Raw genomic sequence first — 144179 nt, 5'->3', positions numbered from 1 at the left:
AAAATATCATTGCAGAAATGAAATACTAATGTCACAAACTTAGATTTGCTGCGTACACATATCATGTTTTCAAAAAGTGTGGTGACCACGAAATCAAAGCCTGTTTTTTTTTGTGTGTGTGTGTGTTTTCTTGTGTATTTGTTTTTTTACAAAAAGATATATAAAGATATTGATTATCAGATGATGAAATTAAAGACAGTCATAGGTGGTATATATATATATATATATATATATATATATATATATATATATATATATATATATATATATATCTTTTCACCATATGACTTACGAGCAGTTCCTTTCAACTGGAACCTCCTCACCCACCGATACCCACTTTGCAGATGACCCCACCTTGTCTCTTGATCTTCCCCTTACACACACACACACTCTCTCTCTCTCTCTCTCTCTCTCTCTCTCTCTCTCTCTCTCTCTCTCCATGTTTGTGCATACATCCACAGACCATGAAAGCAGAGCATGAAGGGCCTCAGAATTGGAGACTGTGTGTCCATTAGATTGTGATGATGGGTGAAGAAGAGAATTGTGAGAATGCCATGATTCAGACTTAAGTAAGAGTTAAACAATCTTCTGTGGTGGTCTGGAATTCCAGAAAGCTTTCAGAGAGGTGTCTTTGAGATGGATGACATTCAAATGTGTGTTTTTTCTCTGAGTTTGGATCCGGCTGTGGCTGGAAAATAATGAAATGAAAAACTTTTGTAGGGTTCAGTCAAACATGTGATCTCTGTGTCGTCATTCTGTGAGACTAACCACAATGCCACAGTGAATGGTTTTGCTTCATGTTTATCTGCATCCATTATTTGTGATTTCAAAACTTTGGTTTTTTTTGTAACCCACACACACATGGCATTTAAACCACATGCAAAGCTTTTTTTGGGGGTGGGAGGGGCGGGATGCATTTGATTTCTTGTTTTCCTGTACAGGTACTTGAAAATGATTGCCTGATATAGTGTTTCACTACTGCCAGTTCATTGCCATTTCATTCATCTCTGCAGATAAGAAATTTTCCTCACATACATAAAACAAATCCAGACATATATGAGTTACAAATAGAGGGTAAAGAGAAAGGTGAGACAGAGAGAGAGAAAAAAAAATTGAACACAGCAATAATCAAGTAAGGAGAAAGGAGAGACTGGGAGAGAGAAGACCAAGCGAGAGAGACAGTGACACAGTAAACTGAACACAACATTAATAATGTGACACAGTAAACTGAACACAACATTAATAATGTAACCAAGCCCAACCACCCAGTCTCTGAAAGCAAAGAGATCAGGTGGCAAGAATGCATGCATTCCTGTGCGGGGGTGAACGTGACAAAAAAACAATACGTGCACCATCTGGACCCACAGGCAGATGTATAAATGACAGATCAATAACTGTTTTCACTGACCGCGTGGGCATCAGGGTTGAATAGTAGAAAGACAGTGGCAGCCAAATAAGCTGTACATCACCGGTTAAGCTGTACATTTTGGATTGATTGGACCAGACAGATGGAGAAAGAGGTTAGGCAGAAGAAAAAGTGTTTGGAGTGAGGGGAAGGGTAAGGGGTGATGGGAGTGGGGATTGGTCAAATGCAGAGCAAGAGAGATATATAGATGTGTGTGTGTGTGTGTGTGTGTGTGTGTGCGCGCGCCCTGATGCTGGGGATTACTAGATGAATCAGTGAACAAATCAATAATTTATGCTTTTTTGTGTGTGAATGGGTGTAGGTGGATGTGTACATGTGGGTGTAGATGGCTGGTATAGGGTGGCTTATTTTTATTTTGTCTGTGCTATAAATTTTGGTTGTTGATCTTCTCTCACGTATTGATTCACTCTTGTATGTGTCAGAGAGTTTGTATCTGCTGCCCTCTCGAGACTCTGTGTGTGTGTGTGTGTGTGTGTGTGTGTGTGTGAGAGAGAGAGTGTGAGTCTCTCCCTTTCTGTCTCTCTCTCATGCAAGTGTGCATGTGTGTGTGTGTCAAATTGTCTCTCTCTCTCTCTCTCTTTCTCTCTCTCTCCTGTTTTTAACTGAACGAGGCCTGCTTCAAGTCAATACAGATGACATTTTGGGTTAATCCCACAGACCCATTTTCAGTTGATGCAAAAAGTATCGTAAGAAATTCTGCATTATATGTGTGAGATTTATCAGACTAAGAATACATTCCAAGATATTATTATAATTCTTTTTTTTCACGTAATACAATGATAAAGTATTTACCTATGTATACACGTGTGTGTGCATGTGATCAAGTGTGTATGTTTAGATGCGACATCTATAATTAACTTGAAAAAACAGAGATTTCATCGTTTTTCTATTTCAAGGAAATGCTATGAACGTGATATGTGTCTGAAGTACTGAATTACACAACAGATATATGGGGAAATGATTTCCCTCGCCCACGTCTTCCTATATATAGCATGTTTTTGTTGTTCAGTGTCATTCAGTTCATGAAAAAGATATGATTTTTCTTTCTGCAGCTCCTGATGTTTTTTTCCGCACCTTATGAGGGATGAAAGGAATTAGGACAATCCTTGTCCATTGTTCAGTGTGTGTGTTTGAAGGGGAGTGTGTGTTTAAAAAAACAACAACGTCTCTCACATCTAAAACTGATACAAGAAATGCTAGCATTTTTAAAGTCACTTCAAAATGTGAAAGAAAAGAGCACAATTGTCAACAAAATGTCACGATGTGAAGAAAAGAGCACAATGTCAAAGGTCTGAACACAATATCAAGAAGTGCAGCATTTCTTCTAAGCTTTCTCTTTTTTTTGGGGGGGTGGGGGGGGGGGAGGTGTGGGTTTGTTTTTAAGTTTTGCTGCTCAACCAACTAGTTTGCTTGGATGATTCTTTTCTTTGGGAGGATAGGCCAATTGCCTTGCCAACAAAAATTTTAGTTTGTTGTGTGGTTTCTTCTGATGTCTTTTGATTACTTACCTGTTTGTTTTCACATGCATTCCATTGTAAGGATTTCTTTGTCAAAATATCACCAAAGTCTAAAAGATATGTACAGTCAGTCATTGAGAAAATCGCTGGAAGACAGTACTAAATGTCTGTTCTATAGGAGCACCAAACCCAACTTTTGTCAAGAAAAATATATCTCACAACTTTCAGATTCTTACATATCCCTTGATAAAATTTCGTTGCAGTAACATTAAACTGTAGATCAAAATAGGAAGAACAGAAGGCAAAAACAGAGAAAACAGAATTTGCAAGGAATGTAATATGGGCATTGTTGCGGATGAATTTCATTTTGTTTTAGAATGTCCCAAAATACTGTAATTCAAGATGAATTAATACCACATAAATATAAATCACACACACACACACACACACACACACACACACACACACACACACACACACACACACATATATATATATATATATCATATCATATCATATCATATCAGTGTTTGGTTTATGCAATTTATTCAGTGCTGGGAAGAAAACACAACTTAATCTGCGTAAATTCATAAAACTTGGAAAGGGTGTGTAACTTTTGTTACATCTAAAACATACTTGTCAGTATGTTTAAATTTGATTTGGTTTGACGCAAATCATTATCATTAGTGCACACTTGTGTGTGTGCATGCGTGGGTGTGTGGTTTTGCATGTTTCGAAGACATTGTTGGACTGAAGTTGTGATTCAATGAGTATGTATTGTTATTGTATCCTCCACACCACAAAAGGGGCAAAAGATTTAAATTTCTTTGAATCTTGGAATTTTTGGTTTTATTTATTTTTCTTATTATCTTTTAGGCTATTACTTTATGCATACCTATGATAGGCTTTCAAGGCCCTGACCAGCATGTTGGGTTTATGCACAGGTCAGGCATCTGCTGTTATCTTTAAAAAAAAATAAATAAATAAAAAAAAGTTTTGAAGCAAATTTGGTGTGGTTAATATGGATCAGTCCATGCACTTTGATGTAACATCTGTCGCAGTAACTATTGGCACACACATATACACCAGGTCATTAAGAAAATACAGGCTTTTGTGTATTTAGGGCATATGCTCCTTTTTTCTTTTCTCTTTTTTTTCTATTTTTTAAATATTTATTTGAATTTATTTGAAAGCAGATGTGGTGTAGCGTAGATAGATTAGTCCACATCTTCGACTCCTTGAAACTGAAACTGATGGTTTTGCAGACAGGTTGGTTGCCTTGCAAAAAAAGTTTTAGTTTTGAGTTTGCTGTATGGTGTCTTCAGAGTTCGTGAGTTTGCTCACTGTGTAATGTCTTCCGAGTTGTGTGTTTTGTGGTGTTTTCTGAGTTGTGTGTTTGCAGTGTTGTGTCTTCTGAGTTGTGAGTGAGCTGTATGGTGTATTCTGAGTTGTTAGTTGGCTGTGTTGTGTCTTCTGAGTTGTGAGTGAGCTGTATGGTGTATTCTGAGTTGTTAGTTGGCTGTGTTGTGTCTTCTGAGTTGTGAGTGAGCTGTGTGGGGTATTCTGAGTTGTTAGTTTGCTGTGTGGTGTCTTCAGAGTTCGTGAGTTTGCTCACTGTGTAATGTCTTCTGAGTTGTGTGTTTTGTAGTGTTTTCTGAGTTGTGTGTTTGCAGTGTAGTATCTTCTGAGTCATGAGTTTGGTGTTTTCTGAGTTGTCTGTTTGCAGTGTTGTGTCTTCTGGGTCATGAGTTTGCTGTGCTGTGTTGTGTCTTCTGAGTTGTGAGTGAGCTGTATGGTGTATTCTGAGTTGTTAGTTTGCTGTGTGGTGTCTTCGGAGTTGTGAGTGTGCTATGTGGTGTCTTCTGAGTTGTGAGTGTGCTGTGTGGTGTTTTCTGAGTTGTGAGTGTGCTGTGTGGTGTCTTCTGAGTTGTGAGTTTTCTGTGTCATGTCTTCTGAGTTGAGTTTACAGTGTGGTGTCTTCTGAGCTGTGAGTTTGCTGACTTTGGTGTCTTTGGGTTTGTGAGTTTGGTTTGTGGTGTGTCATTTATGAGTTATGAGTTTGCTGATTGTGTGTTGTCTCACGAGTTGGTTTGCTTTGTGGTTTCTTCTGCATTGTGAGTTTGTTGACTGTGTGTTATCTTCTGAGTTTGTGAGTTTGTTCACAGTGTAGTCTTTTGAGTTGTGAGTTTTTACTGCAGTATCTTCTGAATAGTGACTATGTGAATTTTCTTTGCAATGTCTTCTGGTTTGTAATTTTTCTTTGTGATTTCTGAGTTTTGAGTTTTCTTTTGTGATGTCTTCTGAGTTTTCTTTTGTGATGTCTTCTGAGTTGTGAATTTGCTTTGTGATGTCTTCTGAGTGGTGAGCATGGTGACTGTTTCGATTGTTGTCAGGAAAACACGGAACCTCAGCGAGAAGAAGCGGCGCGACCAGTTCAACCTGCTCATCAACGAGTTGTGCAGCATGGTGGCCTCCAACAACAAAAAGATGGACAAGTCCACCGTCCTCAAGTCCGCCATCCAATTCCTCAAAACACATCAAGGTAGGCTGGGTTTGAGTTTTAATTTTGAGGGTGAACGTTTTCGTTGATAAAAAAAAAAAAAAAAAAGAAGAAGAAGAAGAAGAAAAAAGAATGTCTTGGTTGAATTTGCCTGTTTTTGCTGTGAGAGTATTTAAGTTTGTTTGGAGTTGAAGTGGATGTGTGCGCGTGCGTGTGTGTGTGTGTGTGATATCCCTGTTTCATGTGAGTGATTGGGGGAAAAAATTACACAAAAACAATAAAATTAAAATATTAGGATTAAAGTCTACAGATAAAATTTTGTTTGGAGAATCTACCTTTTAAAAAAAAAAAAAAAAAAAACAGCAACAGAAACTAAGTTTTATTTTATCTTGTTTCTTTTTGAGAATCAGAAGATTAAAACGGTGAGAGAAAAAAAACAGGGGAAAAAATCCCATAGATATTATAACGTTTGCCACAGGGGAAACCCTTGGGAGATGTGAAACAACTTTGAGCAGAAGTTTTTGTTCGAGGACTTGGAATGAAAGAAAAGGATATGCACCTGCTAGGAAAGGAACAGTACAACAGTTACAGTTTGCCTGATCTATTTTTGTCAAGGGAGTAGAAAGAATTGCTGATCAATTCTTAAGAAGAAAGGAGGAGGGGGAGAAAAAGAAGTGGTATGTTTATTTGCTTTATTTTATTTTATTTTATTTTATTTGGGGTTTTTTTAATAGCCAAACAGTAATCTGTTACCCAGCACTGAATCATCAAACACATAGAAAATTACCCCTCTCTCTCTCACACACACACACTCTCTCTCTCTCTCTCTCTCTCTCTCTCTCTCTCTCTCTCTCTCTCTCTCTCACACACACACACACACACACACACACACAAACAGCCAAATACACCCACATACATATACCCCCATCTCTCCCACCACATACCCCTTTTACATAAACACGAATGTACTACGAATGTACTTCCAAACACACACATGAAATACACGCGCACACATACACTCACATAAACAAGCATACAACAATATCATAAGCGCCTGTGCACATGAACACACACACACACAACAACAACAGATAATGTCGCCGCCGACAATACATGCAGGGGTGACAGTACATGCTGCAACTATTCATACCTTAAGAGACAATCTGTTGCTTTGGAAAAAGTTCAAAGGAGGCCTACCAAAATAGTTAAAGAATGTAGACAATTAAGATACTTGCAATTGCCATCATGGAAAGGAAGAAGATTATGAGATTTAATCCAGACATATACAATATTGAATGACTTAGATGATTTCAACGGAGACAAAACACTCATTAAGAGTTCATCTGATAAAACAAGGAATTGTCTGGCAAATCTTTACTTAAGACTCTGTAACACTAACATCTGTAAGTTCTGTTTCACTCATTGTGTTATTAAGCACTGGAACAGTCTGAACACTAACATTAAAACTGCACAAAGTCTTGATTAGTTAAAAAAAAAATCTGCTCAATAGTGATCCCAAAATGCAACAGAATTTTTAAACCGAAGGAGTGAGAGAGAGAATCAGAATCATACTTTATCGGGAGAGAATCAGAATAAGACTTTACCGGGAGAGAATCAGAATTGGACTTTATCGGGTCAAGGAGACTGTGGGAAAAAGCACACTTCACCACAGTACACGTGCATTTGTTACACAACATGCTTTTAGCGTTACCAACTGATGCCACGACACACAGATAAATCTAAGTGCATCACCAGGCATGATCTGTTACTGTGTTAATATGAAACCTTATCTCCTGTACAATATTGTGCAGTACAGTTATTTTTCCTGAGATAAGCGCTTATATATTATGTGGTTTTCTGACACTACCAAATGAACGAAACAGCTGACAGCTCTCAGTTCATCACCAGTATGCGATGTGTTTGGACCATGGACAATTAGCAGACTATTCAGTTAGCCAGGTCGTTTCATCCCGTTCCTATTTCGGGAAACTCAGCTTCCAGCGAGTTTTGGTTTTCACAACAGTTAGGAATAACTGGAACAACGCATGGGCTCATATGGTGATGATCGTGGTGATGTTGATAATAATGATGAACTGTTTTATTTTGTGTTATTTAGCATAGGGTGGCTGTAAGACATTTTTAGGGCTTGAATCTCAGCAGTACATTGTGGTCACGAGTCCACTGGGCTCAGTGATGGATGATATGACTGAACGTTAAGTAAACGGATGAATCTGCGTTTTTGTTTTGTTTTTTTTTTGTTGTTGTTGTTTTAAACTCGTTTGCGGTGTTCAGCCACCAAGTTAAAAATAGCAGAGTGCGGTCAGCAGTGGCAGAGAGTGGTTGATTCAAAAACAGTGTCAAAGGAGGGAGGAAAACAAACCAACCAGCCAACCAAATATGCACACACACACACACACACACACACACACACACACAACGTGCCAGTACCGTCAGCATTTTCACAAACATAACCATCATATCATGATGGTTGTTGTCATTCCCCCCTTACTCTTCTTTCTCTCTCTCATTCTCTCTTTCTGAATTTTACGAAGCTTTTACTCTCGAAATGAAGAAAGGATACAATGTTGGGTTGGCCTGGGTTCCCAGCCATGTTGGCATTCGTGGTAACGAAAGGGCAGACCAGCTGGCCAAGAACACTGTAAAGGAAGAATTATCAAGATCCTTCATACCATACACAGACATGAAGCAGAAGGTGAACACTTATGTTAAGGATCTTTGGCAAGAGGAGTGGAATACCCAGACGGACAACAAGCTGTTCCAAATCCATCCAGACCTAAAAGAGACCCTCCCATCAGGTGAAGAACTGAAAGGAGGAATCAGTGCTGTGCAGACTGCGTGTGGGGCACACTTTTTTTTTACTCATTCTTACTTGTTGAAGGGGGAAGAGGCCCCTTGATGTATTCCCTGTGATGAGCCTCTCACCGTGAAACACGTGCTCCTTGACTCTTGGGATCTGCATGACGTTAGACACAGATATTACACGGCGGTTTCTCTGAAGACTGTTTCGTGATGTTCCTCCGTGGACGCTGATGTACTTCTTTAAAGAAGTGAACACTTTTAATCAGATTTGAAGGTTTTAAACTGTGGAAGGTTTTTTAAACTTTGAGTGGAAAGCTTAAAGCGGTGACTTGTTTTGATTGTTTTTTTGTTCGTTTGTTTTTGTTTTTGTTTTTTACCCATGTAGTAGGTATTAACATGGCGATAGCCTTGAGATGGCCTTAGTGGTTGGCGAGGCTCTAAGCACCATAATTTGATTTGATTTCTTTCTTTCTAATTTTTCTCCTACATTTGTGTTAGGAAAAGACAAGAAACCAACCCCGATGACAAACAGTATGTGTGTGTGTGTAATGGTTGGTATGTGTGTTGGATGATTGGTATATGTGTTGGACATTGGTTTGTGTGTGTTGGATGGTTTATATGTGTGTGTAAGAAAGGGGTAAGGTCTGTATGTGTCATTTAGAAGTATTCATGTGCCAGAAGGCGAGTAATGTGTGTGTTGGATTGTTGGAATGTGTGTGTTGGATGGTTTGTATGTGAATGCTGTAGTGTGGGTTTGTGTGTTTTGAAGGAGAGGTATTTGTGTGTGTTGGGACAGTGGGGATGTTTGGGTCAGAAGGAGAGCATGTGTGTGTTTGAGGGTTGATATGCATGTGTGTGTTTGTAGGTGGGTATGTGTGCGTTGGAGGGTTGGTATGTGTGTGTTGAATGATTGTTATGTGTTTGTGAGAGGGTTGGTATATGTGTTTTGAAGAATGGGTATGTGTTTGTTGGAGGGTGGGTATGTGTGTGTTAGAGGATGGGTACAAATTTATGTGTTGGAGGTTGGGTGTGTGTTTGTTAGAGGGTCGATATGTGTGTGTTTGAGGGTGGGTATTTGTGTATTGGAATTTGGATTATTACTGTTAGAATGTGTGCATTGGCATTGTTAGTATTTGTGCGTTGGACGGTGGGTATGTGTGTGTTGGAGGGTTGATATGCATGTTGAAGGGTGTGTGTGTGTTTTAGAGGGTTGGTATTTGTGTGTTTGGGTTTGGATATGTGTGCATTGAATAGTTGGCATGTGTGTGTGTGTGTGTGTTAGAGAGTTGATATTTATATGTTTTGGAAGGTTGGTATGTGTGTGTGTTGGATAGTGGGTATGTGTGCGAGTCGGGCGGTGAATATTTGTGTGTTGAATGGTTGGTATGTGTGCATTGGAGGCTGGGTATTTGTGTATTGGGGCTGGGTATTTGTGTGTTGAATGGTTGGTATGTGTGAAAGGGTTGGTTTGTGTTTTAGGCAGTGGGAATGTGTGTGTGTGTCAGAAGGCGAGTAGGTGTGTTTTTTTAGGGTTGGTATGTGTGGGTTGGATGATTGGTGTGTGTGTGTGTGTGTTGGAGGGTGAGTATGTGTGTGGAGCGTTGGTATTTGTGTGTGTTAGAGGACCGGGTTGGTATGTGTTGTGTATCTTTGATATAGGGGGACAAGGTGGTAAAGGGTTGCTGTGTCATTCACCCATGTAGACGCGTACCACACTCATGTCCAATTCTCCATTCAAATTTTTATTAAATTTCATACCAAAACTTAATAAAAAAAGCAAAAACAAAAAAAATCTGAAAGAAAAAAAACAAAACAATCAAAATTAATAGCAATGAAACAAAAGGGTATGCTATGTCCACATGATCATAGCAAATTAAAGGCAATTAAACAATAGAATTTATTACCATGTCCGCATGATCATGTCAACACATTATAAAAACAAGAACAGCATCTACCATGTCCACATGATCATGGCAAATTAATGGTGATTAAACAAATATTACCATGTCCGCATGGTCATGGTAAAACAATAGAAAAACAAGAAACTGCATCAGCCATGTCCACATGATCATGGTGAAATAATGTCAGTGAAACAAAACATCTACCATGTCCACATGACCATGGCAAGTCAGTAATGATTACACAAAATTACAGATCTATCATCAAAACATACTGAATTACAGAATGCATAAAAAAGGAATTACTTGCAGTTTGAAGGAACTCACAGCAAATGAGTGAGCAATCAGTGGAATTTTTCCACAGATAAAATCATGGAATTCTGTGAAGTTCTTCCACAGACAGTCATATCAACACATAAAATTTAAACCATAATCACGATGTTTCTTGATCAGCAAGGGGTTATAACTATATGTTTTCCTAAACAACAAAAATAATATTCAGTATATGGGGCCTTGTGAACACAACCCCATAATGAGTCCTTAAAACAACAGCAATAAACAAACACACATAAAAATAATAACACACACCTCAGGACTGAGATGTTCCCACAGGCGCTTGTGCCCGCTGCCTGTTAGCCTCACACACACATTCTGCCGGTGAACCTAAGTCACTGAAAACAAGTTGACAATCATCAGCACCTAAAATCACTAGTCCAGATCTCAACATAACTAGACATTAGGGAACAACCAAGCCATCGGAAACCTGCTATACAAAGGAACATTATTTTGACCTCAACTTAGCACAACGCTCTCTCTCTCTCTCTCACACACGCACACACTCAGAATCTTCATCAGATACTCCGTCTTTATGCTGACATTCACTTAGCAAAAAGTCTCATTCCTGGCTAAACTACAGCAAATAATACAGTTTAAAGAGTACATAAAAAAAAATTGAACGTTCACTGTCTCTCAGCATTTTTACAACAAAAGAATATGTACTTATATTTTTCTGGTTCCAAATGTCCGCTTATGTTTCAGACAATTACACTTTGTTCCAAATCTGAACAAACCTTATGCACAAGGTAACAAAGTCCATGAAGGAAGACAACACACTAAATCTATGAACAGAGCATGGCCTGGGGATGTGTGTGTTTGGTTCATTTACATAATTAATCCTTTATTTAATTCAACACTGTGGAGGATAAAATTGGTTTCCATATTCAATCTTTTATTTCGTTTAAAAACAGCGGAGGATAAAATCTGAACAAACCTTATGTACAAGGTAACAAAGTCATGAAGGAAGACAACACACTAAGTCTATGAACAGAGCAAGTGAAGAAAGAATATAAACAAAGACTATGTACAAAGCCTCAATATGAACACATGATCACTCATCCTCTGCTTAGCTGTCTGACCCAAAGATGTCAGTCATAATGAGATGGAGCTGGGTCTCTGCCTAGTGTTCCCGCCTGTGTTTCCTTCTTAACTGTTTGTGAGGATTACGGTTTGAACACTTCGTTCCAGAGTAACGACAATACTTACGGATGCCTGCCTGCAAGCATTCACAAGATGACTCAACACACTTCCCTTCACAGTTGCAGCCACCGTGCTGCATGGCCTGGTGAGCACTTTCATGCTGCTGGCCCAAACTGATGTGTTGCTGCCTAGTGGCTGAGTCCATCTCCTCCAGAAAAGGGAGTAGGATGGAACGGCGGCTGCTGGAATCAATCACAGGCAACCTGTACCTAGTGCCTTTCTCGTCTGTAATGATAGGCACACGTTCCTCCGCAAAATGCTCCTTCTGCATGCCAAGAACATAATCAGTTCCATCCCATGGGAAGCAGTCATAGGTTATCTGCCTTTCAAAAAAGAATGTAGTGAGGTTCTTGGTAAAAGTCACCTTTTTAGTCTGAGTCCCTGTGGACAAGGAGGAACTGTCTCTCAGCTCCAGTGCAGGACACACATAGGCAGCTGATCTCCTCTGTCTCCTCCAAGCTCAAACACAGGTCTTGGAAACAGCTAGATGCATGTCTCTCTCCATTCCAGTAAAGCTCGTTGAAGAACCGAGACTGGAGGAGTGATGGGGACCAGACAGTCAGTGTCACAACACAGAAACGTTGGGCCAGGAAATTTCTGACAGCCTAACAAAAAAAGAGGCAGAAACCTCACTACAGCTTGAAAAGAAAAGCTGAAAGCTCACTGCACCAAGGAAAGGCTGAAACCTCACCACACCCCTGAGAAAAGAGTCGGAATTCGCCGGGCAGTAAAGCAGCTCAAAGTCAGTCAATCAGCGAAACAACTGAAGAACAGTGAATCAGTATTGAAAGAACTCAAGAAAGTACATTACAAACAACTACGGAACACAGTGAGTCTGAAACCAGCGACTCAAGAAAGTGCGATAGAAACAGGCGAAACCAGTTCCGCAGGATAGTCAGTCAGGAAGAAGAAACTGGGCCAGAAACTGAAGCTAAATGATTTAACACTCAGTCTTCGACCAGCAAGAACATGCCGGGAAGTTGAGTCGACCCAGAGAGAACTGAAAACTGACTGTGACAGCGACCAAAGCAAACTGACTGCAACAGCAACCAAAGTGAAATTGTCAGTCTGAGACAGCTCCCAAAGCAAACTGACTGCCATCTCCAAAAGCAAACAGACTGCGACAGCAACCAAAGCAAACAGACTGCAACAGCTATCAAAGCGGAGCGAAAGTGACAAGCGTCTGACTTCAACAACAATCTGAGCGAAAGTGGCACCAAACGGAAATGACGTCGCAACAGAGGAAATAATGTCACACTTAGCGCACTGCATTTCAGGTATGCAGTTCTTAAGTTCTGAGTTTTTGCCTTCTGCCGTCGGGCAGATGATTCTGATTGGTTAACCGGTGACACACACACACACACACACACACACACTTAAAGGTAGTAGCAATAGTTGTAGTTGTACTTATTATGTGCATTATGTCTTAGCTGACTCTCTGCTGGTTTCCCTAAGCTGTCGCTAATGACTCCCGAAGCTCTTACAACAGGGAAGCTAAGTCTCTCATAACAGGGAAGCTAATCAACACATACATTACATCTCCTTTTCTTTTCTTATTAATTGATTAAAAGAGAATCACAAATTCAGCATTATAGTATTATGCGTTGATGGACTTTGACCCCAGGTATCTTAAATTTCCTCAGTCAGTCTCTGAGGTTTCCGTTTTTCTCTTGTCGAAAGGCAATGACTTGACTCAGAGATGAGTATCATCAACCAAACTGTCTCCTGCTGGTGTTGGTTGACAGATCTTTCTGGTTATCTGACGATTTTGGCGAACTGTTGCACCATCCAGTGTCTCAGTAAGGAGGCTTCTCAGTGCATCACGGCGTTGGATGACTGTGCCTTCTCACTGTAAGTCAGGTATCCAGACATTGTCACCCACTGAGATGTCTTCTGGATTGGACTTCATCTTCTCCCTGTAGTCTCTCTCCTGCTTCTTCAGAACATTGACATCAGGTGTCTGTGGTAGAAGTTTTGGAGAATAAGGCACCCATGTCTTCAGTCGATGTCCAACACTCATCTGGGCTGGGGAGTAACCATTGAACAGAGGTGTGTTCCTGTACATCAGCAAACCAAGATAGTCATCTTTGCATTTCTTCATGAAAGACTTTATGGTTTGCACAGCTCTTTCCACTTCTACAATTCTCTGGGGATAGTGAAGTGATGTGTTCGAAACCCCATGTCTTGGCAAACTTCACAAACTCTCAAGCAGAAAACTGTGGTGCATTGTTCATGACCATGACAACCAGAATGCCGTGTCTGCTGAAAATCTTGCATTTGGTAATGGTTTCGATCGTTGTTACTCGCTTGGACATTATGACAATCTCCCCATCACACAAGTAGTAGTCAGCAGCAATTAGATACTGATTGTTCTTGAACTCAAAGAAATCTGCGGCAATGCGTGACCATGGACGGTCTGGAAATGGGGTTCCTATCATTGGCTCAGCTCTTGCATTGCGATATTTGCTGCATTCTGTACAAGTCTTCACAATGGTCTCTATCTCTTTACCAAGGCCTGGCCACCAAACGCTGCAATCTTCTCTGAAAACTACTCTTTTTACATCCTGACTGGCATCTCTATTTCATTCCTCTCCAGTTTGTGTGTCCCTTCTGCGTGTGCGTCTGTTGTGTGCATAAGAGAATGGCAAAATCATGGTGGAAGTGGTGACTGTCCCTTGATGCCTGTGCTGTTTCGTTCCAGTATACTTGTCCTATGTGTATTTTTGTTTTTGTAAGCGCTTAGGGATTTGGTAAGATTAAGCGCCATAAATGCCCATTATTATTATTATTATTATTATTATTGTAAAACAGCCACCTGTTGTACTTTCCATAGATGGACAAAATCAAGCTAAAGCTCAATGAAGACAAAACTGAACTCTTAGCCGTTGGAGACTTAACTCGTCTTAAGGCAGCAGAAAAGGACCAAGTTATGTTTGGCCCTGCTTCAGTAGCATTTCAAACATCGGCCAAATACCTGGGTGTATATATTGATCAAACCTCGACTGTGAACGACCAAATTTCATTTTTGTGTCGCTCATGTAATTTTCATCTCCGAAGGCTAGTCTCAGTCAGACCCTACATAACAGAGAAAAATATGGCTCAGTTGGTTTCCTCTTTTGTCTTGTCCAGACTGGATTACTACAATTCCACTCTCGCATGTTTACCATCTTCCTCCATCAACAGATTGCAGAAAATTCAGAACAATGCTGCACGACTGGTTCTCGCCAAAAAGAAAATCTGATCATGTTACACCTCTGCTGAATCGGTTACACTGGCTTCCAATTGAAACCCGCATTCACTATAAGTTAGCAACACTCGCCTTCAAACATTTTGACAAGTCTCTTCCATTGTATCTCTGCTCTCTATTGGAAACATATGAACCGCACAGAACATTAAGATCCAGTTCTGAAAAGCTGCTTAAAGTTCCAAGAACTAATCTGAAATGCACTGAAAATAGGTCACGTTCCCCAAGTGTGGAACTCTCTACCTTCATCTCTTAGGAATACCTCTGATCTACATTCCTTTAAGTCAGATCTGAAAACTTACCTTTTCCGTAAGCATTTTTGTTCTGGGCGAAACGGTTAAACCAAGGTATGCCTGTTAACAAGTATCTTTGTACTAGTATTTTTGTAGTCCTGTTTTAATGCATTGTGTATTTTATGTAGTTTTGGTCTTACATGTGATGGCATTTTTTCTGTCTGGTTATTTTTTAATGGGCATGTGTGTGTGTGTGTGTGTGTGTGTGTGCATGTGTGCGTGCGTGCGTGCATGCATGTGTTTGTGAGGGTACAGTGCTCTGGTACGCGCGTGTGTGTAGGCATGTTAGTATGTCCGAACAGAATTCTATGTTAGAAAATAAGAAATATCTTAATGCTTATGCAATTTTGTTTTTAGTGCAGTTGATATTTAATGTCAGCATGTGTGTGTGTCTGTGTGTGAGTGTGTGTGTGTGTGCGTGTGTGTGTCTTTAAGGAAGGGACATCTATATATATATGTGTGTGTGTGTGTGTGTTCTATGAAATGCATTTTGTTTTAATCTAAGCCTGGATGTTTTCCATTGTCACATAGCGGTTGATGTGTTTTTTAAGGCATGTTTATAGTCAACTGGATGATGTAAGGCGCTTTGAGCAGCATTGGTGCTGGATATCACGCCACAGAAAAACTATGTGTTAGTAATATTATTATTATTATTTCCAGAGATCTCAGTGCAGTCTGCAGCCAATGAAATCAAAGAGGACTGGAAGCCAACGTTTCTGTGTAACGAGGAGTTTGCACAGCTGATGTTAGAGGTATGGTCACCTCCATACTGGGGCTCACATGGTGCAAAGTACTGTAGGCAATAAAATGGTACACTTCGTATTGCATGGACGGTGATATTTCCATATTGTACAGATTTCCATATTGGCATTTTGGTGATTTAAAAATTATACATACAGAACTTTCCCTTTCTTTTACTTTGTTTCGGTATTATGACACTCAGTACGGTAAGCATATCTGGACCCCGGCCACAAAAGTCTTGCAGAAATCAGTCACTCCCTCCCATGCTGTAGACAATGAAAGGAAGTCTCCACATTGTATACAGTCCTAAAGAAGTTAAGGACCATGCTCAACATTTTTTCCTGTATGTTGGAGAAATATATGAAGTGATGGAAATAAATCTAAATGCCTCCATTCATATTCAGAAGTCTTGTCTTTCAGTCATCTGCTATGAATGCTGGAGATAATTCATTCAGTCATTTTACATTTCTTTCTTGTTGTTTTTTAACTTGGTAAAAAAAAATTGGATGTGGCACTTCACTTGTTTTGGACAGTATACTTGAAGTTCAGTTCACTGTTCATCGTTTATGCTATGACAGTATAAGGTAAAAAAAAAAAAAAAAAATATATATATATATATATATATATATATATATATATATATAGATAGATATATATAGGTATATATGTATATATAGACATGTGCAGCTGTGTTGCAACTCTTTTCTTTTACTTCTTTATATCATTTTTTGTATGTTTGTTACTAACGTGCTGAGTTAATTGTCTCGTTTTTGTGCAGGCAGTGGATAGTTTCCTGATTGTGTTCACACAGCGGGGGTCTGTGCTGTATGTGTCAGAGAGTGTGACCTCTCTGCTGGGACATCTGCCTGTGAGTGGGCTTATGTTTTCGCGCAAGAGAGAGGCTGTATGTGGCGTATGTGTGTGTGTGAGTGTGTCTGTGTTCTGTGTGTGTGTGTGTGCGTGTGTACATATTTTTTGTGTGTGTTCTGTGGATGGGGTGTGTGTGTGTGTGTGTGTGTGTATGCCCTATGATTGTGTAAGTTGGCAGATGGATGTTAAAGTGAGGAAGCAAAATGAATTTGCACATTGAGTATGATCTTGGTGACTGAAGAAAAAGAAAAAAAAATTAGAATGTTGGTAATGGTTAAGTCGTTATGTTTTATTTTATTTTGATTGTATTTTGATTAGAAATAATTTTTGATGGTTTTTCTTGCTAAATTTGGCTCAGGTTGGCTAATTTTCATCCTCATTGGCCAAAAATGTTGACATTAATGTCAGGGTTCAATATATTGATTGGTATTATTTTGATGTTGTGTGCTGATTTATGAATGAAAGCAAAAAAGAAACCAGAGATTTAATTCTTGTATGTTTTGTGGTCAGATGTCTTCATAGTTTTAGTTTGTTTTGTACTAAGCATAGCTTCTGATCTTATGTTTGTGTGCTTATGTTTGTATTTTTTTGTGTATGCATTCATGTATGTGCATTCAGTTATTGGAACATGCTTGTCCATACTTGCAGTTTTTTTCCATGTAAAATATTAAGATGAAATGAGTATTAACTTAATTCCACCACCCCATGGGGGGCGCAACTCTGTTGCGACCAGTGGTGTGCATAAGTAGCGGAATATTTGTACTATATAGGATTTAACTTTGTGCCACCACACCAGGCATCTCCTTTTAAGGACAATAAATTATCTTGTGATCTTGTGATCATGGCAGTAAGATATTTTCTCAAGATTAATATGGAGGTGTGTGTGTGTCTTTATTGTTATCAAATAATGATATCGTTATTGATATTATTATGTGGGGAGGGGTGGGGCATTGTGTAAGAGGTTTGTGAGTTGTGTGTAATGTTATACTTGTTTTTTTGTTTTTTGATGGTGTTATTTTTGGCGAATTCATATCTTTAACAATTTTACTATATTCTTGTAGCTTATTCATACCGCATGTATTGTTGCATGTGCTTAGAGCCACAAGGAAAGCACTATGTAAATGCACATTATTATTGTCATTGTTATTATTATTAAAACCTAGGGTAGGCTCACAAGGCCTGGTCAGTGTGCAGGGTTTATCACCTTTTTGTAAAGATCAGGCATCCGCCTTTTTTTCATTTGGTGCAGCATGCAAAAATATGGATCATTTGCATGCTTTGACACTGTCTTGAAACTGAAACTTGTTATTGTTGTTGTGTTGCAGACTGACCTGATCAACCGGTCGCTATATGACTTTGTTCATGAAGACGACCACGTCAAGCTGTACAATGTGCTGTCCACCTACCACATGCAGTCCAGCAGTCTAGGCCTGGACTTTGAAAAACGTGAGTGTTGTTTGTCACGCCTTGTTCTGAGTGCTTTTGTCTTGACATTTTCCCAGCTGTATTTTTTTTTGGGGGGGAGGGGTTTCCTCGCTGATGCTCCATGAACAACTTGGAATTGATTGACATTGTTTTTATGTTTTTGTCCTCTTCTTCTTCTTCTTCTTTTTTTTTTTTTGTTTTTTTTTTGTTTTGTTTTTTTTGTTGTTGATATTATTCAGTCGGTGTACACTTGTCTGCTTGCTCTTGTCATCTTTTATATGTAGTCAGTCACAGTTCATTTGTCTGAGTAGACTTTAGATCTTCTTGTTTATATAACCTAGCACGCAACAAAGGCCCTCTCAAGTCCATACCAGTAAAATTTCTATAATAACTACATTGAAAGTACAGTGTTTGACATTGTAGAAAAAAAATTTTTTTAAACAAATTGTTCTGAATTATGAACAAACAAAGAAAAAAGAAGAAAAACTAATAACAGAGAATCCTTTTCTTGACATTACAAGTTCTGTGTTTAACTTTGCTTCAAAACCTTTATGAAATCAAAATGTTCTGAATTGTTTTAAGCAAAGAAAAAATCAAAAGATTCATGTACTCCTTGACATTACATATTTAAGAATTATTTTTTACTTTGTAACAACAAGTTCTTCAACTCATTTTGAATACTTAATGCCATGACTTTTTCATGATTAGTTCAGCAAAATATCAGATGCAGTTTTCTGTCAGAAGATCATATAAGCAAGCAGCTTTTTTGTTGCTGTTGTTTTGTTTTGTTTCACTTGTGTATGTGTGTGTGTGTGTGTTGGTTGGTTAATTCATATTAACTTCAGCATTTTGTATGATCTTATTCACATGCTGTCCAGCAGAAAACCAGTTGAGCCTGACGTGCCATTTACGACGTGGAACCATTGACCCAAAGGACCAGTCCACGTACGAATTAGTTCACATATCTGGCAGTTCCCGCCTTCTGTCCAGTGATGATGGTAAGAAGCTCCAATGATTTTTTGTCTCCCAAAGTGTTCAGTCAGTAGAAAAATGCTAACACATATTTGGCATATTTACACAACTGTCAGAAACATTACTGTTTTTTTTAAGCAGATGTGCTGGATCTGTCCATACACTCATGCCTCCCATAAACTGAAACTGAAATTGATGTAGCAATACATTTTGATGAAATTTTTATTTGAGTATACAAAGGCTTGAAGCAAGAGTGAACACTCCCATTCTTTCATTCTCCATTTCAATTTTCTGTATGAGGTCCTTGAAAACGGAATGGGAAGCCCAGAGTGGCATAAGGCAATGCGCAACTTTCAGATTAAAAAACTCACATGGTCATACTGCCCGGGACATGCAGGAGTCAAGGGAAATGAGCGAGCTGACAGATTTGCTGGTAACGCAACACCAACGAGCGGCCTACATCTAGGAAAATCGGAAATCCTCAGAAAAGTCAAAGAATATCAAAAAGAACAGGTACAAGGCCATCACACCATCAATCGCCTCAAAGAAATAAAAGTAGAGAGAGGGAGCGGCCGTAAGTCTAACATGAAAGGTAGAGCACGATGCTTTGCAAATCAAACAAATATCGGCATCATTTCCAAACCAACATAGCGCAAATTTCTTCAAAACGGAACAGAGTCTCTGTGGGCTTTTCCAAATATAATAGACTGAGCAACACACTAGACGCCACGTTCTTGGCATCAGAGATCTTTTCCCATCCCTCTTGCGGCCCATCAGTGGCAGCCTCTGTGCGTGTGTGTATGTGTGGGTCTGTGTTTTTGAGTGCGTTTGTGCATGCGTGAGAGTGTAAGTGTACACAAGTGTCAGGAGAGTTCTGTGCATGTGTGTGTGTGTGTATGTGTGTGTGAGGGGGAGGTGGGGGTGCGGGGAGGAGGTGGGGTAGAGGATGAGGTATGTGAGTGTATGCATGCCTACACTGTGGGAGCAACAGGATATTGGAACGTATATATTATATATATATATCTTTGTATATATGTGTGGGGGGGTTGGGGGTGGGAGATATGGGCATGTGTGTGTGTGCTTGTACAAGTAAGCGTTCATCTGTGTGTGTGTGTTTGTGTGTGTGTGAGTGTGTGTGTGTGTGCCGTGGAAGCTGTGATACATAGACTAGAAATGAGTGTGTGGAGGAGGGGGGTAGAGGAGGTGCAGGGTAATGTGTGGTGTGTGTGTGTGTTGGAGCTCATGTACTGACTGTGCTTTCATATCTGTGAAACTGCATGTTTGGTGCATATCTGTTATGCATGTGTGGGTGTATGTGTGAATGTGTGTCTTCATGTTTTACATTTACTTGCTTATTTATCATCATTGTTGTCTTATTTATTTATTTATTTATTATTATTATTATTATTATTTTATTATTATCATTACTACTACTTTTTTTATATCATAATTATTATTTATTTATTTATGTAAGCTTATCTATTATTTATTCACCTTTTTTTTTTCTCAAGGCCTGACTAAGCGCGTTGGGTTACACTGCTGGTCAGGCATCTGTTTGGCAGATGTGGTGTAGCGTATATGGATTTGTCCGAGCGCAGTGACGCCTCCTTGAGCTACTGATACTGAAACTGAAACTCATTCTCCATCCGGCAATGCCCAAATGCTCAGACATCTTAGAGCATTTTTAAACATTTAAATATGTATTGTTATATCTACCAAGTTTATTGTCTTCGTTAGAAATGTCAAATTTTATTCATAAGCTAAATAAAATTTAAAAAATTAAAAAAATCTTGGGAATTTGCTTTTAAATCGTCAACATGTTCCTGAAGATTTTTGGGCAAGTGTGGTTGTTTTGTTTTGTTTTTGCTTTCTTTGTGAGGTCATTGATTAACATGCAGAGTTTGTCATAGTGGATCTGATGTTTTGATTAGGCGGGTTGTTTGGTTGACTTGTGAGTTGTCAAGTCAGCTTCTATCATCTAACAAAAGAAATTACCATGTATTTGTATAACTCACTATACAAATATAAGATGTATACTTGAAGGACATGCACATGTTTCTTGAAGCATTCAAAGAGATTACACCGACATATTTAACACATGCCCAGTGCTCAGCTTATATCAGAGATTGACATAAGCTTACAGTTGGCCCAACAGCAAAGTGAGAGCTGTATGATCAGTGGTTTCTCCATTGCAATAGGAAGTCATTTACAGCACAGTTTTTGTGAAGGACTATGACTCTCAAACTAGGAGACAAGATTGCAGTGGCTCTTAGTGCTGCAGCCTTGGGGCTAGTTGGCCTTTGGGAACCATCCCATCGCCGACTGTCTTAAAACCCTCTTGGCCGAGAGAGTGGGTATGTAACTTGGGCAAGACACTCTCCACTATAATCAAATTCTAGCAGAGATAGATGGGAAAGCAGTTGCCTCCTCTGCTGTTTTGATGGTCATAGTTGGACACGACTGAGTATTGTACATGTTTAATGAAGCATTCAGAGATCACATAAGATTACACAGACATATTTAAGAACCATCAGCTGTGTGTGTGTGTGTGTGTGTGTGACAGACATGCTGCTGGAGGACCAGTCCAACGACCACCTGGGCCTGCAGTCGCTCAGCATGTCCGTGTGTTTCTGCTGCACCGTGCGCCTCCACACCTCACACATCATCCGCGAGATGTCCAACGTGGATGAGGCCACCTGCGAGTTCACCTCACGCCACTCCTTAGAGTGGAAGTTCCTCTTCCTCGATCACAGGTGTGTGTGTGTGTGTGTGTGTGTGTTTGGTATTATTGGCTCTGTCAAGTCCTGACATGTGTGTTTTGGTCTGTGTGTAGGATCAGGCATCTGCTTTCAAGCCATCACCCCCAACCCCCTTTTTTTGTGTGTGTTTGTTTTGATAAAGATGTGTATGCAGTATGGATCAACTTGCATGTTTTGATACTGCATTGAAGATAAACCTGGGGTGGTTGGTGGGGAGGGGAGTAGGGAATGAAGGAGAGGAGTTGGATTTATTTTGATGATTTTACTTCAGTGTGGGTTCTGTTTGTTTTTTGTGGGCCCCCCCCCCCCCCCCCCCCCACTTCTTGGTACAGAAAGAAAATGTATGTCAAGAGTCATAAGTATGTGTGTGTGTGTGTGTAGAAAATTAAATAGTTTTATATCCATATATAATTCTGTTGAATCATTCATGCACACAGTTGATAACTTGTTAAGTGTACTGAAACACAAATTTTGATTTCCTAAATAGGAAGGTGCTGATTTTTGCGTAATTTGGGTAATGCAGCACATGCACATGTGTGTACTCAAACACAGATGCTCATTTGTATGCATCTCTGCATGCAGACTGTCATGCACTTTGTCAGTTTTCATATCAAACGCGTTATGCCACATAATGTAAGGTTATTGTTTTTATCATGACAAGTTCAGAATACAAGATTTGATCATCCAGTGTTTTCATTGTGGATGTGACATTGAAAGGTGTGTTGTTTGTGGCAGGGCGCCCCCTATCATTGGTTACCTGCCCTTTGAGGTGCTGGGGACATCAGGGTATGACTACTACCACCCGGAGGACATTGAGCGGGTGTCCAAGTGTCACGAGCAGCGTGAGTCTGCAGGCCAGCACCTAGCACACAGCCCGGTTGATAACAGACACACAGACGTGCACAACACTCATCTCTGATCAATGCAAACCAAACACACATGTGGCACAAACCTTCATTCTTATATCAACGCAATTCAAACACTTGCATAGTACAAACACTCACTCTTATCAACTCAGTGCAAACACATGCTTAGTACAGGCACTCAGTTTTATCAACACAGTTCTAACATGCAAAGCGCTGACACTCTTATCAACATAAACCAAATACCTGTATAGCACAAACACTTTTATCAACACAAACCAAACACATGCCTAGCACAAACACTCACACTTATCAACACAAACCAAATACATGCCCAGTGCAAACACTCACACTTATCAACGCATACCAAACACATGCCTAGCACAAACAATCTAATCAGCACATACCAAACTCATGCCTAGCACAAGCACTCTCCTATCAACACAAACCAAACACATGCATAGCTCAAACACTCCCTCTCATAACACAAACCAAATGCATTCAAAGTGCATACATTCTCTTGAAGTTAGGCTGGACTTGACCCTTAACTCTGTATGGGGTCTGGAAGGTGGGCTTATGTCAGTGCAGAAGGTTGGCTTATTGTTGAAGGTGGGCTTGACATTCTTTTCAACAACTCTAGACAGTTTTGAACGTAGGCTTGGCTTCCCTTTCACTGAACTGTTCTGGAATCTTTACGCCCTAACTCTATACATAGTTTCAGATCTTTGGCTTTCTTTTCACCAAACTGTTCTGAGGAGTGTTGAATCTAGGCTATGCTGTCTTTTCACCGAACTGTGCTTGCTGACTTTAACCCAAGTCTCAGGAAAGAGTGTTGAAAGACGTGGGCGCAACCTCTGACTCCTATGACCTGTGATCTTGGACTCCCATGACCCGGTCTCCCCACGGTGTGTGTGCAGTGATGCAGATGGGGGAGGGGACGTCATGCTACTACCGCTTCCTGACCAAGGGCCAGCAGTGGATCTGGTTGCGGACGCGGTACTACATCACCTACCACCAGTGGAACTCCAAGCCTGAGTTCATCGTCTGCACCAACACCGTTGTCAGGTGAGTAGGGAGGACGAGGAGGCGGTGGGGGCAGAGGTCACCGTGTGACTTCAGCATTGATGTCCTGCATGGTTTAAACAGGGTTTTTTTGTTGTTGGATTTTTTTTTTTATAAGTTACACGCCTTTCTTTTTTCCATTTATAAGTCTTCTTTTTTCTTTTTTTTTTTAAATCTGTTAAAGAATTTACCCAGGTTTTTAATTGGGGAATATTGCATTGTTTCTGTGAGTGTTGATAAAGCACAGTGGTAATGTGCTCCCCCTTCTCAGTCAATCCAGTTTGAAAAGTTAAAAAAAACACAAAAAATCCACCTCTTCTGTTCTGCCTACCCACTTAGTGACTAATGTAATTCTTGAACTTCTACTGTTAGTGTGTGTGTGTGTGATTTCATGTGCGTGTGCTTGTTTGTGTATGTTTGTGCTTGCTTCCACATTCTGCCGGATTCCTGCTGCACTGCATACCTCCCCCCTCCCATTTTATTAAGAATGTTAGATTTCAAAGGTTGACATCTATTGAATGAAGAACATTTGGGAGGGGGGTGGAGAGATGGGTGGTTGATACATGTGATATCCGTAAAAAATGTCGGTTTGTTTTGCCACATTGTGATTTAAACAAAGAAAACCTGTCCCCCTTGCTAAGGTCCTCTTCAAACATCCTGCAGGTTTGCCGATGTGCGGTCACAGCTGCGCAAAGAGCTGGGCTACTCAGAGGAGGACAGCTTCAGCAGCCTGGTTGCAGAGCCATCCAAAACAGAGAAGTCCCTTCGCAGTCCTTCCCTCTGCTCAGTGTCGTCAGGAGGTCAGAGTCGCACTCGCACTGTGTCGTCGCCCTCCAAGCGTCATCGTTCGTTGTCAAAGTCACCCGACTGTGTATCAAGTAATGCTTTTCGTGCTCCCTTTCATGTTTGCTTTTGCTTTTGCTTGTGTGTGTGTATGTGTGTGTTTGTGTTCTTTATTGCTAAATGTGCTTCAGTTTCTGTATATATTTGTTTATTTATGATCTTGATTGTGTAGTTTTCAAATTAACAAATGGTTTGAGGACAGATATTCTGCCGTGACCCACTGGTGCAAGTCCAGCATGGGACAGTTTTATGTTGAATTTGAAATCAATACAGTTGTCGAAGGTGCTGAAAAAAGTGTTGTTGTTTTTAAAATTTGCCTAAAAAAGAATAAAACGGAAAAAGGTTAAAGAGCTTAGAAATGGGACAGAGAAGTCTACAAAGAGAGAGAGAGAGAGAGAGAGAGAGAAGGAAATAATAAAAAGCACAAGAGTCATTGAGAGAGGGAGAAACAGACAGGCAGGGTCAACAAAGAGTCAAGTATATGTGTGCTGGATTATTTTGCAAGCTGCACCTATTTACAGTGGCATTTTTCATCACACTGCCCTTCGCAATTATTGTTTCATGGTATCAGTTTACTGTCCGTGTTTTCTTGTTTATTTGTGTGGAATTCTTTCTTTATATCTTCATGTTTGCATTTGTGATCCATTCCCCCTTCTTTTTTTAACTCACTTGTGTAAACAAAGTGAATCTGTGTTTTAACCTGGTGTTTGGTTGTCTGTGTGTGTATGTATGTCTGTGTCTGTGGTAAACTTTAGCATTGCCATTTTCTCTGGAAATACTTTGTCTGCCAATACCAGATTTGGCTTAAACATAGTATAAAATAAAATCTTCACAGTCATACCAGTAATAGGTTGTAAGTCTCTCCAATTAAGCCGTATTTCTGTATCATTAACAGTTTTATTTTGTTAAGGTTTGTTTTGAAATCAGAAAATTTTAAAAACCGCTTACTACTGACTTGCTGGAAGGTAGGTTGTGTTTGGTGAGAAGACATGACCTCGTTTTTCATGTTCGCAGTTAAAAGCAAAGCAATACACATTCTGGACAGAACACATACAGTGACACTAATTACATTACTGATGTGTTTACTGCATATGAATATTCTAAAATGGACACTGAATTAACTAGAATGAACAAAAAAGAAAATTTGAATCGGCGGTTTCACTGCCTCGTCTAAACAGCACTGGTCAGTGCAGATCTTGACTAAACATGTTGCAAACCCTGACGCAATGGCAAAGTCTCATTTACCAACGAATTAGAATAATTTTTTAAAATAATCATCGACGCGTTTACTGCAAATGAATGTTTTAAAGTGGATACTAAATTAACTAGAATGAACATAAAAAAGAAATTGAATGGACAGTGTCCAACATAGTTTCTCAGTGAGTGGAAAAGTTAATCTAAACTATCTGTTGCATGTATCGTTTCAGTATAGAAATGTAGAGTTCGTTTCGATGTTGCTTTTGAATTTTTCTTGGCAGGAAATGTCTTCAGTTGTTTTTGTTTTTGTTTTTCTATGTGGCATTGACTTTGTTTTCAGTAAGAGTGAAAAGAACTAGTAAGAATGCAATGAAACTTGCAGCCGGAAAATTGTATTGACTACATAACATGTTCAGCTTTTTTTTTTCTTTTTTTGGTGCTTGATTGCTATTGTTTGCTTATGTTTATTTGTTATTTCTCATTGAATTTGTGTACCAGGGTGTATTTTCTTGGCTAGCTGTTGGTGCTGGTTTGCATGTTTCATGTTTTGCATGTTTCATGTTGAGCTCTGTTGATGACAGGTAGGCATCACACGTATCCCTCCCTCACGTGTGTGCAAGCTCAAACTCGCACACACACACACACACACACACACACACATACACATATGTATGTGCACACAAAACACACACACACACACACACACGCTCAAAGTCAGTTTTGTTTACATCACATGTTGTGCCAAGCAAAAGAAAAACAAAAAGTTCACAGCCAGCACCTGTCTGTATTACATAACACCAGTGAGGCCCGTCTATGGTCAGTCCAAGAAAGAGGACAATGACTTGAACATGTGATGAACGGCTCAGCCCATCTCCCTCCTCCCGCTAACACCCACCACCTCACCCGCCGAATTCCATTCGCAGCGCCAACAATATTACTGCTGCTCTCATGTTCACCCTTTTCTGAACTATGACATTGACCACGATGTACTTCTTTTTTCTCTCTCTCCTGCTGCCCACCCCACCCCACCCCCAGCCCCCCAGGTCCCCTTCTCCACCCAGATCACCCCCCACACACACTCTCTCCCTCTCTCTCTGGTCGGCTAGGCTGTAAGCATTAAAGATGATCAAACAAATTTTTTTTTAAAAACAAGCCAGACACTTTTGAGCTGAGCAGCAGGTGGTGGTTGTGATGGACGTTTTCTCTCTCCTGCTATCCCTCACTCTCCACCCGGATCACACCCCACACACTCGTTGTCTCTCTGGTTGGCTAGGCCATAAACAACAAAGATGAGCAAATTTTTAAGAAACCAGCTAGACATTTTTGAGCTAAGCAGCAGGTGGTGGTTTGCGATGGACGTTTTCTCTCTCTTCTCTCTCCCTCCACCTGAACTACCCCACACACGCTCTCTCCCTCTCTCTCTGGTTGGCTAGACTGAAAGCACTTAAACTTTCCTGTGTCCTGTGTCCAAGGCTGTAAGCAACAAAGATAATCAAACAAATTTTTAAGAAACAAGCCAGACACTGTTGAGCTAACCAGCAGATGTGGTTGTGATGGACGTTTTCTCTCTCCTGCTACCCTCCACCTGGACCACCCCACACACACTCTCTCTCTCTCTCTCTCACTCTCTGTCTCTCCCTCTCTCTCTCTCTCTCTCTCTCTCTCTCTCTCAACAAATTTCAAGTAACAAGCCAGACACCTTTGAGCTAACTAGCAGGCGGTGGCTGTGATGGACGTTTTCAGGTGTCAGTGGACAGGCGTCGGACGTGGACAGCTCACAGCAGCACCCACACTCCACAGAGAAGGAGCCGAACCACACCCGCAAGTACGTCACCAGCCAGCTGCAGAGCCTGCTGCAGCAGCACCTGCAGCGCAACACAGCGCTACGCAGCATGCAGCAGCAACAGCAGCAGCAGCAGCAGCAACGGTTGGCCCCAGCAACTGTGACCCCTGGCAGCAGCAATGTGACGTCATCAACGTCGGTGCCCCAGCTGATGCCCAGCATCGTGCCCATCATGGCCATGCCGCCCAACATGATCCACATGCCCCAGCCACAGGTGAGGGGATGGCGGATGTGGGAGGGTATGTGTGTGTCTGTTGGTGAGGGGGTTTGGAAGCGGGGTTGATTGGTGGTGGTGGTGTGTGAAAGACGTGTGTGTGTGGATCCTACATGCATGGGAGTATTTCTGTATTGGTATGGTTTATACATATTTGCATATTGTGTTTTAGGTTGGGTTGTTTTGTAGTTGCTGTTGTTGTTTTTTTGTTGTTGCTGGGGTTTTTTCTCCTTTTGGGTTATTTGACTTTGTTTTTCTGTATTCAGGCACAGCATTTCGGTTAATTAAGCAGCCATTGGATCCTTGTTGCAAACCCTTCATTGTTTCAGGAATCAGTCGCTCTCACCCATGAGATGGGACGTGATGGTGGGGAAGGGATTGGTGTGTGTGTGTGTGTGTGACAGAAGTGTGTTATCCTGTCTCTCTCTTTCTTTTTATATCTTTTTCTCTCCATCACTGTTACTATTTATCCATAGTTTTTCAATGCAATACTGATGTATAGAGCATCTGTTGAGGCAAGGTCAGGGTGTGAAAAGTTCATGGTCACAGCACGGCAAAATGGGGAGGGAGGGGGGAATATAGACATGTGACAGAGCTTGGAATTTCCGACCATAAACTGTCATAAAAATTTAACACTGTGATCCATTGAGGACCAAGCCCTGCTACATGGCAGTCGGCAGGAACTGGAGAAGACGGAACTTAATTCGTCATCAGATACTGGCTGTGTTTAAGCAAACATACAGAAGATGTAGCTGTACTCTGATTGGCTATGACCAGAACATCAACCTTTTTGAAAATCACAGAAACTAAAAGTCAGTGTCACATTAGTATGATCATTGATGAAAATGTACTGCTGTGAAAGGATCAGTTTGTTGTATACACCCCCACTCTCTTCTCTTTGTGTGTGTGTGGTGTGGAGAGGGGGTGTGTGGGGGGGAGTTGTTTCTTTCTTTCTTTTGGTTTTGTTTGTTTGTTCCATAATTCCTGTATTGGATTCACTTTTCAGTCGTGAAGATCTTGTTTCTTTTGTTATTTGTGTTGGCTTGCATGCTTTATCTCTCTCTCTCTCTCTCTCTCTCTCTCTCTCTCTCTCTCTCTCTCTCTCTCTGTCTCTCCAGATATATATAGATATATGGTGTGTTGTTTCAGTTAATGGACCAGGGCGTGTCTGTACCCAACAATGTGCCCTCATCCCCTGATGTCAACCCTGCTCAGCCCGTGGTGAGTCAAACTGGGACTTGAACTGTCTGAGCTTTTTGTAGGTTTCTTCTTCGATTTAACCTCTGTTCACTCTAAAAGATATTTGTGAGCTGTGCGTGCGCGTATGTGTGTGTGTGTGTGTATTATCTTTGATTGTACGTGTGTATTTATCTGTGTGCATGTTTGTGTATGTGGTAGTGGTTTTTGTGCACACATTCGATTCATTAGAGTACCAAGAGCATATTCTCTACAAGGGAGGACACTTGGAAATGCTGTCTGTGACAAGGTGCTAATAATACCAGATGTCAGTGTCATTCCTCAGTTCAGGTTGAAAACTGCTGCCAAGGTGGGTGAACCCTGAGGTGAAAGGAGGAGTGGGTGGGGTAGGGGTTTTGTCTGTGTAGTGCTGACATTTTGACACTGAAAGCCAGTGCAGAACAAAAAGGAGAATGTAAAACAAAAAGCAGACAAGCTAGGCAGAGTATGTGTGAGCAACTCACAGTGCTTGTCCAAACAGAACTCACAAAGACATGTTTTTTTTTTCTTCTTTACAACCATCCCATAACTGGTATTTCAGGAGAAATGTACAACTGTTTTGACTGCAAGTTTCTGCAGGGGAAAAATCAAGTTTGTAAACATCATCCACTTTTCTTCAGCAGGAGGCAGGTGACATAATGGTCAAGATGCTTATATCTGTCTGTACAGTGTCCATGAAGATTTGGGTTTGAATCCTGGTCTTACCCTTTTTCCCCATTTGACTGGAAATCAAACTGTGTGACTCATTCAGAAGAAACAATAAACACTTGCTGCACTGAAAAAGAAAGAGTTATCCTCGGGCACAAGTCTATAGAAGAAATCCTCTCTGATAAGTACACAAACATTTCTCATGCATGCACTCAAGGCCTGACTAAGCGCTGTGGGTTATGCTGCTGGTCAGGCATTTTCCTAGCAGATGTGGTGTAGCATGTATGGATCTGTCCAAGCACAGTGACGCCTCCTGGAGAGGCTGAAACAGAGACGATTTGTCCCTCACAGATGGTGCAGTCGAGCGTGTTCCTGACGCCAGCGCAGCAACTGCTGCACGACCAGCTGCTGCAGAAGTCGGAACAGCTGCAGGACACTATCCGGCGCCAGCAGGAGGAGCTGCGACAGATCACACAGCAGCTGGCACAGGCTCGTGGCCCCCCCCAACAGCAACAGCAGCAGCAGCCATCACCAGCCGACATCTTGCCCATGCAGAATGCAGGTAGAGGTGGCGATGGTGTGTGTGCGTGTGATGGTGGGTGTGTGAGAGTTGGGTTTTTTTGTTTTTTGTTGATGTTTTTATCAGTATGTATAGTGTGTTCTGGGCCCATAACTTGGGCCCATTCCTACAATCACCAGAAAAAGAGAATGTTATTGATGTGTTCAGCAGTGCAGAGTACCCCACAGGTGACCAAACCAGGTATCTGCATCAGTGACAGATACTGAAGTAAAAGTGGTTGACACTCTGGTATCTTTTTGGGTCAGTTCATAAGTCAGAGCATCATTTTTTTTTCATTGTTTGGTTTGTTTTTTTCTCTGTATACATATTTAAGCAAACAACTGGATGACATATATTTTATGTGTGTGTTCATGTCTGAAGTGTGGTAATACGTTTGCCTAGAATTTTCTCCCCCTCCACCAGACATTGAGCGGTGATCTGGTGCTAGTCATTGAGGTGAGCAAATCAGTATGTAAACTTAGGTAAAAAGTGACTGACACCCAGGTATGTCTGGTTTTGCCCAGTGCCCCCCAACTCCACCACGCCCTTGCTGGTGGCACCCAGCGAGCCTATCACTGCAGCACTAAGCGTGATGCGGTCTGGAGGGGGGAACCACATCATGCTGTCGCAGCTCCACATGGAAGCCGCATCGTTCAGGTCCGCATCAGGCCCGCATCAGCCGGGGCCCTTCCACATTATCTCCCCTGAGTCTGACCTCGGCTTCTGCAACAACGATCTCTCTGACTCTTGTTAACCTGTGGGGGGTTAATTGTTGGGGGTGTGGGGTGTTGGGGGTGATGGTGTGAGTGCAGGGGTGGGGTGTGGGGGTCGGTTTTGTGTTTATGTATGTGAGTGAGTGTGTGTGTGAGAGTGAGAGTGTGTGAACGTGTGTGTTTGGAGGGGTTTTGTTGAGGTTGGCCTGTGTAAAGAGAAAGGGATAACGATGTGAGACTGTTTTCTTTCTTGGCCCACAAATCCACACACACCCGTGTGATCAAATGTGGACAACGGTTCAGCTTTAATGAGCCAGTGTTGTGCATTTGTGAGTGAACACTTGAGCTTTATGTGCATTTTCAGGGTGTGGGTGTGTGTGTATGTGTGTGGACAGCCATGTTATGTTTGATCATGAATGATTGATGTCCACTTTTACATGTGGCTGTTTTCAGAAGCAATCTGTTCTGTACATAAAATCTGTGCAAGTATACACATATGCGTGTGTCATACTGTTGTAAGCGTTTTAAAGAATATTGACACATATCTTTGTTTATGAGGTTATTTGCTTGTAGGTATGTGTACAGTTAAATATATATATATATAAGCATTAACCTGAACCACATGCGTTTGGAAGATGCCTACAAGCAGTTTGTTACAAAGTTGTCTCTCCCTTTTGAAGGGAAAGGGACAAACTGTTGTTTTGTTGTTGTTTTTATCTCCACACGCCTTAACGTAACTCACTGGTGTAAAGTTAACATGACTTGTTTGTCAGTCCTGCAGAGAGTGCAGAACCACATGAACATAACAGATTACCCCAGTGGGCTTGAAAGGGTCGTCACTCTATGAACCTTTGCTCATTGTCCCTCCCAGACTCCTGTCATGTGATGGCGGAATTGATTTTTTTTTTTTTTCTGTGTTCCTGCAGGACTTTTGACACATCTCATTACACACAAATTATGGAAGAAGATACATAGATGCTTATAAAAAAAAATTTTTAAACATTAAATTGACTAATTATTTTATAGTGATTAAGTTTATACAGTACCTTTCCATGCAGAGCATGACCAGTTACGCTATACAATGTATTTGTATTTCTCTTTTTTTGTGTGTGTCACAACAAATTTCTCTATGTGAAATACAGTTAGTGTTTTGCGTGTTTCGTTGGATGTTTGTGCAGGGTTCTGCATGAAAGTTTTTTAGTCAGTGTAAACACTGATGTGTAAAACATGCATTTAAACATAAAAAATAAAAAAAATCTCTTATACAGAACCCTGTACAAACATCCAACGAAACACGCAAACGCTAATTTATGTATATACACACTTTAAAAAAAACACATCAAATATCACACACTACCAATGCTCATCATAGTGAAAAGACGCTAAACTAAAGAAGGAACATTACACATGCATAAAAGGAAGGACAGCTGTCACTTCATGGTAAAGGTCAGCAACAGTGTCAGCCTGTTAGCAAGCTTCCTCTTTTTCTGTCTCTCCTGCAGAAGGGAGAGTGCAGTAGAACAATAGAGGCTGGACATGTGTTCTCAAACAATGTCTGGATGATCATTGTGATGTTTTGATATTGCATTGTAGTGTGAGTGAAGAAGAATATCACAACCTCTCATCTGCATGTGACTGTTTACTTGTAAGAGTTATTGAAGTGTGCATTGTGATGGATAGTGATTCAAGAATTTTAGGTTAAGGTAGTGAGTTCTTTTGTGTTTGAATACCTCAGATAATAGTGACTGTAAGTGACTGTAATAGTGAAATAAGCATAGCTTTTATGTTGAAAAAGAAGAGGAGGAGAGAAATGGCAGACTGACTTGGAAGTTGTGATATGAGCAATACATATTCTGTAAACACATTGAGAAACATAGTTTTTTGTTGGTAAGCAGTCACATTCACTCGCCTTATTTTGGATATTTTATTTTTACAAAAAGTGCATATGATACAGCCAGTACCCATGCTCACTGTTCTGTGTGCTGTCTGGATATTGAAATTTCACATGGAAGGATGTACGGTCTTCAGTGTTACATTTGTCAATACTGTGTTCCTCTCGACTTTCAGATATTCCCCTCAGACACTGAAAAATTCCCCAAAGTCAGTTCAGGGGTTGGCAGGTCTGCCTTTGAGAGAAAGATGTTATGAGTGGCCTTTACTTTTTTCATTTGATGATGTGACAGCCTTCGATGATCTGATGGCCTTACAGTTGCTTTGTAGGTACTTTTTTTTTTACTTTTCTTAAAGGCTTCAGATTTTCCAAGATGAAAGTCACTCGTTGTGCCAACAGCATGTCTGTCAGCTCACTCATTTCCCTGATAACGCCATGTCCAAGGCAGCACATCCATGTAAGCTTTTGCATCTGGATGATTCGCATTGCCTCATGCCACTCTGGGCTAGCTATTCCACTTTCAACTTTGTGTTGGAGGTGCATAGAGTAGAGAACCATGAGTACAGTATGATAGGCATGAGGTCAACGTCACCAGAAAGTAGCAAGTGGTCTGTTCTGAACTGATGAACACTATTCTGGCAGAGTAACAGTAGTAGTATCCAGTTTGAGTAAGTGGGTGGTGTGTGTGTGTGTGTGTGCAATTGTAGCTTCTCAAGAGTTTAGTTAGTGGGGTAACGAGTGTGTGTAGTAATTTTGATCTCACCGGCCTACATCACAGATATTTGATGTGTGAACAACAGCAGACCTCTTGAAACTCCCAGGGCCTGGGAGTGGCGTGTGTGTGATTGCTGTGTCTCCAGGTGATAGTATGTGTGTGTGTGACCGTCTCAGTTAGTTTGAGCTGTATCTCCAAATGAAAGTATGTGTATGTGTGTGACTGTCTCACGGTTAGTCAGTTTGATTACAATGATTATTGTTAAATGAGTGTATGTACTTTGAGATAGTGACCAACTCCATGCCGGAGATTTATAAAATATCACATTTCCACTGTATAACTGGACAGGATTGTCTGGATAAGAACCCCCTCACCAAGTGTTTGTGAAGTTTTGGGACTGTAAAAACATAATGTGTGTGTAAGTAGAACCCCCTCACCAAGTGTTTGTGAAGTTTTGGGACTGTAAAAACATAATGTGTGTGTAAGCAAAACGTAAACTGTTACACTGTGGTAGGACTACCAGAACCACATGGATAAAACGTATCATTTTTTGTTTGTTTTTTTACTGAGACATAGCAGTCAGCTTGACTGAATGGCAGTTGACTGACTTAAGGTCTTTAACTAACTTAACAGTTAATTGGAGAGAAAGAAATGTCACTGAGGAAGCATAGTATTTGTGGTTTTTTGATTCGTCTGCAAGTAGATGATTGGGGTGAAGCTCATGTCAATCATTGATATCAGCTGAGTGATGACTGATGAGGAAGTCGAAGTGCATGCTGTGATATGCACTGCTGTGCTGACTGTCATGCATAATGTCATTTTTTGTTGTTTCTTATCACAGAAACCACGTCCGCTAAAGCACGGCTTTGTTAAGGTCAAGAAGTAGATATTTTACTTGAAGTACAGTACTTTAAGGATTTTTTTAAAATATTATTAGATATACGTCAAAACAGTGTTATTTCCTCATCGATCATCTCACAAAGAAGGGCAGTAACTGTAAAAATACATATATATATTGGCAGGGTCTTGATGCTATAAAAGTATTCACTTTTGTACTGGCTCAGTTCTTCTTGCTGTCAGAGTATGGGCTCAGTCTGCATTGGCTTTCATTTTACACTGCAAAAGTATGAGCTTTGTATTGGCTCAGTCTTGATGCTGTAAAACTGTTGGCTTTTGTATTGCCTCAGTTTTTTTGTTTGTTTTTTTTATGTTTTTTGCTCTCTTTTTTTTTCTTTCTTTTTTTTTATGTTAAGAGTATGGGCATAGTCCGTGCTGGCTCAGTGTTTATGCTGTTAAAGTATGAGGTTAGTATTTGCTCAGTTTTACCTCGTAAAATTGAAAGTTAAGTCTGTATTTGCTCAGGTTTTATTCTGCTTAAGTCTGAGTTTAGCATAGGCTCATTATTTATGATGTCAAAAGTTTGTTGGTATTGGTTCAGATATTATGCTGTTAAGTATTAGCTTGGTATTGTCTCGATTCTTTCACTGTTCAACTGAGAGCTCAGTGTATGTGGCTGTTAAAGTAAGCCCTCCCAAGGCATGCCCTCCAGTCTAGTGTACTGTCTGTCGGTGCTTACTTCTGATCATCGTAAATAGGGGAACACTGCCATGTGGGGTGTTTAGCCTGAAGAAGATTGCATGTCAGCGACCTGTCACCTTTCCTTCTTCAAGTCAGGGTGTTTTTGGTGTGTTTTTTTAACCCCATTACTGCTGCTGGTGATTGATCATCAGTGAAGGGTTCTCACCTGTCACAGTTTGCAGGCTAGGATGTCAGTCACAATGATTTGTTTGGACGTGCTCCTCTTGGTATTGCTTTACGGTTGTTTAGCAAAAAGAGTGCACAGAAATTGGTAATTGCACTGATAATTCATGCCACACTGATCTCTTCTCACCAAGGGCCAGCAGTCAGGAGGTTAAGGTAGGTGGGTGTGGTGGTTGAATGGTTAGAACATTGGATTCTCACCCTTTCTTGGGTTCGACCCCCTGTGCAGACCTGCTAGTGGCTGAACCCCTTCGTGTAAATACGCATGAAGAAGATCAAATACGCTTATTAAGCATACTGTAATCCATTTCACCGTTCTGTTGGTTATGGAAACAAGAACATACCCAGCATGCACATACCTGAAAATGGAGTATGGCTGCCTGCATGGTAGGGTAAAAGCTGACATGCATGTACAAACCCACTTGTACATTCAAGTGAACATGGGAGTTGCAGCCACCACACAAAAAAACACACACACACACAAAAAAAAAAGAGAGAAAAAAACGAAAACGAAGTAAAAGTCAGGATTTTCAAGGGGGTGGAGTTGGATGAGGAAGACTTGTTTTCAGCTTGGGTCAGAGGGAGTTTATTTGCCAGTGGTGTCATGTTAGTGGGTGAGGTCTGTGTGGATCTGGACATATGCCTCGTATGGATTTTGTGTATGGCTGATTGCAAACTATGGTTGTCAGCAAAATATGTTCAAGTTAATTGTGTGGATGTTGTTATTTTGGAGGGGGGGGGGGGGGTTGTTGTTTTTTACAGTTACCCTGTGGTTTGCTGTGCATGTGATTATTGTGTGAATTCAAATGGCAGGATTTTAAAAGTTAACCACAATGTTGTTAACTGATTGTTTTTAAAACTGTGACTTGAGTTCTTCTTCCAGTAGTGTTCAGCTGTCAGACTGACAGTTTTGTCTTTTTTTGCGTCATCGGGTTGTTGTTTTTTTAATGTGACTGGGTTGACAAACTTTACCTGCATTTCCTCGTGGGATGCAGATGCCGAGGATCTTTCAGTGTAGATAACATCCCTGCCTTCAGGAAATTCCATGCTGGAAATTTCCTCTTTTATGTTGCTCTCTTTATTTCTGTCCTTTTTTCTCCCTTCACTGTTGTCTCTTTTTCCTGCCTTCCCAGTCCATTTCCTTTTTGTTTTCTTCTTCTTCTTCTTTTTTTTTTCTTCTTCTTCTGTCTCTCTTTTTTTTTTTTTTTTTTTTTTTTTTTTTTTTTTTTTTAAAGCAAGGCTAGACGCTATTTTTCTCTTTTCCACAGTCTGTGATGTACTATCTGTGCTGTTTTGCTTTGGTGGCTAGGTGGTGAGAATATAAACACTGGGATGGGCACTAGTTGTCAATTCTGCAATGTTATTTGCCTAATGGCCTGTTTTATGGTTGGTTTTTTGTTGTTGTTTTTTTGGATTTGAAGTATTGTTTTTGTCCATTTTTATGATTGTTTTTTAATCTGGGGGAAATTTAAAATATTTCTGTCTGTCAGTGAATTAAGCCGAAGATTTCACATTTTCAGCATGGCCTGATATTTGCCTTGAGGAACTAAATGGTTAAGATAGCGTGTCATGAACTGATATGTAGGTTTATCTTAATGATTTTATACATATATATATGACCGTTTTGTTTTAAATGTTGGTGAACATTTGTGTAGTTGGACAATCCTGATATGGCCCTGTGTGGTCTGCTGGACTATAAGTGACAGTGATAATAATAATAATAAAACTTAACTGCTTCATTACCTTTTTATTTGATGGCTGTTGTGTTGGATTTTTTTCTTCTTTTTTTTTTATAATCCCTATAAAAAAAAAAGGTCATCTCCGCTGTGCATTTCCTTTTCATAGTTAAAAATAATAACAAACAGTAAAAAAAAACATTTTTATCTTTATGAAAATTATTGTGTGTGTGATGAGGAACAAGATTGAAACTCTTGTCTCACAAAGTGACCAGTGTTTTTGTGTTCGGCTGGATGAATCATGGCAAACACATTACTAAAGAGAAGAGTGGTCTTGAAAAAAGGTGTGCCTGAATGAAAGGTATACTGGTTTATACAGGCCTGTGTTTCCAGGAGTTCATCATCGTTCTTATATCTTGAAACCAACTTCATGTTGTAAAGTGTGTTATGCTTGTGTTCTGGTTACTTTTTTTTTTTTTTACCCACAAACGAAAAATTGACAGAATGGTTAACATCAGAGGCATGCTTAAGGTTTATACGGTTTACTGTGACTGTACTTGTGTCTGATTTTCTTGCCCAGGTTTCTTTCTGTTCATGTTCTGTGGGGATGGATAGTAGTAATAATAATAATAATAATAATGGGCATTTATGACGCTTAATCTTACCAAAGCCCTAAGCTCTTACAAAAACAAAAATACATATGGAACAAGTATACTGGGACAAAACTGCACAGGCATCAAGGGACCGTGACCACTCCCACCACGATTTTGCCATTCTTTTATCACGCACGCAAAAGACACACATGCAGAAGGGACACACAAACTGGAGAAGAATAAAATAGAGATGCCAATCAGGATGTGAAAAGAGTAGTTTTAAGAGAAGATTTGAAGGATGACAGAGAAACCGATAGTGGCAGTGTTTTCAGTACTGGTATTGCTCTGTGAGGCTTACTTGGCTTTTTTTTTTTTTTTTTAACGATGATGATAAGAATGTTGAAAGTGTGCCACAGATTGTTGTTGCTGCTGTTGTTGTTTGCGTAATGTCAGAAGTAGTTAAAGCATGTTTCCATTTTGGGAGGGGGTGGGTTGCTTTTGTTGTTTGTTGATTTTTTTTTTTTTTTTTTTTTTTTTTTTTTTTTTTTTTTTTGTCAATGGACAAATGAAGATACAAGCACTGTTTTTTTCTTTCTTCTTCTTCTTGTAGTTGCTGCTATAGTCTGACTATCCTTGTTGGATTTTTAATGAACCTACTTCCTCGGATTTGACAGTTGCTGCAATAGTGATAAAAAGAAGAAAAAAAATCCAGTGAATGACTTCCATGATGTAGCTTGGCCAAAGACTTCATTTGATTGTTTACAGTTTATCAGTCCTGGTGTGGCCTGTGTGGTCAGCTGGGCAGTAAGCAACAAAGAATACAAACAAAAAAACAAAAAAATGCTCCTCTAAACCCAGACCTACAATACCCTCCTGTTTTTCCTCTGTTTTTATCTCTCTCTGGGTCTGTTGACGACACCCCCAAAGTGTAATGAGCTGTCTGGATTTTTTTTAAGGTGACTGATTTTTTATGTTCCAAATTAATTGATCCATATTTTTGTGTGTGTGTTGTTGTTGTTTTTTGTTTTGTTTTTTTTAGTTGATGACATATGTTCTTTTTCATGTACATGTGTATTAGTTGCATGTGAAAATCTGTTGTTTACATATTTTTTTATGATGATGATATAAGTTTACCTTTAATTTCAGCCGTATATTGGTCATTTTGTGTAGGTGCATAATATGTAGAATCACAGTCATTTTTAAACAACTGATTATCTGAAATAAGAGTTAATGTCCAGGTGAACACTTGCAAAGTTTTGACAGAGTTGATGGTTTTCCAGGTAAATGACCAGCTAGGACACATTTTGAGAGGTTTTGGCAACCTTGTGAAAATAGTGCTAGGCATTGTAATTACTGAGTAAAGATAGGCAAGGGCATTATTTAACAGATCTGCACAGTCGCAAGTATGTAAAGTACCAAATCTGATTGTAGGCTTTGTCCGTCCATTGTTGGTACATTTCCCCACAAATCCTGATTTGTTCATTGATGGAAGTTCTGACTTGCTGCACATTTCTCCAGTTCTGTCTTGGTTATGGAGAGGTTTGGAGTTTGATCAATGTACTGCTTGCTCAAAACGTTTTTTTTATATGTTTGGAAAGCTGGCTGGAATACTGAAGCTGCAACCTGACCCAGTTCTCTCACAACACAGCCCTCATATCGGTGATGAACAATTAAGTGGAAAATGGCAGTTTCAGAAGTAGAATCGGATTGAGGGCAATTATTTAGGATTGCTGTCATTTCTGCCACCTCATTTCTGTGATATATGCATGTGCATTTTCTTGGCTTTACTTTCTTAAGGGCTTGAGCGTTTTACTGATTTTATTCTCTTTTTTTTTTCTTTTTTTTTTTTTTTTTTTTTCATGGGTTCATTTTCCATTTTGAAAAATATCTCTCAACACAAGCATCATTCTGTTACTCCTCAGCCAGTGGTTGTTGTGATGGATAAGTGTCAGCATATATTTTATTAAGCTGTTATAGTTGATATCTTAACAGCAAGCATTACTGTGTATTGGTTACTGGGAATGAGATGCAAAAGACTGCTGCTTGAAAAGATTGGTCCAGATCAAATTAAAAGTTCCATATCTGAAAAATATTTCTGTCTGTCATGGAAATGAGCAGTTGTTCTGGAGTTTTTCCAAACACTATGGTCAAAGTCACATGTAACTTTGTTTTCAGGTTTGGTTGTCAGTGACATTGTCATGCTTCATCAGGGCCTTTTTGTTATTTGTTGCTGGTTTTTGCCAAAAGATGATACGCTGTCCAAAAATGGTCTCATTCAGTCTCTATAAAGCAGGTAAACATATTACCATTTACATGAGGTTTTTTTCTGTGAACGAACTGAAGAGTATGATTTTGATTTTTATGTTTGTACATGATGTTAAGAACGGCATTGGTAGTGAAGAAATGAATCGTCTCTTGCACAGTCTGCCTCTTGTCATTCTCTCCAGCTGTCAAAGCCCTTGCGTATTGCTGATCAGTCTTTCCGTCAAGCAGAAACCGAAAATAAAAAGATCTCCTTGGTCAGCTGGGTAGAAAATATAAGATAGTGCAGTGGAAAAAGGGTGTCTGGTTAGCTCAGCTCGCTGACAGATCCTCGAGCTCACGTCCAAAATGTTTTGAGTTCAGATCACAGACGGACATGAAACGGGTGCTTCCACTGCCCCAGGTTTAGGACATGTGGCCATGTGTGGCGTTAGTGTGGTGTTTTTAGTCCCCCCCCCACCCCCCCACCTGTCTAGGATTGACCATGACCCCCCCACCCCCACCCCCCTCCCCCATCCATTCCATCTACACCCACCCTGCATCCCATCTCTACTGGCATGGTTTTCCCCAACAGCCGTATTGCCTGACGTGAATGTTGACAACAAACTTGAATGAATTTGAAGTTCTTGTAATGGACTGACATTGCTGATGGGAATGGAAGGGTGCAACAGGCAAAGGATTAAGGTTTGAACTTTCAGTCTGAGGAGCCCCGATTTCAAAAGGTGGCTTGTCGATTTAGGGAGGAGATTTTTCCACTCTTCCTGGTCAACATGTGTGTAGACCTGTTAGTGCTTTAACCCCCTTGGCATGTATGCACACACAATAGATCAAATATGCATATCATAGATCCCGTTATCAGTGTCAGTGTTTGGTGGTTTATGGAAACGTGACCATACTCAGCATGCACATCCCTGAAAACGGAGTATAGCTGCCATCATGGCTGGATAAAAGCTGTGTTGTGTAAAACTTACTTATTTGTAGATACATTTACAGGTGAAGATGGGAGCTGCAGAACAGAGAAAGAGTGAAAGCTTGTGGGGATTACTGGGTCAGAATGTACAGAGGGCAGGCTTGTTTTTTCTGGTGTTTGGCAAAGACATGGAATGTTCTGTTTGCATCAGTGCTGTCTCACGTTTTGGACCTTTACGAATGTTGTGATCCTTCCAGCAAAGGTTTAAACTGTTGGGTGTGTATGGCTTGGTAAGATTATGAACATGATGTATCTATGTTGTAGTGTAGGCGTGTACAAAAGGCATTTGTTTCAGGTATCAAGGATCTTTTTCTTGGGTCTATGCGTGTTACAGGTGTTCAGAGTTATGGCAGGCCCATTTTTTAGTGTTGTCATGAAGGGTGTCTTTTTCCCCTGTTTTTTTCAGGCAGGAATTGGGTGAAGGGAATTAGATTTGTCTGGGACTTCGCTCAGTGTGTTTCTCAAGAATTTCGTCCAACCCAGAGTTCATTCCATGGCACTCCTTGTCTGTTGTTACGGCACCTACATTGAGTATTTGTGTTCAAGCCATCTCACTATTTGTACATATTTGTCCTATTACCCCTCTCATCCTAGAACCCTCCATACACAATCACTCAGGTTCATCTGCCTCATTCCAGTACTTTGACAAGGTGGTCTTTTGCATCCTGATTTCAGTCACTGTATGAACATTGATGTCTTCTGTGTCCCCCATTTTTTTCCATTCATTTCATTGACATTTTTAGGTTGATACAACTTAATTTTCTTCCTGTAGTTTATTGACACAGTTATCTATCATATCCTGCCTGCTTTATCAGTTTCATTGATTTCCATAAGATGGTACATCATTTCATCCTGTAGTTCATTGACATGGCCATCTGCCATTTCCTGTTTTATCCATCAGTTTTATTGATGTTCATAGGATTGTCCAGCTTGTACTGTTTCTTCCAGTACTTTATTTACATAAGCATTTGTTGTGTCCTATTTTGTCCCAGAGTTTCTTTGACATTCACAGAATGCTCCAACTGTATCTTCCAGTCAACAGCAACCATGTGTGGTTAGAAGTGTGTTCTGCACTCCGTTGTCTTTTTGCCCCTTTGAATGGTATTTCACTTCTAGTCGGTGTTGCCATTTAAGTGGTGCATTCTGGTGGAGTTGCTTCAGGCGTTTGAAGATAATGTGAAGAAGGTGTTTGAAGATAATTACTGTAGTTGCTCATTTCTTGAGCTAGTCAGGAGTGTATCTGTCATGCAGCCATTCGTCCGTTTTGACTGTTGTTTTGGGATAGTCATGTGTTTGTGTGTGAGTAGTAGATTTTTTTTTTCTCTGATCATAAAGAGATAAACAGTATTGTCATCCTTCTAGATCCCTCATTCCACAATTGGGCACATCACTTTGTTGGATATATGGCTTCTTTCTTTTTTGGTGTAAGATTTAGCGTTGGTGCTGTCATTCATGTTGCAGAAAAAAGACTAGTGGTCTTTGTTTCTTGTATTTTTTGTGGTTTGTTGTAGTTGTTTTTTGTTGTTGTTGTTGTTGTTGTTGTTTATATATATATATATATATATATATATATAAAAGCAAATGTGTTGTACTGTTAATAGATCAGTGTGCACACTTTGACACCTTTAAACCGATTAGGAGTTTAAACGGTTTAAAACACTGGGGTGTACATGGAGTAGTGCGAACATGCCTGTGTCTGTGTGTGTGTGTGTGTTTGCAAGTGTGAGTATGCATGCATGAATATTCCTGGGAGATCCTGTGTTTGCCACTGATCATCGAAAGTGATTTCTGCATATATTTGAAGTTGGAAGTAATGTTTTTTTAAGTGTTGTTTCTTCTTTTGGTGTCTGTGTTAACCCATGTGCATAATCATGTTCCTTGGGAAGATAATTTATGAGCTGTGAAAGATGTTTTTATGATAAATATATATATGACTTCACTCGCTGTAAATAATATTAAAATCATACGCATTCATTAACTTAGGTTCATTTCGGTTGCTGCGGAAGCGAGTGAGTGGGGAATGAAGACAAGCTGTACATATCTCAAAAGTCATGTGCCTGTCAAATTGTACAGAGGTGTCTTTATGTGAAACAAAAGTCTTGTGACGGTTCCAGTGTTGCAAGTGGTGTTAAGGGTTTATCTGGTGTGTGATATTCAGAGAATTATTGTCGCTTTTATTATGGACTGTGTACGATGTTGTACATCCAAATGGTAATAAATCATGTTACTCATGAACTTGTCTGTTTGACATTTTTTGGCATGTTTGTGTTTACAGTGTATATAACAACACTGTTTTTCATATTTCTGTGTATGTGTCTGCGTGTGTTTGTGTTGTGTGTTCGTGGTAAACTTTTAACAAATTCATTTTCTCTAGAAATACTTTGTTGACACAAAATTTGGCTTAAAGATAGGAACACATGAGCTCTTTCCACACATTCTTGATTATAAAGTGCTTCTGGAAAGGGCACAGAAAATCTTAAGAAGCAAAAAATACATCCACAGTCAGGTTACTGTTACATTTTAATTTTATTTCCAACTCAGCAGATTTTGCCATCCAGTGGAAATGGATGCCAAACTGCTTTGGTCAGGTTAAGGCTTGGATGTATGTTGCACATGAAAAAGAATGTCAGCAACAACTGTGCTGTTTCTGGCAAAATTTCACAGTAAAATCCATTCTAACACCTGCAGGTGTGTACATGACTGAAGCCTGGATGAATGGCACAGGAAATCATTGATGAGCAGCTCTCTAAGGCAGCTGACAGTCATCCCTATCCTGGTAATCAGACAGTTGTGCAATGACTCCATGTTTTTTAATGCACTTAGGCAAGTGGTACAATTAAGTGTCAATAATAAGTGGAAATTGAACACACACTCGCATGCTCACACACACACACACACACACACACACACACGTTGCATTTTAGTCAACGTCACCATCACCCCAGCCATAACACCTCAGAAGCGGTTTGGTTATGAATGCAGAGAATCATTGATTCATGTTTAGACCGCCAAGGAGATTCATTAAAACAAACCTTCAATGACACATTTCAAAACCAAAAGCAACTTTGAGTTGTTTTTTTTAAATGGAAAAGTGTTTATGGATTATGTTTTAGTTGGTTTGTTGATTGTAGCAGTGTGTGTGTGTGTGTGTTTTGTTTTTTGTTGTTTTTCTCCCTAGCAACACACAATACATTAGATAACTTGAAAATCCATATAGAACAACATATTCGTCATAATTAAAAACGTGAAGTCCAATGTCTCTGCTTCAATTTCTCAAGAAGATGGCATATTATTTTGCCACACCACATCTGCAGGCATCTGAGATGCCTGACAACAGCATAACCCAACGCACTGTCAGGTTGTGATTGCATGCATATTATGTATTTACCATGTGTGTGTTTTTTCTAATGGACTTTCGCCAGTGGACAATACTTAGGTTGCCATGGGTACTTTTTGTGTGCTCCAAGTTAAAAACTGTTGGATTCCATTTAATCTTAAGGTGTGGCATATAAACTATAGCTGACTTATATTTGCTTCTCAACCAAACTGCTGAAGTCTTTTCATAATTCATTTGTAATCCTGATATCTTTCCAAATTTGTTAAACATATCTATTATTTCTGTAAATGTGGATTCACTACCGTTAAACATCATCTGTATATTGTCTGCAAACTGTGCTATCTTATGTTCCTTGTCACCAATTAATGTACCTTGAATATCCTTATATTCTCTAACCATAATTCCTAGAATTTCAATGCAGAGAATAAAAATATATTGCAAAATTGGATCACCCTGCCTACAACCTCTCAACTATTATAGTTGACTTAATATTTCTATAAAATATTTCAGTCCAAGAGCAAATCCTCATCCCCTTAAAGCCACCATACACTCTAGCAGCAACTGCCAATCCACAACTTAAAAAAAGAAAGAAAAAAAAAGAAAATATACACTTACAGATGGGTTCCACCACCTAGCTGAACCACAAAACACCAGGGGGGTCTTTGCAACAGGGTTGGGGTCGGGTGAAGGGCAGCGAAAAAGATTGTAGGTGGAGTAATGAATGGGCCTTTTTCACAGGCAGTTTAATTTCACTTTTATGTGTGACTTCCTGTCACTCTCATATTGATACAGGAGACCTGTCCACGTTGGCAGTATCTTCTGGCTGGGCTATCTCGCTCTTGGCTGGTGTCTCTCGCTGGCTTGAAGTAGCTAACTGCCCGGTCCCCGCAGGAGTGGAGGCAGCAACCTGCCTGGTTCCCATAAGAGTGGTCCTGCCGAGTCAGCAACCTGCCTGGTTCCCACAGGAGTGGAGGCAGCAACCTGTCAGGTCCCCACAGGAGTGGAGGCAGCAACCTGCCAGGTCCCCACAGGAGTGGAGGCAGCAACCTGCCTGGTCCCCACAGGAGTGGAGGCAGCAACCTGTCAGGTCCCCACAGGAGTGGAGGCAGCAACCTGTCAGGTCCCCACAGGAGCGGAGGCAGCAACCTGCCTGGTCCCCATAAGAGTGGTGCAGGAGTGGAAGCAGCAACCTGCCTGGTCCCCACAGGAGCGGAGGCAGCAACCTGCCTGGTCCCCACAGGAGTGGAGGCAGCAACCTGTCAGGTCCCCACAGGAGTGGAGGCAGCAACCTGTCAGGTCCCCACAGGAGTAGAAGCAGCAACCTGTCAGGTCCCCACAGGAGTGGAGGCAGCAACCTGTCAGGTCCCCATACGAGTGGAGACAGCAACCTGCCTGGTCCCCACAGGAGCGGAGGCAGCAACCTGTCAGGTCCCCACAGGAGTGGAGGCAGCAACCTGTCAGGTCCCCACAGGAGTGGAGGCAGCAACCTGCCCGGTTCCCACAGGACTGGAGGCAGCAACCTGCCCGGTTTCCAAAGAAGTGGGGCCAGCGGCCTGCCTTGGTCCTGTAGGAGAGGGAGAGATACACGCCGCCTGCACGCAGCTGTTCACCGGGGTGGAAGCCACTGGATCGGCTGGCATGGCGGAGGGACGGGCCACTGCTGTGGTTGAAGGTCTAAAGGGAGCACTGGGAGAGGGCTTTTCGGGAATGCTGGGACTGGAGGATGAATGTCGGTTTCGAGATCGGGAGGAGACGGGGATCGTGACTGTCTACCGCTAGTCGTCTCACCAGTACCGGTATATGTTTAATGGAGGTCTGTCGTCCTGTGCGGTAGTTCTACTGGTACTGCTGCCTCTGGTCCGTATTCCTCGGGTCGTCACCTGTTTCTACTTCCCCGCACAGAAAATCCTCCAATTCTCCTGCTATTTGCAGCACGCGGCCGGTGGTCTTCAGACTGACATATAATTTGTCATTTTTGGACCAGGCATGTTGGACGTGTCCGTGCTTAGACAGTCTCTCGAGCCTAACTGCATTTGTCCGCCTATTCAAATCTTCCTGAATAGAAATGCCAGAACCCTTCAGCTTTTTGTGGTTATAGAGCACTTCGTTCCTTGATTTTCTGGACAGGAATTTTACAATAACCGGTCTATTTCTTTCTTTGACGGGTTTGCCTGTTCTGTGTTGCCTGGGAAACTTAGTCGGGTAACAAAATATAGGCCTACTAATAAGAAAGTATATAATTTCTTCATCGCTTTACTGTTACTGTTTGAAATTCCTTTTTAAGTGCTCGCTTGTGTGTGTTGGGTTTGTTTTTTGTTTGATTTTTTTTTCTTCATAGAGTGATTAATTGAGAGACAGAAATACAGACAGAACCTTAATAAAAATGTATTTTATTATTTTGTTCCCATGATTTTCTTTTTTTTTTCTTTTTGCTGTGCAGAGTGGAAGCAGACTATGAGAGCCTCCAGAAGAAACACACCAGAATGGAATGAACCCCTACAGCTGTGACCGAGGACACAGGACAAACAACCGGACCTCTGTTGTATGGATTGACAGAGAAGGACCCCCATAGAAAATGGTTCTGATGATTGTGTTGCAAAGATTTCTTCCAGCCAGCACAGTTCCACACTGACACTGGCCTTTTATTCACACAGAACAGCCACCTTGACATCAGTCACCAGGCCGACCCCTGTGGACATAGTACAAAACTGAGTGAGGGAGGGACAGTGTGACCTGGGAAGGTGCCCCCTGTCATGAAGGCCGGCTCCATACTGTAATCCTGCCCGTTCTCAACAGGAAAATCTGTACCTTGTTCATTCTGTTTTGGCAGCATCACCATTCAGCAGAATGGTCAGACTGGGGATCGTCCTCCTTCGAGGGCTGTGACTAACACATTCACTTGTATACAGTTGTGGGCTTTTACGTGTGTGACTGGCCTTTTTTTACCCCTGCCATGTAGGCAGTCGTTCCATTTTCAGGGGATGCATGCTGGGTATGTTCTTGTTTCCATAAGCCATCAAACACTGACATAGATAACGGGATCTTTAACGTGATCTTCTACATGCATATATGTATACACATGAAGGGAGTTCCAGCACTAGTACGTCTATACATCTGTTGACCTGTCCGGGAGATCATAACAACCTCCATTTTTTACCCACCATGCACAGTGACCTGGATTCAAACCCAGGACCCTCAGATTGAAAGTCTAATGCCTAAACTTATCAGCTGTTGTGCCGGTCGCAGAGTGAGGATCCTAAGAGGTGGTGATATGTCAGTGTGAACTGCCAGTGGTCAATTCCCACAGGGTCTCTGGATTTCAGTTGTTTTTTCTCTTTGCATTTTAAGCCATCTATGCCATCTGACCAGTCACAATACTTGACCATTCGCCACTGCACACACACACACACACACACACACACACACACACACACACACACACACTCTCCCCCAACACACACACACAATTAAGCAATTGAAATGTCATTTCAAACAGTAACAGTAGAACAATGAGAAATCTATATTTCCCTATTTGTAGGCCTCTAATTTGTTGTCACAATACAACCAAAATCTATTTCACATATTCATTTTTATCATGCTGGCTTTTATGTCAAGGAGTCATTTATCTGTATAAAGACAAAAGCCTCCATTTTCTTGTCTGTTGTATTTGATACAAGTAAATACTGATGTCAGTTTAGTCATTAGTGTGCTGTTCTTTTTTTATTAATATTTTACGTATATCATTGTCGCCTGTTTTATTTGTTGGTAATACCATAAAAATTTCCAAAGAAGGTGAAATGAAATAGTGTCTTGAATCATAAGAAAAAGTGTTACTATACACGCTGTTGTTTTTATTTCTTGAGTGCTGAACTCACTCCGTAAGTAATGAAGGACCATGATATCAGCAAAATACATGGGTGCTGATAACTAAAAGCTTAACTGATTAACATAAATTATACATCGTGTACTGCTTATGTAATGTGTCAAACAGCTATATATATCTTCCCTTTAATTTTCAATCTAATTGTGAACATAATAGTTCCCACCACACAACCCCCTCCACCTGCCCCAAAATACTGTTTTCTTTTGTATAAAAAAAAAGTAAATGAAACTGGTTTAATATGTACTTTATTATTGAATCACATAGCACGTTAAATTATGTCAGCATTATGCTGACTTTTTTTTAATTATTCCCAACTTACATGGGTGATCATCTCAATTATAGTAATCTAATAGTAAATATTTTATTTCCATGTACATTTTAAGAAACAGCCACCCTCCCTCCCTCTAACAAAGGCATTCGTTCGGAAACGAGAAACAAGAAAGACAACTCCCCGGTCCTATTTTTATTTCACTGGAAGTAGCTTCCCTTGTCAGACATGATTATCACGTGACCGGTCAGAAGCCATATTGGTTTGCTATCGCGCGCGCGTTTCGAGACGTTTGAGAATCGACTTTGCTGTTTATTCGGAAATTCGACAGTTTTGTCCGTGTATTTTGCATATGCCTGTGTAATAACCCGTATTTTGTAGTTTTGTGTGTGCAGATTGACAGAGGCACGAAGACCTTAGTTCCTTTGGGACTTTTTGCTGTCAGCGTTGTGCAGGTTGTTTTCTCTTGTTGAGCTTGCTTGTGTTGCAGGAGTCTGTCGTAGCTACAGTCACTGTCTTAGTTCCAGCGTCATTTTGTTCTTGTGTGTTACTGTTTAGTGTTTTTGTTGTTTTTTTTATACGAGTTGTTTATCTGTCAGAGTGTTTGCTGTCATTTATCATGTCTCTTTCAGATTCCAGTTCTCCCCAGCTCAAGAAGATCCGTAGGGAAGTTGAGCAGAGGGAGGAGGAGCAGGGGACTGTCTGCAGCATTTCTGTGGAAGAACCTGGGTGTTCTTTTTGGTTTCAGGAGGACATGGACGTGGACCACCTTGAGGAGCCCAGTGACCACACCACCCAGGAAGACCAGGAGATGGAAGACCTTGAGGAGGCAGGAAACCACACCACCCAGGTGAGTGAAGAGGAGATGACTGACTGCACTTGGTCTGTTAGAGAGCCAGGGTGTTCTTTCTCATTTCAGGAAGACCAGGAGATGGAAGGCATTGAGGAGGCAGGAAACCACATCACCCCGGTTTCTTCTGTTTGTGCAGGACCTACTCAGCCATACCAGGAGATGGAAGGCGTTGAGGAGGCAGGAGACAACACCACCCAGGTTTCTTCTCTTTGTGCAGGACCCAGTCAGCCATACCAGGAGATGGAAGGCGTTGAGGAGGCAGGAGACACCACCACCCAGGTTTCTTCTCTTTGTGCAGGACCTACTCAGCCATACCAGGAGATGGAAGGCGTTGAGGAGGCAGGAGACACCACCCAGGTTTCTTCTCTTTGTGCAGGACCCAGTCAGCCATACCAGGAGATGGAAGGCGTTGAGGAGGCAGGAGACACCACCACCCAGGTTTCTTCTCTTTGTGCAGGACCCAGTCAGCCAGACCAGGAGATGGAAGGCGTTGAGGAGGCAGGAGACAACACCCAGGTTTCTTCTCTTTGTGCAGGACCCAGTCAGCCATACCAGGAGATGGAAGGCATTGAGGAGGCAGGAGACACCACCACCCAGGTTTCTTCTCTTTGTGCAGGACCTACTCAGCCATACCAGGAGATGGAAGGCGTTGAGGAGGCAGGAGACAACACCACCCAGATTTCTTCTCATTGTGCAGGACCTAGTCAGCCATACCAGGAGATGGAAGGCATTGAGGAGGCAGGAGACACCACCACCCAGGTTTCTTCTCTTTGTGCAGGACCTAGTCAGCCATACCAGGAGATGGAAGGCGTTGAGGAGGCAGGAGACAACACCCAGGTTTCTTCTCTTTGTGCAGGACCCAGTCAGCCATACCAGGAGATGGAAGGCATTGAGGAGGCAGGAGACACCACCACCCAGGTTTCTTCTCTTTGTGCAGGACCCAGTCAGCCATACCAGGAGATGGAAGGCGTTGAGGAGGCTTGAGACAACACCACCCAGGTTTCTTCTCTTTGTGCATGACCCGGTTGGCCAGACACCCCACCAAGCACACCGTGAGGAGCTGCAGTAACCCAGACAACGAGGTGGAGATGTCTTTGCTGGTGACAAGTGAGGGTCCTGTATTTTCCTGTTTTTAGCCAGATTTTATTGATCAGTTGTTGTAGAGAGCACAGATATCCAGTGAACCCAGACCTTCATTCTGGTAACAATGATTTCTGGTGACAATAATTTTAGCAATAGAAATTAGTGCAGTCATCTTTACTCTGGTGACAATTAGTTCAGCCATAGAAATTAGTGTAAGTGTACATGTCTTTACTCTGGTGACAATTAGTTCAGTGATAGACATTAGTGCATTTGTCTTTAGTCTGGGAACAGTTAGTTCAGTGATAGAAATTAGTGCAGTTGACTTTAGCAACAATTAGTTCAGCAATAGAATTTAGTGCAGTTGCCTTTTAGTCTGGTGACATTAGATCAGCGTTAGAAATTAGTATAGTTGCCTTTAGACTGGTTCAGCAATAGTATAATTGTGTGAGTGTGTGTGTGTTTAGTGTACTATTATGTTTTTTTATACACATTATCTGTCATGCCAGACTTTCACTCTGGTTAACAATGTCACAGTGACTTTTATTCTTGTGACTGGTAATGATTTCTTATAAATATTAGACTAAGTCTTAAAAAAAACATTACTTTTGTACTTATTTTTCTGATAAGAATTAGGTCAGATTTCCAGTGAACCAGACCTTTACTCTGGATTGCAGTTTAACAATGACTTCTATTCTTTTGACAGATAACTTTTTTCTCTTTAACTCTAAATGTTTTTAGTAATAGTTTTTACTGTCGGACCCAGACCTTGTCTCTGGGTCATGGTGTGACCATGACCTTCATTCTGGTGACACTGATGATGACAGTCCCCTGTGGAAGTCGGAAGTTCTCTGCCTCATCGTGGCGCAGGGGTGAACACCAGTCTTGAGTAAATCACACTGAAGATGACTGGTGGCCAAAAGAGAACTACGCAGAGTAAATTGCTCTTATCGTGAAATACAAAAACAGAAAAGAAAAAAAAAGAAAGTTGAAGTGTACACTTTAGTAAACAAAAATGCTTTACTCTTTTTTTTTTTTTTTTTTTTTTTTTTACATAAAAATCCAAGAGCAAATAAGTATGAAAATTTGTGTAACACAATAACAGATGGAATTCCTTGTGCACTACTGCAGGTATCGGGTTTTTATCTGAATATTTAACCTTTCCCGTACGTCGCCTAAAATTTTGCGCGCCGTACGTCGTGGGTGTGCAGAAACCCATGGTTTCTAAGAAGGAATGACCCCTCGCTGTACGTCGTGGGTGTGCAGGCACCCATGGTTTCTGTGTACGAACTAACCCTTCGCTGTACGTTGTGGGTGTGCAGGCACCCATGGTTTCTGTGTATGAACTAACCCTTCGCTGTACGTCGTGGGTGTGTAGGCACCCATGGTTTCACTGAAGAAATAAGACCTTGCCGTACGTCGTGGGTGCACAGTAACCCACACCTGTCGTAAAGCAAATTTGACTTTTCTTCAGCAGACTTGCATGTGCAGTTTCCACTTGTGCGTGTAGGCTATTTACTCCAGTGCTTGACCAGGCGCATTGTGAATAAGTTTTGCCCGTGAGAAGAGAGTGTTGTTACTTACAAAAAACGGTTTTTTTTTGTTTTGTTTTTTTGTTGTTTTTTGTGTGTGTGTGTTGTTTTTGTTGTTGGTTTTGTTTTGTTTTTAGCGGCTACACGCCCATCCTCTTTCGGTCAAGGCAGATGCCCTAACATAGCAGCAACAGCCTGGTATCAGTCCCCCCCTTCCCTTGGCCTAGATCTCGGCATTCCTGGCTGGCTGGCTGGCATTTTTTTTCTTTCTTTTTTTTAGCCATAGTCGGGTTTTCTCTACTTTGAACAGATTAGGATAAGAATAAAATTTCTATATCAACTATCTTTCTTATTTTAGCCATAGTCGGGTTTTCTCTACTTTGAACAGATTAGGATAAGAATAAAATTTCTATGTCAACTATCTTTCTTTTTTAGCCATAGTCGGGTTTTCTCTACTTTGAACAGATTAGGATAAGAATAAAATTTCTATATCAACTAGATTTTAGATCAATTGATTTCAGACTTACAAAAATATCCAGTTCTTAGAAAAGCACTTTAATTCCAACTAGATAAAAAGCTATCAATCAGTTGCTCCCGATCATTCTCTACAAGAAAAACAGTTCATTCAATATTGTTGAAGATATCTAGTGCAATAAATATTGTTTTCTGAAATTAGTTACAACTTTAGAGTAAAACTTGCCGCAGACTTGAACCGGGATACGATCAACAAAAGACAAGGTCACTCTCATCTCTCTCTGTAGCGAGCCCAAGTGACGTCATGTCGACAACGCGTGGCGCGCAAGCTTTGCATGGGTGGCTCCACACCCACGACGTACGGCGTGCAAGGTTTATTCTTTGGGAGTATGGGTGTCGTCACACCCACGACGTACTGGGACATTAATTGATTAATAACTTCTTTGTTTATGTATAAAAGAAAATAATTTTCAGTGGATATGTAGTAAACTATATTATGGACAAAGTCATGAAATTATGTGGAAGTGGCTTCAATATTACTTGAGTTACAGAGCAAAAACACTTGTCTGGGTGATTTCACACCCACGACGTACGGGAAAGGTTAAATTTTGCTTTGTATGTGTCTGATCAGCAATGAATGTTCAGTGTGAGGACTGGTCAGATGGTATTGATATCGGAAAATGCAAGGAGGCGAAACAACTGAAACCCAAAGAGACCCTGTGGGAATTGACCCCAAGCAGTTCACGCTGACATATCACCACCTGAGGATCCCAGCTCTATGACAGGCGCAACAGCCAAGCAGATAAGGCGTTGGACTTTCAATCCGAGGGTCCCAGGTTTGAGTTACAGTACCTGGTGGGTAAAGAGAGTAGATTTTTATATCTCCCAGTCAACAGATGTACAGACCTGTCAGTGCCAGAATTCCTATCATGCGTGCAGTTGAAGCCGCTTATAACAAAGTTGGATGTAATGGATGCCAGATATAACAAAGGATAAAGGTTGGTCTTGGCAAAAATCCTTTACATGACTACAAATATAACGAAATGGTTTTGGAGTCCCAGTGGGTGATCATGTCGGCTATAAAGAAGCCGCTGCCTATTGCGAATCATATGTTCCGCCCCATGAACAATTCAAGCCAGATATATAGTGGTTACTTTTGTGTTTAAGAACCAATTTGTGTAAATTGTTGGCTAATTCACTGCAATGCATATTGCTTCATACGATCGCTGGCTATTCTAGGGAGATGGAGGAGTGTCCGCATAGGTACATGAAATGTAGAGATTTCAATGAGTTGCTCAAAAACGAAATCACATGTTTATACAAGTTTGACTTGCTGCATAACCCTGAGCTGGATTCATTTTCTTGGACAGCTTCACATACGCATAGTGTTCACAGTACTGGGTTGTTGTTTTTTTAAAAGTCATACATGTAAAAGCCCACTAGTGTATTTGAGTGGGAGTCATAGTCCATGACTGCAGGTGGTGGACCCCCAGTCTGACCATTCTGAATGGTGATGCTGCCAAAACAGAATGATCTATGTACAGATTTACCTGTTGAGAATGGTAGTCTTGCCTGGGCAGTTTGTGGTATCGAGCTGGCCTCACACTATCCCAGGTCACACTGCCCTCACTCAGTTTGCAATAAGCATGTCCACAGGGGTTGGACCGGTCACTGGTGTCAAGGTGCCTGCTCTGTTTTGCCTGACAGTGCCATTTCTTGGGTTTGCCTGATAGTATGAGACTATCATTGTAATAATGATAGTAGTAGTAGTAATAATGATATTGATAATAATACTAGAAATATTACAGCAGGCAAATTTTATCAAAATAATAATGCTATAAATGAATATTACAGAGGACTTAATTTTTTTGTGAAGACGTGTTGGGGAAAGGAACGATAAAGTCAGGAACCGTTTCTGCCTTCTTGATCCAGAAATGGCGCTCCTATGAGGCATGTACAGTACAGTGTCCATTGTATATTGTGTGAAGAAGGAACGTGACAAGTCTACTATTGTGTAGCATAAGGGGTCACTGTGTCATTGGAAAGTAGTATGAGCAAATGGGTCAAGACAGACTGGGTGCCAGGATTCTTGGCACTTATTTCGGACAGACAAGGTTATTGTTGGTCATCTGTTCCAGTGTGATGCCCAGTGTTAAATATAAACAGTTGAGACTCTATCCCCTCCCCTGTTGATGGACCTGTGTAGTGTGGGCAATGTGAGTGATGTCAGAAGGTTGGACAGTGGAAGAAGCATTTCATAGCAAACGACACTGAAGTATGTACTGTGGATCTTCAGACATGCGTTATGACAATGCCGGCTGCATTTGAAGGGGATTTTCACTTCAGTCTGTTTCCAGACATACTCTAAAGCATGGATTGCTGCTGCTGTTGTTTTTGTTGTTTTCAAATTCAGATTTGACATTGATGCATTTGATAATAACCGGTAAAGTATTGATGTAATCAGATTAGACAATGCCAGGCATCAGGGTATAAAAATTGTCCCCAAAATGTATGGCCTTTTATGCCTTGACCTCATTTTTGATATTGTCCACCCCCCATCCACAACTGGTGAATTCTTGCCAAAGTCTTTCAGTGTTGGCAGATTCACAGGGGACTGTCAGTGGAGGGACATGGAGGTGGTCTAAATCCAGGGGTGACCCATAGTCACACTCTGTTCCCAAACTGAAAGTGTCTCCAGTTAGAGGGGGCTTAGTCTGTGGTGTCCTGCATATGTTGGATCAAAACAGGCACCACTGAACACCACCCAAATTCACTCTGGCAGTAGTGCCTTACAGCGATAGTTTTTATCAACTGCTGGCATTGGGACTGCGCCTGCACCAGATTTCCCGTCCCACCCCATGCTTACCCTGCAAAATGAATATGTCTGTGCCAATATTAATGTTGAATATGGAGAAGCAGGGTATAGGTATATGTGCAAATGGAAAGTTTGCCAGCTTGAAAATGAACATATGTACGTCAGTCAACATTTTATGTTAAGATGTGCACAAGAGAGAGAATAATCCCCCAAACAAATGCATGTTTTCCATTTGTCTTATTTCTGAGCATCTCAGTTTTCACTGGTGGTATGGGTGCTAGTCCTTCACATTCTGTGTTTGGCACGTGTAGAACAGCTTTTGGTGAGGGAGAGTGGGTGGGTCAACTTTGCATTGTCATTGACAGTTCAGTTCTGTGGTCCTCATCCAGTGTTAGTGAGATTAAATAGTGACAGGAGGGTGTTGGCCACTGGGCCGTTCACTTTCAATGGCATGATCAGCTGCTGAACATTCAAAATTTTACTCTTGACCACACTCCTTCAAGATGGACTAGCACCCATACCTAAACCTGAGAAGGCAGGGGCTCTTTGGTGACAGAAGTGGTAGGGTTTAAGAAATGATTTTCTAGGGGGAGGAACAGCAAATTCACAAAGTTGGACTGTTTAAGCTTGTCATTTTAAATAAGTAAAACAGTTCAAAACTTCACCTGTTGTCTGGTGATATTGTATTGTCTTTTTCATATTTATTAACTTTCTTTTTTAAAGGGGAGGAATGGCCAACACATAATAGTATATATACTATTAAGTCCAACTTTGTGAACTGGTCGTCGTTCCTCCCCGAAGCAAATTTTTTTTCTCAATCTTTTTGCAGTCAATACAATCCACATCCATTCAGTTATTTTCTCCACCATTCCCTGTAAAGGCAGTGATTCTGTGTCATCTCACATGTTCAAGATGGCAAAACAAGTTCGAGCTAAAACAAATCGCCTTGGGTGATGGGGGCCTAACAAAAGCTCATCGACAATGTGCACATCGGGGAGATGTTACAAAATATGAATAAACCACAACAAAAGCAACTGAATAGATAATAAATCAAAAACGTCCTCCCTCACTAAAGCACTACTATGTTTGAACATGAAAAATGCACAGAAATATCCCAAGTTTTGGGTCTAGAGACACTACGTCATTCAACCTTAAAAAAGGTCTATGGACCGAAAACATGGACACTTCTTTCATTGTATTCTTGCTGTTAATTCTCGTGTGTGTGTTCCTTGTTCAAACATAGAGCGCTACTTTGCCAAACACTGTCGGTGAGCTTTTGCCCCATGATGATGTGCTGCATCCACAATCCTACAGGTCAAAAGTAACAAGTGGCCAATGGAAACCATTGGTGGAATCCCATATCTGGACATGCCAACCTCTTTGGTCCACTTTTGAATGCATGAGCATTGAAAACTTGGGTGCCAACCCAAAATCCATTTTTGATCCTCTTAACAATCTTTTTAAAAAAAACCAAAAAAAAAAACCCTTCTATGCGTCATTTCATTTACATCAATAGGTAACCAAGATAGTGTATGCACAAAGTCACAAACATGATGACACTTCAAGTGTGAGGATACATTTTCACAGTATGAACAGAGCCTTCATGCCTATAGTGATAGTTTGTTTTTAGACTGACCGTTCTTGCTTTTTCCCTCAAAATACCAATGGCTGATCTTATGTCGATCATCAAGACTTGTTTAGATAGTCACATGTCCTGGGCACCATTTACAATCGGGCCAGAGCAGTAATCTCCAACCACAAAGTAAACTAGCAAATGCTTGACAAAAATAAAATTTGTGATTTTCTGAAGTTATATCATCCACATATTTGCCACTGCCCTACTCTTCTGCCAAGTGAATGTTTTCACAGAGTACTTTGAGGCACAATGATTTGGTGGGTCAGTAAGGCTGGCACCTCTGGGTCATGGTGCACATCAAGCTGCCATTACCATTAAAGATAAGAAGGGGTAACAAATTTTGATACTGGAAACTGAATTGCCATTTTTCTACTGTCATCACCGCAAATCTGCTTTTTTGGTGTTAACCATGCTCAAAGTGGACCAAAGATCTGGAAATCCGCATGGGAAGGGAATACCGGTTTCATCATTGCATGGAAACTGGACATCAACATGGGGAAATACAGACAGTCCATGCTTAAAAAAAACTGGACATCATAATATGGGAATATAGACCTGGTCACAGCATGAAATCTAGACATCAACATGGGGGAATAATGGTCTAGTCATTGCATGAAAACGACATTAACACAGGGGAATACAGATCTGGTCACTGCATGAAAAGTAGATACCAACATAGGGGAATACAGACCTGGTCACAGCATGAAAACCAGACAACAGGAGAATACAGACGCAGCATGAAAACTAGACAACACAGGAATACAGTCATGGTCACAGCATGAAAATTAGACATCAAAATGAAGGAATACAGTCCTTGTCAATGCTTAAAAACTGGACATCAACTTGGGGGAATAGATATCTAGTCATTGCGTAACAACCAGCCGTCAACATGGGGGAATACAGTCCTAGAAAATGCATGAAAACTGACTGAAGGGAAATCCTGTTGAAGAGCCTGCGAAGTCATGTAGAACCAAACCTTAATGTTCCCCAAGCAGTAGCACTAAAAAATTTTTTTTAATTATCACTTGTGTATACATGCCATTTTTTTGTTTTTTGGATACATGAGTGAGTGTGTATTCATGTGTGTGTCGGGGTGGAGCAGTGAGGGTGCATGTGTGTGTAAGGGTGTGGGTGGGTGGGCAGATGGGTTTGTGTGTGTGCATGCATACGTAAATGATTTTTTTCAGAAAGCCCAGTTTCCAATGATGTGACCAACAATGCTTTAAACAACATACATAATATGCTGAGTCTAAACAGCATATAAGACCATAACATTATTTTGGGACCAAGTCTGAACTACATATAAGACCATAACATGATTTTGGGACTGACTTGTACAACACTTACATTGAAAAAAAAAAAAAAAAAAAAAATTGTTTAAATAGCCCAGCTGGCCACAATGGTCTGTATTAGGGCTGAAAACAATCTGTTCAAAAAACAACCTGTAAAAAAAACCATGTTCCAAAAACAAAGCCCTCCAACCTTCCATCAATATCCATCTGAAAACAAGAAAGCATGAAAGAGAATATTGGACACAAATACAACCATGTTCATGCTCACAAACATAGAAATATCTTGACCAATATGTCAGTTTCTCACCAGATGATAACCCCCAAAAATGTACTTGTTCTCGATGCTTATAATCCAACTGACTGTACAGGGCCATATTAGGATTGTCAAGTTGTAAAAATGCTTAACCACGTGAACACAAAAGACAAACCCACAAAACACAGTTCATGACACAGTATCCCAACCATTTAGCTCCAAATGGAAAATAATACTAGGCCATGCTGAGGACCCAGATTAAAAAAAAAAAATTTTAAAGGAAAGAAAAATACTTCATAGCCAAATGAAAAATACATAAAAAGGCCATACAGGCAAATGACACTGCAGAATAGGCAGCTAGTGCCCATCCCAGTGTTTACATTTCACTACCTAATTGCCAGAGCAAAACGGCACAGATAGTATATCATAAACTGTGGAAAAGAGAAAAAAGAATCGAGGCTTGCTTGAAAAAAGAAAGGGGAATGTACTGGGAAGGCAGAAAAACAACAGTGAAGAAAGAAAAAAGGTGGAAACAAAGTGGTAGAAAAGAGGCCATTTCCAGCACAGAATTTCAAGAAGGCGGGGTTGCTATTTGTACTGAAAGACCCCCAGTGTCCCCATGGGGGAAAAAAATCTAAAACATAATATATAAGAATACACATTAAAAACAAGCAAATACAATCAAATAACACCAAATGGAAAATCGCACATCCTAGGTTCTAAAACATGCATGATCATAAAAGTACCAAATTATCCAGTCCAGAAAAAGACAAAAATTACACAAGAATTTCTACAAAAAATAAAGGTGAACGGACCAACAAGGCAGAAAATAAGAAAGGAAGAGCAGAAAGAAATGGAGAAAGCCAGAAACAAACACAGTGACATGTAAGAGCATTTGTTGCATATGATCTCCCGAAGATACCATATACAACTAAGAGCCCCCAGTACACCAGTTAGATGATCAAATAAAAGCTATCATCAAAGTTACAACATCAGTAAACACCTACTCTTCACATAGCAAAAAAAAAGGGGGTGGGGTTAGAGAAGTGGGAGGGTATAGGTAAGACACGTATACAAAAAAACAAAAAAACAAAAAAAACCCTTAAAATCTATTGTACAATAACAAACTGCAATTTTTCTTTTAAATACACAAACATTTCATTACTTGAACAAGCAAATCAATTTCTTTACTCAGCCAAACAAACACAGCAAGTATAAAACAGAAGAAAAGCAAATATCCTTGTGTCGACATACAAGAACCACTTTTGATTTGATTTGATCATTTCATCTTCTCCAATCTTTTATGCTGCCATGTCCCATCAGGATTTGCTTTTCCACGAGAAATGTTGCTTTACAAACATTTTTTAATAGCTGCCAAGTCCAGTTTTTGGTTTTACTTCTCGAGAAGAAAGTTTATTTTTCAACTTATCTCCTATCATAAGTCGCACCCCACCATTCCTGTGCTCTCTCATCTGCTGATGGAAGTTGTTACTGGTACAAATTTTGGTCGCATTTAATCATACATATCTATCTTATTCTTAAGAAGTGTTTTTCTTTTTGTTTGTTCTTCATTATTTATTTATTCAATCATTTATTTATTTCTAGTTTTCTTTCTTTCTTTATACATGCTTCTGGACTCTCTGGGCCTGAAGAAATTATGTTCACATGTGAAAAAAACAAATAGTTGTCAAGAATATTCATTGTATCTAACCTAATATTATGTTTTAAAAAAACAACAACAAAAACCAACAACTACAAAAAAACCTTAGAATTCATGCAAAATAACAAATGTAATTAAAAAAATGTAGCACGCCTAATGTGTCCAAGAAACAATAAAAAAATTAAAAAAACCCAAAAAAAACCTTCGAATTCATGCAAAATAACTGTAATAAAAAAATTTTTTTTTTTTAAATGTAGTATGCCTAATGTGTCCAGGCATTCTTGTAAAATGCCAAATCTTTCATACCCCACATCTGATGTCTCCACAAAACACAGACATTTGTGTCAGCAATCTTAAAAAAAAAAAAGAGAAAAAAAATTATGCAAATATGTGAATCACAAGAACGAACACACACACACATACATAAAGCCAGTGAAGACACTTGAGATTCCCATTTCAGCCTCGATTGCTGTTGCTTCTCCGTCTTGTGCTCTGTCTGTCGAAGCCAATAAAGACATCAATGGCACCGGTGATATAGGCGTCACCCTATGCTGGATGTTCAGAGATGTCCACATCTTGGACAGAAAACTGCACCACCTCCTTTATTGTTACAGCAGCTGTTGTGTCAAGCCAACACTGCTGTGTCAAGCTAACACTGCTGTGTCAATTCAACACTGCTGTGTCAAGCTAGCACTGCTGTGTCGAGCCAAAAGTGCTGTGTCAAGCTAGCACTGCTGTGTCAAGCCAACACTGTTGTGTCAAGCTAACACTGCTGTGTCAATTCAACACTGCTGTGTCAAGCTAGCACTGCTGTGGCGAGCCAAAAGTGCTGTGTCAAGCTAGCACTGCTGTGTCAAGCCAACACTGCTGTGTCAAGCTAACACTGCTGTGTCAATTCAACACTGCTGTGTCAAGCTAGCACTGCTGTGTCGAGCCAAAAGTGCTGTGTCAAGCTAGCACTGCTGTGTCAAGCCAACAGTGCTGTTTCAAGCCAACAGTGCTGTGTCAAGCTAGCACTGCTGTGTCAAGCTAAAACTTCTGTGTCAAGCTAGCACTGCTGTGTCAAGCTAACACTTCTGTGTCAAGCTAACACTGCTGTGTCAAACTAACACTTCTGTGTCAAGCTAACATGCTGTGTCAAGCCAGAACTGTTCGTTCAAGCTAGCACTGCTGTGTCAAACTAACACTGTGTGTCAAGCTAAGACTGTTGCGTCAAGCTAACACTGCCGTGTCAAGCTAACACTGCCGTGTCAAGCTGACACTGCCGTGTCAAGCTAGCACTGCTGTGTCAAGCCAAAACTGTTGTGTCAAGCTAAGACTGTTGTGTCAAGCTAAAGGCAAACTGCCACTTCCTTTCTCATGTGTGACTCACAGAACTATCTGTCCACACAGTATCTCTGAATGTTCATATGCCTCTTCCAATGTATCCAAATGTGTCTCAACATCCGTGAGGCTTCATGCACTTTCCCGTCAGTCACTGAAAAATCACTGGGGTCACACTCTTCTAACACTGGCACAAAACCCCCTCTTGTTTGTTCACTCAGCAGCTGCTGATTCTTCAAACGACCGATCTAACATCAACTCACACACTTCCAAATACTGTTCCCTCTTCTTTCTTCAAACTGGTTCCAGCAGTGTTCTATGATTCTTCAAACGACCAATCTAACATCAACTCACATACTTCCAAATATTGTTCCCTCTTCTTTCTTCAAACTGGTTCCAGCAGTGTTCTATGCATTCCAGTAGAATTCTGGTTCATTCTTGTTGTGTGTTTGAAAATATTTCATGCAGGCCTATAAGTTACTTTTTGAAATATAATGGAACATAAAACAAATCAATGAAATAGCAGATGCCTGATGACTGTAGAATCACTGAAAAAATTATGGAAGATGGAGGTGTACCATAAACACATGAACACATTAGGGTAAAAATGATATTTACAGGAGCACAGTTGCATGAAGCAACCTATGTTTCTGTTTCAGTTTGGGGACTCATTTGTGGAAGGAACATGCAAATTTTTGTCCAACTTTCTGTGAATGTTTCATTGGGCTTGAAATAATCAACAGCCAAAAAAGTTTCCCGAATCGTTAACTTGATGATCTGTAGTCAGTGAATTGTTTGCAGTTTCCATCTCTTCTTCAGCAACCAATCGATTCTTCACAATACTGTCATGTAGCACACCTGGTCCTTTCCACAGACAGCCATAAGAATTATTCACAGTACAAGCACACCAGACACAGTTCCTTTCAGTAGCCACCGAGTAATTTCTCAGCACAAATGATGACATGCACATTTCCCTTTCGTACACCTTTCGTTCACCCAACAGTCCAGTGTGTTCTCTACAGTAAAAAGATACAGCTGACTCCACTCAAAAAGTTCCTGACAGGAACCTGCAAGGAAGGAGGGAAGATGAGAGAAGGCACACATGTTGACATGGTCTGAAGGACGACCTCAAAACAGTGTAGAGACCCGCTTGAAAGGGCTGTAAAGAGGATCGGTCACCAGAGCTGGATGGAAGAAAAGCTGATGGAAACCTCACACTCCACAAGGAATGAGCAGCAGTGATGATGACGACGATGACACCAGGACACACAACCCTTACGCTTCTCTCCCTCTTCTCTCCCTTTCTGCCTCAGCTCCCACACACACACACTTTAGACACATACACTTCCTTCCCTCTAAGTTCTCCCACACGTGCTTGCCTCCCCTGCCCCAGTGCTCAGTGGGCGGTGTCCTGTAACCACTGGATCCTCTGCAGCACAGCAGACAGGCTGTACGTCTCCTCCAGTCTCTGCCAGTCAGGGTGGTCAGGCTGACAGGTCTGCAGCACTCCATCCTCCTCCTCCGTCCAGTAGTAGTGACCTGGGGGGAGTACAGGGTGGGGTATTCTGTCAGTGTTTCGTACAGGAGTGTAGGGAAAGTAGGCATATTGTTTCAAAGGTGTTAAGCTTGGTAGATGGGGAAGTTTTTGTTTGTTTATTTTGTTTTTGCTGTTTTCAGTGCAGGAAAACAAGCGTACTATTCCAATAGTGTTAAGGTTGGCAGAAGGGGAAGGTTTGTTTTGTTCATCTGTTTATTTTGTTTCTGTTGTTTTTAAAGTGTAGGGAAAGTGAGTATACTGTTTCAGTGGTGTAAAGTTGGTAAAGTGAAAGTTTTTGTCAGTTTGTTTGTATTGTTTTTGTTGTTGTTCTTTTCAGTGCAGGGAGAATGAGTATACTATTCAAATGGTGTAAGGTTGGTAGATGGGGAAGTGTGTGTTTGTTCTGTTTTTGTGGGAAAGTTAGTTTTCTGTTCCAATGGTGTAAAGTTGGAAGACGGGGAAGGTTTCTTTCTTTCTTTCTTTTTTTTTGTTGTTGTTGTTTGTTTGTTTGTTTTTGTTTGCTTTGTTTTTGTTGCTGTTAATATAGAGAAGGTGAGTTTTCTCTTCCAGTGGTGTAAGTTTGGTAGAAGGGGAACTTGTTGTTAGTTTGTTTCTGTTCTTGTGGGTGGGAGGTATATACATTTCTTTTAGAGATTGATTTGGTGTTATCTTTATCCATACTGACTGAACTGTATAATGGTGATGAAAATGAGTGCCTGCCACAGGTGCCTCTGTGTGTGTGTGTGTGTGTGTGTGTGTGTGTGTGTTGACAGGGTGTCGACAACGCATGACGGTCGGATCCGCTGTGTCCTCAAGAAGACGCCGGGCCAAACCACAAACGCCAAGGTCGTCCTGATTGACAACCCTGATGACCTGTTCCACCTTGGTGTGGACAGTGTAGACTTTGAAGCTTTGGGTCTTCAGCATGTTGTGGGATAGGGGTGCGACGGAGGGCAATGCAGTTTTCTTTCAGAAAACGGTCAAAATTTGTTACCTGACAGTTTTGTTGATTGTTTTAATTCACGTGATTGTTGTTCTGCTTTACATGATTCTTCTATGAACTATTCAAAAAGCTCAGCTGGTGAAACACATAACATAAGCTTTGTATCACTCAATGTTTGTGGGTTGCGAAGTAGGTTAAAACATAGTGAATTTGTTACGCACATTAGTCAGTTTGATGTTATCTTATTAACAGAAACAAAAACAGACAAGCAAGATCACTCATTCCTTGAAAAATTTTTCTATGAACTTGGGTATTCAATACATGTTTACAGTCGAAAATGTTCATCGTACCAACGTTCAGGTGGTGTTGCTTTTGCATACAAAAAGAAATATTGTAATTATATTACCACTCTACCAAACAAAGACAGCAACTCAACATGGTTCATGATCAAATCATCTTTAACGGGATATGATAAAGATGTGTGTGTTGGAGTGGTTTACATCCCTCCTGAAGGATCAGTGTATAGTAGTGTTGATATGTTTGATGATGTTGAAAACATGCTCTTTGATATACAAAGTAAATATGATTGTTATATTCTGTTAGCAGGTGACTTTAATGCTTATACAAAAAATTTGAAAGATTTTATTGATCAACATCAGAGTGACAGTAAAGGTCCATTCCATGATTTGATCAATGTTTTAGATGAGCAGTTATATCCAATTAAGTGTAGACATAATCAAGATAATCGTCGACCAAACAACTATGGGTATAGATTGATTGACTTGTGTAAATCGTCTTCATTGTATATTCTTAATGGAAGAGCAGGGAGAGATGATGGAATCGGAATGTTTACTAGTAATGGCTGTACTGTGGTTGACTACATGATTGGATCCCCTTTTTTGTTCACAAAAATAACAGATTTTACTATTTCCCCTTTTGATGCTTTATTATCTGATGTACACAGCCCGTTGATCTTGTCTCTGGCTACTGAGTGTCACATATTATACTATAAAAATCATACTGATACGGCTGTCATACCGTGTCATAAAAAATGTGCCACATCAAATTTAACAGGTCAGAATGAAATAATACGAAAATGGGAACACGAAAAGACTGCTTCTTTTCAAGAAAATTTGTCTAACGCCGAGCTTACACACTTAAATGACGCAATCGATGCTGATGATATTGACGTCATAAATGATAAACTCGCAAACATTCTGATTCAGACGGCAAAAGATACTCTCGGGACATATCAAATTCGTACTTCTAAGACAAAACACAGAGATAGTCGCAGCTGGTTTGATTCCACATGCAAACGAAGCCGATCAGAGTATTTTAAAGCTAAACACAGAGTAAAAAAAAGAAATTCTAGTAAAAATAGAGACACGCTGGAAAGAGTCAGCAAAAGTTACAAGTCCGTTTTAAAGAAAGCAGAAAAGACGTGGAGAAAAAAATGGCACAGTGAACTACGAAGTTTACGCAAAATCAATTCAAGGGAACTATGGAATAGAATTAAAAAGAAAAAGAAAACCTCTTGTCCCATAAACTTAGAAGACATGTTTCACCATTTCAGCAACCTTAACGTTAATGATAATGAACATATTGACAGTACAACGGCAATACACATTATCAATTTAGAGGATAATGATGATATTTTAAATGCATGTATTACTGAAGATGAAATTACTTCAGCCATCAAAAGACTGAAGAATGGCAAAAGTGCCGGTGAAGACATGATTCGTAATGAATATATCATCAACAGCGTTCCTTTGCTGACAGAAACATACTGTAAATTATTTAACAAGATACTGGACGAAGGTGTTGTACCAGAAAAATGGGTATCCGGCTTGATATTGCCATTGTATAAAGGCAAAGGTGATACACTTGACTGTGATAATTATAGGGGGATAACTTTGCTCAGCTGTGTTGGAAAACTATTCACTACAGTGTTAAATGCCAGACTGACTGATTATATCAATACAAACAATATACTTTCAGGAGCCCAAGCAGGATTTAGACAGTCCCATTCTACATTAGATCAAATGTTTGTTTTGAAATCACTTATTGATATTTTCTCCATGAAAAAGAAGAAACTTTACTGTGCTTTTGTTGATTTTAAAAAAGCCTTTGATTCAGTTTGGAGAAGTGGGTTATGGCAAAAACTTGTTCATGAAGGCGTGAATGGTAAAATTTTGCGTGTCATAATGAACATGTATGATAGAATTAAGTCATGTGTGTTTTTAAATGGTGAAAAATCTGATTTCTTTAGCATTTGTAAGGGTGTACGACAAGGAGAAAATCTCTCGCCTTTGCTTTTTTCTCTGTATCTCAATGATTTAGAGTTGTATTTGACTGAGCATAAGAGTCCATCTGTTGATCTTTTATTGAATGTTAACATTTCAGAGTTAGATAATTACATGCGATTATTTGTACTGCTGTATGCAGATGACACAATTTTACTTTCAGAGACGAAAGAAGGATTACAGCAGTCCCTCAATGTTTTTCACAAATATTGTTTAGAATGGAAACTAGTGGTCAATGTAAAGAAAACTAAAGTGATGATATTTAATTCTACAAACAAGCTAAAGCCTGTTTTTAAGTTTGGTGATGCATGTTTGGATGTTGTTGATTCTTTTAAATATCTTGGCATCGAATTTAGTAGAAACGGAACTTTTTATAAAGCTAAAAAACTGATTTATGAACAGGGCCAAAAAGCTATGTTTTCGTTACTTCAGTCAGCCAGAAATCAAGAGTTACCTTTACATATCATTCTGGACATGTACCAGTCTATGATTGTTCCTATTTTGTTGTATGGTGCAGAAATATGGGGTTATGAAAATGTAGATATACTTGAAAAATTAGAATTGAAATTTTTGAAACGCTTGTTCAAACTGAACAGAAATACTATGACCCAAATTGTTTATGGAGAAACTGGTATTTATCCAATTAGTGTGTTAGTGAAAATGAGATTAGTTCGATTTTGGACCAGCTTAGTAATATCAAACACAGAAAAATATTCTGGGAAAATATATTTGATATTACTTGACTTATATCGAAATGGTATTTATTCTTCAAAATGGATGAGTTGTATCAGACAAATTTTAATAGAAGCAGGGTATGACTGTGTTTGGGATGCTCAATTCTTCTTGGAGAGGGAATCTTTCTGCAAGAATGTCAACATTGCTTTGAGAGATAGTTTTCAAAATCTATGGAGACATGCTCTAGAGGCGAGTAGTAAATGTTTGTTTTATAGAAATTTCAAAAGTGGATTTGGTAGAGAAAAATATATAAGTCAAATGCCTGATAATTATGTTATCAGCTTCTTCAGATTTCGAAGTAGTAATCATAAGCTGGAAATAGAAACAGGGAGACACAAAGGCATACCACGAGAGTTACGGTTTTGTAAGGTTTGTAACATGTCTGTGATTGGTGATGAGTTTCATTTTATAATGGAATGTCCCAATTATGATCAGTTACGAAATAGATATGTTCCAAAAAAATATTTGTCTCCAAAATCGGTTTTTAATTTTTGTAATATGCTCAAAGGAGGCAAAAAAGTCATTTTAGCTGTAAGTAAGATGATTAGATTTGCAAATGTTGCCTAGTTATACTTTTGGAGTTAAAAGACATTTGTGTTTTCTCAACTTTTATGTGCCATTGTTGTGTATTTGGAAATGTTTGTTATGGGCACGAAAAGAGTATTTTGCAGTAATCCTCCATACTCCAATAGGAGTGAAAGGATAATTAAAACTTGAAACTTGAAACTTGAAACTTGTGTGCATAAGAATGAATACACACATAAAACTATGTGAAAGCATGCATGTATGGTTTACTGCATGTGTGTGGAAATGTACACTTGCAAGTGAGCGAGTGTTTGTGTGTGCATGCATGATTGTGTGAATGTGTACAGAGGACTGAAAGAAAACAGGTGGAGACAAAGGGAAAAAGTTGGATGTGACATACAAGAGACAGGATCACTGGAAGAAGCACAGAACCAAAAAATGTGAGACAGAAAGAGACAAATGAGAGACTGAACAAATCGACACAGAAACTGCGAAAGCAACAGAAAATAAATCTTCTCAGAGTGACCCAGACAGACAGATATGCTCACTCTCAAAGACACAGTGAAAGCAAAACTCTTGTACACACACACACATATGTATTCACACACTCACACACACACGCAAACATACATGAACAAAAACAGAGGTCTGCACACACCACACACACATATTTGAACACACACACAATTACACTACCCCAAACACTACACCGCTCCACACCTCACCTCAAACCATACCGCACAACACAATTGCACACACATTACACAACATATACACATGTACACACCACTCCATACCACTCCTTCCCCACCCCCACCCCCACCAACACTGGCAGAACCAGACCCTATGGTGTGTGCCCTGACCCTGTACCTGGCAAGGTGTAACCAGTCATGATCCAGTACCGCGTGGCGTCCACATGCCCACTGTTGCGCCAGAACAACACCTGTGCCTCCTTCAGGGACAGGTCAAACTCATGACTCAGCGCCTGAAACATTCAGCATGTGATCAGTGACAGACCCTGACACATACAGCGTGTGATCAGCGACAGTCAGTCTGAACAGACCCTGACACATGCAGCCTTTGATCAGCGACAGTCAGTCTGAACAGACCCAGAAACATGTAGCCTTTGATCAGCGACAGTCAGTCTGAACAGACCCAGAAACATGTAGCCTTTGATCAGCGACAGTCAGTCTGAACAGACCCTGACACATGCAGCCTTTGATCAGCGACAGTCAGTCTGAACAGACCCTGACATATGAAGCCTTTGATCAGCGACAGTCAGTCTGAACAGACCCTGACATATGAAGCCTTTGATCAGCGACAGTCAGTCTGAAAAGACCCTGACATATGAAGCCTTTGATCAGCGACAGTCAGTCTGAACAGACCCTGACACATGTAGCCTTTGATCAGCGACAGTCAGTCTGAACAGACCCTGACACATGCAGCCTTTGATCAGCGACAGTCAGTCTGAACAGACCCTGACATATGAAGCCTTTGATCAGCAACAGTCAGTCTGAACAGACCCAGAAACATGTAGCCTTTGATCAGCGACAGTCAGTCTGAACAGACCCTGACACATGCAGCCTTTGATCAGCGACAGTCAGTCTGAACAGACCCAGAAACATGTAGCCTTTGATCAGCGACAGTCAGTCTGAACAGACCCTGACACATGCAGCCTTTGATCAGCGACAGTCAGTCTGAACAGACCCTGACACATGAAGCCTTTGATCAGCAACAGTCAGTCTGAACAGACCCAGAAACATGTAGCCTTTGATCAGCGACAGTCAGTCTGAACAGACCCTGACACATGCAGCCTTTGATCAGCGACAGTCAGTCTGAACAGACCCTGACACATACAGCGTGTGATCAGCGACAGTCAGTCTGAACAGACCCTGACACATGCAGCCTTTGATCAGCGACAGTCAGTCTGAACAGACCCTGACACATGTAGCCTTTGATCAGCGACAGTCAGTCTGAACAGACCCTGACACATGCAGCCTTTGATCAGCGACAGTCAGTCTGAACAGACCCTGACACATGCAGCCTTTGATCAGCAACAGTCAATCTGAACAGACCCTGACACATGTAGCCTGTGAAACACAAGGAACAAAGAGAGGACAATCACAAAGAGAAAGAGACAGAGTGTGTCTTACAGTGTGTGTGTGTGTGTGTGTGAGAGAGAGAGAGAGTGAGACAGTGTGTGTGTGAGAAGGAGAAGGAGTATGTGCGACAAAGTGTGAATGAGAGAGAGAAAGAGTATGTGTAACAGTGTGTGAGGGAGAGAGTGTGTGACAGTGTGTGTAAGAATGAGAGAGAGAGAGAGAGAGAGAGAAAGGGTGGCAATGTGTGATGGAGAGAGTGTGCGTTAGAGAGAGAGAGAGTGACAGAAGGTGTGAGAGAAAGAAAGACAGTGTGTGACAGAGAGCGAGCGTGTGTTTGTGACAGTCTGTGTGAGAGAGACAGTGTGTGTCTGACTGTGTGTGAGAGCAGAAGAGTGTGTGTGATAGTGTGTGTGACAGAGAAAAAGAGCGAGTGTGACAGTATAAAAGAGAGTGTGTCTGACAGTGTGTGTGTGAGAGAGAGAGAGAGTCTGGGTGAAAATATGTGATAGCAAGAAAGAGTGTGTGTGTGAGAGAGTGAGAGAAAGAGTGAAAGAGAGTGAGTGTGCTTTAAAAACAGAAAGGACACACAGCATGTTCATCAAGTGGGTCCCTAGGACATTCTAAATTTTCCAGAACGAACATGTAAAATCAATCAAACAGTTCAGTTTTCTAAATCAGCAAGGAACCGACACACAGCATGTTCATCAAGTGGGTCCCTAGGACATTCTAAATTTTCCAGAACGAACATGTAAAATCAATCAAACAGTTCAGTTTTCTAAATCAGCAAGGAACCTTGGAGTCATTCTTGACTCAAACCTCAACATGCATGCTCAGGTAGTAATTCTGATACGCATAGTCAATTGTGAACTCCGTTGCATCAACTCTATCCGTCAGTACCTTTCTGTTGAAACTACTAAAACTCTTATTTCTGCTTTTGTGTTGTCACAAATTGACTACTATAATTCTCTTCTCATAGACTGTCCACATAATATTCTTCAGCGAACTCAAAAACTTCAAAACAATCCCACTAGTCCCACGTACTGATCACATTTCTCCTCACCTCCGCACTCTACACTGGCTTCCCACTGAAACGAGAATTAAATACAAAGTTGCATGTCTCTGCTATTCTGCTTTCCACTCCGCAGGACCTACTTACCTTTCTGACCTTATCAGTGTTTACACTCCCAGAAGAAATCTCCGCTCTTCCTCTGACTGTTACCTTTTGAAACTTCCTCGTGTCAATACAAGAACCTATGGTGAACGTTCTTTCTTCTTTGCTGCTCCTCTTATCTGGAACAACCTTCCTCATCATCTGATTCTATTTCTGCTTTTCGCTCATCACTGAAGACTCATCTTTTTAAAACCTATCTATAAGTACTCTCAGCTTCCTTTTCTCCAGCACCACCCATGTCAGCTCACTCTGAATGTATGCAGACTGGGAAAGGGAGAGTGTGAGTGGGGGGTGGGGTTTTTGAGAAAGAGTGGTCATGAATGTTTTATGTTACTTTGTAATATTTTTCTTTCATGTAAAGCACCCTCAGCTCTTAGTGAGAAAGGGCGCTATATAAATGTACATTATTATTATTATAACTGCCTATCACAGCTTCAGTCTGGCTCTTTGAGCATTTGCTGCAATGAAAAGCTGTTTCCTTTCGCCATGTTCTGGGCCACAAACCCAGACATGTATGACTGAGGAACGCCTACCTCTGAACGTGTGTAGCAGTGCCAGTTTGACTGGAATTTGCACCAAAAGAGTGGCCTCCTCCGAATAGGAACTGCTAGAATTATGGTAAAATAATCCATAGTACAAGATTAGTCCATAGCACTCAGAAGATTTTTTTTTTTTAATCTTAACAGAAACCTTGACTTGCAACTTAAGAACACAATAACTGACAATACAATGCAGAACATCCAGGCCCCACTTACTCTCACTGCCCCGAGAGCCGTCAGCCTTTTCACTTTCTTTCCGCCCTTGTGTTTTCCTGACTTTTCTGCCAACACAAGATGCACGGTTACATTAGTCCTGCAGAAACCCTTCTGGGGAGCACGCAGTACATAAATCAGAACACATGAAAATCACTCTACTATGTATGCCTGTTACTGAAACAAAGTTGCAGCATCCCATTTTCAAAACAAAACTGAATGGTAAAAATGTCAAACAATTTTTCTTATTAACTAATAAGTTTACTCGAGTTTGACATAAGGCCTTTTTACTCTGAAAGTAATCTGCCTAAAAAATTTTTAAAAAACAGACTGAACAAATGTATACTTTCCTGGAATGAACTGAACTCATAATTCTGAGTACTTGAAACCATGCAGTAAAATAAAAACACTCTAACACGCACACAAACATGCGCACTCATTCATGCTCTAACACACACACACACACTCATGTGCCTGCCAGTGTGTACATTACCTTTTTCTTCACAGGCACATGGTAAAGATCCAGCCTGCACACAGGAATGAGTTGTGAATGAATGTAAATTGTTGAACTTTGTTTCAAAATAAAGGTGTATATGAAAGATGGAGAAATCTGTTTCAAAATAAAAGTACGTGTACAAGCATGTGTGTGAGGTTACATCAAAGTATACATGCAAGACTGAATGCATGCAAATGTGTATGCGACAGCAAGTGTGCCTGTAGGTATATAGACATGTGCATATGTATTTATGTATGCTTATTATTGATTGAATGCGTGTGCAAGTGTATGTGCATAAGGGTGGAGAAAAAGACAGAGGTAGAGAGAGACAGAGAAAAAGAGTGATATCGCAGTGTGTGCCTTTGTGCATCAGTATGTTTCTGTGTGTGCAACTGACACTGGTCCCAAAGCCTGATTTTGTCGTAGGGGCACTGCACTGCAAATTTCGGCAAGTTCAGTCCACTCAGTAATGTTGTCTGCCAACTTCTTTCGTTGTCTGTCTTGTCTCCCTTTCCCTTGCACTGTTCCCTGAAGGGTGTGGTCTAGGAGAGCCCATCATATCTTGTCACATGACCGTGCCATCTCATTTTCCTTTCTTTCACTGTGGTCAGGTCGTCTTCATACTGATGGTTTTTCTTAATTCTTTATTTGTTATGTGGCCCTTGTAAGAGATGCCAATGAGTCTCCTGAAATATCTCATTTCTACTGCTTGGATCCTTCTCTGAAGCTCTGCCATACGAGTCCAGATCTCACATGCATTCAAAAAAATGATGGAACTAGTGCATGAAGAAGCTTCATCTTTGTTCTGAGACTGATGTTCTTGTCTCTCCATATAGGCTTCAGACTTACCGGTGCTGTTGCTGTTTGTGCAACTCTCTCACTGTTTCCAGCAGTTGACCACTGACATTGATCTTGGTCTTAGTTGGGTCTTTGCTGTTTGTCATGAGTTTTATCTTCTTGGCGCTGATCTACATTCCATGCTTGATTGATGTTTCATCCAAGCACTTCACCAATTTAGCAAGTTCTTCCTCACTGCTGCCAGCCCATTGACATCATTAGCGAATCAGAGATTTGTGATGGTAGTGTCCTTTGAGGACATCAATCACACTTTCCAGGAAGATGCTGAAGAGTGTAGGAGATAGAAGACAGCCTTGATGGACCCCAACTGACGTGCGGAACCAGCCACTGGCAGTTCCCGGAATGAGAACTGCACAGATGGCTTTTGCGAACAGCTGTTTTATGGTGTTGATCAGCTTTTGGCCAATGTCATACTTCTTCATAGTTGCCCTCAATGCACCAAGCCAAAATCGATCAAATGCATTCTTGAAGTTGATGATGGCATGCTAGATGTTTTGTTGTGATGCTATTTTTCTCACACAGAACACAAAGGTCGAAAATCTTCTTCTTCTTCCAATCTGGTACCCAGCTTGTTCTTCTACAATGACTGAGTCTATTCAGGATTACTGTGCACATCACTTTCCTTGCAAAGTGTGTGCAATTGTAAGCATATGAATACATGCAAAACATGCAAATAAGTGAAGATCAAGAATGTGTCATGTGCATTTATAAACACACACAAGTACCTTTGCTACAGGAGAGGCAGAGAGTAAGAACTCATGGACAGGTGGTGTTACCTGCACACACACACACACACACACACACACACACACACATACACACATGCACACACACACACACACACACACACACACACAAAGCAAATGGATAATCAGTCCCTCTCACTACTGTGCATATATGATCATCATAATGACTGTCATTATCATTTAATGCAAACTATTTTTTAAAACCTTCCCCCTTCTTTTAATTTGCTGTTCTGTTCTTGTTTCATGAACTTGTTTACTTCCCATTTCATATCATACAATCTGACATGGAAATTACACATTTGCTTGGTACTTCATGTTTACAGAATGGTTATATTACATTTAAAAATACTTACAAAAGAGAACTGTCAAATAAAATGTATTTCAACACTGATGTGCAACTTTTCAGGCAGACAGATTCCTGTATTATATAAGACAACTTTTCTCCAAACTGAAAAAGTTGAGAGCGCTGTCACATGATCCTTGACATTTAACTGCAAGCGAGCAAGATACTGGTATTTGTATTATTGGCATTACACATATTTGCCACAACAGACTTTTCTGTGCGGAAATCAGGCTGCCCTCCCAAGGGAGAGCGCGTCTCCAAAGGAACGGTGCCACCATTTTCTCTTTTTCCTGCTTGCATATATTTTTGTACCTATCAGTGTGAATTTCATCTACAGCACTCATGCTGGCTATGGTTGTTTTCATGTTCACTGTGCGTGTGCTGCACATGGGATCTTGGTTTATTGTCTCATCCGAACCCCAACTCCAACCCCAACCCCCTCGTATTTGCAACCACACGACCACTCACCGGGCAGAGCAACGTACTGTTGGTCGAGGGAGTGTCTCTCACTGACGGAACCCCTGCAGAGGCCTGACCTTGACCTTGACCTCGACGTCGGGGCGTCCTTTCCAGCGTCTGGAACTCTACCTCTGACTGGCTGCTCCCTGCCAGGGATGGTGCTCTCTGGGCGCTCCTCTGTGGACTCCTTACCACAATGATATCAGAAATAATAACAATGATGATGATCATGATAAAAATGATGGCAATGATGGTAATGATGATAGCAACAACAATAATAATAATAATACTAACAAAATGTCAGAAATAATGAGGAGCAGAAGGAAGGTAGTAAGCAGCTCTCTTTCATTCCACAATGTTTTACAGCAGACTGTTAAGATAATTTTAGATACATTCTTGGATATGAAGCACAGTTTCCCTGAGAAACACCAGGTTCGACATGCTACACAAAATATATATAAAGAAATGGGGAAACGTACAATAAAAACATAAAGAAATGAAACAAAATAGTCAAGCCAGCAAATTATTTACCAGGTATTGTATTGTATTGTATTGTATTGTACTGCGCTGTCTTGTGTTGTGTTGCGTTGCGTTGTGTTGCACTGCATTGCAGTGTACTGTCTTACACTTCAGTCACAACTAATTGATTTCTTTACATGAGATCTAGGATACTCTCCCCTGGGAAGATACAGTGTGTGTGTGTGTGTGTTGCACAAGTCAACTCATCAAAGAACAAAACATCTTGACCTTTAACAAATGACACATCAACAAATGATCTCGACTTTTAGCAAGTCACACAGTCAAGTTTAAGATGCCACTGCCAGAAAATGGCGCGCGCACACACACACACACACACACACACACACTCATCCACACCACTCACACAAGTACTGACATACACACACAACCCATCCTAGTATCACTTTCAGTACAAAACAATATTCAAATGAAGAACAATCAAAACAAACCAACCTCTTATGTCTCTTTTCCAATTTTTTTCTAAGTCTGCTCTGTGGGGAGGATACACACGGAAGAACGAGAGTTTCTTCTTCTTCACGGCTTTCATCACATTTGTTTTCTGCTCTGTCCACACGTCTCTTCTTGGCAGAGGGATGCTCTTTCTCAGCACCGTTTACAACAGGTTCTGCTGTACTCCTGCTCGGTTCATTCGCACCCACTTCAGGGTCACCTGCACCTACACCAGTACATGTCTCGTCACCTCCAACCTTTTGCTCCCCAGCCTTTGCCATCTGCAAGAGCTGTTGGTCGAAGCTGTCGCCCTGTCTCTTCGTTTTCTATCTCGATGACGACGCTATCGTTCAAGGTCTGTGGGTCTTTGTTAGTGCGCTTGCTTTTCTGCTGACCAACTTTGGATGTGCTGGTGGACAAAGAGAGAGGAATGCAACTATCAGTTAAAAATACAGGACTCCAACAAGTGATAATGATGACTTTTTAATTTTTATACCCCAGCACGAACAGTACACAAGACAGTGAAACAAAGACAGTAGTGATGAAGACGTTTCAGTTTTGTCCTTATCAGGTTTCATGGCCTGGCTTCGCTGACGAAGATCTAGGAAGGGCGTTGTCCACGTCTGATGCAGGCACGCTCATGGCTGACAAGGCCAATGCGGGAAAAGCAGAGTCGGCCGCAGCGGTTGCAAGGGAAAGTCTGGTCTGGGTTCGCGGCTGCACCGTCGTGGTTCTTCTTCCTTCTGCGTTTGTCCTCAAGGCTGGCCCTGCGGTTGTTTTCGAAGGAGGAGACAGCTTGGTGGATGGTGCGTCGCCAGGTCTCTCGATCAGCAGCTACTGCGGACCACTGGCGATGGTCAATGTGACAGGCACCGAGAGCTTTCTTCAAGGAGTCTTTGTATCTCTTCTTGGGTGCTCCTCTGTCACGGTGGCCAGTGGACAGTTCGCCATACAACGCGATCTTGGGCAGGCGGTGGTCCTCCATCCTGGACACGTGCCCTGCCCAACGTAGCTGGGTCTTTAGCAGCACTGCCTCGATGCTGATAGTCTTTGTCTGCTCCAGGACCTCGACATTTGTGATGTAGTCACTCCAGTGGATGCTGAGGATGGTGCGAAGGCAGCGCTGGTGAAAGCGATCAAGCAGTCGTATGTGGTGCCGGTAGGTGACCCAGGTTTCGGAGCCATACAACAGGGTGGGCAGTACAACAGCTCTGTACACGCTGATCTTTGTGTCTTTCTTCAGGTGTTTGTTGTTCCACACTCTCTTGTACAGCCTGCCGAATGCGCTGTTTGTCTTTGCAAGTCTGTTGTCGATCTCCTTGTCGATCTTGGCGTCAGACGAGATGGTGCAGCCTAGGTAGCTGAACTGGTGGACCGACTTCAGCTCTGTCTCACCGATGTTGATGTGAGGAGCGTGGAATTCTTCCCGTGGGGCAGGCTGGTGGAGAACTTCCGTCTTTTTCAGACTGACTTCCAGGCCGAAGAGCTGCGCAGCCTCTGCGAAGCAGGACGTTATACGCTGCAGGGCCGCTTCTGTATGGGCGACGAGGGCAGCATCGTCGGCAAACAGAAGCTCTCTGATGAGTTGCTCCAGTGTCTTGGTGTGGGCCTGTAGCCGCCTCAGGTTGAATAGGCTGCCATCAGTGCGTTATCTGATGAAGATACCGTCGTCGTCGCCAAGATCTTCAGTGGCCTGTTGGAGCATCATGCTGAAGAAGATCGTGAAGAGGGTCGGCGCGAGGACACAACCTTGTTTCACTCCATTTCCAATTGGGAAGGGCTCTGAAAGGTCGTTGCTGTGTCTGACCTGTCCACGCTGTTCCTCATGTAGTTGGATGACCATGCTGAGGAATTTTGGGGGGCATCCTAGACGTTTCATGATCTCCCACAGACCTTTTCTGCTCACGGTGTCGAAAGCTTTCGTGAGATCGACGAATGTCGCATATAGTCCTTTGTTCTGTTCCCGACATTTTTCTTGTAGCTGTCTGAGAACGAAGACCATGTCAGTGGTGCCTCTGTTGGCTCTAAAGCCACACTGACTCTCTGGCTTACGTATTTATTAGGTTTACGTATTTATCAGGTTTACGTATTTATTAAAATTCCATTACAAACATGAGCCAAATAGCCAACCTTTAGCTGAGATTTCTGACTGATTCCAAAAATAAGAAAATGATTGGTTGTCTGTATGTGATGCCGTGTTGTTTTTTCTTTGTGGGCTGTAACTCCCATATTCAGTCATATCTGTGCATTGGCTTTCATGTATATGACCATTTTTAACTCCACCATAAGATATAGACAGCTGTATTCCATTTTCAGGGGTGTATATGCTGGTTATGTTTGTATTTCCACAACCCACCAAACACTCACATGGAATATGTGATGTTGAACAAGTACATTTGCTCTTCTGTAGGTCTTGGCACTAGCAGGTCTGCAAATATATTAACCAGGAAAATGAGAAATATTTCCACTCTAAACCTGCCATGCAAGTGCCAATGGAGTTAAAATCCAGGACTGTCAGACTGATATATACACATATATACATACACAGGACTCAAGGACTCAAAGAATTTAATATTAGACCTCCGGCCTGTAAACATTTGAGGTGCACATGCACACACATGATCGCAGATAGGAAAGACAATGAGTACATGAGTAAATGAATGAAATAATAGCAAAGTTTTAACACATTTATCAGAATGAAAATAAGGGTTATTTGCCCAAACTTGAATACTGCTTGAAATTCTTCCCTTCCTTTGAACACATACAATATGTACACACCAATATCTCTTGTTATGCTCACCTCTTTGTTTTTTTAACAATTGTGCCAATTCAGCATGACGATCTCTACTAAACTAGTTGCCTATGTTTAAAAATGCATTTCTCTCTTAAAGGTCTGCAGACATTACAAAACAGCAGAAAATTAAATTCATACTCGATCTGATTACAGAAAGGACATGTCTTCAAGTATACATAGAGAGAGAGAGAAAGAGAGAGAGAGAGAGAGACACTTTGACACTTTGACTCTTTACTGTCATTAGCTTAACAGCCCATGTGACAGGGGGGTACAGGGGAAGTTACAGTGTCGTTTTATCCAACCATTTGAAAAAGTAAAACAAAACAAAACAAAAACAAAAACTAACGCGCCTAATGTTACAAAGGTTATATCAATAAACAACAGCCAACAAATTGCACACAAAAAAATAACAACAACATCATCATCATCAGATTGACCATCCAAATACTAATTCTATCTGCTTCTATTTTGACCCTCAAAGAAATCATTTTGGAAACCATTAATGTTTGCACATATTTTGAATTAACGGGCGTTTTGATCATTTATTTTCTTTTTCCGTGTATCTACTGCCTCTGAGACGTATTTTGCAACTGTGAGGATAATATTTTCGTCATTTGATGTTAAGACACTGACCAGGTCTTTCCTCTTTGCTGCAGCTGTTTTAAAGAGTGTACAGTTTTCCCAAACCTCCTCGTATCCTTTGCAACTGAACATGAAATGTATCTCATCTTCTTTACTCTCGCCACACATTGGACAAGGAGATGTTAATCCACCTGTTTCAAACCATCTTTTATTAGCATTCAGCCCGACTGTTCTCAATCTAAATCTAGCAAGATTGACTCTGAGAGAGAGAGAGAGAGAGAGAGAGAGAGAGAGAGAGAGAGAGAGAGAGAGAGAGAGAGAGAACTATCCAGTCTCTCCAAAGATTAAAGAAAACTGACCTGGGCTGGGGAGAAGCTGTGTCTGCTGTAACACCTTCACCCTCTGATACTCTCGCTTTGATAACACATGAAAGTAAAAAAAAAAAAAGATTAAAAAAAAGGTTAAATAATCAGCAAATGTGTGGGACAGCAAGACAAGAAAGAATCTAGAAACAGTCGCAAACTGAAACAGGAGAGCAGACATAGCAAATACAGGGAGAGGTGAGTTGAGAGGGGACAGAGGGAGGGGGACCGGGGAGGTGGGGGGTTGGGGGGAGGTGGGGAGACAGGAGAGGAGAAGCAGGAAAGAACATCTGGCTCCAAGCTCCCACCATTCCCTCCATCTCCTCCTACACATCAGTCCTCGCCCGCTCTCCCTCCCCCCCTCTCTCTCTCTTTCTCATTTCCTTTCCATCTTACCCTCCCTGCCTTACCCCACACCACTCCTGATTTCTGTCTGTCTGTCTGTCTCTGTCTGTCTGTCTGTCTCTGTCTCTCTCTCTCATTCCCTCTCTCTCTCTCCCTCTCTCTTCCTGTGGAGAGACACCAGGTCTGTGAGAGGGGGGCGGGGGGGTAGAGACAGGAGAGGAGAAGCAGGAAAGAACATCTGGCTCCAAGCTCCACTATTCCCTCCATCTCTTCCTGCACATCAGTCACCAACAAGCTACCAGTCCTGTCAAGTGTACTTTTTCACCTCACATGAGAAATCACATTTGTGTGTGTGTGTGTGTGTGTGTGTGTGTGTGTTTGTGTGTGCATGTGTGTGTCTGTGAGAGAGAGAAAGAGAAAGAGAGAGTGTGACAGTGTGTGTGTGAGGTAGAATGAGTATGTGCGACAATGTGTGAATAAGAGAGAGAAAGAGTGTGTGTAACAGTGTGTGTAAGAGATGTGTGTAACAATGTGCGTGAGAGAGAGAGAAAGTGATAATTAAAACTTGAAACGTGTGTGTGTGTGTGTGTGTGTTTGTGCGTGCGTGCTTAGAGTCGACTTCATCAAGATTTTGCGCCTTATAAATATAATTATTATTAGTAGTAGTAGTAATCTTATGCATTTATCTATTATTTTTTATTTATCTGTTCAAAAAAAAAAATAATGATTTTGTTGTTGTTGTTGTTATTTCATTTTATTTTATTTTATTTGTTTTTTTTCTCAAGGCCTGACTAAGCATGTTGGGTTATGCTGCTGGTCAGGCATCTGCTTGGCAGATGTGGTGTAGAGTATATGGATTTGACCGAACGCAGTGACGCCTCCTTGAGCTACTGATACTGATACTGAGGCCTCATAAAAAAAACAACAAATGGACTGGATACATATACCCTATAAATTGTTGTGCATTTACCATAAAAAAGTCTACTTATAATGTAACATGTAAAACATATCTATCATACATTACAAATGATACATCTATAAATATTTTATAATCTCAAATTAAACAGTAAAAACATAAGATTTAATACAAACACATCCACACACACAACCACACACACAAAACTACACCCCAACAAACATACACACACATTCTGTTTTTCATGATAGACTTTCTTAGTGTATGGTTGTAATGGCTGGTTTTCATGCTGTACATTATTATTTTTTCTGAGGACAAGATAAAAAAAGCTATATGAGTTTACTTTTACCCTCAATAAAGATCATTTTGACTTGACTTCAAACACAAACACCACACACACACACACACACACGTACGCACATGTGCACACTCCCCCCAAAAACCCACACCCCCACAATCATTGCCATCACAAGAGCACTGGATTGGTTGGTAGTGGAAGTCTCAAAGTTGGCGAAGTCTCCTGTAAGATGGGTCTTCCACGCACATCATACACACACATACAACACATACATACACCCTCCCAATACACACCACACCACAAACCACACACACAAACACACACACACACACACACGCATGCACGCATGCATGCATGCACACACAAGTACACCCCTCCTCCTAACGTACACACAATCTTTGCCCTCACCAGCTCTGGAGCGGGGTGGTGGTGGGAGCGAAATAACTGAAGTCCCCGGTGAGACGGGTCTTCCAGTTATCAGGAATGTTGTAGGCGTCCAACTGGCCCAGGATGACCTTCCGGAATCGCGCCATCATCGACTGTGCCGGATGTGGGGTGATCTGCAGACCATGCATAGACATGCATTTGTACTGTCATTGTGACCATCACTGACATCACTGCAGTAACTCACAACTACAGCTGCCCTAATTTTCCTTGCCATGTGATCACTGTTCTTGCTGTCTGAAGATAGGGAATGCTGTCATTCATCACTTTTTAATTTTTTTTTAATAATAGTGCAGAGAGGCCAACCCCTGACAAGTGTTTGTAGGAACAATCAGGAAATTTGGTAGGAACATTTTGAATTTGGCAGGAACACTTGCACTCAGAGCCACATCAACAAACATACATTTTAACTTAATCTACAGAAACTGTTTGACTGAGACGCAACTTGATTTAGCCACATTCTCTCTTGTTCAGGCAAACGATCAAGCTGATTGCTCCTCTCAATGTTGTTTCAATGTAAACACACAGGCGATTAGCTGAGCATCATCACTTGAGACCAAGGTTAGTAGTGACTGCCCTGGCCTTGTGATCAATAGGTCTAGAGTGTCTGAGTAATATGTTACGACAGGAAAGCATGTGAACATGCTATGCAGTCAAAAATGAACTCGTCGGAACAATTTTGACATTGGCATAACATCGGAACAAACTGCGATCGAGTGTCACAAAAATACAGCGAAATCGTAACAGTTGGTATATCTGGTAAGTGTCACAGATTCTACATGAACGATATGTGTGGTTGGCTGGGCCACAAGCCATGATGATAAATGTGAACCCAACACACCACAGTACCTGGAGTTTCTCCATGGTGGTCCACACGGCGATGCCCTTAGCCCTCCTGTACTCCCCGTTCTCCATCAGGTACTTCAGGATCTTCATGTCCTCTGCCTTTGTGTAGTGCATGCGCCTGAAAGGAAAGAGAGCCATCAGTTTACAGTCGTGGTGCATGACCCACACGCTGATGTGCTACTATTCGGCACTCACTGAGTACAGACTGAAAGCTTTTAAGGTGTGTAACAACTAAGCGTGTCAGAATAGCACAGTGTGGAATTTCTGTACACTAAAGAGATTCTTGTGTCTCTCATGCACTAAAAATTTCTGCATTTTACGCCTGTACTCTCTCTCACTCTCTGTCTCTCTTTCACACACACATGTACACACACATAAACACAACAGACACATTGCACACACCACAGCCTCCTATCCTGCCTCCTTTTCCTCCATCTCTGCTCAGCTTGATACCACTCCAAATCCCATGTTCTACACACACTGACTGACTGACTGACTGACTGTCTGTCGGTCTGTATACAGTATAATACTACCTTACCCTTTCTTGTTTGCAACAACTGCTCTTCCTGCATTGTCTTCAAAGGTGAAGTCATATTCGTCTGTGCCATCCTCTCCTTCCTCCAGGGAAATCTTTCGCATGAGGTGTTTCCCTTTACTGCACCTGCCAGTACACCAGTATTCAAATATCAGACATCTCCATTATGGAAAAAAAAAAGCTGCAGGAAACTCTGACTGGTTTAAAAGCATAACAATGATGATTATATTTTGCACTCCATCCAGAAAACTGGTCTTGGTGCTTTACTAAACACACAACATTCTACATCACATACTGCATCAATGTTACATCAAAATACACCTAGCAGACTATACATATTTAGATACACACACACATACAGACATACATACTCGTACATATGGCAGATTTCACATTATCTGGGTCAGAGATAACTCTAGATTTACGTGGCATCAATCTTGCGAGTTTCTATTAAATTTGTGTATGTTTTACAGTCTATATGTAAAGATTTTAATATAAAAAAAACCCAGAGAACTTTATATTTCTTCCAGATGTTGTGTTTTATTTGTGTGAGATGTAATGTGTGTCTGGTCATCAGAAAAATGAGGCGTCATTTCCCTGTTCCACACAAGACTAAAACTGAAGTCACGCCATATATATATTTGGAAGAACAAAAAGTCAGATCAGGTTCCCACTCAGTTTAATTCTTTCTCTCAAGCTTTTGCCCTATACTTGGGCTTCATCAGGCTGTCAAACACACATAAGGACCAAAGTAAGATGACTTATCAACACACACACACACACACACACACACACTCTCTCTCTCTCTCTCTCTCTATATATATATATATATATATATATATATATATATATATACATATATACATACAAGTATTCATGAAGAAAAAAATCATGATCTGTTTCAACAGCATAATACAAGCATAAATGTGTCATTTTCTGTCATAATAGCAGTCTTTTCTTTCTTTTTTCCCCAGCCATCACTGAACTTATTTCTTTGAATCTTCAGTTCTAACAATTTCTGACCAGAAGAGCCCATATGGAGTAACCTCCTCCACCCATCCCAGGCCCACCACCACTTTAACCCCTCCAACACCTCAAACCACTACCCCGCCTCTGTGGCCCCCCCTACACCCCCCCACCCCCCCATGATCCACACACACACACACTCCCCATCGCCTCCCCCTCCCATGCCCCATCATATTCATGACACAGCACAACCTTACTTGTAGAGGTCCAAGTCCAGCAAGGAGTCTTGTTTCACACAGTCAATGATGTACGTTGGCCAGTAGTGCAAGTCAGAAGAGGAGGACAGTAGACGTGATGTCCACAGCTTCTCGTCGACCAGACTGCCATTCAGAACATCATCTACTCTCAACTGACCAGCCACACACAAACTTCTCCAAGGCTAGCTGCAAAACTCTGTGAAAGGCACAGCATGACTGCTTCTACCTGGGATATAAATCGATTTAAATACCTCAAGAGACACTAAAACAACTGCGGATATTTACATGAGGAGACAAAACCGACACATGTGACAACATACAATCTCTTTGTCTCTGATTCAATTAGATGCAAAACAAAGAACAGACTGATCAAATGCATAATAAACCTGGCATCTGTAGTCTTTATAGGGAAGAAAACAGAAAATAAAACAACAATAATCATAGAATAGTGCAGTTCACTTAAAAATCATTTGTTTCTGCACATCTCATGCGGACAAATCAGTATATCACCGCTGCAGTCCATGATGATACGTAATCATTCATCAAATAATGTTTTTAGAACTGACAGAACTTTTCTATTAGTGTGAAAAGCATGTCTGTTCACAGCCTCAACAATTAAACCCTCACCAACAGAGCTTTTCTATTAGCGTGAAAAGCTGGTCTGTTCATAGCCTCAAAAATCACACCCTCACCAATTATAGTAAATCATGATGGGCACAATAGCCAAATGGTTAAAGGCTTGGACTTTCAATCTGAAGATCCCAGGTTCGATTCTCAGTAACGGCACCTGGTGGGTAAAGGGTGGGGATTTTTTTGGATTTCCCAGGTCAACATGTGTGCAGACCTACTAGTGCCTGAACCCCCCTTTGTGTGTACATGCAAGCAGAAGATCAAATACGCACATTACAGATCCTGTAATCCTTGTCAGCATTCAGTGGGTTATAGAAACAAGAACATACCCAGCATGCACTCGCGCAGCCCCAAAAATGGAGTATAGCTGCCTACATGGCGGGGTAAAAACAGTCATATATGTAAAAGCCCACTCATGTACAAACAGTGAAGAAGATGAAGAACAGTAAATAATGAACTGCAATTCATCATCATCCTACAACTCGTCATCAGGATTCAGAGTAAAAATTATCTTGTTTTCTTGAATGAGCCTGGACATATTAATGAATAAAAGAATAAACAAATAAAAAGGAAAAATAAATCAACAAAGCTATAGAAAAGGTTACAAATACAAGTATGGGTCATGAGCATTGCAGTAAATCAACATAATACAGAATGAAAAATAAATTTAAGAAAGCAAATAAAGAAGGTTATGTGAATTGGGAGCATTGCAAAAACAAGTAAAAATCCATACTCACTGGATTACATTGTTCAAATTTCTGCTTGTTATCTCCCCTCCATATCGCTGCACAATACAAATAAATGGTATAATTGTTGTTAAATCATCACCATAAGACAATAAAAGAACAGAAATGGACAACTATTAGCAAAAGGATATCAAGCAAAATAATTTATCAGAACAAATAAGATTACATTACCCGAATTTGGCAAACACAAAGAATAAATAATCTGCAAACTGTGTTCCGCTTCATTTCTCAAACCTCAGAAACAGCATCAAGGATTCAAAAGACACAGTATTCAGTAAATCCCTGCAATAACTACCAGTGGAACAAAACATAAATAACTTCTTTCTAAATGTACACTGTACAAAGATGGCACAACACAAGTTTGTGTATGTGGCTGTTTAATTCATTATGTCCTGTACACAGGCAAAATATAATACTCTACCAACTCTGGTCTGGACAGTAGCTAGCCATATCTGCTGGGATTATTTTCAGTGAAATTTGATCATTGACTCCAAAGAAAATAAGCATTAATAATAATAATGAACACTTATTCAGTGTTTTTTTTCCCTAGACACAACTCATTAACTGTAAATCACAGAATAATTTAAAAAAATTCAGAATCAAGATTTGTTTTTTCTTTTGTTAATATTCACCACTGCGATGGTGGAATGGACCACCAAAAAAACCAATTCCACCCTCGGCTTTTTGTGGCAAAACTTGTGACTCTGCCCTCAAACCTGTAGGAAGAGTGCATACACAGCACTCATGAGATCCATTCCTGAGTATGCAGCAATAGTATGGGACCCCTACCACCAAGGCTATGAAGACAGGATCAAAAGGATACAAAACCGAGCAGCACGTTTCATCAAGGGAGATTACAAAAATAAAGAACCTGGATGTGTTTCAATAAAGCTGAAAGAACTACACTTGTCTACAGCTTCCAAACCTGCAAGAGAGTTGACATGACCTCCATCTTTCTTAAAATGAGTGGTTGAGGGGTTGGTGCCTGCCATACCACCTGGCCAGTTCACAAAAGAACAAGACACAAACTGATGCTGCATCCACCCTAGGCGCTTTGCTGGTTTTGTCTCCAGCAACATCATGGAGAAGTCAGCCAGGAAAAATAACAGAACATTAGAGAACTGAACAATATAAAAACTTGTTCTTTGTAATAACAGCTGTAGACTGGAACAACTCGAGTGATGACCAGCTGCTGGCAAGGGTGCAGAACCACCATCACAGTGACAGCAGCATGTGCGCTGTATAGAAAGCTACACAGCCAAAACATCCCCATAGTGTAAAAAGCCGACAAGGCTTCTGCAATGTACCCCATAAAGAGAGAGAGAGAGAGAGAGAGAGAGAGAGAGAGAGAGAGAGAGAGAGAGAGAGAAAGAAAAAGAAAAGAAAAAAGAGAAAAAGTAACTATGTGTTAAAAAAAGATCTGATGCATCAACTGACAGTACTTGAAGTGTGTGTGTGCGTTTGTGTGTATGTTGGGAAGATATGCGTAGACCGGGGTGGGGGTGGTCGGAAGGGGTGAGTGACTGAATTGGTGACTGAGTGAGTGAATGAGAGCTCAGTGGGAGGTAGGTGTTTTAGTACTCAAACGTTCTTCTTCTGGATGGGTAGCCAACATCGACTTGTCGATGAATCAGCTATGACTTGTTATCTACGTTATCTTGCCACAGAATGGTGTTCAATAACCAGATGAAGACAAAAGTTATGCTGCTGTAAGTTACAACATTCTCTTTGAAAACTTACTTTTATAAGTGGTGCCAACTTCTTTTTCGTTTGCCCAGGTGGTAAGTGAAACACCATCGGCGTTCCGTTGCTCTGCATGAACAACTTTTGTCCATGTTTTGTGCTGAGCATGTCAGATATTCTGCCGGCGATTTTTGGATTTCTTAGCAAGCAATTTCTATTAAAAAGATAACAATAAACCAAAGCAAGATTGCTTATAAAGTCTGTGAAAACGATTTTCTGCAGTATTCGACAGTTCGAATCACTTAGTGTTTGCTGCTGCACAGAAGGGGAAATTAGTCTGCTGTATTCAAATTATTGAGTCAGAGTAGCTACCCTTAGATCTCATGCCGTTTGTCTGTCGACCTTTTGGCTTTGGGATAAGGCAGTCACTCGCTTTCTGTTTGAATTGCTATTTAAAGGTAATATTCTGCTTTATGTAATTGATTACAAAAATAAGAGCGTTGTGATACTTGTTTGGTTTAAACTTTAGCTGTGACAGATGACTTTATCCATACTGTCACATGAGTTTCAGTTTGATGCAATCAAGTAACATGAACCATGCAATGATATCTTGATCGTCTACACATCAGTGTGTGTTCTGATTATGCTTTCACCCTCGTCCCCCTTCTCAGCGTGTGGATGGGAATGAGTTCGATACAGTTATGCAGTCATGCTATTACTGCCAGTGTGTGTGTGTGTGTGTGCGTGCGTGCGTGCGCGCGTATGCTTGTGTGCATGCGTGCTTGTGTGTGTGTGTGTGTGTGTGTGTGTGTGTGATGTTCTGTTTGGCAGCCAGAACATCACGTTGAAGGAACAATTATTGAAACTTGACATTTGAGATGTAGGAGTTCCATTTATTGAGTTTACACTGTGTGTATGGGTGGGGGTGAGGGTGTATTTTTTGTGTGATGTTACTTCATTAGTTCATATAACCATACATAATGATAAACAGTGTGTTGCGATATATGTGCACTTACCTTTGACTTTTAGAATCTTAGTCCGACACTGTGATATACTGATAGTCAATAAGGTACTCATTAAGTCCCAGCCTATTTGATTTTGAAAGACTTGTGTAAACTGCAAGTACTGAGGGTGAAAGACTAAACTACAGCTTTAGGATCATACTAAACTAAAGCCTGAAATTTCAAAGTAATGTTTGTGTTTGTCTTGCGTTTTTTGACTGTCAACTCTTTTCAAATACACGTAGATGGGTTGTAGTTGTTTTATCATAACCATCAATTTGATGGAAGATTTTTGAATTTTGTTTTTGTTCCTGTTTCAGAGCAGGTCGAGTTAACTCAGAAAAAACAAAACACACCACTAAACAAGGGAGAAGACGAGTTTCTAATAGAAAAGGAGTAACAATCTCAGCCAGACGACACAGCACAGTTCACCAGCACCATGACAGGTGAAGCACTACAGGACCCTTACATGCAGCGCTTTGTGGAGATGGAGACCCAGAAGCAGCGTTTCCAGCAGCTGGTGCACACGCTGACAGACCGGTGCTGGGAGACCTGCATGGGCACCCCGGGCCAGAAACTGGACTCCCGCACAGAGTCGTGCATGACCAACTGTGTGGAGCGCTTCATCGACACCACCAACTTCGTCGTCAACCGGTTAGAGACCACGCCACAACCTAGTGGCGGTGGTGGTGGACATTCAGAATTTTCTTGAGTTGATGGCCGTCACTTTGTGAAGCAGGATCCTACAATTCTATGCTCCTGATGCTCTCCACTCTGTTCGTGTGTGTATGGACAGTTTTGGCGTCTGTACATATATGCTGTCCAGTCTTCTGTCCTGTACAGTGGACCAGATTGGAAACGTTCAGTTCCTATCAGTTGGATCAGTAGTTAACATTTTTCGTTGGTTTATTTGTTTTCCTAATGAAACATTAATTCACTTGCCTTGAACACAATGTACTACAATGTCTGTCCAAAAAAAAAAAGCATGACCTGGTTCGCAGCTTTTGCTTCACCAACCTTTTTTTTCTTTTCTTTTTTTTGTTAGAAGGGTTCGATTTTTTTAGTTTCTATTTTTGCTTTTGTTTTTTGGGAGAAGGGGGGCATGTGGAGAAGGGTGAAGAGTTGCTGTCGTTTTACTAAAGGCATGGTAGGTCATCATGTGATCATGGTTGTGTCATGTGATGTCAGAATTAAAGAAACAAAGCAGATTATGTGGAATTTGTTGCTTTTGCTTGAAAATATCTTGCTACCACATGGCAAGTTTTTCTTTTCTTTTCTCTTCCATTTAAATGAAACTGCGAATTTATGAAATAAAATCAATCACTCTCTCTCCCTTTTTGAATTCACAGATTATCTCTTTTGCAGACACACAAGCTTGCAAGGACTAAGGAGACAATTACATGTATACACATATTCACACATATAGACAAAGTATATAACCACATCCATACACACGTACACAACAGAAAACTAGGCAGCTTGTGAGTGGTGTTATCAAACTTGTTTATTTTGGATTAAAACCATAAAAAAAGAAACCAGTCTCAGACAATGAGAAATAAAAATCACAGGCACAGAGAGAAGCAAAGACAACACACATGTGATACGTAGTCAACGTACAAGCTAGTACTGAGAGAGATCACATCCGTAAACCTCCCTCAAACCCTCACCCTCCATGAAAAAAAAAGCCCAACCCACATACACACAGAAAATGCTATAAAAACGACTAGTCAATGAAAACTTCTCTAACACCTTTCTCCTTTTTTTTTTTTTTGGCTTTCAGACTAGTGTTACTTATCTGTGTGTTACTGTACATCTTGAGTGGGGAAAGAAAACCCTGAAGTATCTTCCTGAAATGATGGAGATAACAGTTTTGCTGCTTGAGAAGTTAAATTATTGAAATTTCAGGACATAACGTTCTTCTTGATGGATAATGTATGGAAACATTTGAAAGCCTTCATCATCTAAAAGGAAAAGGAAATTTTAAAAAAAAAGGAAAAAAAAAGAAATCAAAAGACCTACCAGGCATAAACTTTCAATATTGTCAAGCTGTCACAATTGCAGGCTTTTTCAAGGCTGTAACACCAAAGGGAAAAAAACACATCATCACTGAAACTGGCAGCTCTTATGATTTCTGATGTTCCTATCCCTGGCCCAACTAACAATGGTTTTCTAGGAAAGTATGGTGCTTACTCCTGTAGGAAGACTAAACTATATGAATGTAAGCATGATTTTTGTGTTTTTCTATCTACCTACCTATATATATATATATATATTTATGTATGTGTGTGTGTATTTATTTATTTAGATATGTTGCTTTCCGAGTCAAGATACCCATTTTCTTCACAAATGCGAGATCAATTTTTATCCAAAAAGTACTGAAGAAAATGGACAGGGGTACATACTAACCATATTGCTGCTGTGTTCAAACATTTGAACGCTCATTTCCATATGAACAATTTAATAAAGGCGTTTTGTAAATGCAATGCTTTGAACTCACAAAACATGCACAGGTTTCAGTAAAGCCACTCTGCTCATCCCCACCCCGATATTTGCAAATAGTTATTGGAAGTGTTGCTGAAATACTGTGAATATGAACCTCGACGCCATCTTGCAAAATGGTCCTGTTTATAACCAACAATTTTTTTTACTTCAAACAAGTGCAGGAACAGTGGTGGGCAATGTATTATCCAATTCTGTATTACAACATAACTTGAAAATAATCCTAAAATCTGTACATGATAAAACAGTGCTATCCAACCAGCCTTGTTCATTCAAAAAAAAAACACACACACAAAACAGTGAAAATCAACACCCACCATAAGATCAAAATGCACACACACACGCAAACACATGTGACACACAAAACACAATCACTACTGTGCTATGTACATGACACAAACGCAGAAATGATTGTTTCGATTTTGAACTTTCTTTTCATTATTTAGCCAAGCATAAATAAAGCAACAGCAGGGAAAACTGTAGAAAAGCACTTATTGTGAGGATCATCTCTTTTTCAAGTGATCAGCTAATTCAATTCTGAAAAACGCATTTTACCCATACCTATCAAATGGGAACGGTGTGATATTTTACTTTCTATTTACAAGCTCCAGTTGCTAAAAACTGAAAGAATGTAGAGATGTACAGCAAAATCTTGAGAATGGAAATTACATTTTAAATCTGAAATAAACAATTACCCTTCTATATTCCATGAAAAGTTCCCAATATGGACTGTTTAATTTTATGAGAAACTGATTCTGTCATTATGTAGTTTAGCAGATACTAGATAAAGTATTTCCCCAGCAAACGGAACATTTTGAAAAAAATTTCTTTTGTAGGCCAAAGTTTTCTTAGATGAAATGCATAAAGAGACTGAAAGTTACTCTGTAAAATAAGTTACATATACATTTTTTTTTAAGTAAAAATTTTGTCATTGCTTAATTCACAGGCATGAATACTGCATGTCTGAACAGTGCTTCTGTCTGTACTTGGTACATTTTGTTGTTCCCAGAAATAAATGCAAACTGACACAGGAATACACACTTTCATTTACATAACACAAAAACAAAAAGAAACAAAATTGCAACAGAAAATAGTGGAAGAGCAGTATGTGGTGATAAATTATTTAATCAGCTGTCACTCACTCAAATTTTTTTTTAATCCAACACAAAATGAATGTACACATTTGCCAGTGTCCACTTTTTAAAACTCGGTGTTGTTTCTCCACTGATCAACAAACAACAAAAGCAAACAACAATGATGGTTCATACAGTCAACTATCAGTACAACATAACCATGAAATCCCAGTGAAGAAGAAATATTCCTTTTCCCCCTCATGAAACATATGGTTTCTTAAGATACACTAAGCCAGGAAAGTAGAGTGATTATATATACACATAAAATGATGAAGCCCGACATGAATGAAAAAGAAAAGACAACATCCATACAGCTAAGAATTTTCACAAAATTCTTGCAATATACATCTCTCTCTATATATGTACACATATTTAAGCTGAAAATCCAATCCAGTTCATCTATAGTACATGTCGCTGTCAAATTAATGAAATTACACATGTGAATTGTGATGGTGGTATGGTCAGGCATGTCCTACATATTTATGCTCTCATACAAATAGAAACTGTACATTTACAAACATCTATATGCAATAATCTCGCCACGACCCGCGAACCTTAATCTATTGCAACCTAAGTGTTGTCATGACTGAAGTGTTTAAAACAAGATGAAGTATTATACACAAAAAGTTACCCAGACATATTCTATGTGAAAGAATACATGTAATGTATCATGTGAAGGAAACTCCAAAGTGTCATGGTGACCCTTCCAGTGCATTTCAGTGACTGAAGCCGATGTTGGGGAGTTCTACAGTATTTAATTAAAACGCATGAATACTGGGAAGAAATATGCTGGGGTTTTTTTTGTTGTTGTTTTTTTAAGTGGAGCTAATCACATGATCACTGACATCTGATATAGGAAATTTTCTATCTAAAATTACGTTTAAATAACATACTTACCGTGACCCAACTAGTGCAGACTCCAGCAGGGGTCCGACATTCCTGCCTGTGCAAACTACTATCCGCCTATGCGGAGAAAATGAAACTACGGCCGATAACCTCCCGGAAGTAGGTAACCTCCCCTTTGTCCCGCTGGCTAGCGCCCTCTTTTGTATCTTTAATTTACAGTTCAAATTAAGAGAACATTTCCCGACTTCGCTGTATACTTGAATATTTTCTTCCAAATTTACTCTCTTAACACATGCACACAAAGAGAGACCTGGAGAACTTTGTGAATGTTTCATGCAAACTGCCATAAAGTGTGACTGGGACAAAACTGCTGTGTTTTTTATTTTCTTTGTTCTATACTGCCCTGGAAGGTGGTTAGACAAGAGTTAAAAGGAAATATAAAATCATGTGGCAGTGTTAACTCTATTGATCAGCCAGTCTCATAGCACACAATCAGCACATAAGGGATCAAATTTCCTTCTTTTTGTTTTCTTCTTTCCTTCCTGAAATATAATATATGTTGGCTTGGAGGAGAGTGAACAGAGAATGTATGACCAATTGAAAGTGTTAGCTGGACTGATCCGACCATCTCAATATTGTATAGACACCATGAGAGATCATTTGTAACCCTTTTTGAACACTACCTGGTCAGTTTCATTGAACCTTTCATATCACACTCCTCATTGTCAAAAACAATAACCAGTGCTCGAGTCATCTGTTACAACCCTGACAACCATATTCTACAACAGATCAGAAAAATCAACAAAAACACGATATAATCAGTATACTGCTCCAAGACTGGAATAAACTACAATTTTCTCAATGTTGTAAAAATGCAAGAAAAAATACACAAGGACAAAGATCTACATATAATATGAAAACAAAGCGATGGAAAACAGTATATGAAAGCCACAACCTCAGAATCAACACAGAAATGAATCCTGGAATACCAGCAGGAAAGAATCATGACAATGATACAACAGAAAACTGACAAGCAATGTGACAGGAGCATCCAGGTGTGTCACTGTTGGTATGTACAATGACGTGATGTATAAGAACTGAGAATGTCAAATTACAATCTGTTATTCCGTGGACGGCAACATACATTCACTGATGTCCAAAGAGAGATGTTATTTTGTGGGAACTGGATGGGTAGAGCAGACAGTGAAGATTTTTTTTCTCATCTCCCTTGTGTTGTACATAACATGAATTCACAATTAAAGCACACCATTTTTCTCAAAGAATGCCAAGGACAAAAGTATAAAACTGTTCTTTTGATCAAGTTAAAAACAAAAGGAAAAAATCATTAGCAATTAAAACATTTTTTTTGTTAAGTTTTGTTGAAATATGAAAACAAGCATTGCTTCTTGAACAGGCCTGGCATTTAATAGTTGCACAGAACATTTTGCTTCAGAATTGTTGGGTTTTTTTCCAAAAATATTCATGCCACACAGACAATAAAGTTTGTCTTTCAGAGTATGTTTTAATATTATTGCTTCTTTTATTTAAATTGTACATACTGAGCACAGGTTCAGAAATTTAATATTTATTCAGAATGTAGCAGAAAGAATGAGATGTCCCTTTGGCAAAATGTGCCTCAAATGTGTGTGAAATCAGGGAGTGGCAACAAGGATACTTCAGCTCTTTCCCTCAACTGACGATATTAAACACAAAAAGGAATCTAAACAACAGCATGAATTAAAAAAGGGGTTTCATTGTAGAGATGTGAATCAAACCAAAATCATGTGGTTTGTAGCCAAGCCCAGCCGTTTCAGACACACGGCAAACATTTCTTGATTCCATCCAGATTCCTTTCACAAAAGACAGAAACAGTGTTAGATCTTTCCCTAGATATTGCATACTGGGACTATGATGAATCAGTCTGATAGCCCAATGTCTTGGTTGTTAAACTAATCCGTAATGCATGTGAAAACCTATTTCTAAATCACAACTGGGTCTTTAATCTGAGTGAAAAAATTCCAGCCTCAAACTAGTCCTAACTGGGATACGTCTGGTAGTCATGTGATCACCAAGTTCAGCCTGCAACTCATGAGGCCATAAGATACTGCATGGTTTGACTGGAATACTGGCAGTATCTCGTGGGTTGATTGTGGAATCCAATCTCCCAGTGGACAGGCCAGTGATTTAACCACATATAAAATTCCACTGAGGGTCCTGAAGATGTGAACTGAGGTAGTTGAAGTCCACGCATGCAGAATATGCCTTAGTTGGATTTCAGTAATATAAAGCTGATGTATATAACATTGGTAACAATGTAATACAAATCTCTCAAGCACTTTTCTGGTTACAAAAAGTTTTTTTTTTTTATTGATACATAATTTTAATCAAAAAGATTCTCAATAAATTAAAACAACAAAAAAAATGTACAAAGACAAAACCAAAACTATAAAATAAGGGGAACAAAATCCGATAAACAGTATATGAACAAGTTCAAAGATAGTAGCACTCTATATATATCTTAATTCGCCTCGTGAGTAAATGGCTTATGCAGCACTGAAAGTCCCTTCAAAACATACACTGGCTGACACAAAATACAGTAAGACCAAGAGCAATAAACATAGCATACTTGTGGAAATGTATACAAGATAATGCACTCATTCAAGAGAAGATTACAAAAAAAAAAAAAAGAATAAAAAAAAAAAAAGATTAAGTAAACAAATCTGAAATGTAAATTCACCTAAAAACAATTACAAAACAATGTACTGACAACAAAAACCATGGCAAGACAGTATGTCCGAGAAAAGACTTACACTGAACAAACTGGTACATACATGAAGCGAGGGAGGGATGTGGGAGAGAGGAGAGGTGCAAACTGATATCACATCCAACAGTGACAGAGAAGGTAATTACTTACTGCCTCACCCCACTTTCTGAAAATGTAATAACCTATGGGGACATGCGATAGCCTCCTCCAAATGAGATATGCACCTGTAGCTAATCTCAAACAACACTTTTGCTTTATTATTTTTATAGTAGACTGTACAATAAGAAATTCTGAACAAACAGGAACAAAAGGGATATACTAATTTCAAGCTAAGAGAAAATTCATTTGCCATACGACTTTTCCAACTAATTGGACCAACCATTGTATACAACTGAAACTCATTTGTCTCCACTCTTTTTTCTTCTCCTCCTTTTTCTAAATGCAGTTAATCTCTTTGATAACAAATACAGTGAATTAACAATTTTAAAAAGTAAAACCTTTTCATCCTGAAGTGGTCATTCTTCCATTATCTTTTTGCAGCCATGGAAAGAACTTTAAATTTTCCACTTCCATAAACATTTTCAATAAACCCAAAAGAGTCATGTAAAATGCAATAACAAAACAAATTAAGCACGAGGCTTGAAGAGAGAAAGTTACAAACTGCTATGTTTAAAAAAAATCACTACCATAACTAAGGGATAAAGTTAAAACCAACCAAACAACAACAACTAAAATCAAGAATGAAAATTAGAGAGTGCAATTCTCTTCCCTTTTTTCTCTTCAGCATGTTACAGTGGTGACTAAGCACCTTAAACTAGTCTTATATATACCATGTGGAATTTTATAATAAAGACAAAAAAGCCAAAAACAAGAATGGAAGTACATACAACATGATTGCATAATGCAGGGAATGCTCCTCTCTCACCTCATTCATAATCAAGTTTCAACACTCAATTTCATGCCAAACCCTTTTCAGAAAAGGATTAAAAGAAGAAATGGGGAATAAAAGGACCAGAAATCCTTGATCAAAACGATCCATTTCTTCTTGCACAAGGATTTTTTTTCCAAGACCTTAAAACTATACTTGATGGACATGCTTGGGAAATGAACCAAAACATGCTTGTAATTGATCTATATACTTCAAACAAAAGTATTCCATATCAAACCTAAACCAGTGATACATGTTTGTAACTGATCCACTTACTTAAAAAAAAAAAGTATGAATTACCTGTGGATCACCACATCAAATTCACTGCCATAACGTCACACACAGTCAGTTGACTGCTGCATCAACAAACTGAACAAAATGAAAGCATCTTAATCTGGGCAACTTGGTAGTTTCAATTTCAGGCATACTTTATTAATATCAGTCGAAAACGTTATCATTAGTTAATATCAGTTGAAACAGTATTATCATAAACAACATTATCGCTTAACAAATATGAATCTTTATAACAACAAATCAATTTTAAAATAATACACTACTCATCTTGATATACCTGTGACCTGTTAAACATTCTACATCAGTTGCATAACTGGAATGCTTGGCCAGGTCTGCATCCATTCACTGCAACGCAAATCTTAAAAACTTCAGTCTGTCATCTCTAAGTAATCTGAGCATTCTATAATGCAAGACGCCCAACATCTTCAATCATGTCATTTTTTTTTTTAATGCACATGCACACACACACATACATGTTGAAACACATGCATGTGAAAGCACACTCATGTCATACATACACACAAAAGCACACACACACATCCATAAACACACACACAAGCACATGCACACAAAAGAAACAGCAGGATTGGCTCTGAAGTGACCGTGAAGATCTCAGGCTGCTTTTTATGTGAGGCCATGAGAATGATAAGAAACTGCAGAGATGTGTCAAGGTCTGTAAAAATGTCTACATTATGGCGACTTTCCCCCTCCCCCCCACACAGCGGACCAGACAAGGGACGCATCACTGCTCGATCCATGAGGGTTTCTCTGCGTTGGGTCGCTTCAAGCTGATGTTGAACTGTTTGAGGGTGGCCTCGAGAGCAGCTGCATTGCCACTGAAGTAGGCGGAGATGGCGTTGTGGAACAGCAACAGCTGCTTGTGCATCACCTTCACCTGAAATAATCATCACAATAAACATGACTCTTTAGGTCACCTGAAATCACCATAGTACACATGACTGTGGGTTACCTGAAATCACCACAGTGCACATGACTTTGTAGGTCATCTGAAATCATTATAGTACACACGACTCAGTAGGTAACCTGAAATCACGTTCACAGTACACATGACTCTTTATGTCACCTGAAATCACCATCACAATACACATAACTCTTTATGTCACCTTAAATCACCATCACAGTACACATGACTTTTTATGTCACCTGAAATCACCATCACAATACACATAACTCCTTATGTCACCTGAAATCACCATCACAATACACATAACTCTTTATGTCACCTGAAATCACCATCACAATACACATGACTCTGTAGGTCACCTGAAATCACCGTGACAGTACACATGGCTCTTTATTTCACCTGAAATCAACATCACAATATACAAGACTGTAGGTCACCTCAAATCACGATTCACAGTACATGCGACTCTGTAGGTCAACTGAAATCACCATCACAGTATCATTACTCCTTATGTCACCTGAAATCACCATCACAATACACATAACTCCTTATGTCACCTGAAATCACCATCACAATACACATAACTCTTTAGGTCACCTGAAATCACCATCACAGTACACATAACTCTTTAGGTCACCTTAAATCACCATCACAGTACACATGACTCTTTATGTCACCGGAAATCACCATCACAATACACATGACTTTATGTCACCTGAAATCACCGTGACAGTACACACGACTCTTTATGTCACCTGAAATCACCATCACAATACATACAACTCTTTGAGTCACCTTAAATCACCATCACAGTACACATGGCTCTTTATGTCACCTGAAATCAACATCACAATACATACAACTCTTTGAGTCACCTTAAATCACCATCACAGTACACATGGCTCTTTATGTCACCTGAAATCAACATCACAATACACAAGACTGTAGGTCACCTCAAATCACGATTCACAGTACATGCGACTCTGTAGGTCAACTGAAATCACCATCACAGTATCATTACTCCTTATGTCACCTGAAATCACCATCACAGTACACATGACTCTTTATGCCACATGAAATCACAACAGAACACATGACTCTTTATATCACCTGAACTCACCACAGTAAACACTGACTCTTTATGCCACCTGAAATCATCACAGTACACACAACTCTTTAGGTCACTGAAATCACCACAGTACACATGACTTTTAATGCCACCTGAAAACATCACCATAGTACATGTGACTCTTTAGGTCACTTGAAAACATCACCACATTGCACATGACTCTTTATGTGACCTAAAATCACTGTCACAGTACACATGACTCCTCAGATTATCTGAAATCATCATCACAGTACACGTGACTTTATGTCACCTGAAATCACCATCACAGTACACACGACTCTTTAGGTCACTTGAAATCACTGTCACAGTACACATGATTCCTTAGGTTACCTGAAATCACCATCACAGTACACATGACTCTTTAGGTCACCTGAAATCACTGTCACAGTACACATGACTCCTTAGGTTACCTGAAATCACCATGACAGTACACATGACTCTTTAGGTCACCTGAAATCACCATGACAGTACACATGACTCTTTAGGTCACCTGAAATCATCATCACAGTACACGTGACTCTTTAGGTCACCTGAAATCATCATCACAGTACACGTGACTCTTCATGTCACCTGAAATCACCATCACAGTACACATGACTCTTTATCAGTTTAGGTCACCTGAAATCACCATCACAGTATATGTACATATGACTCTTTATCAGTTTATGTCACCTGAAATCACTATCACAGGACACAAGAATCTTTAGGTCACCTGAAATTACCACAGTACACATGAGTCTTTATGTCACCTGAAATCACCATCACAGTACACATGAGTCTTCATCTGAAAACACCTCAGTACACATGACCTATGTCACCTGAAATCACAATACACATGACTATGTCACCTGAAAACATCTCAGTATACATGACTCCTTCAGGTCACCTGAAATCATCACAGTACACACGAGTCTTCAAGACCTGAAAACACCACAATGCACATGACTTTATGTCACCTGAAATCACCATCAAAAGACATCTGACTCTTTACTTAACCTGAAAACACTACAGCACACATGACTGTTAGATTCAGTTCACCTGAAATCACAACCACAATGCACATGACCGCTGGGTTTAGTTCACCTGAAATGACCACTATGGTACACATGACTTTCATTCAGGACACATGAAAACACTAAGTTATTATCCTGTTCCCCACTTTTCCTCAGTTTTAATGGTCACACTTCATTCAAAAAATAAAAATAAAATAGCAAAACTATTGCATACTGAAAACTTCCAACAGAAATCAACTCTGAGACAAGATAACCAATAAAGAGTCATGGTTCATGTCACCAACTGAACAAGTTTTTCCTTTTTTTTTTCTTCTGAGGACAAGAAATATTGTTGTCCTATAGCCACAAGCAATCTACTAAAGCCAAATTTCCACTAATCCCGCAACAATCCAGAAATAACAGAAAGAAAATTCTGAGGATTCAAAGGTGGATGAAATAAAATTTGTCCCATCCAGAAATCCAGAAGACTTGCAATCCTACCGATTTTAAGTTGACTGAAAAGACATTGGGATGACAGCTAGTGTGAAAGAGCCTGGAGCTGACGCATGTTTGGTGTTGTTGTTGTTGTTGTTTTGCACTAAGGCTGGATCCGCCAACCCATACCTTGTTCTCCTCAAGGAACTGGAGCTTGATGTTGACGTCAGCCCGGAGCTTCTCAAACTTGATCTTGTGGTCCTCAAACCGGCGCTTGCTCTCTTCCACACGAGATGACACGGCGTTCTCTCTGGGTCCCAGCTGCAGCTGCTCCAGTTCATTGCGATAGGCATCGTACTCAAGTCTGTTGGGATAAAAAATTTTAAAAAAGTCAGTTTTTGTTACAATATGATTACTTATTTTCCAGTCTGAGGGGAAAATATACATTATACAATATAATCAATTCTAATTAAAAAAGAAAAAAGTATAAAAACAAGAGGCTGAGCCTTCATGACTAACGTATCATTACTGCTGATCTAAAAAAATCAATAAAATGTTTTAGAGGGATTAAATGAAACTGAACATGGAAAAGCAGGGAAATTTTTATCAGTTCATTCGATATATTGATCCAAACCATATTAATTTTTTGCTCTCCATCAGAAACAAGTGTGGGCGCTAGCTAGCGGGACAAAGGGGAGGTTACCTACTTCCGGGAGGTTATCGGCCGTAGTTGCTCTCTTTTTCTCCGCATAGGCGGATAGTAGTTTGCACAGGACAGGAATGTCAGACCCCTGCCGGAGTCTGCACTAGTTGGGTCACGGTTAAGTATGTGTAATTAAACAAGTGTTTAAAAGTTATGGCTTGGAAAAAAAATTCCACCTTAAGCAGGCCACGCTGATAGGGACTTTACTGTTCCATCATCATACAGATCTATCAAAATTTCCCAATCTTCATCATGACTTTCTAACTTTGACATAACAAAAACTCCACACACTTGATATGGACAACAATAACTTTCTAACCTTTTGATACACAGACAGAGCAACAAATCTCAAACACACATGCACACACGCACATACACACACACACAAATAATGTATCGATGACTACCCTACACCCACCTTGCACTCTCGTACTGTCGTACCGTCATCAGCGTGTCTTCCATTGTCTTGTTGCAAAGAGTGTTCACAGAGGATGTGAAAAAATTCAACGCACCTGAAACAAAGCACAAAGAACTGTGACGTCACAGAAAACTGCAGACAAATATCTTTAACATTCTCCAGCACAACTTTCTTAAGTCAGTCATGAGATTTGTACAAACAGCTTATTTATCAACACACAAATTAAGCTCAATGTTATGACCATGAAAGTCAGTCATCACTTCATGTTTAAAAAAAAAAATCGAAGGCATGCTACAAATACGAATCCCAGCCAGTGCTATTCTCATATCAACACACACACACATACGTGCATTAGCATGTTAGTGCGTTCTCTCTCTCTCTCTCTCTCTCTCTCTCTCTCACACACACCACACACACACATGCATATGTATGCACTCACACTCACATGCAAACACACACATGTGCACATTCACACATGGGTACACAAACACAGATACATAAACAGACACACAACTGCACACCTACCCACCCACCCACACAGACAAACATTCCCCCTCATATAACCAAACACACAAACACCAACAACTCCCCACCCATCCAATCCACCTACTCAACAAGATCTCCCCGTTCTTGACCAGGGCCGTCTGCGTCTCCGAGTTGTAGCGGAACTCCTCCTGCAGCTCGGGCGACTTCTGAGCCAGCTCAGAGAAGCTCTCCCCCAGGAGGCGCTGCGTCTGCACCACGTGGTAGTAGTGCTGCGTCAGGAGGCGTGACAGGCGCAGAACGTTGGCGTACTTGCGTTGTGTGTCACGCAGCCCCTCGATCTTGCCCTCCATCTCCAGGTCCACCGTCTTGGAACCGCGGCCGAAGCGCTCTGAGAGCAGCTGTCGTGTGCACTTGAAGGTGTTCACTGACCAGTCTTTTATGGACTCCAACTTGGAGTGGGCCGAGGCTGACATAGACTTGGGCACAAAGTCCCCGTTGCTCTGGGGGCTTGACAGGGGGATGTTGCTGGTGGCTGGAGGACATGAGGGGAGAGAGAGGGAAAAGAAAAGAGTTGTGAGAAGCATGATGATAATCTTTTTTTTTGTTTGTATATATGTTTGTTTGATGGTGCCTGTATCATTTCCACTGCTGAATGAATAACACCACTCTGATAAAAAGTTTGGAAACTGGATATATCATGCTGAACAGCATGCACACAACCTGCAGTTATTAGTGTATTTGCAGTCTTCAATTTTACATCTTTCAACTGATTACTATGAGTGATATTTGAATGTGTGTTCATTCTTCAGTGTCATAATATCAGTTGGTGTGTGTGTATATATATATATATATATGTGTGTGTGTGTGTGTGTGTGTGTGTGTGTGTGTGTGTACACATGTATGCTTTAATTAGTGAAATGATGATTTTATCAAGCTTACTCTTTGTTGTGTATTTTACTCTTTTTTTAAAGGTTATAAATATGCGATCTTTTTCAGTGCTACTTGTCACTTGTGTGTATCACAATCTTCTGGCGTTATCAAGCTGTGAAAGCAATGATGGTACAGATACGAGTATAGAGCAAGTTTAGGTTACAAGGACAAAACTGATTTCGCTTATATAACCAGTAAAACACAAGTATACTACAAACTCCATGCAGTTTTTATCAGGCTGTTATTGCATAGCTTTGCTCTGGTCCAAAGTGCCTGCTAATCACCCATAGATACACACATGACTAACATATTGCATACTGTAACACTTGATGCAAATTCAGCTGCAAAGGCACAAGACAACTTGACACTGCAGTCAAATCTCTTCAATCATCCAGCTGCTATATACTGGCAGAACGCTTTAATGGGTTCCTTGGTATTGTCTTGCAAACTTCAGAGTTAAACGTCTATTTCCAAACACTTGAGTATGAACAATGAAAGGCTTATAAATTTATCTGAAAAGGTTTGTCCAACCCTTGGCTTGCTATTCCACTTTGCTCATTACAGTGTATGATGTCTAAGTTCTGGGAAGGAACCCATGGTAGTCAAGCCAATGATTGGGTTTTGTCATTAGTTCTCAATCTAGAAACATCCAGTTTTCTAACTACACACACACACACACACACACACACATGAGTGACACACACATTACATAACATTTTCATTTTCTCAAAGAGGCACCACGGTGTTCAGACAAATCCATATACGCTACACCACACCCGATAGGCAGATGCCTGACCAGCAGCATAACACACACACACATACACACACACACACACTCACAAAGAGTACACTTCTGTTTGCAGTTGTCAGTTTTCACCAGATCCATACAAATTGATTGAAATAAACATCATATTCAGATGGTACCAAAAAAATAATTACTTTTTTTTTTTAAACACCAGCCACAACCATCCTCAGAATTATGTCTTCAACATCAAAATCTGCCTTCCCAATGTCTACATTGTAGTTTGTACATTTTTTTCTCAAAAGATCACTGCACTAAGCGTGAACAAATATAATTAAAAAGCTATTTCCGTTTACTCTGGTATCATTGGGATCTTAATAATAATAATGATAACAATAATAATAATAATCATAGAAACATAAAAGTAAAACACAAAGCATCTGTCAAAACATGAAACAAACAGCTACTGATATGTTTCATTCAAATCAGAAAGACCTTCCTAGTAAACCAAGCTACTCAAGCACTTTGCTGAATGTGTCTTTCCAATGTATGGCGATTATGCTATCCTTCCACAAAGCATGAGAAAGGATGAAACTTGAGGCTTGCAAATCATGCATATATAAACCATAACATTCTGAGAGTAAGATCAATCAAGATGCACCCAGTATAAGTCCTAATCACATGCCATACCTTCCACATTTAATATAAACCATTGTAAGGACTGGAAAGATTATAATTCATAGCATATATGTAGGGATTTTCTTATGCTGTGGGAAAGAAGTAAAAGAGTTGGTATACTGCCAAAAGTACCAATTCTTAGGGTTGAAAGTCTGACAATCGACTGATACAGCATATCATCAAGGCACCATCATGTCTTGGAATAGTTATTTTTATTTTACCTTATATTCAAATAGCAGAGCTTTAGCTGTAGTGTATGTATGCATGGATGGATGGATGGATCAGGATGAATAAAACATGCACTGATGTGGATGCACATGCAGGCATGCACATGTATGTACACATGTAGAAGGGACTCTCCCATTTCTTCCTTTTTGTCTTATCAACTTAGGAACACAGTTCCATAAAACTGTTTTTACTATTGTAGAAAAAATGTTTAAAACAGTAATTTCAAAAAAGCCATCATAAAGTATGCAAAAAAAAAAAAATGTCTGTTTTAGTATTACAAAACTAACAACATCAAAAAATGCAATCTAAAATCTCTCTCACACACACACGCACACATGTACACACACACACACACAGACACACACACACACACACACATTCACTGTCGAGTTACCCATTAATCAAATCAGGAAACAGCTGAATACTTCAACATTTTCAGCAAATGGATCTCATTTAAGACCACAGAGAGAAACAGTATTATCATGTCTTTACCAAATAATCCCGAAACTGAATGAGTATACATTAAATATTACATGTATATATATTCTATATGGTATTCCTTTACATCATATTTAATTCATACTTACAACCAGTCTGCTTTATGATTATCCAAAAAAGTAACAATACATCGATTAAATAATTTTGTAAAAATCATAAAAATAAGAATACTTTAAGTCAGTGTCAGGACAGGTATTGTGAGAGTAGTACTACATGTACAAGTTGAAGTTGGTAGGGAAACCAAACACACAAAACACAGAACTTTGATCCAAATTGATGCAAGTGCAAGCTGGAATGAGCAAAGTTATCTTGACAATCTGTAGTATTAAAAGGACATTATAGCAAATCAATTTCACTCAAAGTCAAACAATCTGTTAACTGGAAACAGCAAAGTTAATTTCAAACATTAACTCATAACTGGAAATAGCAAATTTTATTTCAAACAATCCAGATTTCAAACAGTTCATGAAAAAAAATCCTTGTGATACACACTAAGACATGTGCGGTTTTCAAAGAATAAATATAAAGTAATAGAACAATTTACCAAAAACTGTTAAACCTCTAATGATATCAAGAGAAAAGATGCTGTGAACAAGGACAACCTGACTGGGTGCTTGTCAGGGAAGAATTTACCTGATGTGTGTGTGTCACTGTGTGTGTGTGTGTGTGTGTGTGTGTGTGTGTGTGATATATGTGTGTGTGTTATATGTGGGGGATGGGGGGGCGGGGGGGATGGGAGGGAGCTACAATTACTTAGCTCCTACCTTGCATATCTGTAACTACAAAAAATACAACTGCTATGAGATAAGAGAACAAAAGCAAAGACTGTGCCATGGAAATAAACTACAAGTACAATATTAAAAGAACTTTTTTTCATCTGTTCAGAACAATGAACGTGCGCGCGCACACACACACACACACACACGCACACACACCCACTCCTTCTGTCCTACAACTTGAGGCCCTTTCAAGGTAGAGTATGACACAACTGACTCGGATAATAAGTGATAAAAGCAAGATAACGTGTGAGAAAATACTTAATCAAAAAGACATATAAAAGAGAGTGACCAAAAGATAAGATTACAGTATAATTATGTTATTAAGAAACCTGCCAAGATAAAATTGCATAGACAGGTCACAGCACAATGACACTGACTAAGTGTCACTCACACATGCCTCGTCAATTTATTATCTAGACTGAAATCAATATGTGACCCACAAAAAATGGTCAAGCCTTGAATTTAATGTTTACTTCTTGCCTTGCACACATAAAAGGAGACAATTGTGGAAGATCTTGATGACTGTCAAAAACTAAGGGCTTCAAGGGGAAAAGTTTCAGTTTTATTTTTGCTAAGGAAAAAGCATGTTACCAGTATGAGCAAAGTGAAAGAGGCAAGTCTATGATTAATAAAAAAAGAAAAGAAAAAAAAAGAAAAGTTTTTTTCAGAAACTGATTCCTTCTAGCAAATTCCTCCAAACTTCCCCATTCTCTTCCCTATGTTCCAGCCATATAGCAGGTTATCTGTGAACTAGTTCATATTTTCTAACACAAACTCCGACAAGAAAACAGACATCCAGCCTGCAATACAGACAAAGCACATGACAGTAAACAAAAAGCACAGCAGTTTTGTGAAAGTTTAACCTCAGAAATCTTTTTAGCGTTTTAAGTCTCCACTCCTTCTGACTGAAATAAAAGTCTGCCATTACTGACAGTTTATTTCTAAGTAAGAAAATACTAGAAATTTGGCACTGTGTTGAAGACCAAGCATACCATTACAGGACAAAGACAGCACACACAAGTGCAACCGCATAGTATGTTTGTTAGCCCAGACAACGTTTGCAGGGCGATAATGCTCCAGGTCAGAGCAGGGCGATACCTTGGACACAGCTGAGTGCACACAGGATCAGTCATCGGTAATCATACCTGCCACACCTGAATGCACATCAAGGCCAGACACAACACATGACTGCAGTTGTCTGTCTGTGTCTCAGAGCAAGTGATGGACACAGGTGTGTAGCACTGTTAACTCATACTTGACTCCTTACCATTCTTCTTCACATCGCAGCAAGTCAGTAAGCTAAACACAGGTTTCAGCTGCCTAAGCGTTCATGTAAGCCAAGAACTACAGTTAACTGAAGATACAAACTGCAAAAAAGATGCAACTGCAAGTCAAAATTTCATACTAATTATATATCCCTAGTATGAACAACAGTAAACTGTACATATTTTATATTCATAATTTATCACACACAAACAATATGTTCTTTACCAAGAAATAATTTTCCTCCATGATGATGAGCCAATCAGGACAATACAGAAATAAAAGTCGACGAAGTTATGACGAAATGTAAATCAAATGATCCATGATGTATCTCCATCCAACCTATTCAGTTATACACTCTAAACAAGAATGTCTTCCAATCTGCAAGTAAAATTCATCCTGTCATTGCAGACGTGCTGTGCTTAGCCAAGCCAGCTAATTTCAAGCCCAAGGGCTCTGGCTGACTGGGGAATAAGATTCTATACAGAAACCTATTCAAGAAGAGTGACTCTCAGTACCACCCATTCAGTTAGTTTGAATACATAATTGTTTGTATTTTTTATTTTTAAAAATGGGTCCCCTCCCTCCTCTCTCTCTTTTTTTTTTTTTTTTTTTTTTTTTTTGGTGAAGGGGGAACAAGTCAGGGCTTGTAGGCAAGCAATTCTGAAAGAGAGACAAAGCCAGAAACCAAAGTTTTCAGCTTTTCACAATTTTAAGCTTTTGTCTGAAAGAAGAGATATGTATACAATAAGTCACTATATATATATATATATATATATACACACACATATACATACATAAAGACACTCCTTGACCTCATCTGCATTTTAAACATATTTAAGTATTTTGCATTTCGAACACACCTTGATATCAACCATTTGATCAATGTCAAGCTCAACCATAACTCCTACTCTAATATTGGGCCTTTTTTTTTCCCAAAAAAATAAAAGTGTAGATACACCCTTGTTCATTATCTTCTCTCTTAATCTTACTGGCTGGGATGGGGTAGAACATGGAGACAGGGAGAACAGAATTAAGGTTGACATGGTTTGGTAAGGATGAAAAGCCTGGGAGGGAAGGGTTGGGTTGGGTTTTTCTGTGTGGTGTGGTGTGGTGTAGTGTAGCATACTGTGTGTATATGTGTGTGTGCGTGCGTGCACGCGCTTGCGCATATGTGTGTATGTGTGCGAGCATGTGCATGCTTGTGTGTGTGCGTGCGTGCATGCATACATGTGTACACGGGTTTATGCATACACTCTGTGTGTGCGAAAGGAAGGAGAAGATAAAAGTGTGAGGGAAGCGAACATGGCAAGAGAGAGAGAGAGAAAAAAAAAGACTAAACTAAATCATATCTCTCAAGCCATTCCCCATTTCATTTACTAACCCATAATGACCAGAACCAGACCCTGAAAGCTCCAAACTCCAAACAGCTGAGAGATACTCTTTCTCATCATTTCAGAAAGCATTACAAAGCCAGTGTGTGAGGTTAATAGCAGAAAGCTGCAGAAAACACACCAGGAGGGACAGTAAAGGAGCGTGTAAGCCTGCCTTGAGACGACGTCCCCCCGTCGGTTTTCGCACTCCCATATGGGCCAGAGTAGGAGGCGCTCATGGAGTTGGGTGTGCCACCTTGGACTGTGGAACCAATTTCGTTGAGACTTGGCCCATCATCCAGCATCTCCTGCAGGTCACGCTCAAAGTTGTCGTCTTCCTTCACGCCGGACAGCTGCACTGGGTGGGACTCTGCCATGGTGAATGTATCTGCAACACACAGGGGAATATGACATGTCACCAAGGCAACAGTTCTTGATATTTCTCTATCTCTGATCTGCTTGAAATGACCTGATTCTGCAACACAGGAGTACTCATGTGCCACCTATAGTTTCTATGCCATATCTATTTAAAATAAAAATGATTCTGCAGCATACAAGGGTGAGTGACGTGTCACCAATAGTTTCTATGCCTTATCTGTTTGAAATGACTTGATTCTGGAACACAAACCAATACATGTGTCACAAGTAGTTACTACAACTTATCTGTTTGCAATGTCACGTGCACATGTATACCTCGGCTTAAGAGTTTAAGTACACCTATAAAATGTAATTATTTTTTGTTAATCACATTCACAGAGTTAATTTCTTTATCTCAGCATGAGCAACGTATCCTGAGTAAGCAAGCACAAAAGCAAAAATCTACTGTGTGTACCTGAGACTGAGAGAGAAAAACAAGTTAATAAAGTTACCACAGCTGTATGTCATGTTTTCTGCTTTTGATACGTCTCTGCCGAGATCATGGTGATCTTGATGGAGTGGTAACACCACCAAACCACCACCAGCTGTTGCATACCACAACTGTTTCATCAAGCACCACACACACACACACACACACACACACACACAAATGCTGCAGTGAAGACAACAGTGTCATGGAGAGAGCTAATCAAAAGTGACTGTACAATCATTTAGTCCAGACTGGGTTGCAAAAACACAGATTTCCCTAGAGGAAATTTGATTGGAAAAAATATTTTTTAAATCATAGTCATGGACATGTAATAACACAATATTATATGACAACTTCAATGTGAAGAAGGTAAAAGAGAAGCGGGGGAGGGGAGAGATGGGGCAGAAGAACACAATTTAGAAACCTTTACAGGTTGAAAAAAATTGTAACAGCCAGCATTTCATATTTTACGATATTTGACAAACTAAACTGCACTATCGTTCCTTTCTGAAATGCATCAGTCTAGTCTGTATTTATCTGTAACAGAAATCACTTAAGTTTATTTTACAGTACTGAACACAACTACAAGTACAATGCATGCTACTGTCAATGTCTCACTGCTTCAAGGCACAGAGCAGATTTTGTAGTTTGGTCACCCAGTAATTGTGTTAAATATTAATGTGGTTCATTAAACAGTCTTGGTTTAGATGTGACAGTTCTTCACATTTGTGCACAACGTGATCTTTTGAAAGCAAGTTTCAAAATGTCAGAAGTGTCTGATTGTGAGAAACTAATCCATGTCAACTGAGTCGAAAACTATATTCTCTTTTGCCATTAATTTTAATTCTTTTTCTCCATTTCCGGATTATTTCTTCCTCCCGCTTATGTCAGTTCAAAACATGTGTGAACGTGCTTTTCAAATTAATGTGTTCAATGTTTTCGGTGCTCCATTAAAAATGAAAAAAACTGGCATGGCCGAAACTAACTATGCTGCCTGTGGGGTAAGAGGGATGCATTTTTCGCGGAATGTTGAGACATGCACCTGATGCATTGTCGGTGATTAAGGTTACTTTCCCTGCAAGAAAAATGTCTATCAGATTGTTCGTTCCTTTGGTGTTTTATATTGGAGTCAGACCAAACTGTCTTGAAACCTCTTTGAATTGTTGAGTGGCAGTCTGGTGTACCTGTCAACATTAACACTGCAAAGTTATATGATACCAAAAGCATAAAAACGTGAAACGCAGTGCAGAATATCGATCTTTAATCATTTTGTCAACTGCTCGAAACCAAACAATGGTAAGGTCAGTGTTATTTGGCCTGATTAAAAATGCAGTGCCGTACATAGCGAAACGTGCTTGTTAACAGTTTCGCAGTCTGTAGTTAACGACTTCGAACGAAAAACAAAAAAGAGGGCTTATGATTTTTGTCAGTCACTGTGTCTCACCTGCGGTGTCCACACCGACGTGTTGATGACGTCACCAAGTGAGTTTTTCACTTCCGAGTCTCAGCATTATCTGCCGCTGGTTCACATCGACAACAAGAATTGTCTCTTCACCGGAAAGAAGCACAATAACAAATCTCGCGAGTTGGTCGTTGTTAGACAGTTGATTCGTTTACATTTTTCTTTCTTTCTTTCTTTCTTTTTTTTCTGTCTCTCTCTCTTCTTTTTTCTTTATCTTCCTTTCTTTCCTCCCCATTACTGTCAGTGCAAAGTAGATTGTATATCTTAATTGCGACATAGTGGCTTTCGAACTGCTGACACCACTCCTCGTGTGCGACTGAGACGAACAGCTTCTTTGATTCCTGGACTGATTAGTTAACTGCTGATATTGAGGCTGGGCGGGTGGGGGAGAGGGTGTGAGAGGGGAGATGGGGGTGGGTGGGTGCAGGGGCAAACTGATGTCGTGGTGATGGACTTTGCCAAAGCATCCGTGTAAAAAGACCAGCAAATCAGTACAGTACAAGATGGCCTCAGCTCTTACCGCCCGGATCGAGATCTAGTGGTCAAATTATCATTTTATCTTCTTTTAAAATCAAAATAATGATTATGCTGGATACTCACTGGGTCGTGAGCCTACTACAAACAAGACAATACAAGACAAAACTAAGGTTATTTTCGAGGATAATAGATAAGTCGCACTGCCGGGCGATCCAGTCCGACGGCTTCAGTGTTTACATCCAGTCACCGCCATGAAACAGTCTACACTATGCAGTGCTACATTATATACATTATTATGTCATTGCATGCACTACGCAATGCTGCTTAAAGTCATCGTGTGTAACATGCGTACACAATTCTCAGTGCATGCGGCATGAGCATGCCGCGGTGCCGCGGGTACAGTAAATGATACTGAATAACACACACACTGACACAGACACACACACACACACACACACACACACACACATATATATATATATATATATATATAGTATATCATAGACACAAGCATGGTGTTGATAAGCTACATAGGGGAAAAAAAACATCAGTAGAAAACACACACGCACGGCACACACACACACACACACACACACACACACACACACACACACTAATGCAATTGGGAGCCTTTACATACACACTGTGACTCTTTGATAACCCCTTTGTCACATGGGGCAGAGTTGTGGTTTCCCTATGCCGTAAACTGAACAACTAAGAGACACATTCAACACCTGACTCCGCTCTCACTGGATCAGTGAGCTTTTAGAAAAATGCCGCTTGTGACAACATTTCCTCATGAAAATCTTCATATCAAATTCTGCAAACGACTGCTGGGTGTACACAATAAAGCATCAAGCCTTCCGGCACCAGATGAACTGGGAAGGTTTCCTGTGAGCACTGACATGAAAATCGTCTGTCATATTCTGATCTCGTTTTGGATACATATAACGGAGTCACATCAGAATTCGTATATGAAACATTGTAAAAATGATAGGACTTAAAAGCAACTAAAACACAAAAGATAACAAGTGGCTTCACTTTGTTAAATCCGTTCTTCCCTCACATGAATTTGATCACATATGACTGAACCAGCCCGCCGGCCCGGGTACACTGAATGTCGACTGAGATTAAAGTTTGCGCTCTTAAAGAAACTTGAGTGTCGGTACATAAATTTATTGAGAGAAAGCAGAAAAAGTAATATAAATCTAAGTCAACATTCTACAATAATGTTTCTAAAGCCCGGAATACAGACTTGAACCATGTCTGATCTACTCAGTGAGAAAAACTGAGCATCAGTAGAACCGTCCGCCATGTGCAGCGGACTTGGCATAAGCGCACACGATCCAGAAATAGAAAGAGGTTGATTGATACACACGGGTACAGAAAAAAAAAAACATGCAAGAGTATGCAAACTGAAACCTGTGGAGCATTACTGAGAAGATGAGTATCATTTTCTTGACGTGACAAATGCGTTACTGAGATATGAACATTTGCGAGGAGTCTTGTTAACAGATATATAGTCTAAATTTACAATTTTTTATTTTACTGATACTGTCAGTCATTGCCGGGTGTGAATACGACCCCGTGCAAAATCGACTAGCAAAAATCAGTTCATATATGAATGTTTCAAAGAACACGTCACGTTTTAACGGGAACACCTTACAAGTTTATTATTATTATTTTTTTTTTTTTTAACCATTTATTGTTGTGTATATAAACCTTTCATTTATGGTTTTCTTGACAAATAAAGATGATTCTGATTCTCGTGATTCGGCTGATTCACACACGCACACACCGGCACACACACACACACACACACACACACACTGACACACAAGGGAACAACTTAATGCCGTGCAAGCACTGATCAGGAGAAGTCATAAGTAAAACACAGCCGCGGCGGTTTAAGACTATATAAAAACATTAATGAATAATCACTTGATGTATTGAATTAGTCAAACTTAATAAGAGTACAAATGAAAATCACATTTCTTTCACGGAGACCATGCACACACCGGCTGAGAAACGTCAAAACGCATGTAGGATCAACGTCAGTATAAGATCGATTGACTGACGTACGTCACAGGCATTCACTGGATAGGTACATCCTAGTTTAACGATGACGCCGCGACCACAGATAGCCGTGACCGATGTGGCCGACGGGGAAAGCCGGGGAGTGTGATGGCGAAGTGAGACGGGGCCGTCGGTCGGGCCAACCGGGGGACTATCCACAGTGAACACTCGGACACAACCAGAACGATAGCGACAGGTTAAATGCAGTGGGACGAAGCGAACTGGAAAATGCTACTGATTATTTTGTGTTAGGTGTTTATGATTCCGGGGAATTCAGATATTGTCTACTGGCTGCGAGATTAACGTTCAGCCGAGACTAAGAGTCTCAACAGACAGCCCACAAAGGGAGCAAGCTGAATATCCTCCGTAAAAAAAAAAAAAGAAAAAAAAAAGAAGAAAAAAAAAAAAGGATTCATACCGTAGACTGAAATGAGTGTGAAACGCGGGTGCATTTTTCTCAGGAGAATCAAGTGAACGAGGGAGTCACACTGGCAGATGAGACCTGCCGGCATTGGCCGGGCTGTGTACTGATTTCATTTGATCACGAGATGAAACACACACACACACACACACACACACACACACACAAACAAACAAAACAACAACAACAACAACCCCCCCCCCCCCCCCACACACACACACACACCCTCGCAAAAAAAAAACAACAACCAAACTAAAACAAAAACAAACCCAAACAAACAAAAAAACAGCAACCAAAAAACACCCCCAAAACGAGAGAGAAATCTGCAATTCTTTGATAAAGTGTCTGACAGTTATTACCTGCTGTCTTTGAAAGAAACCAAACGGCCGACAATGTGCAGACTTCTTCAGTCGAAATGGAGCAGACTCTTTGTGGACCTTCCCCCAAACAGGTTCAAGGTACATGATGTGCCGACGGCTTTTTAACTCTCTGCATACGAACGGCGAAAGAGACGACGTTAACAGCGTTTCACCCCAGTTACCATCATCGAAATATTGCAAGCGGAAGGCTCTTATACTGAAGAGTTGAATGTTACAAAGAATATCACAATTCTGACGACGGAAGCTGAAGGTTGGGTCATTCAGACACCCACTGGACATCCGAGGGGTCTGTGTAGAGGAGAACTGAAGAGAGGACTGGCCGTACTGAGTGAGTTAAACTTGAGCCTCTCAAAGTTACGCCGTGTTGCCGCACTGGTCAGCTTTAACGAGCAGCTGATGCCTTTAAAACTGTCAAGCTGTTCAGGGCTGTGGTCTTGGTCCGTGGAGGGTGGCGTGGTAACCACTGAAGGGCGCCGGTTGAAATCCTGGTTGACTGTCTAGCTGTTACTGCTATCGGTGCTGTGAATTTATATGCGTCAAATGAATGCATGTTCTACGTGACGTCACACCTCTGGCTGAAAACGCACTTTGATGTAGCCAGGGTATTTGTTGGGGGGGAAAAGGGTTCCCAAGATCACTTTGTCCTGCAGTGCTGGCTGGAAAGCCCTGATGTTGTTACACAGAAACGCACACACACACACACACACACACACACACGCACGCACGACACACACACACACACCGCCGTGTGGATGAGCCTGGGGTATAGGAGGTGCAGGGTAATGTGTGTGTGTGTGTGTGTGTGTGTGCTGGAGCTCACAAAGTGTACGTTTATATGTGTTTGACTGTGCTTTCATATCTGTGAAACTGCATGTTTGGTGCATATCTGTTATGCATGTGTGGGTGTATGTGTGAGTGTGTCTTCATGTTTTACATTTATTTGCTTATTTATCATCATTGTTGTCTTATTTATTTATTTATTTTTATTATCATTATCATTACTACTACCTTTTTTTATATTATAATTATTTATTTATTTATTTATTTTTTTATTTTATTTTATTTTATTTATGTAAGCTTATCTATTATTTATTCACCTTTTTTTTTCCTCAAGGCCTGACTAACCGCGTTGGGTTACGCTGCTGGTCAGGCGTCTGCTTGGCAGATGTGGTGTAACGTATATGGATTTGTCCGAACGCAGTGACGCCTCCTTGAGCTACTGAAACTGAAACTGAAACATAATTATTGGCTCGGTGTTGCATCATCTTCACTCCCGCACAAACACAAAGTGCTGATATTGACCAATCACGTTGCCCCATGCATTATATGTCAATGGTGGCGCTTCCACGGCAAAACAGCCTTGTCTGCTAGAGTGTGCAATCGTCAAGGAAACCTTTGTCGTCTACCTTACAGTAAGACCGGTAAGTAAAACAACGAATCATGAAGCTATTTTTGGAATCTGTTATGAGAGTCAGTGTGACTGAAGGTGAATGTGTAGATCGGGGAATCGTCATTTTCACTGTGCACAAAGCAGACTCTACATTTGGAAATGGAAGAACACGTGGTTGTAAATGCCCGCCGATCGACTTTGTTTCCTGTCAGCCATTTGCTAATATGGATTGTCTGCTGATCACTGAGACACATTTATATGGCAACACTCGAACCAAATAGATTTGTTTTAATTCCCAAATAGGCCTGTTAATTGTAGATCGAAGGAGCGTATGGTTAAGTTAAATGTTGATGACACATCTCGCATGGCGGCAATCTCCGTCTATTTTTAGGGTTAAGAAAAAAATTCTCGTTTTGAGGGGTAGAAATTCGGTCAAAAATTCATTTACTTAAATTTCTGATTCTAAAATCGAACCTTTAACTGTCGGCCGGCAAACCGGTTCTGTTCCACCGGCAACTCGGCGTGCCGGCCGGTAGTTGTGCTGAACAAAACAAAAGCTCAGTCTAGTCATGATGATGCAATAGAACCCATGGGCGTAATACAATCGCTTTAAAAAAAAAAAAAAAAATAAAAAAAAGAAAAAAAAAAAAGAAGACTGCATTCGTCGTCACCATAAGCAACATCCATATGTACAATAACGAAATTCAGGGTGGGAAAGACACCACAAAATGTTTGTTTATCATTGTGCCAGGGTAACCCAGGAAACTAAAAAAACAAACAAACAAAGTTGACTCAAAGGCCTATTTTTCTGGTTGGCTGTTAACACTAGATTATAGCCCTTGAGGTGAAATGAATGTTTTTTTCAGTACAGTTCCACAGACCCTTGCAGGTTGTTTTGTATGACATTGGGTGTTGGTCAGGTCTCTTTCCTCAGGCACATAGACCTGCAAGTCACATACTGACATAGACAGACAGACAGACACACTCACACACACACACACACACACAGACACAGACACACACACAGACACACACACACACACTCGCACACCAGTCTGACCCTTTTTGCTAGTCGTTTTCACATCCTGTCCTGACAAACTAATCAGCTATCAAGATCACATTCCCAGTGAGAGTCCAGTGAAAATATGGGAAAACTAGATACCAGATCACTCCTTTAACATATATATATATATATTTATTTATTGAGAATAGATACAGTATAGATAAAATACTTCAAATCTGTGTGTCTGTCAGTCTCTGTCTCTCTCTGTGTTTTGGTTGATTCATGATTGTTATGAAAACACAGTACTGGTATTTTGTGTCACTGTCACTACAGTGTCAGTTGTTCACTTTGGGATAGATGTAATTATAACATTTGTATCACTCTTTTGTCACAACAGATTTCTGTAAGTGAAATTTCAGACTGCTCTTCCCATGGAGAGCATGTTGCTACATTGAGAGGGCTACCCTCCTTTTTTTTTTCCTGGCTGCAAGTGAATTGGGTATTCTGTTAGAGTAATTTTCTACAGAATTTTGCCAGGGAGAACCTGTTTGTTGACATTGGTTCTTTCACGTGTGTTAAGTGCATGTTGCACACCGGACCTGGGTTTATCATTTCATCCACAGACTAGCGTCAGGGCCACCACTCAAGGTCAAGCAGAGGGGGAGAAAATACTAGTGGATGTGGGATTTGAACCACTAGTACTAGGCAGACATGTTACAACAAGGCCAGCACTCGACACACTCACAGTCACACACTCAAACCATGACAAATAACAGTGTGGTTGTTGCAGCAGTGAAAAGATTCTCATCCATCTGCAGCCATGGGCAAGGGAACGGTAGGCGCTAGTGTCAACATCACCAAGGACCAGGATCAAACCGTCAGGCTGAAGAAGCAGATCACACTGTTCCAAGGGGTGGCGATCATTGTTGGCATCATCATTGGCTCTGGCATATTTGTCTCCCCTGTGGGCATCCTCATCCATGTCAAGTCAGTGGGCATGTCTCTCATCATGTGGGGCCTGTGCGGACTGTACAACACCCTGTGTGCTATATGCTACGCTGAACTGGGCGCATCCATTCCACAGTCTGGAGGAGAGTATGTGTACATCAAGCGGGCGTTTGGAGATTATCCAGCATTTTTATGCTTGTGGATCAACTTCATGTTGATCTGCCCTGTGGGCTTGGCTGCGCTCAGTCTGATTGCCTCTCTCTACATCCTCCAACCTATCTTTCCCGACTGTCTGGTGCCGCCTCTGGCAGAGAGGTTCATTGCTGTTTGCATTGTGGGTAAGTGGTAAAATTGAGAAGAAAATGCTGGTTCTGAACGAGTAGTAATTTACAGTGTGGAAGCAATTAAAATAGAACAAAGGATCGGTTACATCATGACTAATTTAATGTACAATTTTCTGTATTATAGGGTACACTGCATGTGAGAATTTACTTAACGGTGAACTGTAATTTACATGAGTTAACTGAGAAGAGTTTACAGAAAATGAAGGAAACGTAATTACTAAAATAGATTTAATCTGTGGCATGATGTTTGATCAGTTTAGCAACCACTGTTTGATTTACCATCGTAAAATTCAGTATTATGCCTGTTAATTGTTATTATACATAGTTATATATCTATACACTGCAGATTTTGAGATGTGATACGTAAGTTTACTTTGATAGGTCAGTTTGTACAAGCAATGGGCTGAAGAAGATATAAGCTGACATGTGATATGATATAACAGTAAAAAATCTATTTAATATCTTGTACACCTCAAAAGCTGTCATAAATTCTTTGGGAGTACTTATTTTGTTTATTTGTTACCACCTGTCACTCAAATCTGAGTGAGGGTGGGGTCACTCCATGGCATCAGATGTGTATAATGAGTAAGGATGGACTGAAACAGTGTTTGAACGCTTTCTAATCTGTACCAGTAAGATATGTTATTTAAACCATTAGTTTTACTGTAGAGCTCACCATCTTGGCATTGTGTTGATGGTCAAACTGGAGTCAAATTTAAGCGAGACCCACAAATTGGCAACCATTAGAATAGTAATGCTGTAATATATCAATATGTCTTGGTATTCTAAAAAGATGAATAAAAAAGAATACATAATTTGTTTGTGTATTGATCAGAATAGGATGTTTCTCCAGTCACTGAGCCAACGTCCTTTTTTTTTCTTTTTTTTTTTTTTTTTTTTTTTTTTTTTTATACTTAAGTTACTGTAATTACTGGTAATAATGGATGATAAGAGATTTCAAGCTAGTATTTTTCAGGTTTTTGGTATTGAGCCTGATATTTTGCAGACATGTTGAGGAACTTGTTCATAATATTATTATTCCAAATACATTTTTATGTTGTTTCTGTAATTTGAAAAAGAAAAAAAAGAAAAAAAAATTTGTGATCATGTGTGATATACTTAAAGTATTGGTTTTGAATCTTCCAACAGGTCTAATTGTGATGGCTAATTGTCGGAATGTGAAGCTCGTCACAAGGTTACAAATCTTCATCACCTCCTCCAAGCTCATTGCTCTTGCCATCGTCATCATTATTGGATTTGTCTACCTTGGACGAGGTAAGCATACTTTCAAAATTTTTTTAATTTAAGAACTAAAGAAGAAAAAAGAATCTAAGGAACAGGACATATTTTATAATGAAATGAGATCAGCATGGTCTCTCATGTCTTGGCAAACACACACACATACACACACACACACACATTCACGCGCGCATGCACACACGCACGCACACACACACACACACACACACACACACACACACACACACACACACACACACACACACTCTATCTCTCTGTCTCTCTCTCTCTCTCACACATACACACTCACACACACACATACATAAACATGGAAGATCAAGATGTTTCTGTTTTTCTCTCTTTCCTTTAAAAAAAAAAAAAAAAAAATGTTGTTATTTCTGTCAGTTTTGAATTATGTCAGTCTGTCTTTCACGGATTTGAATACAGTGTTTTTTTTTATCATGGCTGATCTTTTTTCCTTGCAGGAAACATAGAATCGTTTGAGAACGCTTTTACAGATTCTGACTTCAGTGGGGGTGCCATTGCACTGTCATTCTACTCTGGATTTTGGGCATACAGTGGATGGTGGGTGTTTGGAATTAAACTGATACTGAATTTTAAAGGATAGATGATTAGGAAAGAAGGCCAGTGTGTATTTGTGTGCATGTGTGTGTGTGTGTGCAGAGATCAGGTTGGGTTCAATAGACAATAGGTCATATGACCGGAAGAAAATAAAATCAATAGGTCATTTTGAAAATCAATAGGTCAAATATCACCCGTCCCGGGCTTTTTCAAACTGTAATAATGCACAAATGAAAGGAAAATGTAATACATTGGCCATTCTGGTCATTCATTGACTAGAAAAAAAAGAAGTTAAGAATGTCATTGATTTCTGACAAGAAAATGCAATGTTCTGGTCTTCTGCGTTGACTAGAAAACATATACGACTGGCTCATTTACTGCTGTCAGGCGATTATGCCTTGCGGGAAGATGACGCAAGGACAACCCTTGGTTTTGCAGCCTTCCATGCACCGAGGGCATCTTCGGAACTGCACTCGGTTAATGCAAAAGTGGGAACGCCAATTCTTCTCGCCGAAGCTCGCGAAAGGCAGCGATAAAGATTCGTTTCGGATTTTGTTTCGTCACGGATCCGTATTTTAATCAACCAGTTTATAGTCATTTCCTGTAGGAGCAGACGACAAAGCGGTCGCAATCGTTAAAGAGAGAGAGAGAGAGAGAGATGGTTACTTTGGTTGACCGACTGGTCATAAAAACAATAAGTCATGTGACCTGGCAACTTGAAAAACAATAGGTCATTTCAAAATTAAATGCGTCAATGACCGATGACCGATGTCGAACCTGATCCCTGTGTGTGTGTGTGTGTGTGTGTGTGTGTGTGTGTGTGAATGTTTGCGTGCATGAGACTGAGAGAAAGAGAGAGTCAAAGATTTAATATTGAACAGCAACAGTATATGTATCAATTATGAATACCAACACTGTCATTCTACCTTTTGCCAGTGTGTATGTATTTGTCAAGAAAAAAATTGTAGTGTGCGGTTTGATTTTCTTGATTATCCCTATGATGTTGCATACTTATCTGTTATCAATAATATTGATAGCAGTGTTTAAAAAAAAGATTGTGTATTTTATGTATATAAGTATAGTATTTATTAAACCTTACTGCTCCTGAATGTGTTAAAAATGTATGTTGTGAAATACCATTATAATATATGAATTCAGAATGCAGAAGGAAAAAAGGGTATATGGTAGTAGCATGACAAAATGTATGCGTACTCTCCAGAAATAATGTCTTCAAGTGGTATAAAACACTTGCAACTCATGACGTATCTTTCTTTTTTTTCTTTCTTTCTCCCTATTCTTTTTTTTATTGTTATTATTATTTTTTTTACAGGAGTTACTTGAACTTCTTGACAGAGGAGCTTGTGGAACCTCACAAGTGAGTCGAAATTTTAGTTCACATATTTTGTAGATTTACTGATATAGTTTTATGTATATATTTTTTGTATATATAGATTTTTTATGCGTGATATAATTCATAGTCATTTTTACTATGTATATGAGGCTTCTGTCATTTTTAGTGCTTTTGAATAAGGATTCTATTGTTAATGCTGTGTACAGAAAGCTTTTGTCATGTTCACCATGTATATGACTTCAGTCTCTTTCAGTGTGTAATAAATATAAGGCATCTGTCATTTACAAAATGTATACTGCTACAAGGCTTCTGTCATTGTCAGTATTTATATGAGACTTTTTATCATTTTCAGCATGTAATGAATGTAGGGTTTCTGTCATTTCCATTATGTATAGGTTTCTACGATTTTCACCATGTATATGAGAAATCTGTCAGTTTCAGTGCGTCATGAATATTAGGCCTATGTCATTTACATTATGTATACAAGGATTCTGTCCCGTTCAGTATGTACACATGGCTTCGGTCATGTTCTTTGTGTGTTTGAAACTTCTGCTAGTTTCAGTGAGTACTGGAGGAATGCAAGGCTCTGTTGTTTGCATTATGTATAGTGTACAAGGTTTCTGCCAAGTTCTCTGTGTACACAAGGCTTCTGTCATGTTTACTATATGTGATAATAGTCATTCGGATGAGACGATAAACCGACGTCCCGTGTGCAGCACGCACTTAGCGCACGTGAAAGAACCCACGGCAACAAAAGGGTTGTTCCTGGCAAAATTCTGTAGAAAATCCACGTCAATAGGAAAAACAAATAAAATTGCATGCAGGAAAAATACAAAAAAGAATGGGTGGCGCTGTAGTATAGCGAGGCGTTCTCCATGGGGAGAGCACCTCGAATTTCACACAGAGAAATCTGTTGTGATAAAAAGAAATACAAAATGCAAAATACAAATAATGATAGTAATAATGATAATGGATATTTATAAGCGCTTTACATTTCGTTCCCCTCTCCCCCCCCCCCATCCCCCCCCCTCCCCCCCCCCCCCCCCACACACACATACGGAAGCACATGTCAGAACACACTCACGCAACTAAACACAGTCATTGAAAACCCACCCACCCATGGCGCCCTGTAGAAAACGCATCCTTGCAACAGGCACTCAGGTACAGTAAAATGGTGAAAGGATGTATGTTGAAAGGCTTTGTGACTGAACAGGAACCTTCCCCGAGCCATCATGATTTCCATGGGTCTGGTGATCATCGTGTACCTGGTGGCTAACGTGGCCTACCTGGGGGTTCTGACTCCTCAGCAGATGACACATTCTACTGCAGTCGCTGTTGTGAGTGCCCTGTTGTTTTCCCCAGTTTGTGTGTGTGTAATCTGTTGATGCCGGACAGTACATATTTACTTTTTTTTTTTCGCAACTTCTGGTATAGGTTCTCAAGGCCTGACCAAAGTCTGTTGGTTCTAAGTGTAGGTTTGGCATCTGTTTACGGCCTGTTCACCTTTTGATTAGTTCAGATTTTTTTGTTTTTGTTTTTTTGTTCAGACACCACCTTGAATCTGAAGCTGTATCTGCTTGTATGTGTATATGAGGTGTGTTGTACATGCATGTGTTTGTGTTTCACAATTTTTGTTTTGATATAGAATTCTGTTTATATATATGTATTGTATACAATTTACCATACGACAAGGAAACAACAAAATGATACTGAGTTATCCACATGGTGAGACAGTTATCCACATGGTGAGACTATCAATCATTCTCAGAAGCAAAGTTGTATATGTAAACATCAGTAATAAATGTCAGTGTATTGCTGTATTCTTGTTTTACTAACTCAAACACTTGTGAACATGTGTGCATCCTCACACACACACATTTGCATACACAACATATACACACTCATTCATGCACATATAACACATGAACACACATACACATGCGAAACTCACACACAACATGCAAACTGACACACAAACAGCTACCCCCAACCACCCCCACTCACAAACGTACCCACACAACATCATCCTTAGATATTTTTTTCTATGTAAAACAGGTTATTTGAAAAAATGGGTTCTTTATTACCAGTACTATACTTGATTACTAGTCATTACCATATTACCTGTTCCTTGATTTCTATTTCCGCAGACATTCGCAGAGCACACGATGGGAGCTGCCCACTGGTTGATGCCCATTCTTATCGGCATCTCCGTGTTGGGCACCATCAACGGCACCATTCTTTCCATGTCTCGGTGAGTCCTGCTTATTCTTCTTCCCTGTCTGGTGGTTCTGTTGATAATAATAATCATAATGATAATACCAATACTACTACTAATAATGTGCATTTATAAAGGGCTTTCTCTGCCAGTCAAAGTGCATTTAACAATACATGTGGCATGAAAAGGTACAGGAACATAAATTATTACAAATCGTTAAATATAAGTGTCTGTGTCAGGTGAGAGGTGTGTGTTTGATGTGAGTGATGTTAGACTGCTTATTTTAAAGCAGTCTAACATCACTCACATCAAACACACATCTCTTGCACCTCACACACACATACAGACATGTATGCATACATGTATGCACGCACGCACACACACTGTTCATCTTCCATACCTTGCAGTTCTGTCTGTTCATTCAGTAGTTTGCTGCTCTCTCAGTTAGCTATGAAGGCTGTATGTGAAGTTTAGAAAGAAAAGAAAAATGCTGTTCATGTGCCTTTTGGTTGCGAAAGTGTGGAAGCTCCCAAATGGTCCTTAATTTTTTTAAAATTCTAACTCTGTGGTAATGTTAGAGCTACAGTAAGAATGAGGTTATTCAGGTTTTTTTCTTCTGATGTACAGATTGTTTTTCATCGGAGCTCAGAACAATCACATGCCGCTGTTCATGTCAATGGTGCAGTACAAGTTCATGACACCAGCCACATCTCTCTTTGTCATTGTGAGTTTGACTGCCATTGTGCCTTGGTGCTCTCTCTGTCTCTCCGTCTCTCTGTCGTTCTGTCTGTCTGCCTGTCCGTCTCTGTCTTTCTTTCTCTCTGTCTCTGTTGTGATTTTTTTTGTTTGTTATAATAAATAATATATATCTCTTGTGTGGTTTGTATTATTGTTATTGTTATTATTATTATTATTATGAGAAGTACAAGAAACAGTAGTATTAGAATTATCATTGTTATTATTATCATTATCAATATTATTTTAGATAAGATGTTTTATTCTGCTGCATGTCATTGGTTAGCTGTTCTGAACATGTTGAACTCTTTGGATTCTATCACTGGATGTAAATGGTTAATTGCTAATAATTCTGATGCTAATGCACTGCCAGTGTCATATAATTCAAAGTCAAGTTTAGAGTCTTGCAATAGAGAGCAACAAGAAATCATTTTCTTTCAATACAGATGAGAGATACCAGAGAGATCCCAGATGGTATGTGTTGGAATTCTGACACACACTTTCCCTAAAATGTGGAATCTCATTTCTGTGTGTGTTTCCAGCTTTCTTGGACATAATATTTTCCTTTTTTCTCCATGGGCAAACCAGTGACAGGCTATCGCTGCACAAGATCTTCTCACCCATCTAACAGTCAGCATGTGCAGTTCATACTTTTTGAAACGTGTCACTCAAGTTTAATCTTTCATGTGTCTTGTTCCATGTTTGTGGGTTGCTACTCCTATGTTCACTTTTATTACATGGTTTAAGTTTTATGTGTATGACTGTTTTTACCCCACTGTGATGGCACAGTGCTGTGTTTAGCTTTTAACAGTTGTTATTCAAAGAAATAACATAGCATAAGCACAGAAACACAAAAGGAACGAAAAGGGCATCAAGCATGGCTTATCTGATTCAGCCCTACCCAGTAAGAAACATGTAAGCACAAAACTTATGCGGACAAGTTAAATGAACCAAAGTAAATATAATCACGTTGACAAGTATCAGGCAAATCATTATATGAAGAGAGACAAAGTTACAAAGATATTGTGTTTTCACTCCTGTGAACAGAGGATATGTTCATGTTTCCATAATCCACTGAAGGCTTTCATGGATTAAGGAATCTGTAACTGGTGTATTTGATCTTCTGCATGTAAATACACACAGATCACTGGCAGGTTGACACATACGATGACCTGTGAAATTGGAAAATAACGTTTTCCACCCATAAGTCACCAGGCATGTACACCAGGATTGAACACAGGACACACAGATTGAAAATCCAATGCTCTACCCACGTGACTATCATTCCTGTCAGCTTTCTTGTGTGATATATATGTGTGTGTTGATCATGTGTGTGTGTGTGTGTGTGTGTGTGTACTTCGTCATTGACACATTCTATTTGCCTTGCTTATAAATCTTCAATTTTTGCACCCTGTGTTGTTAATTTTTGAAACCATTTTTTCCATGATTGATGTCGAATGATACAACTCTGAGCCCCTGTGCTAGGAAGATAAAATAATTATGAATTTATGTTGTTATTGATATTATTGTGTAGAATAATTTGGAATATCCATTGCTATTTTATAGAATAATTAGGATTATCCTTTATTATTATGCCATTACCTTCCACTTCAGTTCAAAGTGGATGCTGGTTTTGTTTCAGTTGGCACTGGTGCTGTGCTTCCAGTCATCAGGAGACATCTGGTACCTGATTGAGATGGAAGGCTTCGGTTTTGCCACCATTCTGACCATGGTCTTTGCTGGACAGGTCTACCTGCGATACAAGGAACCCAACTTGGATCGGCCCATCAAGGTAACCTTCTTCACCTGAGCATGTGGGCTGCAACTCCAATGTTCACTTGTACTAGCACTTTCAGCTTTAATGTGTATGACTGCTTTTATCCTGCCATGTAGGCAGCCATTCTCTGTTTTTTGGGAGTTGTGCATGCTGGGTATGTTCTTGAAGGCTGACAAGGATATTTGGATCTTTTATGAGCGCATTTTATCTTTTGCGTGCGTACACACACTTCTAGCAGGTCTGCACGTCTGTTGACCTTGGACATCTGTAAAAAAAAATCCCCACCCATTACCCACCAGTTGCCTTGACTGGGATTCGAACTTGGGATCCTCGTATTAAATGTCCAGTGCTTCAAGTTCAACCAGTCGAGTTGTCGTGCCAAATTTCACAGTAAATTGTTTCTGTTCTCGTTAGCTCCTTCTTGTAATCTGGCCTTAGCTGTCTTGTATGGCCACCCATATAAGGCAAGGTATTTTGAATATCCTATTCTGGTATTAAAGTCATGGTCGTCACTGCAGATCATACGCAGTGTAGTGTTTATTCCCTGAATGAAGCCTTTAAGAGACGGCTGGTGAGTGGCAGCTGTTAGGTGGAAGGTAGGAATGTCATGTTTACTGTAAACATCTGTGGTAATTTTCCCATCTTTTAGTAGGAGTGACGCATCTGGGTATTTTGCTGACTGACCATGGGTCACAGTCCGTATTATATATGAGGGTTGTAGGGACTGCAAACAGTTACTGAAGGGTTCACCATCCTTGTTATCTAAAAGAATTGTAAAACCATCGTCCCTGAATCTAGGCCAGTAGAGAAATCTGCATGTCAATGACACAGATACATACATGAGCTGTATGTATTAAATATACACATACTAGTATCAGCTTAGTATGTGTATATTTTTATTTATTTATTGAGATATCTTGCTATAGCGTATATTCTTGAAGCTCTATGCGCTTCACAATAGCACTAAAAAACTCACTCAAACATTTCCACACAAACATATGCATATAATTTGAAATATAGGTAAGAGAGAACAATTAAAAGAGATCATGTCATTGAATAAATCAAGAAATGCATCAGATATGAAAAGATAAAATAATGAACAAAAATGTAGATAATTGAAAGAAGCACGCAAGCACGCTTGCACATACATAATACATACATACAAAACAAACAATGCACACACACATACACACACACACACACACACACATACACGCTTGTATGTACACACGCACGCACACATGCATGCATCGACAAACGCACGCATACCCAGACACACTACTCACGCACTCATGCAATGTGTTACCTTGGATTGTAGTGCATAGTTATTTTTGCTAACTTGTAACTGTGTGATAGTGTTATGAAAATGTTGCTAGTACCTGGGATTGTATTGCATGGTTGTTGTTGCTAAGCTCTAATTGTGTGATTGTGTCATGATGATGTTGCTAGTACCTAGGATTGTAATGCATGGTGGTTGTTGCTGAGCTCTAATTGTGTGATTGTGTCATGATGATGTTGCTAGTACCTAGGATTGTAATGCATGGTTGTTGCTGAGCTCTAATTGTGTGATTGTGTCATGATGATGTTGCTAGTACCTAGGATTGTAATGCATGATTGTTGTTGCTAAGATCTAATTGTGTGATTGTGTCATGATGATGTTGCTAGTACCTAGGATTGTAATGCATGGTTGTTGTTGCTGAGCTCTAATTGTGTGATAGTGTCATGATGATGTTGCTAGTACCTAGGATTGTATTGCATGGTGGTTGTTGCTGAGCTCTAATAGTGTGATTGTGTCATGATGATGTTGCTATTACCTAGGATTGTATTGCATGGTTGTTGTTGCAGAGCTCTAATTGTGTGATTGTGTCATGATGATGTTGCTAGTACCTAGGATTGTATTGCATGGTTGTTGTTGAGCTCTAATTGTGTGATTGTGTCATGACGATGTTGCTAGTACCTAGGATTGTATTGCATGGTTGTTGTTGCTAAGATCTAATTGTGTGATTGTGTATTGATGATGTTGCTACTACCTAGGATTGTAATGCATGGTTGTTGTTGCTGAGCTCTAATTGTGTGATTGTGTCATGATGATGTTGCTAGTACCTAGGATTGTAATGCATGGTTGTTGCTGAGCTCTAATTGTGTGATTGTGTCATGATGATGTTGCTAGTACCTAGGATTGTAATGCATGGTTGTTGCTGAGCTCTAATTGTGTGATTGTGTCATGATGATGTTGCTAGTACCTAGGATTGTATTGCATGGTTGTTGTTGCTGAGCTCTAATTGTGTGATTGTGTCATGATGATGTTGCTAGTACCTAGGATTGTATTGCATGATTGTTGTTGCTAAGATCTAATTGTGTGATTGTGTCATGACGATGTTGCTAGTACCTAGGATTGTAATGCATGGTTGTTCTTGCTAAGCTCTAATTGTGTGATTGTGTATTGATGATGTTGCTAGTACCTAGGATTGTATTGCATAGTTGTTGTTGCTAAGCTCTAATTGTGTGATTGTGTATTGATGATGTTGCTAGTACCTAGGATTGTAATGCATGGTTGTTGTTGCTAAGCTCTAATTGTGTGATTGTGTATTGATGATGTTGCAGGTGCCAATTGTTTTACCCATCATACTGTGTGTGGTCAGCTTGGCCATCGTGGTTTTGACTTTTTACCAAAAGGTCAGCGAATCTCTCACAGCGCTCATGATACTGGCAGGAGGCACTGTTCTCTATCTCTTCGGCAATCGATGGCAAAACAAGCCTAGAACTATACAGACAAAGATTGGTGAGTGTGTGTTTGTGTGTATGTGTGTATGTGTCAGTGTCTGTGCCTGTGTGTCTGTGCATATGTGTGTTTGCTGTGTATGTATGTATGTATTTGTTGAGTATGTGGATGTGTGAGATCATGCCTTTATGTACATGTGTTTGTGTCAGTAGCCATTCAGATCTGTGTGAGTGTGTCTTTATCTGTGTGAATGTGTCATAAGTGGACTTCCAGTGTTCATGACCTTTGTAACTTTTAGTATACAGGCATATATTCCATTTTTGGGTTGGTTTTATAACACAACACCTTTTCCAACCCACCACTAACAATGTTCGTTTGGTTTATTTTGCAGATGCTGTCAATCTGTTCCTTCAAAAGCTGTTCCTGGTGGTTCCACAGGATAATGCTGATGAATTAGACTGGGAGTAGACTTGACTGTGGATGGGTAGACTTGACTGGATGGATAGACTTGACTATGGAAAGGTAGACTTGACTGTGGATGGTTCGACTTGACTGGATAGGTGGACTTGACTATGGAAAGGTAGACTTGACTGTGAATGGGTAGACTTGACTGGATATGTAGACGTGACCGGATAGGTGGACTTGACTATGGAAAGGTAGACTTGACTGTGGAAGGGTAGACTTGACTGACTGGTAGACTTGACTATGGAAAGGTAGACTTGACTGTGGATGGGTAGACTTGACTGTGGATGTGTAGACGTGACCGGATAGGTGGACTTGACTGTGGAAAGGTAGACTTGACTGGATGGATAGTCTTGACTGGATAGGTAGACTTGACTGTGGATGTGTAGACGTGATTGTGGATAGGTAGATTTGACTGTGGATATGGGGTCCTTTTCAGATGACATTTGGTTAAGGGAAGTTTTTATGTGACTGTGGGTTGAGGGAAACTTTTCAAAACAGCAGTGGGTGAAAGGAGCTTTTCAGATGACTATGGGTTGAGGGAAGCTTTTCAAAACAGCTATGGGTGAAAGGAGCTCTTGAAACAACTGTGGATTGAGGGAAGCTTTTCAAAACGGCAGTGGGTGAAAGGAGCCTTTTCAGACGGCTGTGGACAGAGGGAAGCTTTTCAAAACAACAGTGGGTGAAAGGAGTTTTCCAAATGACTGCTCCCCTGTTGACATCTTGCCATTGGTCTACTTTCAGTGCTGTGTTTTACATCTCTTCATTCTGTTGGAATGGTGCACACTGTACATGGGTGGTGCTGACACTGCAAGCTGCATTTCATCCTGAGTGGTTGGGAGGTGTTTGTTTTCTGATTGACTTGAAAGTGATTAAAAAAAAAAACATTTTAAAAAAAGAAAGGGAGAGAGAGAGAGATAAATTTGTTGGATGGTGAAACTGTCGCTTCTGTTTTGGTTCGTCTTTATAAAGAAAAGAATGTAAAAAAGAGAAAAAGATGTAAAATGAATCTGTTGCTACGGTTTCAGTAAGTCTTTGATTAAAACAAAAATGTGAATGAAAGAAAACTTTTGGGCTGTGAAACAATCACTTCTGTTTTTGGGTAGGTCTTTGAAAAAAAAAAGAAAAAAAAGAGAAGAAAATAAGAAAGTGTACAGTGAAATTGTTGCTTCTGTTTCAGAAGGTCTTTGAAATGGTTTTGTGAGTTAGAATTGTTCCTTGTGTAAATAGTGACACAGTCGATGAACATGTTTGTGAATGTTAACAGTTTCTTGTGGTTACTCTGGCTGTTCAGAATTCTCTGTGGGAATGATCTCATCGACCCAGTTGCTTGATGTACAGCAAGTGGATTTTAGAGTCAGAGGAAGCCGCTGTAAAAAAGAAAAAAAAGATCTTTTTCTTTGTGCTCTCTTGTTAAGTTTCGGATTTTACCAGTGCTGTATAAGTGTGCATCTACGTTTGTGCATAACGTGGTTGTTGTCAGCCTGCAGTTGTGGAACGACAAAGGTTTGTCTGCTTTGTGCTGCCTGGTACAGATATTGCACTCAATCATAAATATCGTAATCATGCCTGTAGATATCATCCTGGTCATTGGTATTGCTTTTATTGTTTTATTTTATTATTATTATTATTTTTTTAATTATACTTCTTCATCTTCTGTTATGAATGGGAGGAGCAGCTGTCACAGTGATGGAAATAATAGTAAGTAAGGAGAGTCAAAGTCAAAGAGTCAAAGAGATTTGACTGCAACAGTGTTGAAAAAAACCAAAACAGGAATGGTATCATGGAAAGAATGGGTAAATGTTATCAGGCTGACAGATTCTGTATTGACGTGGTATGGTAGAGTGACATGCAGATATTCACATAGGTACAAACACACACACTGAGACATACACTGAGAGACAATGCACTCATGCACAACACACTCATGCACACAGACTCACAACACACTCGTTTGCATTCACACACACACACACACACACACACCCTGACGTACACATTCACACACACGCACACACACACACATACACACACACCCTGACGCACACATTCACACACACACACACACACCCTGACGTACACATTCACACACACGCACACACACACACACACACACACACACCCTGACGCACACATTCACACACACGCACACACACACACTTTTGCTACGACGTGGCAAGAATTGTTTTTTTCTATACCTCAGTAGCAAGCAGGCATGGAACATCTTAAGAACTGTATTTTATCCAACCGTCCGTCTGACATTCTTGTCTGCAAGTCTGACAACTGCTGCCATCCTCCCTCACCCTTGTCCCTCCATGTGTTTCACAATGGACAAGCACAAAGAATCTCAAGCTTCATGCAACAGGCAGTCACTAGTCATTCAGTCAAAATGTGCTCACGAGTGTGACAAACCGGAAAATTCCATATATATTGGAATTCCACAGCTTTTTCTTTTTACTGTCTGACCATCCGCAAATGTACGTCTCCACCATGGATGAATCAGTTGTCACTGTATGATTTTTGTTTGTTTTTGTTTTGTTTTTTGTCATTCACTCATTTCACCTTCAGATTAAACACTGCTTGGATGCTAGTGTGCATGTTCGTGGTCCTGTATCCAAACAGTGCTGGGGGCACCGGATCTCAGTCCTTGGAACCATTTTTTTGTCCGTTCAATTATTGTTAAAGAGAAGGCACACTGCTCTTCATAAGCTTCAGTGACAAAGTTCTGGCATACGCCGCATAGTTTAAACATTTTCAAGCACTTGTTTTGCAAGTTTTGTTTATGATCATTGCTAGAAGGTTGAGTTTCACAACTCGGCAAGTATCTTTTCCGAGATGTATACTGTGGTTTTGATCCTTACAGTGATATTTAGAAGTGGAACAAGTGTTGCAAACATTGACAGATGAAGCAATATCTGAATGATACATGCAAACAGTCAGTCTTTTAGTTTTTAAATCATCTAAAAATTGTTGCTAAAATTTCCCATGCAGGGAAGGTTGCATAAGCTAGAAATCCCAACAGTATTGAAAGGGTTACAGTGCTTTTTATTGTGATTGTAGTGCTGTCTGTCGCAAACAGTGGACAGTGAAATCAGACATTCAGTGTCCAGATTGCATTGTGCAGCTGAAAACTCTTCCCCTTCCACAAAGTCTTTTGAGAAAAACTTGTTTAATTACACATACTTAACCGTGACCCACTAGTGCAGGCTCCGGCAGGGGTCTGATTCCTGTCCTGTGCAAACTACTACCCGCCCATGCGGAGAAAACGAAAGTAGCTACGGCAGATAACCTCCCGAAGTAGGTTACCCCCCCTTTGCACCCCTGACTAGCGCCCTCTGATTTGAATGTTTCATTTCTCCTCCCAGAGACCTGAAACCAGAAGGGTGTGACAGGCATTCTCACACTGTTGTTTACAGAATGTGTATTATCCTTGTTGATATTATATTAATTTAAACAAAGAAAAAAAAGTGATTGTGGAATTAAAATCCACAAAAGCTCCTATTATCCATGTTGATATTACATTAATTTAAACAAAGGAAAAAAAGTGATTGTGGAATTAAAATCCACAAAAGCTCTATTTTTGATTTAAATTGAAAATCTGCATCCACTGTGCCTGTCTTGCTCTTGTGCAAAGTGATCAAAGGTGACTTCTGATTCATGTTGTGGGGAATGGTCACAAATGTCTGTCTCAGGTCAACAGGATTTCCATTCTTTTTTTAATTTTTTTTTCTTTTTTTAAGACTGGATGTAAGAGTGATTCGAGAAATGAGGAATGATGACAGTGCAGTTGAACCAGTGTGTATTTAAGTGTGTGACCAGTGTGTATTTTGAAGCAGATTGTGTATTTGGACTTGTGTCAGTTTTTGTGTGTTTTTTTATCTTTCTTTTTTTTGTGTGTATGCCCATTGGTGTGTTGTGTATTTGGGTGTGTTTAATTGCATTATATACATGTGTTTGTGTGTGTGCATGCATGCATATTCACTGATATGTGTGCACTGTCTTTGTATATTTTGAGTGGCTTAAGTGTGCTGAGATAGTGTGTTTTGAGACTTTTCCCTCAACCATTGGAGCCCAGTGGTGTGCTTGATGATGCTGCTTAGGTACACACAAAGTGCATGTACTCATTGAATATTTGTAAGTTATTGCTGTGAATCTAAGAATGCCATGAAATAAATAACATAATTTTCAGTCTATAAGGTGCTACTGTATTTGAGGGGTACCTCGTGAAGATTTGTGGAAAAAAAAGGTTCCTTGTGTACTGCCGATGTTGGCACTGCTACAGATGAACCCAGGTGTGGCTGTGTATGAAGCACTCTGAATGAGTGATGTGTGAATAATGCCACTGAAGCGGTGCAGATGGTGGGCAGAAAAAAGAAAAGAAAAAGAAAATGCTAGAATAAAGCACATTTTATGCATTAGGGAATTCAGGCACAGTCAGGTTATGAATGAGTGACCAGGCGAAACTCAAAAGTGATATTAACTTACATTGGAGCTTGCACACAATGTCAGAATGAAACGGGCAAACTTTCAATTGGGTAGTGTTCAGAAGAATATAAAACAAAGAAATAAATCAGATTTATCACTAATATCAGGGAGAAGCCCAAGAAATCTGAACTGAGTCAGTGAGAAGAGTTACCAGGTCTCCTCCGACATGTCGGCATTCAAGGTGAAAGTCGCAGCGCTGTCTTCAGGTTCTACCCAAGGTCTGAAGTGTGTCATCTGCTTCGTTGTTTGCATCTTCCTTGATGATGCCCGCGTTTGTGAAACTGTTATTGTCAGTGCTTGACAGAACTTCGAGATCGGTCACCTTCATTTTAAGCACAGAATCGTAGGGTGGGCTTTTTTTCTTTTCAGCTAATTTTATCCAACGACATGGCATGTTCATGTATTAGATGCAAGGGTCAGAGTCATGGAAAAACAATGTTCCCTTGTTGAAAATTACAGTAAATTGATCAGACACATCTAAGTTTGTAGATACTTGAACAACCCCTAGTAGTTTCTTTTTTCCCCTGAAGAACAAACACTTTACATGATAGATTTGATGATTCCTTGTCAAAATTAAAAAAACAACAAAATAAAACCGTTTTTATTGACTTTGTCAGCAAAAATACTTTCATGACAGTATTAGCACAAAGTATTATACATTGAATATGCACAATATAAAATCATTCTTCTGACTATCATAAGTAGTGGTTTTACATATGATTTTGTTTTCAGTTCATATGTTGCATCCATCTTCAGGCATCGTTTTACTGTCATGGTTTTGGTACTTGTAATGCAATGCCATTTGCTAGTGTATACAATGTATGTAGTATCATGATTGTTATATTTAAATTCATTTTGAATCAGAATCTCATGACTTAACTCTTTTTGTGTCAGCGTCGCCAAAATGGTACTGCATCAGTGTTGTGTTTTTGTGACAACCTTTCTGATGTGTCTAGAAGACAGCTGTTTATTGTGGGAAGCTTCCACTCTTACTGTCTTGTTCACTGAATTTTTGTGACCAATCCTGTGGACATATTTGTAAGACTGACAGTTCTTTACTCTGGGAACTTTATTTCCTGTTACTGTCTTGTTCTTCTGTGTTTTTTGTGATGAACAACTTGGACATATCTGTAGGACTGACAGTGGGAATTGTTTTCCGGGTAAATATCTTGTTATTCTGTGTGTTGCCAATGACTTGGACACATCTGTAAGACATATAGTAGTTTACTGAGGAAATTTCCTTCCGTTTGTATCTTGCTTATCTTTGTTTTTGTGACCAATCTTTTGGACATATCTGTGAGACGGATAGTTCTTCACCGTGGGCACTATATTTACCCTGTCAGTCTTGTTCATCTTGTGTTTTTGTGACCAACCCATTCAAGACATCTGTAAGACTGACAGCTATTTTCTGTTGGAACTTTTCCCTATGTATGTCTTGTTCATAGATCACTGCACATAATATGTATTCCTGGATTCATAGCTCTGCAATGGTCCTTGTGGTAACGTGAACTTTGAGCATTGCTTGATCCATGAATTGTTGCCTTTGTGAATATTATATATAGCATAAACACAGAATCATCGTTGTAAGTGCTGTTTGCTGTCTGTTGTAGAACAATGCATACTCAAAAATGAAAGTGGATTGCATACAGCCTTCAGGGTAACAGTGATTCCATGAAATGAGTGGTTCTGGTAAAGTACCTCCATTTTTGGTTATGACCAAGCACAGTCTAGACCTTTGATGTGACATATATATATATATATATTTTTTTTTTAGCATACAGGAATTCATTACACTTCCATTTTATTTGCAGGGTCTTTGTCCAAGACTCTGCTGAAAGAAGGTTTTGGTATTGTTTGTGTCTGTGGTAATGTATTCTCTTCCCACAGAAGTTGCTTTGTTATATTGATGTGGTAATCGAGCCGGTGTTACATTATGCAAACAACTCCTGACATAACATTCTCTTTCTTTCACAGCAGAAGGGATCATTCCTTCTCAAGGCTGTCTCGACATGTTTGGAGGCGATCAGTGCAGTGGGTTTTTTTTTAAAATTTTTTTTACGTGGTCTGATTATGGTCTGTGAAGGGGCCTATGGTTTATTGGGCACTGTCGTACAACAGTGGTGCAGAGTGATGCAGGCTTTACGCTAATGACTGGTACAGATGTACTGCCCCATGGTCACAGTGGCAAGGTGTGAGTGAGAAGCAGCAGAGAAATCTAGACAAAATTGACTGTCGTCACTGATACTTTGTTCATTTTACAATATTGTAGTCTGGATTGTTTTTGTATCAAGGCTTTACTTTTTGTACTGCAGTCCTTACATGATGCAGTCCTTACATGATGGAAATCTGTCCCTACACACACACACATTATATGATGGAAATCTGTCCCTACACACACACACACACACACACACACACACACACACATTATATGATGGAAATCTGTCACTGTATATGAAGGAAATCTATCCTATTGTTTGATATGATGGAAATCATTCATCATATGATGGAAATCTGTCACTGTATATGAAGGAAATTTGTCCTTTTGTTTGATATGATGGAAATCATACAATATATGATGGAAATCAGTCACTGTATATGAAGGAAATCTGTTATTTGATATGATGGAAATCATACATTATATGATGGAAATCAGTCACTGTATATGAAGGAAATCTGTTGTTTGATATGATGGAAATCATATATGATGGAAATCAGTCACTGTATATGAAGGAAGTCTCTCCTTTTGTTTGATATGATGGAAATCATACATTATATGATGGAAATCAGTCACTGTATATGAAGGAAATCTGTTGTTTGATATGATGGAAATCATACATTATATGATGGAAATCAGTCACTGTATATGAAGGAAATCTCTCCTTTTGTTTGATATGATGGAAATCATACATTATATGATGGAAATAGTCACTGTATGTGAAGGAAATCTGTCCTATTGTTTGATATGATGGAAATCAGTCATTATATGATGGAAATCAGTCACTGTATATGAAGGAAATCTGTTATTTGATATGATGGAAATCATACATTATATGATGGAAATCAGTCACTGTATATGAAGGAAATCTGTTGTTTGATATGATGGAAATCATACATTATATGATGGAAATCAGTCACTGTATGTGAAGGAAATCTGTCCTATTGTTTGATATGATGGAAATCAGTCATTATATGATGGAAATCTCCTTTTCAGAACTGCAGGTATCACGGAAAACTACTCCTTTTTTTTTTTTGCATACAGATTTCATGAAAACTTAAGGACCATTTTGACGTCTGTGTAGAAAAGTGAAGGCTCCTTAAAGTTTTGTGAAGTCTGTATAATGAAAAAAAAAAACTTATGGAAAACTGTTGTCCTACAAAATAGACCAAAACTGAATGTGCATTGTACCACTGAGCAACACGAATCAATTGGAGTTGCCTCAGGAAGACCTAGAGTTTCTTATTGCATGACAGTGCCCAATAGTTGATTGGCCTCTTCAGTGATGTTTTGTATTTGCCGGTGGTTTTCACTGAGAACAGATGTCAAAATGTGTTCTTGCTGTTGGCGATTTTCACTGAGATCAGTCTGTTTCTAATGTGCGTTTTTGCTACTGAAGCCTGTATGTTTTACTCGACTGTGAAATCCCAGAGGTGGCTACGTTGGTTAGCTGGGTTATTTACAACATTTCATTCCTACTTTTGCCATCTATTCTTTTTTTTTTCTTTTTTTTTTTCATGAGTGAAATGGGTGCATTTTTTGATCTCACACTCTGCTGTTGATTGTCGACATTGAGCTTGAAGTCTACTGAGCAGTGGATATCCCAGAAAAAGGAGAAATTATATATTGAGTACCAGAATGTCATTTTCATCTGATTGTGTCACCAGTGTTCATTTACAGCCCGTACAGAGAGGGGGCAGGGCAGATTGGAGAGTGTATGAGAGAGACAGGGGGTGGGTGGTTGGGGAGACAGAGAGAGAGAGAGAGAGAGAGAGAGGGGGGAGACTGAGAGAGAGAGGGAGGGGGTGGGTGGGGGGGGGGGGAGACAGACACAGAGATATATAGTTACACCACTTAACTGTATCAAGTTGAGTTCAGTTTAAAAATGTTTAACTGGATCAGATTAAAAAGATTTAAACTGGATCAGATCGATAATATTTAAATGTCATATTGATATGTTCCATTGACCTACACCCTCTTACACACACACACACACACACACACACGCACACACACCATTGCTAGTGGCTGATTTAATATTGGGGCATTCTCTAAAGATGACCAGAAACATGTTAAAAGAAACAAATCCAGCTGCCTCTTTGATTCTCATCTGACGTTATTCCTGAAGTACCATAACTCAGTGATGATCAGCTGTACACATGTACCTTTATAAGTTTTGTTGAAAACATATCGGTGGCTATAAATGTTGTTGTCCTGCTAGTGTACCTTTTGTTACTGTTGTCATATTGTTCTACATTTTGATCTGACCCAGAATACTTAATTTTTTACAGATGTGTATCTGTCATTACAGAGCAAAAACCAGGGTGTTCTCTCTTTCTGAACATTGTGTGTCGTATGTTCAGAAATAAGGATTTTGTCTTATCTCTCCTCTTTACTGCCTCTCTTATCTCCCCTGTCTCCCATATTGCTTTGTGTGCTTTTGTAGTTTTATAGTGGTGTATTATGATTTATTATTATTATTAAAAAAAAAAAGAAGAAGTTTGTTTATTAACTTTTATGCATTGTATATGAGGCCAAAGAACTAACGAACACTTCTTTTTGTCTTATTGTAAAATATAACTTTATTGGAAAGCAAATTTTATATCATGAGTTTTCTGGATGAAAAAATATGATGGTGTTAGTACATATCAGGAAGGCCTTCCTGCTCTCTGTATTTATTTTCTGAATCTCTGATCAAGGACTATTATGATTCACCTTTTCGTGCTTACATTTATACATTGATCACAGTGATACATCATGGTTTAGTTTTGCTTCTGGTGCTTTTACAAGTGTCACCAGGCACTATACTTTTTACCTTTTCCTTGTTTTTGTAAATATAATATATTCTCATTGTTATTTTCATGTTTAGTCTTCAAAGATGCTTGTTCTTTGGTGTTTTTTTTTCTTTTGACCCGTCAAAAGATATTACAGAGCCATATTTTACATGTAATTGGAGATGAGAATCTGACATCAGGTTGAAAGAAAACAATGCACTGGTTATATGGATTTGATGGGTTTTTGTTTTGTTTTTTTTGTTTTTTGTTTTTGATCTTGTGTGTGTGTTGGTAAATGAACTGGAATGTTTATGAATTTAAAACAAAATTTGAATGTTTTTGAATTTTAAACTAAGTTCAGGCAAACTTTGCCTTTTACCTTCCTCCAGGGGAATTGTGTCGATACAGTTAAAAACATTTGACCTGTATGAAAGAATGACAGTTACAAACAGTTGACTTGTATGGAAGAATGACATTTGTATATGTTTATTGATTATATGAAAGAATAAAATGTAAATGTTATATAGAGAATGAATATTTTGTTTGGAAACGACTGTTTTGCCTGACTCCTGTTATGTCTGCACTTTTTACTGCCGTTATGATAAGTTATGGGGTGGAGTTTACCTTTATTATTATTTTTTTTTTGTGTTTGGATAGATTGAAAACCCAGTTCCTGTTTTGCTTGCGCTTGGATCGTATTTATTACTGCATTTTAATTTTTTTTCTCCATGTATTTATAATTTAGATTTCACATTTCAAGCTTACTTTGCTTATACACATTCAAATTCTATCATTTTAGCTTACTTTGCATTACTTTGCTTACTTTGCTGCTATAGCCCATGACGTCATTTGAGCATGCACATTTCCTTGTACTTGCATGACTGCATTTGATGCCTGAATTGTCTGTTGCAATTCCATTTGACTTTAGAGGTGTTGGTAACCGCTTCTTTGTCTGCCTGTGTTGTTCCAGTTTGCCTGCCCCGTAAAGTCATTTGGAACAAGAATTGCCCATATATGAAAGCATGATCTACCCCATATATCAACACACTGCCAACCGTAAAGTCATTTGGAACAAGAATTGCCCATATATGAAAGCATGATCTACCCCATATATCAACACACTGCCAACCATGAAAACAGAGTGTGGCTACCTCATTAAAATGCAGGGGTAGAAACTGTCGTATGTAATCATGTAAAAGCAACGTCCACTTGTACATGCCAAGTGCACGTAGGGTTTGCAGCATGTGACTGCAGAAAAGAAAAAGAACACTGCCAGAAAATACAGTCACGTTTCCCCCCCAACTCCCCCCCTCCCTCCATCCCCGCCTCCCTTCTCTTTCTATCTTTCTCTCTCTCCCTGTCTCTCCTGCTCTCTCCTGTCTCCCTCAATTTCTCTTTCTGTCATTGGTACTGTTGCTGTTTTTCCTTCACTTTTGCTGCTCTCTTTTGTATTCTTCTCTGTTATCTCCCTCCCTTCATTCCCTATCTCTCTCTCTAAAAATTTGTAATCTATGCACTAAATATCTTGATCATGAAGGGCAGATTGGAAGAAAAACCAAGCTAAAAATTCCTGAAGTTCTTGCTTTTGAATGGTTAGTGTTGTGGAATCTCATTTGTTTGGTTTTTTTGGTTTTTTTTTGTGATTGTGTGTGTGTGTGTGTGTGTGTGTGGAATTTCTTATTTCTTTGCCTTTTTTCTTACGTTTCTGTACTGCGGGCTTTTGTTCTTGGTTTAAAATAAGAGAGAGAGAGAGAGAGAGCAAAAGTGTGATCAAACTATCCAATGAAAAGGTCGCATATCTCTTTTTAAACTTTTGCTTTATGCGTTCATCCAAGACTGACTTAAAACTCAACAAAAAACATCTATGTGCACTTTTGTGTCAGTTAAAAAAATGTTTTCTTTATGCAGGATGTGTGCATATTGTTGACTATTTTTGTTGCGGCATCACAGTGTTAAGACAATATTCGTTGAAATAAAAATTGAAAACCCTGATGTGTAAATATTTGCTTTTTGTTTGTGTTTGTTTCTCTGTGAGAAATGTGAGTGGTTTACCCGAAACAAGCTGATATTACGATTTTGTTTTGAGGGAGGGAGGGGGGTAGGGATGGGGGTGGGGGCTCAGTAATTTTCAAGCAAGAAGGGAGGATGTGCTGGTTGTTATTGAACTGAGGAGTATACTAAGAAGGCAGAACTTTATTGTTGAATGAGTTGTTATTGAACAAGCCACGAGTATTTCTATCTGTGAAGAGATCAGTGGATAAATGTTAAGCCACTAGCACATCATAACGTACACACACACACAGACACACACACATACATGCATGCATGCACACAAACACACACACACTCTCTCTCGCACACACACACACGCATGCATGCATGCACACATACACACACACTCTCTCTCTCTCGCGCACACACACACAGACACACACACACACACACAGAGTACTCATTACACCTTCTCCCCCACAGTTTCAAACCTCGAAACCCCAACTTTTTTCTTCTCCTTTTCAGCATTACTGAAAATCAGTCTCAGTGAAAAGATTGTAAAAACCGATGAACAGGAGCAATTTAATTAAGCAACAGATCACATTTTGTCGAATAAGTAGAGCGATGGCCCAGTGGTTAAGCATCCGCCTAGAAAGCAACAGCATGTAAGCGCGTGGGATCGAATCCTCCACAGGTGAGTATTCTCTGCCCCGCCACTAGACCGTACGTGGTGGTCTGGACGCTAGTCGTTCGGAGTACGTGGTAAGCCGGGAGGTGTGTTGCATGGACTTAGCACACGTACAATAACCGATTGCAACAAAAGATTGTTCTTTGAAATTCTGTAGAAAAAACCCCACTACTTTTGTGGTAAAACAAACATGTATGTGCAGACACACACAAAAAAGGGATGAAAATATAATTATGTGTGGGTGGCGCTGCAATGTGGCAACACTCTCCCTGAAGGGAGCAGTCCGAAATTCACACAGAGAAATCTGTTGTGAGAAAAAGCAATATGCAATACAATACAATACAACTCAACACAATACCATACAGTACAGTGCAATACAGTACAATACAAATCAATACAACACAATACAATGCATTGCATTGCAATGCAATACAGCACAGTACAGTGCCATACAGTACAATACAAATCAATACAATACAATACAACACCACGATACAATACAATGCATTGCAATGCAATACAATGCAATACAATACAGCACAGTACAGTTCAATACAATACAATACAAATCGGTACAATACTATACAGTGCCATACAATACACTACAATGCCATACAATACAATAAACACAACAGAATATAATACAACAAACACAACACAGCACAATAAAATATAATACAACACAACACATTGGGGGGGGCGGGGGGGGGGGGGGGGGGGGGGGGGGGGGGGGGGGCGACAGCCACACATAAGCCGTTCAGCAATTAGGTGACATCTGCACGTGTTCGCTTTTCAAGTCGCCCTCTCTACGTATCTACGTACTCCCCCATATCCCCCCCCCCTCTCTCCTGCTCGCCCCCCTAACCCCCCCGCTCACACTCCCCAACTTCCACCTACCGCCCCCCCTCACCCCCCACTTCCCCCTCACCCCCGGCCCACTCCATACTCCTCTAAACACACCTCTACCCAACCACCATATTAATTGTTTTGTGTTTTTTTTCTCCCTGAAGAATAAGCCATCTGGGAAACAACAAATGTTGTGTGGTATGGGGTAACGTTTGATCAACCACGATATCCATTTATTTTGTTGCTTTTGGAGAAGCAGCTCAGCGCACGCTGGCTTTTTTTGTTAATTCACTGTGAAGTTGTGATGACGATCACGTGTTAATTACGACCAATTGGCTCCATCTGTTTGTTTGGATCTCACTCTCTGTCTGTCTGTGCATGCTATTACGATGATCACGTATTAATTGCGACCAGTTGGCTCCATCTGTTTGTTTGGATTTCACTCTCTGTCTGTCTGTCTCTGCCTGTTTTTCATGTCTCTGTCTCATTCTCTCTCCTTTTCTCTCTTTCCCTCTCTCACATCTCTCCCTCCCCCCCCCCGACCCCCCCGCCGCCTCTCTTTCTGATTAAATCATCTCTGCATTTTTGTATTGCCGCCATGCTTATGCCTTTATCATTCATTGATGTATCGACTCAATTCAGGGCGATGATTGGATGAACACACACACACACACACACACACACACACACACACACACACGCACACACAAAAACCCACCTCGAAAATAATTAAGTTTGTTTGTCTTGTCTTGTCTTGCCTTGTCCTGTATCCCTCCCACTCCATCTCTTTCCCCTCTCTCTCCCCTCGCTCGCTTTCTCCTTCTCTCTCCCACCTCTCCTCCTCTCTCTTTCTCCCTCTATCTGTTCACCTATCTACCTCTCTCTGTCTCCCTCTCTATTTCTCTCTCCACATTCTATGAATTTCCCAGTCAGCTTACATTTGCGTTGTTCATGGGTGTTGGACATGAACAGACCAATCGCAAATTGTCAACTTGTTTGTTCAAAGCGTTCAGACTGCGATCAACTCTGATGTCATGGAATACTGAAATATGTTCTTGATCGCGTATTTCTTGTTGTTTTTCTTATATGATCATGTGTATGCACCCTTTCATGAGGGGCAATGACAAATACATGAATGAATTATTCGTATTTCTATATCTCTGTCACTGATACTGCTGTTATTGTTTTTTCATCCCTCTTTTTTTGCTGTTGCTCTCTCTCTCTCTCTCTCTCTCTCCCCCTTTATAACCCCTTCCCCCCTGCCCCCCCCCCTTCTTTCTCTCCCTTCTCTTTTAAACTTTATTAGCATCATTCCTATACCTTTACCAAATATTAATGAGTTGCGTAGAAAAAAAAAGGTAGGCAGACAGACAGTAGTAGAAGAGCTTGACAGAACTCAGCAATATAACCCACTGACCTCACCTGTGACTGTAAAAAAAGCACGCCAGTGCTTATCTATTATCCTCGAAAAATAATTATTTGCCTTATCTCCCTCCAACTCTCTCCTTCCCCTTCCTCCCTATTTCTTCCTATCTAACTCTCTCTATCTCTTTCTCTCTCTCCCCCAGTCCCATGTTCCCCCCTTTCCCCCTCTGTCTACCTCCTCTCGTTTAATCATATTTCTTTAGGAGCATACGAGTGTCTTAGGAATTTGTGAAGTGTGGACTCTATTTAGGACGGGGACCGGATTAAAAAAAAAAAAAAAAAAAAAAAAGAAGCATACTAGTGTCTGTCTAGTAACCTCGAAATTAGATATGTTTGCCTTCCCCCCGCCCCCCGAGCCCCCCACCCTCGCCCCTCTCTCTATCGCGCTCTCTCTCTCTCTCTCAAGCACGCACGCACGCAAACAGTCATACACATACACTGAATCTCTCTCTCTCTCTCTCAGAAACCCATGCACGAATCGGCACTGTGCTGAGAATATCGAAGTGACACATGCAGTTTTAATTCTCGAACAATCCATCATTGTCCCACCCACCCAGCCCATCTTCTACTACACAAAATTGAACACCCACACCCCCGTTTGGGCGTTTTGTCGTATTACATGCTCGTGAATTCGAGAGCGAAAAAATAAATAACCAAACAAACAAACAAACAAAAATCTTCGAAACAGGTCTCAAGTCAGTCTAAGCGGAATGAAGACATCTCCACTGAAAGCCCTGCAAGGGTGACCGTTTCAGTTTCAGTTTCAGTTTCAAGGAGGCATCACTGAAAGCGTATGGACTGATCCATAATCGCTGCACTGCAACATAATCTGCTTTAAAAACGAAACAGAAAAGAAACAGATGCCTGACCCACATTCACTTTTATACAAAAACGTAAGCCTGCAGACTGGAAATAAAAAGTGGTATTGTGGTAACACGTTCTCCTCGGGGTCAGCAGCCCGAATTTCACTCCGATAAATGTATTGCGACATAGAGTAATACAATGCGATATAATGTATGATAGTCAGTCGTTTTCGACTATGACCATCAGAACGGCGGAGTAGGTAATTGCTGTCCCGACAATCTAGGCTAGAATTTGACTGTAGTGGAGAGCGTCTTGCCCAAGTTACATCCCCACTCTCACGGTCAAGAAGGTTTTTGGACAGTCGGCGTTGGGATGGTTCCTAAAGGCCAACTAGCCCCCAAGGCTGCCGCACTAAGAAACAGTGTAATTTTGCCTTCTAGTTTGAGAGTCATAGTCCTTCACAAAAGACTAAGCTGTAAGTGATTTCCCATTGCATTGGAGAAACCATTGATCATATATATGTTGACCTGGGAGATCGGAAAATTCTCCACCCTTTACCAACCAGGCGCCGTCACCGAGATTCGAACCCAGGACCCTCAGATTGAAAGTCCAACGGTTTAATCATTCGGCTATTGCAGCCAGGGGGCCAGGACTCCCATGCGGAACACCAGACAGACCTTCCACAAGGACAGACAGACAGGACAAAGCTTCACGGACAACAAAACCTTCACCAAAG

At 40.1% G+C, this 144179-nt stretch overlaps 6 protein-coding genes and 1 long non-coding RNA gene across 9 annotated transcripts in view; 3 read left to right on the top strand and 4 right to left on the bottom strand.

The window, feature by feature from the left end:
* The window catches only part of LOC143298625 (circadian locomoter output cycles protein kaput-like), a 40095-nt gene extending 8935 nt beyond the window's left edge, over positions 1 to 31160 (top strand). Inside the window, exons 3-15 of the mRNA XM_076611506.1 lie at positions 5277 to 5425; positions 15835 to 15926; positions 16694 to 16783; positions 18111 to 18231; positions 19089 to 19208; positions 21746 to 21935; positions 22677 to 22783; positions 23722 to 23869; positions 24530 to 24744; positions 27650 to 27963; positions 29113 to 29184; positions 30199 to 30409; positions 30931 to 31160. Coding sequence (XP_076467621.1) covers positions 5277 to 5425; positions 15835 to 15926; positions 16694 to 16783; positions 18111 to 18231; positions 19089 to 19208; positions 21746 to 21935; positions 22677 to 22783; positions 23722 to 23869; positions 24530 to 24744; positions 27650 to 27963; positions 29113 to 29184; positions 30199 to 30409; positions 30931 to 31160 — 2059 coding nt within the window. The remainder of the gene's footprint in view (positions 1 to 5276; positions 5426 to 15834; positions 15927 to 16693; positions 16784 to 18110; positions 18232 to 19088; positions 19209 to 21745; positions 21936 to 22676; positions 22784 to 23721; positions 23870 to 24529; positions 24745 to 27649; positions 27964 to 29112; positions 29185 to 30198; positions 30410 to 30930) is intronic.
* A 30902-nt stretch (positions 31161 to 62062) lies between these two features.
* LOC143298624 (uncharacterized) lies at positions 62063 to 75613 on the bottom strand. Its single transcript, XM_076611505.1, has 7 exons — positions 75336 to 75613; positions 74373 to 74550; positions 73541 to 73591; positions 71955 to 71988; positions 71465 to 71529; positions 68307 to 68421; positions 62063 to 62932 (listed from the first exon to the last, which is right to left on the bottom strand). The coding sequence occupies exons 1-7, from the start codon at positions 75611 to 75613 to the stop codon at positions 62790 to 62792; spliced, it is 864 nt and encodes a 287-aa protein (XP_076467620.1). The 3' UTR covers positions 62063 to 62789.
* A 3454-nt stretch (positions 75614 to 79067) lies between these two features.
* Positions 79068 to 81971, bottom strand: LOC143299100 (uncharacterized). The gene is made up of 3 exons (XR_013057473.1): positions 81923 to 81971; positions 81038 to 81189; positions 79068 to 79122 (listed from the first exon to the last, which is right to left on the bottom strand). It is a non-coding gene; the product is annotated as an uncharacterized LOC143299100 (long non-coding RNA).
* A 482-nt stretch (positions 81972 to 82453) lies between these two features.
* Positions 82454 to 87028, bottom strand: LOC143298623 (telomeric repeat-binding factor 2-interacting protein 1-like). Its single transcript, XM_076611503.1, has 4 exons — positions 86794 to 87028; positions 85045 to 85091; positions 83678 to 83800; positions 82454 to 82580 (listed from the first exon to the last, which is right to left on the bottom strand). Exons 1-4 carry the CDS (start codon positions 86902 to 86904, stop codon positions 82454 to 82456), a joined length of 408 nt encoding a protein of 135 aa, XP_076467618.1. The 5' UTR covers positions 86905 to 87028.
* A 71-nt stretch (positions 87029 to 87099) lies between these two features.
* On the top strand, positions 87100 to 88946 carry LOC143299098 (mitochondrial import inner membrane translocase subunit Tim8 A-like). Its single transcript, XM_076612225.1, has 2 exons — positions 87100 to 87194; positions 88058 to 88946. Exon 2 carries the CDS (start codon positions 88177 to 88179, stop codon positions 88447 to 88449), a length of 273 nt encoding a protein of 90 aa, XP_076468340.1. The 5' UTR covers positions 87100 to 87194; positions 88058 to 88176; the 3' UTR covers positions 88450 to 88946.
* A 277-nt stretch (positions 88947 to 89223) lies between these two features.
* LOC143299097 (arfaptin-2-like) lies at positions 89224 to 110147 on the bottom strand. Of its 2 annotated transcripts, none has more exons than XM_076612222.1 (6): positions 110072 to 110147; positions 107923 to 108168; positions 101414 to 101821; positions 100804 to 100897; positions 99872 to 100046; positions 89224 to 97096 (listed from the first exon to the last, which is right to left on the bottom strand). In XM_076612222.1, the coding sequence occupies exons 2-6, from the start codon at positions 108155 to 108157 to the stop codon at positions 96944 to 96946; spliced, it is 1065 nt and encodes a 354-aa protein (XP_076468337.1). In that variant the 5' UTR covers positions 108158 to 108168; positions 110072 to 110147; the 3' UTR covers positions 89224 to 96943. The 2 variants fall into 2 exon arrangements, with proteins under 2 accessions (XP_076468337.1, XP_076468338.1); XM_076612223.1 differs by having other exon boundaries at positions 107956 to 108168.
* Positions 110148 to 114767: 4620 nt separating this feature from the next.
* Positions 114768 to 138797, top strand: LOC143298717 (large neutral amino acids transporter small subunit 1-like). Of its 2 annotated transcripts, none has more exons than XM_076611626.1 (11): positions 114768 to 114864; positions 116627 to 117122; positions 118278 to 118403; positions 118853 to 118952; positions 120280 to 120324; positions 121514 to 121637; positions 122448 to 122551; positions 123143 to 123239; positions 124893 to 125042; positions 127632 to 127809; positions 128141 to 138797. In XM_076611626.1, the coding sequence occupies exons 2-11, from the start codon at positions 116657 to 116659 to the stop codon at positions 128215 to 128217; spliced, it is 1467 nt and encodes a 488-aa protein (XP_076467741.1). In that variant the 5' UTR covers positions 114768 to 114864; positions 116627 to 116656; the 3' UTR covers positions 128218 to 138797. The 2 variants fall into 2 exon arrangements, with proteins under 2 accessions (XP_076467741.1, XP_076467742.1); XM_076611627.1 differs by having other exon boundaries at positions 114771 to 114864; positions 116630 to 117122.
* Positions 138798 to 144179: the final 5382 nt, after the last annotated feature.

Source organism: Babylonia areolata, chromosome 24 (assembly GCF_041734735.1).
Source record: "Babylonia areolata isolate BAREFJ2019XMU chromosome 24, ASM4173473v1, whole genome shotgun sequence".
Taxonomy (NCBI): Eukaryota; Metazoa; Mollusca; class Gastropoda; order Neogastropoda; family Buccinidae; genus Babylonia; species Babylonia areolata.
The sequence above is the reverse complement of the archived record's forward strand: the minus strand, read 5'-3'. Positions and strand labels throughout refer to the sequence as shown.

Bases quoted from the DNA above. Each gene is read 5' to 3' on its own strand.
- LOC143298624 (XM_076611505.1), bottom strand. From the start codon at position 75,613: ATGGCAAAGGCTGGGGAGCAAAAGGTTGGAGGTGACGAGACATGTACT. The intron at 74,551-75,335 runs GTTGGTTTGTTT...CATTGTGGTAAG, and splicing joins TTGGAAAAGAGACATAAGAG to GAGTCCACAGAGGAGCGCCC. The intron at 71,530-71,954 runs GTAATGTACACA...TTGTGTTGGCAG, and splicing joins ATGTGCCTGTGAAGAAAAAG to AAAAGTCAGGAAAACACAAG.
- LOC143298623 (XM_076611503.1), bottom strand. From the start codon at position 86,904: ATGCTCAGCACAAAACATGGACAAAAGTTGTTCATGCAGAGCAACGGA. The intron at 83,801-85,044 runs GTGAGTATGGAT...TCTGAATGGCAG, and splicing joins AATTTGAACAATGTAATCCA to TCTGGTCGACGAGAAGCTGT. The intron at 82,581-83,677 runs GTAAGGTTGTGC...GTGTACTGGCAG, and splicing joins CTGGACTTGGACCTCTACAA to GTGCAGTAAAGGGAAACACC.
- LOC143299098 (XM_076612225.1), top strand. From the start codon at position 88,177: ATGACAGGTGAAGCACTACAGGACCCTTACATGCAGCGCTTTGTGGAG.
- LOC143299097 (XM_076612222.1), bottom strand. From the start codon at position 108,157: ATGGCAGAGTCCCACCCAGTGCAGCTGTCCGGCGTGAAGGAAGACGAC. The intron at 101,822-107,922 runs GTGTGTTTTCTG...CATGTCCTCCAG, and splicing joins CTCCTTTACTGTCCCTCCTG to CCACCAGCAACATCCCCCTG. The intron at 97,097-99,871 runs GTATGGGTTGGC...TGATTATTTCAG, and splicing joins AGTTCCTTGAGGAGAACAAG to GTGAAGGTGATGCACAAGCA.
- LOC143298717 (XM_076611626.1), top strand. From the start codon at position 116,657: ATGGGCAAGGGAACGGTAGGCGCTAGTGTCAACATCACCAAGGACCAG. The intron at 117,123-118,277 runs GTAAGTGGTAAA...ATCTTCCAACAG, and splicing joins CATTGCTGTTTGCATTGTGG to GTCTAATTGTGATGGCTAAT. The intron at 120,325-121,513 runs GTGAGTCGAAAT...GTGACTGAACAG, and splicing joins GAGCTTGTGGAACCTCACAA to GAACCTTCCCCGAGCCATCA.